Below are 118,553 nucleotides of genomic sequence, written 5' to 3'. Positions count from 1 at the left end.
AGCTGCGGCGGGGTCGCAGCGAGGTTGCGAGTTCTCCCACTCAGCTGATCCCCTCAAGACCCCACTCTTCCATGGTTTTTTTTTTCAGGGGGGCGCCTAGCCCTGGCACTTCCCCTACAGGTCCAAATAGCCCGAAACGGTTGTCGACGAGACAACTCGTTTCACGCTGCCATTCTGTTCTGTAGGCAGACCAGAAGTCCAAGGATATTCTTTTTAAGCAAATGCTAGCACCCTTAGTTATCCTATTCCTGCATTGCAGGTGGTTAGACTAGCCCAGGCTTCCTCAACCTCGGCCCTCCGAATGTTTTGAGACTACAATTCCCATCATCTCTGACCATTGGTCCTGCTAGCTAGGGATCATGGGAGTTGTAGGCCAAAAACATCTGGAGGGCTGAGGTTGAGGAAGCCTGAACTAGACGACGCTTTGGGTCTCTTACAATTCTGCAGTTCTGTTTCATAGTGGGCACAATGAAAGCTTCTGCTTTTGGGAAGCAGAGGCGATATCCATTTAATTTGGAGGTGTTGTACAAGTATGATGTTTTCCTGACTAAGGCTTGCACACCACCTCTGTGTTACTATTATTATTATTATTGCCTGACGTATGCGCTGCAATAACTCTTTGGAGATCTTGAGAGAACAGCTCCCTCCTAAACCGGTTGTTGAAATCTGAACATGCTTCAGCAGGCAGTTGCTGGTGGAAACGGGCACACTTGGAAGGTTTGTGCCCCTGGAAAGAAACCACTCGGTTTTGTTCCCATGAGAAGCAAGCAGAAGTAGGGATAGGGTGTTAGAGCTCACCATGTGTCTGTGACCAACAGCTCACCACAAAAGTGCCAATTCGCTTACCCAGCAGCAGTGACTGTGTAATGGGTTATTTTTTGCTCATTGGGTGTTTTTTGGGTGTCAGGGGCAGGAAGGAAAATGTCAGGAGAGATGAAAAAAGTACTTTTTTCACGCAGCACATAGATAAACAATAGGACTCACTGCAAGCCTATGCTGATACAGTGCTTAGAAAGTTGATGTGAGTTTTATTCTCTAGTTTATTAACTTTCTAGAAGTTTTAAATTATTGGTTAATTCTTCTTAATGGCAAATTTATTATTATTTTATTTCTTGTAAACTAGTTTGAGGGCGTCCTTTTACAATCAATTTTACAAAATAAATAAATGACAGCAGCCAAGGCAGAAGGAACCAAAGTGATTTTAGACATGGTTGTATGGGGGTGGGGAATCAGTTCAGGGTGACACTAGCAGGGCAAGGAAGCTAAGCTAAGTTTTGTATATAGCTTTGTAACAGCAAAGATAATCCAGCCTCTGCGGATCATTTGCTATCTTTGCAAATACTACTGCTAGTGTGATTTCTCGACAAGAGCAACAAAAGCAGCCCTAGCCAAGAGGTTCTGCTTTTGCCCTCATGCTTATTCCCATTTCTGTCCTGGAACAAGAGAGCAAGCAGGGTGGAGAAATGGCAACAGAAGCAGGCTACCTGAAAGAAAGACCAGCGATGAGGACGAGGAAGATCCAGGAAGATCACAGGCTTAGGAGGGTGCCTGTTATCAGTGCTGCCTGCATTGCACAATGGGAAGTGGGATTGGCAGTTTGCAGAGGCGGGTGGCAGGAAGCCAGCCAGAGGATTGCAAAACCAGGAACAGTAATGGCAGAAGTGAAAAACATGTAGATTCCACTGTTTCACACAGTCACTCTATGGAAACACAACAAAAGAGGAATAGGCGGCTGACCTCTGACCTTTCCTTAAACAGAAAGGGTTTAAAAAACGACCACACACTAATATTGAAAATTAAGAAACGATTCTTCACCTCCCTAAATTTAGCTCCGAAAGAAAGAGGCATTAGCATACAGAAACCACACAAAACCAATTCCAAAACAAAATAATCTTTAATTGGTCCACAAGAGACAAGTGGCAGCTGGAAATGCACATAAACTCCCCGACAACCTCTGCAAATGAAACCTCCCCATGACCTACCTTCCTCAACCTGCTGCCCTTCTGATATTGCTGAACTACATTTCCCATCATCCCTGAGTATTGGCCATGCTGGCTGGGTTGAACAACATCCAGAAGGCACCAGGTTGGGGAGATTTGCCTTGGGCTGTGTTGTGCTGCTTCACACCAAAGAAGGAATCAGAATTGGCTTCCCCTTACCAACCCCAAAAGATGTCCATGCAGCTCAAATGGAAGCCCTTCTCGCTTCAAACGAGAGCTTCCGAACTGGCTCTTCTTAGCGGTCCTCTGACAATTGACCTCAACAGTTTCGGAGATTTCCTTTTTTAAAAAAGCTCAACAATTTTGGGGTGTCCTGGTTTTCTGACCCTAACTTCCAGAATAAGAAAAAGGTGCATTACTTAACAGTCAATAGTGCAATTTGTCCTTTGTTTCAGGGCCGTTAGCCTGTAAACACAACAGTGGCTTACCCTTTTTGTGGGGGGAAAAGACAAATGGGTTGCCAGCTTCCCTTCCCACATTTGACAGCTGTATCACGGAGAGAGAGAACCAGAGGATATAGCTGTTCAAATCATCACCACCATCATTATATTGCACAGCAAGGGAAACAGCTGCAGCCTCCACCATCTCGGAAGGGCTCCACCAGGGGAAAGCTTTGTTCCCTTTAAAAAAAGTAATACAGAGGAGCCTCAATTGGAAAAGAAGCTTGCAACTGTAAGAGGCATTTCAGCATTTTTTTTTTAAAAAAAACAGTACTTTGTAAATGTAACCCGATGAAAACAAGACAATGCTTTAAAAAAAAAATATGAAAGGCAGAACGTATCTTTGGGAAGATGTCTGGTCAAGAGATTGTTGATGAAGCAATGCAGTGCAAAGACGCCGTTATCTTTTTGAGAGGGTAAGAAAGTGAATGTCTGAGGAAACTGAGGACCCAAAATACTACCCCTCCCCAAAGCTTATCACAGGGTGTTTGGCGGGGGAAATGAAAAGACAATTCAGCCTCTCCAGCGTCACCCAGCGAAAGAAAAACCACAGAACCCTCTTTGGGAAATGGGCACCGTAAACCAGGGACCGGGAACTTGCAGCCCTCGAAATGCTGACAGACTCCAACTCCCAGCAGCCCTTGGTCAGGGATGATGACAGCAGCTGGAGTCCAAGTATGTCTAATGGTCCACACATTCCCTGTCCCATTGTAAACACCCCTGTGCTTCTGGAATATTGAGAACTGCACATATCACGGTAGAGTCTTCCAAGTGACAGTAATTTCAAGTGGTAAGAAGGAAAACTTCTGGGGAGTGATCCTGATAAGCAGCCAAACTATTGAAACGCACATTCCGCCTCCCTCCACAAGAGAATACAGGTGGGGGACAATGCAAATGGCCCCACCAGGTAGCACCATCCATCTACTGAGGGTACCCAAACACAGTAAGCAGACCAGAGCATCTTCACCAGGAGATAAATTAAGCCACTGAGACGTCCCCCTGAAGGAAACAGAAGAAACATTCCCCAGAAACAGCTGCATGAAACGCCTCTGGAATTAAGCTACCAGAAGCCAGTTTGGCCAAGACGCTGAGGGCAACTGTCCACTGACAACAATCAGTTGATGGGTTCGTACTCTGAATAGGGCTTCTTCCGAGAGACGAGGACGGTGAGGCTGCCCCCCACCAGGAGCAGCACTGGAGTCCCCAGCCCCACTGCGAGGATTGCGATCACGAGGGGGGAGAACCCGTCCTTGGGGGGCTCACCAAAGCCAATCAGCGCAGACCTGGAAGGGGTGACAGGTGGGGGGAGAGAAGAGAAATTGTTAGCCAATACCTCAACTTAATATGGGACGTGGGTGGCGCTCTGGGTTAAACCACAGAGCCCAGAGCTTGCTGATCGGAAGGTCGGCGGTTCGAATCCCTGTGATGGGGTGAGCTCCCGTTGCTCGGCCCCTGCTCCTGCCAACCTAGCAGTTCGAAAGCACATCAAAGTGCAAGTAGATAAATAGGTACCACTGCGGCAGGAAGGTAAACGGCGTTTCCGTGCGCTGCTCTGGTTCGCCAGACGCGGCTTAGTCATGCTGGCCACATGACCCGGAAGCTGTACGCCGGCTCCCTTGGCCAGTAAAGCGAGATGAGCGCCGCAACCCCAGAGTGGTCTGCGACTGGACCTAATGGTCAGGGGTCCCTTTACCTTTACCTCAACTTATGGACTTGCTTCTCCCTCCTCTCCATCTACTGTCCGTGTAGTGTAAGGGTTAAGAGGGACCTCCTTTTCCCTACCTGTTTTTTACGGAGGGAAAAGAAACCTAGCCCCTCAAGACTGCTGCTCACCAGCTCAGGTAGCTCTTTTCTTGGTAGGCCTCGCTGTCCTCGCTGCCAAAGGAGATGTTGATGGCGGCCACGCCATTGTGGACCTCCAGCTCCTCCCCAAAGTAGGCGTGGGCTATGCTAGGCCGAGGAACGGTGCGATTCTCCGTCTCCAGCTGGTAATACTCGCAGTGGACGGTGTCTTCCCGCTTGGGCTGCAAGGCGCTGTACGCTGCCGTCTTCCACTGGAGGAAGCTGAACCCAGCGCTGTCGTTGCGGCGGACAGAAACCAGCTGGGCCATCTGCTCCAAGGAAAGGAAAAGAGGGCATTCGTGAAATTAGGGCCACATTTCACACCATACATTTAAAGCAGGGGTCAGCAACCTTTTTCAGCTGTGGGCCAGTCCACTGTCCCTCAGACCATGTGGTGGGCTGGACTATATTTTGAAAATAAATAAAAAAATGAACAAATTCCTATGCCCCACAAATAACCCAGAGATGCATTTTAAATAGAATCATAGAGTTGGAAGAGACCACAAGGGCCATCGAGTCCAACCCCCTGCCAAGCAGGAAACACCATCAGAGCACTCCTGACATATGGTTGTCAAGCCTCTGCTTAAAGACCTCCAAAGTAGGAGACTCCACCACACTCCTTGGCAGCAAATTCCACTGTCGAACAGCTCTTACTGTCAGGAAGTTCTTCCTAATGTTTAGGTGGAATCTTCTTTCTTGTAGTTTGGATCCATTGCTCCGTGTCCGCTTCTCTGGAGCAGCAGAAAACAACCTTTCTCCCTCCTCTATGTGACATCCTTTTATATATTTGAACATGGCTATCATATCACCCCTTAACCTCCTCTTCTCCAGGCTAAACATGCCCAGCTCCCTTAGCCGTTCCTCATAAGGCATCGTTTCCAGGCCTTTGACCATTTTGGTTGCCCTCCTCTGGACACGTTCCAGTTTGTCAGTGTCCTTCTCGAATTGTGGTGCCCAGAACTGGACACAGTACTCCAGGTGAGGTCTGACCAGAGCAGAATACAGTGGCACTATTACTTCCCTTGATCTAGATGCTATACTCCTATTGATGCAGCCCAGAATTGCATTGGCTTTTTTAGCTGCCGCGTCACACTGTTGGCTCATGTCAAGTAATAGTGCCACTGTATTCTGCTCTGGTCAGGCCTCACCTGGAGTACTGTGTCCAGTTCTGGGCACCACAATAAAAGGACACATTCTACTCATGTAAAAACACGCTGATTCCCGGACTGTCCGTGGGCCGGATTTAGAAGGCAATTGGGCTGCATCCGGCCCCTAGGCCTTAGGTTGCCTAACCCTGATTTAAAGTGTAATGATACCACTGGGGCTTATTAATACTACTAATAATAAGTCAACTTGAAGCAACTGCTCTGTTTGTGTCTGTTTGTCTGTCTCTCTCTAACCTACCTCACAGAACTGTTGTAACAACAGAATGAAGCAGGAGGAGCCTGTACGCCACCCTGAGATCCTTGTAGGAAATGGTGGTCTATTTATGTACCATATTTTTCTGTGTATAAGACGAGGTTTTTTTATTATAAAAAATGCTAAAAATTGGGGGTCATCTTATACACGGATAGTGCTGAGGTGGGACGGGCATTTGGCGGCTGCCACTAGCAGGAAATTGTCAGCGGATTTTGGCCTGGTGATTGGTGGCTGCGGCAAGGTCTGCTGGCGATTTGCTGCTGTGGCATTTGGGCGGGTGATTGGCAGCTGCTGGTGGCAAGCGGGCAGATGATTGGTGGCTTCATCGATGCGTGGGATTGGCAGTGGCAGTCAGGCGGGTGAGCCATTGTTGGCAATCTCCCCTCCCCCAAAAAGCTCAACAACTGTGGGCAATCTCCCCCCATTTCCTCAATTTGGAGTCCCAAAAAACAGAGGTCGTCTTCTACACGGGGGCATGTTATACATGGAAAAATATGGTAAACAAATAATTTCCAGGCAAGAGAAATCATAGAGTTAGAAGGGGAACCAAAAGCCCTCTAGTCCCAACGCCCTGCGCTGCAGGAATCACAGCTAAGGAATCCCTGGCTGAAGACCACCCAGCCTCAGTTTGGGATTTTAGGGCTAATACCTACCTCCCTGGTACCCTCTTAAGCCAGAAGCCCCTTTTCCTAACCTCCATACTTGGAGCTAAGCGTGGCTAGTTAGCAGGGAAATGACACTCTGCACACGTTTCAGAGGCACCTTTCCACACATTTCAAGTTTCATACCCTAGCAGCAGGATTACCGTATTTTTTGCACCATAACACTCACTTTTTTCCTCCTAGAAAGTAAGGGGAAATGTCTGTGCGTGTTATGGAGGAAATGCCTACGGGTGGCGGGGGGATCTGCTGCAGTCGTGAGCAGAGGATCCATGGTTCCCCTTCCTTCCCTCCTCCGTGGCTCGCTTTGAAACAGCAAAGCAGGAGAAGAGCCGCTGAGTGGGGAGGAGAGAGGGACAGAGAGCCTGCTTCTTTAAAGGAGCAAAGCGGGAGAGGAGAGGAGCCGCTTACACGAGTGTAAGCGGCTCCTGTCCGGTTGGTTCCTTTAAAGCAAGCAGGCTCTCTGTCCCTCTCTCCTCCCCACTCAGCTCGCTACATAGCAGCAAAGGTTTTCAGCTCCTAAGCCGGGGATGAGCAGGGAGGAGGAAGAAAAGCAGAGCCTGCTTGCTTTAAAGAAAGGAGCAAAGCGGGAGGGGAGAGGAGCCTTCTCCAATTATACCCCTCTTCTTCATTATTAGCAGCATCCTTCTCCACACACCCCACGTGTGCTCCTTGTCCCTTGAGTGCTTTTCCTTCCCTCCCCACTTAAAACGTGGTTACAAAGCACGGATCCACATGGATCCTCAGGATTTTTGCACTGGGTCACCCCAAATTCACCATCAGATCACATAGCATGTCCATGGCTACATCTTGCACCAAAAAAATCACACACCCACTGTTGCCTGGGGCTGCAGTGGTGCAAAAACCTGGTTACAAAGCATGGATCCACATGGATCCTCAGGATTTTTGCATTGGGCTACTCCAAACTCACTGTCAGATCACATGTCTGTGGCCACAGCATGAACCACAAAAATCATACATCCACTGTTTCCTTTAGAATATTTTTTTTCTTGTTTTCCTCCTCTAAAAACTACGTGCATGTTATGGTCTGGTGCGTGTTATAGAGCGAAAAATACGGTACCTCGAATATGGTCGGTGTATACTCGTCGTCGATTGAGCGGGTGGATTCCAACTGCTTCTGCCCGCCTCTCTCCTCCACAGTGACGATCTCCAGCGCAAAGCGAGAGCGGTTGCCCCTAGGCGCGACCCCATGCATGACAAAGTCCACCTTGGAGGTGTTGGCCGTGTGCAGGAGACGCGGGAGCGGGCCATCGCGGCTGGTCTCTTCATAGGCCGTCACCTGGGGAGCAGCGATGGGGACCACCAACGGTGGAAAGTTGGCTGGTTAGGCAAGAGAGTCTCGCAGTGCGTGCCCTGCAGTTGCGAGAGACGAGCTGTGGCATAGCTGGATAAAAGCAGCCCAGGGGGGGGGGGGAAAGCCACAGCTGTCCAGGTTTATGACTGGACTGCCAACTCTCATGAGCCCCAAACAGTATGGCCAATGGAGACGGTGGGGGCTGGATCAAGCTACATATGGAGGGCCAAAAGTTCCTCAACCCTCCTTCCATTCCTTATACAGTGGTACCTCTGGTTAAGAACTTAATTCATTCCGGAGGTCTGTTCTTAACCTGAAACTGTTCTTATCCTGAGGTACCACTTTAGCGGATGGGGCCTCCTGCTGCTGCCGCGGTGCGATTTCTGTTCTCATTCTGAAGCAAAGTTCTTAACCCGAGGTACTATTTCTGGGTTAGCGGAGTCTGTAACCTGAAGCGTCTGTAACCTGAAGCATCTGTAACCCGAGGCAGTGGCGTAGCGTGGGGGGTGCAGGGGGGGGGCGGCCGCACCGGGCGCAACATCTGGGGGGGGGGTGCGCTCGCACTCGCAGCTCTCTGCCCCTACCTGGCTCACTCTCTCTCTCTCACTGCAGTGCTGGCTGTGCGAATCCGATCCGAGCCACTGGGTCGCCGCCCACTGTGGAGGGGGTGGGTGCCAGGCGTGCGGTGCGGAAAGAGAGCGAGGGACTATCTGGGGGAGGGACAGTGCAGCGGCCGGCCAGCGCAGCGCTGAAGAGAACCACACCAGACCAGACCAGGCAGCAGCAAGAAGAAGCTGGCAGCGGCGCAAATTACTTGCCCTGCCCCGGGTGCTGTCAACCCACGCTACGCCGCTGACCCGAGGTGCCACTGTATTTCTCTAAGAAGAGTCTGCTGGATCAGGCCAGTGGCCCATGTAGTCCAGCATCCTGTTCCCACCGTGGCCAACCAGATGCCCATTATGGGAAACCCACAAGCAGCACCTGTGCACAAAAGCCCTCTCCACTCCTGTGGTTTCCAGCAACTGGTATTCATGAGCTGCCTCCAACTTTGGAGGCGGAGCATAGTAATCACAGCTAGTAACCATCGATAGCTTTCTCCTCCATGGTTCTGTCAAATCCTCTTTCAAAGCCATCCAAATTGGTGGCCATCCCTGCCTCCTGTGGCAGCGAGTTCCACAGTTTAACTATGCGCAGCCACAGATGTTCCCCATGCCCTCCCGAAAAAGTGTTCTAATCTAGCATGTTTATTTGACTTGCATCTAGCAAACCAAGTTTGAAAAAGAAAAAAAAATGAAGCTGCCTTATATTTATTTGCAAATGACACCCATCCATCGTCGAAGGAAAAAAACACCAACCACCTTGCATCACTGATTAGATATACGGCATGATCTACAACAGCCCGTCACGACAACACGCAGCAACTGGCTGTCTGACCTGTCGGCGGGGAAGCCACGCCCTTTTTTACCTGGAAGGAGATGCTTCCGTTCCGGAAGGTTCCTCCAGAGTCGGGGCCAACCCCCTGAAACGTCGCTGTCAAAGTAGTCTCATTCAGCCGGCCATCAAGGCTGTCCCAGGTGAAGTTTGCCAAATCATAGGTGGGGTAGAAGCTGCTTGCATTAGCTTTGGAGAGATCCGAGGTCTTTGTGCCGTTGTACTCAAACACCTAGAAACATCCGTGTTAATGTAGGACGAGCCCAGCTGGATTTGGCCAAAGGAGGCCCCATTTAGTCCAGCACCGTGTTCTCACAGTGGCTAGCAAGATGATGCCCAACGTCCTGGAGCAGCTATATTCACACCCCTTTTCTCCCCACTGCTGCCATTCTCGTTCCACCCCACTTGGATGACCCCACACACCACCTCCTGCCTTCATTTCAGACTCTGCAGCCCCCCAAGCTTACCTTGGAAAAGATGACAGCCATGGAATACAAAACGCTTCCAGCTGGCTCGACCTGGATGGCTCCGGAGGGCGAGGGGGAGAGCAGCCGGGTCCAGTTGACGTGGACACCACTGCTCTGGCTTCCTGTGTAGACCAGCAACACAGTGGGTGCCCCGATGGTACTCCAGACATAATGGATGGTGTTGTTGAGACCCACCGCCCGGACGTGCAGGAGGTTCACGGCAGAGCTGTTCCAGCCCGGGTTATACTCCAGGGAGACCTGGAAATGGGCGTCCCCACCAGGGTGTTAAATCTGCTTCACAAACGCCGGGCAATGTCGTCACTACGTATCTTTAGGCACCAGGCATAAACACTTCTTATTTGCCAGTCCTTGGGCTTTTCATTAGGTAAAGGGTAAAGGGACCCCTGACCGTTAGGTCCAGTCGCAGACGACTCTGGGGTTGCAGCGCTCATCTTGCTTTATTGGCCGAGGGAGCTGGCATACAGCTTCCAGGTCATGTGGCCAGCATGACTGAGCAACTTCTGGCAAACCAGAGCAGCATTCGGCGTTTACCTTCCCACCGGAGTGGTACCTATTTATCTACTTGCACTTTGACGTGCTTTTGAACTGCTAGGTTGGCAGGAGCTGGGACCGAGCGACGGGAGCTCACCCCGTCGCGGGGATTCAAACCGCCGACCTTCTGATCGGAAAGTCCTAGGCTCTGTGGTCCCTTATGGGCTTTTCATTACCTGTGGCCTAAGAGTGTTTCACTTATTTATTTATTGCATCCCACCTTCTTTCTTCCAAGGAGTAGGAAATGGCATACATTGTCCTCTCCTCCTCCCCATTTTTATCCTCACAACCACCCTGTGAGGTAGGTTAGGTTGAGAGAAGCAGTGACTGTTCCAAGGTCACCTAATGAGCTTCATAGCTGAGTGCGGATTCGAATCCTGGTCTTGCCCAGGGTTTTAGTCCAACACTCAACATCTGGGCAATCTTCTGGGAGATTCACGCCAGTGCTGGGTGGGGATAGAGGGCATGCAAAAATCCCTCCCAAGGTGTAGAGAACTGTCAGAGAAGAGAGTGTTTTGAGCTTCATTTAGTTTATTTTCAAAGGAAACTACAATCCAAAGCCAACTTAGGATCTAGAAGTTTTGAATTGCAAATCCCTCCTGCCTTTGTCAAAACAACTGGAAGGCAGCCGGCCGGCAATGGCCATTTCAAAACACTGAAATATGACCAGATCAGCATATCTTATTTCCACTGTAAAAAAAAGAACGAACTGAAAGTATTACATAACTGAAAAGCAAGGAATACTTGCCTTACATATCAGCTCACTAAAAACTTCTTCTAGGGTTGACAACTTTTAGAAGTTAAAGAAAAGAAGAACTTCTAACCATATTGAGAAAGGCAGTCCAGGACTGTATTTATTACTCTTCTTTCTGATGTTAGCCCAGCAAATAAGGACAAATCTCTATTTTAAAAAATATTAATGTACTGTGAAACCAAAAGTGATTGTGGAACTAAGAGAAGATCACCATTTTCCTTCCTTGTATTTTTACTGCAGTGCATTTTGGGCCTTTGTTTTAAAAACGTCAATAAAAAAGTATTTTTTTTAACACAAACATACCTGTAATTTGCCTCAGCCCAAGCAGCTTAGAGTGGGAAAGCAGGCAGTGAGGTTGGAATGTGGGTTTTATTGCACCCCAAACATTGACAGGAAATGAACGGATTTGATTCCCTAACTTTGCAACTTGGTGGTAGTGTCTCACCAGGAGAAAAATCCCTACAGACTCCTGATCTGGCTTCTAAGCAGGGAATACCAATGCACACCTACATATTTTTCACAGGCCAAAGGCAGGATTTGAGAGTCTGAAACTCCTGCTTGGGACCCCTGTTGATCTCCTCACCCTCAGTATAAAAAGCAGGGCACCAGAGAAGTCTAACACACTGGTGCCCCATCCAGAGATCAGAGGAACAAGCTGAGATTCCCAGGAGTCAGATTTGGCCCTGGCGCAAGATTTTCGGGAGACAAAAATCAGACAATGCAGGAAAAACACTGTCTTCGAAAAGCTCAGAGTCTTGGTTCTAGTTGTGAATCCCAGCTTACAAGACTGGATCTGCCATTTTAAAAACATTCACATGCATCCTTTTCTTGTATTTTAACCCCACACTTCCTCCCAGGAAGCTCAAGGTGGCGTATGTATGGCTCTGCTTCCATCTCAACCTCACAACCACCTTACGAGGTGGGCCAGGCTAAGAGGTGGAGAGCTGGCATTGTTTAGTGGACTGAGTGTCAGGCTAGGGGTTCAAATCCCCACTGAGCCATGAAGCTCACTGGGTGACCTCGGTGGCCCAGGCACTTAAATTCTGCCTTGCCCTACTTTACACGGATGCTGTGAGGATAACACAGAGGGGAAACCATGCCTTCCTGAGCAACTGAGAGGAAGGAGGATGAAAATATAAAACAGAAATGGTGACTACCCCCAAGAGGAATCTTGCAGGGCTTTACGACGGAGCAAGGATTTGGAACTCATGAAAACACAGTGGTTAAAAACAACAACTGGCTCCCATTTGGCAGAACAAGATTCAAAGTTGGGTCTTCGAAATAGTTGCCGTCCACATGGAAATCCCCTAATCCTAAAATCCACCCACAACACAGCACAGTTTTCCTCTCTCTTCCTGTTTTTCTCATTTTCACTGGTCGTTCTCTCTCCCGCCCCACACTTTCCTTTCCTTCAACAGGTGTAACAGAGAAAATAAAACATAATAAGTGTAAATTAGCATGTAAAAATAAAGCTTCAGGTGTTGCTGAACTAAATTGCCAGGTGGATGGGCGATGGAGCCCAACAATACCTGGAGGACCACAGGGGCACCCCATTCCTGGGATACACAACACTGATCAGCGTCAGCTGCAGCTCAGTGGGTAGACTCGCAGTGGTTCTCAACCTGTGGGTCTCCAGATGTTGTTGGACTACAACTCCCATAATCCCTGAGCTCTGGTCTTGCTAGCTAGGGGTGATGGGAGTTGTAGTTCAACAACATCCGGGGACCCACAGGTTGAAAAAGGCTGGAGAGCATTTGCTTTGCATGCAGAAGATCCCAGGTACGATTCCCAATAGCATCTCCAGGTAGGGTTGGAATAGAATCCGTGCCTGAAACCCCAGAATGCCACTGCCAACCGGTGCAGGCAATACTGAGCTAGATGGACCAATGGTCGCACTTGGTATAAGGCAACTTTCCATGATACTATAAGGAGCCACAGCTCAGTGGGAGAGCACCTGGGTTGTATGTTAAAAGCTCCTAAATTCAATCCCCAACATCATCTCCAGGTAGGGATGGAATAGACTTCCTGCCACAAATCCTGGAGAACCACGGCTGCCAGTCAGTGTAGACAATACTGAGCTAGATAGAGCATAGTCTGAGTCAGTATAAGGCAGGTAGGGCTGGGAATGTCCCCTGGTCAGAACCCAGGAGAGCTGCTGCTGCCAGTCAGTGCTGGCAACACTAAGCTAGATAAACCAATGCTCTGACTCTGCATAAGGCAGTTCCCGAGGCTCCTAGCCTTTGCCAACCTGCCCCTACACCAGATGTTTTGGACTACAGCTCCCATCAGCCCCAGCCACCATGAGCCAGCCCAGGCTGGCAGCGGCTGACCTCACCCAGCCCTCAAACATCCCTTAGAAATAAATCTCCTCCAAGGAGGGCATCCATCCACCGGCCCCTGGGCCGTCCTACCTTCCTCTTATACCCGGCGGGATCCCCTGCCCGGCTCCCCACCAGCCACAGGAGGGGCAGCCAGACCCAGCCGCCACCGCCTGCCTGCATGTCGCTCCTCCAACTGCCTGGGCTGCAAGACCACGTGACGCCTGCAGCTGATCATTCCGGTTCATTCTTAAAAAGGGAGGAGGCTCTTAAAGGGGCCGCTGCGTGGAGGAGTCGGCTTGCTGGGTTTCTTTTCTTGGGAGAATGGAACGGAACCCGGATTCTTGCAGCAGAAGGAAAAGCACGGAGGTTTGTGGACCAGAATAACAGTGCCATGGTGCATGTTCAAAGGGCCATCCGTCCCACATCCTGGCCTCACAATGGCTAACCAAATGCCTCCCCCAAAAGCCTGTTTTTTCGCTGTCTTTTCTGTATTCTGTTGGAAGCAACACTTTATATGTAAAATAAAGTCCTTCACATAGTTCACAAGCTATGGAGGTTGCTCCCACTGGAGGCAGTGGCCACCAACTTGGATGGCTTTGCCAGGTTCTCAGCTAGAGCTGTTCCTGGGCAGGGATAGCCTGATCACTGTATTCCATGCATTAGTCACTTCAAGGCTGGACTACTTGTAATGTGCTTGATGTGGGGCTGCCCTTGGGTCTAGTTCAGAAGCTGCAGCTGGTGCCAGACTGCTGGTGGGGGCATCTGGCCAAGAACATGGGGTATCTTTGTCTGGCTGCCTATCTTCTACCAAGCCAGATTAGTTTACAAAGTCCTGAATTTAGGTCTAGGTTACCTTATATATACCCCAGCTCCATCAGAGATCATCATCAGGAGCATCACTGGCCATTCCCTAAACTGGTGAGGCTCATTTGCAAAGAAACAGCCTTTAATTTTATCAGCCTAGTATTGTGGGATACTCATCAATGAAGATGCAGCAGGCACCTTCTGTTTCAACTTTTAAATGCCTTTGAAGTTTTCTATTCCTCCAGGCCTATACAGGTAATTAAGAGTACATGATGTGTTTTAAACTTGTTTATATGGTTTTTACATGGTATGCCTCTGAAGAGTCTGGAAACTTCAGCAAGTGCAGAATTCAGTGGCCAGATTGCTCTCCAGGGGCAAGAGTCTTTGAGCATATTATACTGATCCTGGGCTGACTGTAGTGGCTACCAACTGGTTTCTGGGATGTTTGTCCATTGTTTTCCAACATCTGAAGTTCACGCCAAACTGGATGTAGGTATATATATGCAATTAGGACCACTAAGGAACACTTGAGGGTCAAAACGCATTTGGTAACAGTTTTATGTCCAGTAGTTTTTGTATGTTGCATGAAGAACAGGGTCTCTATGATTGTGGGGCCAGCACTGTGGAGTGCCCTCTCATGTGGCCACCTCACTATATGCCTTCTGGTGGTTGGTGAAGACCTGGCTTGTTTAAGTTGTGCTAAACTGGGGAAAACTAAACTGGCACTCTGTTCTGCTTACCAGTTCTGTAATGGTTTCATCATACCTTTGATATGACATCAAGTATTAATATTGCTTGATGTTAACTGTTTGGAGTTCCCTTAGGGGAAGAAAAAATGGACATTTTCAAAAATATTTGACTGTATCAATCAAGTGCTTAAGATACATGCACAAGACAGAAGAGTATGGCTGTAGCCCTTGCCCAAGGCAAGCCTGGCTATGCTGGTGCGCAAAGTGTGAAACTGCTCCAAAGCAGCTGGATTTGAGACCACACCACAGAAAGAAGTCTCATTACAGCTATGGACAGGAAGAAGTGACAAAGAAAATTGATCTATGAATGTGGTGACATTTTTATTAATAAAGCCACAAAGAAGCTACAGTATACGTTTAAATAAAGCGTCAGTGTCTCCTTAACAGAATGGGGGTAACCAATGCATCATTGGCCTTCCTTTTTCCTCTCCGCTTCAAGCTTGAAACAAATTGGTATTTGGACACTGACTGCCCTTGAACCCAGGTGGGGGAGGGGAGAGAGAAGAAAAGCAGCACTCAAAATCAATCCAGGTGGTTTCCATGTCCAGCTATCCCAGCGCATGGCTTTCCCTATAGCTTTCCAAACTCCACAAAGTTACTCTTGGGGTCCATCTGGGGCTCCTGGCTGCTGCTGGCTTTGATCGTCTCCTTTCTTCTTATGGCCCGAAACAATGTCATCAATACGCAGGAGAAGGACGGCAGTCTAAGGTGGAGAAAACCTTTTGTCAGTAAGAACAATAATCTTGGGAGAGGCAGAATTCCCACCCTATATTCCTGTGATTTGTAAGGTAAGACAAGTTGCCAACTGGTCTTTATACTATGGCTGTATACACACCATACATTTAAAGCACTGCCCCCAAAGAATCCTATGAACTGTAGCTTGACAAGGGGCACTGGGAATTGTAGCTCTGAGGGGATTTGTGTGTGCCTGTACTTTAAATATGTTTGCGGCATCCGAGACATAGAACTTTAAACCTAGTACAATGTTGGCTTCAGGAATTGCATCGAAGCTCAGATTCTATCCAAATGCCCAATTTAATCTTGCATGATCCTAGACTTTCTCCTTGGTGTGCCCAACACCAACATATAACTGGATGATCACCATTCATTTTTTTCACCCACTTCACAAGCATCAATTAGAACATTGTTTTTACCATATTGACCTGAATATAAGCCACACACCCCCAATTCTGCCCATGCGGAATATAAGTGCGGCTTATATTTGTGACCTTATGCGGTGTACCGCCCGCTGCTCCCAAACCTTCCCCAGCAGTCGGGGGGGGGGGGAGGCCGCCGGCAAAGTGACAGGGCTCTCATCCCCCAGAGAGCAGCCAGGAGCAGGAGCTCCCAAGTCTTCCCTGAGCTGCCTAAGGAAGGCGGAAAGGTCACCAGCAAAGCAGCTCAGCTCCCCCCCCCCCGCCCAGGAAGCAAGCAGCCCAGTTATATATATTTTTTTCTCCTCCCCCTTCAATTTTAAAGGTGCGTCTTATTTGCGGGTGTGTCTTATATTTGTGCCAAAAGGTATATTTTATAGATTACAGCATGTCCTAAGACAGGTGGGGACATGAGATTAAATAGATGGGCAACTAAACTAAAAATATAATGCATCCAAGGAAGTCAGACTAACAAATTAGGCCCTTTTCACCCTCATTATCAAACTTAACCCAAAATATATAAAAGGGTTTTCCAAAAATGTTCAACATGGCTGAATAACCCGTTGGCCTCCAGATATTGTGGGCTTCCAGCTCCCAACAGCCAGCATGGCCAACACTCAGGCATTATGTGAGATGTATGTAGTCTTAAGGGCTACAGCTTCCCTGTGCCTGATCAACAGGCTTAGAGAAGCAAAGTTGTGGGGCAGCCAGTAAGAATTCTTTCAGTGCTCTTGTATGAACATGGCACATAGCAGCAGACTACAGAGGGAAGAAAGCATTCTCCCAGAAGAGAACTTTGGAATAAAAAATTCACTTGCAATGAACAAGGCAGACTTTACACCCACTTCTTTCCACAGACCTCTCTTGGCAGGGTAGTGAAAACTTTTGGCTTCCATGGAATCAGGCTTGTGGTTTCTCTTACCTCTACAGCTGTCTTGTAGGTCTGCAGCTTGACAGACAAAGGCTCCCATATACCCAGCTCCTTCATGTCTGCCAAGGCTCCAGTCTCCCCATTTACTCCCCAGGTCTGACTGCCTTCCTGGGTGTGCTTGGCCTGTAAGCAACAATAGAAAGTCCTGATGCAATGCAATATCAGAATTGCCCGATTTCTACTTACTGATTCAACTGAGCAATCCAGTTGCACCCCCCCATACCACACTTCTGAAAAGCAAGTAGTTCCAAAGGTCATGAAGCAGCCTTGTGACCATTCCTAAAGGACTCCCATCTACTCAGCTTACGCTCACTCCCAGCTGATTTAACATTTGAGGTTCAGAGCTCACAATCTTTTGTGGAATGATTCCTAGGGCCTCTGAGCAGACAGTATCATTTCTACTCTGCACAGAGCACCTAGCACAATTCTTGCTTTTGACAATCTTCAGCTATTAGCTGCAAGGACAAAAGGGGAGGAATCAGAGCAGAACAGCAGCAACAGCAAACACATCCCTTACCCGTAGTGAAGTGAGTGTGCGGATGGTACTAGCGCCACAGTTTTGAATCAGGGTCCTGGGAATGACTTCTAGGGCCTGGGCAACTGCACGGTAGGGCCACTGCTCCACCCCAGTTATGACCTTCGACCTCTCTGTCAAGGAATGAGCAACGGCCATCTCAGAAGCACCACCTCCTGGCACCAGCTGAGCATCAATCAGGACATTCCGACAGACCTGCATGGCATCCTGGAGGTTGCGCTCCACCTCCTGCAAGAAAGGGGAAGAGGAGAGAGTGCAAAGGTTCACATTTCATGCTTAGCAAACCGGTGAACATTTCAAAGGGGAGATGGCTGTGGATACAATAACTAAATGAATGAAATACGGAAAGCCTCTCATGAGGGGAGGCTGCTTGGTGCAGGTGTCACTGTTTTCACCTTGCCTTCTTTCAGACAAAATCCACTGAGCGCAGGCAATTCCAAGGCATTTCTCTATAAGGAGCAACAAAATGTGCCAACCATTCCTGATGCAGAAATACACGCAGAACACCAACAGGGACTAACTTACCCAAGGACAGGCTATTCACACTCATTACTCTAAAAGGTAAACCTTTTTATTCTTAACTGAATTTATCTCCTGCCCTTCCTCCTGAAAGATCTCGGGGCAGCAAACACACCAACATTTCAAAAACAAAAAAGTTTTAGAACTACACTCAAAGCAAGTGCCAACTTTAATTCTGAAAACAAACAGACAGTGCACATAGAGCTATCAGCAGTTTGAAAGACATTAAGTTTCAGAGAGCTTCTTGGAAGTGATCTAGACTAGCCATCCTCAATCTGCTGCTCTCAAGATGCTTTTAGTTACAACTCCAATCATCCCTGACTGACTGGCTGGGAATAACAGGAGCTATCCAAAATATCTGAAGGGCACCATGTTGAGGAAGGCTGGACTAGATGTTCCAGAAGGTTCTTTTAAACTCTCAACATTCAAAACAGGTTGACATAGACTTGGATCATCTTTAAGTGATTCAATTCCAAAGCCACATCTCTCCTATCTCCCCAGGGGGGAAAAAAGCCCTGAACAAAAGTTGTTGCCTATCTGTCTCGTATTAATGACTGGGTGCTTACCGCCAGAATCTCTTTGCTAGCGCCCCGGAGCATAATGGTGCAGGCCTTGGGCTCCTTGCACTCAGTGATGAATGTAAAGTACTCGTCCCCAATTTTCTTTACTTCAAAAAGTCCTGCCCCAGTCCCAACATCCTCCTCACGCAGCTCATCTGGGCGGCTGACAATACGAGCCCCGCAGGCCCTGCAGAAATAGAGCAAAAGACACAACACCAATGCTGTAGCTCCACACCTGCGTCCAAGACTCTTCCTTGGAGGACAGGCATTACCAACAGTTTCATTTTCTTGCTAGTGGAGAATTTTGAAGAGGGGAAAACTGGGTCTCAGAACTGCTGGGAAATTGTGTCCTTATCTGCTCTTCAGAGGATTGGCAACCCTTCCTTCAGGACACCAATCAAGCTGGCATCTAATCAACTGCATGCCTAGCTTCTCTGCCTGGTTTCAGATAGGTTTGCAGTTTTGAAGGCCAGGCAGTGAAGTTTCCTCCCCCAATCATCCGTGTTTCCTACTAGTGATTATTAGGAAGCTTCTAATCCCTTACTCCCCCCCACAGCTGGCTTAAGGCATAAAAGGAAGTTTCCAGAACTTAAGCATTCTCCCATGCTTTCAAATTTCCCCCAAAAGATATATACAATCCTGACTAAACAGACAGAACACCAGAGCTTTCATCCTCAGCCAGCATGTAGTAACAAGGGAGAGTACAAAAATATCTGGCTCCTCACCACTATGCTCTGCCCTGGCTAAGATAGCTGCTACCCTAAAGATTAAAAACTAACTGATGGAATGCAGAAGAAAGCACCCTTGGCATGCCATCAAAAACAAAAATCAGTGTTGCAATCACCTTGCAATCCGGTTATTGTCAGTTTTCCTCACCCGACGTATGGCTGTGATATTGGCTCTCATTAGGAAATGTTGTGCCAGGTCTGAAAACAAAACATATTAAGTACAATGCAAAGGCAGGAAGATGAGAAGATTTTAATAACCAGATGTTTACCCACAGAAATACACTTTGGTGTTTACCTGAGATTCCCTTCTCTGTGATGATGAGATCTGGTTTGACTTTGATCAAGTGCTCGCACATCTGATGAATAAACTCCTCCTCCATCTGCAGAATGCGAGCAAAGTCCTCCTCACGAGTTATTTCAATGTCAGTCTGCATAAAAGAAGACAAGTGAGATTTATACTCCACTGGGCATATTTGGTTCTTTCATAAACTTTTGCTTATTTCATTATTTGCTGCCTTTTAGGTCAAAGCATCCTCCACTAACTGGAAAGTATATCTCCTGACTGATTTGACAATATATAATGCTTATAATTCTCTTTAAACAATAAGAGGTACATAAAATGGTGGTCAATTTTTCCCAACCTGATACCCTCCTGATGTTTTGGACTACAACTTCCATCAGCTTCAGCCAGCACACCGGGAGTTAGCTTTACCTTCTAAGGTACAAGAAAACATAAATCCAACAATGGAGACTGCTGAGGGCACGAGCCTGTATCATTTGATCACATTTGTTTTATCTCAAGTATTGTTTAGATAGCTAGCTCTTTCTTTCCTTTCGTATATCTTGAATTGTATCTTTTGTATTCTGAACTGATAACAATAAGAATACAATGTTTAAAAAGATGTGAGAAATGCTTGGGTTCAACCCATTCCAGCCCTCAGCACTGAAGAGCAGATGAGACTTGCAGCCCAACATACCTGACTCTCGCCTTTCTTGTACTCCAATGAGCAATCCAGCAAGATGATGCGGGGGTTTTTGATGGTGCGACGCATCCGGGGGTGAGTGATGTCTTTATTGATCATGACCCCACGCAGGACACATGAATCCTCAATAAAGCCACCGGGAATCTGGATGAGGCAAAGAGGACACCCACAAGTCAGGAACAAGAGAAAAGTGGGAGAAAGGCAATCTCTTTTGTATTTGTTGCTACGAAGGCTTGTAGGTAGTAATGCATGTGGATGTGTTTTATTATAACATTCCCTTTGTTTTGATTGTATATATGCGGTTTAGTCATGCTGCCACATGACCTGGAAAACTGTCTGTGGACAAACGCCGGCTCCCTTGGCCTGAAAGTGAGATGAGCGCCACAACCCCATAGTCGCCTTTGACTGGACTTAACTGTCCAGGAGTCCTTTACCTTTTTACCTTTTATGTTCTGGTATGTTATAAACTACGCTTTAAACAATATTCTGACTCTGAGAGCAAGGCTCTTCCATACTTGAAAGCAAATATGAACTCAGAAGGATCAATCTATATTCATTCTCTGTATTTTTGTTTTGTTTATTTCACAAATGTAAGATGGTGTCAGTGATTCCTAAGGGGCTTCAAATCATTTTCTTCCAGGCCTTCAAAAAGCAGTACATTTTTTCCCCTTTGTACCTTTTCTACTTTGGCATATTTCTTGATGTCGATTTCCTTCCTGCCATTCTCTTCAAACTCCACTGTCCTGACTGCATCGAGAGCAATGGTGCAGGCCAGATCTGACCAGCGACTGATAGCCTTTGTGCTGATAGCACTGTTGATTATTTTAAGCATAGCTTCTCTGTTGCCAATGTCGACTGGAGTGCTGCAAAAACCAAGCATAAAGCACGTCATCCATAAGACAAACAGAATAGAACTTTACGCAGTTCACTGTTGGCTGAGCGTGCTAGTAGACTTTGGGGACAACCGAAGACCAAATCGAAGCAGATTGGATGGTCATGAAGTTCTCTGCAACTGCCCCAGCTACATGTTTCAACTTTATTTTGATATGTAATGCTTTGCTCTTATGAAAGATGCTTAAACCAAGTCAAGTATTTAATCTACTCCAAAACTGTCCATTCTGACAACAGAACTTCCAAGATCTCAGGCAGATAACCCTCGGACCTTCCACATGCAAATAATTTAGTATATCATGTAAATAAGTGTCCCTCCTCAGAAAGGAATAGAGAGGGATCAAATGTGAATTTGCACCTAGAGGCACAAACACTTGAACAAAGTGATGATCACAACTACTCTTGCATCACTTCTACCTAGCTCTGGGCTTTTCATTTGCCTTTCTGTCACATCCCTCAGGTGTCCAGACATGGGTCATCAGATCACCTGCCCATCCACCATATTCCCTTCTACTTTTCAGCTTCCCTGCTCACCTGATCTTTTTCAGAGCAGTGATCATGTCATCCAGAGCTTTTCGGTATGCACTAATGATCACTGTTGGGTGCATCTGCTGCTCAAGGAAGTGCTCTGCAACTGACAACATCTCACCGGCTAAACAGCAAACAGAGAGCAGTTAATGAGGATTTCTGCAACCAACTGCAATACTTCTGAATTGCACACAGTAATGAACTACAGTTAGCACAAGTTATGGCCAGTGACACAAATTAGCCAGAGCATCTCAAGACCTTTATCCCCAGGTCTCCCCCAATGATCGCTCTGTCAGCTGGTAAAAAACAGAGGCAAAAACCAGAAGTGTCATCAATTCCAGGCATGGAGGAGAAATAGTTCCTTTTGACAGCATGTGACTCACAGTGGGCTAAGACAGAAGTACTGAGCTAGACTGTTGCTAATAATGCTAGACTCTCTGATTCTTTCATGTTACAAGCTCTATCTAGGTTTGCTCTCTTGGGAATGGATCGTATTGGGGAGAGCCAACAGCTTTTCATTTTAAATTAGCTTCATTAATATGTAAGAACCTATGAACATGTTGGGTTTTTTTTACCAAGAGCTGGTAAATCCAAATGGTACCCCTCACCATTTAACACAGGGTCAAAGCCAGAGATTTTCCTGCATGTCCCATTGAAATGAAAAGGATCTGTGAAACAGAATTACAATGCTCTTGTGTCCAGATCCCATTCATTCAAACAACAGGTTGCGTCCAGTGCTCAATATTTCTTTTGTCTCCAACACAATGATACCCACAACACCTCAACAGAGGTGAATCATTTGAATGCACCAACATGCTTCTCTGATTTACGGTTTCTTTTGTGCAGGCAGGCATACAAGAGCATACACAGAGTGATCTTACCAAGTATAATCACAGATGTGGTCCCATCGCCCACCTCTTCATCCTGAGTGCGGCTGATTTCAATCATGGACTTGGCAGCTGGGTGCTGGACCTGAATCTGTAAAGGGAAGGAAGGAAGGACTCATGAACAAACCTTGCATTCTAGAGCATTCCTGCTCCCTTACTGAAACCTCCTGAAACACCAGGGGGTCTTGAATTAGACCTACATAGAGATGGAATGGGATTACAGGGCAGGGTTTAATGCTTCACTATATTGGCCGTGCATCCTGTTCCCAGAAGGGAACAGGATCATACAGCCAAGGCAGCAGGATTAATCCCTATTCATCATCTGGTGAGCAGAGTTTAAAGCACTTTCCAAAAGCACTGTTTGAAGCAGATTGTGCACTTCTCCTGCAAGTGGACAAGAGAAACATGCAAGTTGCTTCAAACAGTGCTTTTGAAAAACAATGTAAGGCAGCCCCCATACTCCTGTTTCAGGTGGAATAAGAGCATGAAGGCTGCCCTAAAGGGCTTCTCAGAAGCCATTTTGGCTGTTAAAGTTAATTTTGGGGCATTCCCATTAAGAGGCACTTCCCACCGTTCAATTTCACAATTCTTCAAATCATATGTGGCAAGACAGACTATATACTTATTTCTTAGGCTGTGCCTGCCTTTTGGCTAAGCCCTAAGAAACTACAGCTCCTGTGAGCACCAAGGAGACTTACTTCTCTAAGAATGGCGTTGCCATCATTGGTCATAACTATGCCACCCATTGGGTCCAACAGCATCTGCATTGGAGATTTAGAAACACTTATGTCAGATTACATGGAATGCAATATCAACAAAAGAGAATGTGTATTCAGATTCTCTCTTTACCACAATTAATGGAGCAATGATGGGAAAAAGTATTCTCACCTTCATCATGGCCCTTGGTCCTAAGCATGTTCTGATAATATCAGCAATGGTCTGAAATGGAAGGAATCGATAAGGCAACATAATTTTAAAAGAAAAGCTTAGGTAAATCCTTGATAGTTATTCGCTGAATTTCAGAAACATTATGAGACACAAAATTAGCTACTGTCTGTCAACTGTAAGCCTAAACATGTTGTGATACTATGGAATATTCATAAACATTCCAACATCTGCAGAGGAAGCTGTTGCCAACAGAACACTTAAAAACATGTCATATTCTGTGCAGGGAGAAAAAAGATCTGTTTGGCTAGGAGACAGGAGAACTGTGTGCTACTGAAAGGAAGTGAAAAGACAGACAAGTGAACTCTGGAGACCATGGGGAAAAGGAAATTAGATATTATTAGGCAAAGGCTTGAAAGTTCTGTTGCATCAAATATTAAATCAGCAGCCTTCAGTCTTTTCAGACCCAGGATCCAACTTTAACCCAAAACTTCAATGAGGAACGACTTCTATTTTTTTGTGTTTGTGTGTCTGCCTGTCATCTCTTTTTAGACTAAACAAATACAGAAGAAGGAATGCTGGCAGGAGAGCTTTGTGTTCTTGATGAAACTTTCTTTACTAGGCAATGGTTAAAAGTAAAAAAGTATTACCCTCTTTTTATCTGGTCACCACCCACTCCTGTGTGCACTTTTAACAGGCTGTCTTTCACATCCCTAATGCATTTTACAGAAAAATATACCTTAGCAGCATTAATATTTCCGGTCTGGACTTTTCTGCCAGTCTCTCGCTTTGTGTTCTGACCTAAAGCAAACAGAAAAACAATTACAAAAATCATCTAATACAACTCGTTCATAAAAATGCAGGCTCTCTTTCTTAAAATTTCTTTTGTAGACCTCCCATTTTCACCCTAACTACTTCTTTGGTTCACATTCATTCCTCCTTGTTTTCCTATTCCCTCCCCTCCATGGGATTTTAGAATGGGCCCAGTGCAATAATAATCTGTGACTTCTGCTACCTATAGCACATTCCTATGCATGCTTAATCAGACATTAATCCCACCATATTCAATGAGAAGTATTCTCAGGTAAGAATGCATAACAGCACAGCATAGGTAAATAAAGCATGTCTTAAAGGAACAGAAATGGAATATTACACAATTTGTAGCAGGCAATGTAGGAAATCACTTCTCTAGTAGCCAAATCAAATCATAACCAACCAACCCTAAATGGCAATATAATTGCTTGTGATGTTCCTGCACTAGCAAGGCTTCTGGAATACCCATTTTTGTCTTAAGGGCTACATGGTACATTATTTCCCCCCAACAATGGTCTAGAATGTTCAAATGCTAATGACAGAACATTTTTACTGCAACAACTCTACAATCGGCATACCACAGTAAAAACAGTTACCAATTGGAGGTAGTTACTTATTATTATTTATTTCATTTATGAGTTCTTTCCCATGAGTCCTTCTGACTAAACATGCAGTTGAAACAATTTGTAGTTAAGCGATACAGTATATAAATTGTTAAATGTGTAGAATAAACACACATTGCTAATTGCTAAGTATCTACTTTCTCTCTATACATATCAATGTTCTTATCTATCTATTTCTTTAAGAGAAGGGCCCTTTAAGAAACAGTTTGCAGTCAGACAGCTACAATCTCCATTCTCCACACCCCAACAAAGACAGGAAGGTATATTAAAACATCCAATAACTATGACGAGCAAGGAAAGGGCTATCACTGGCTTATTCAATTTTCAACTACATTCATTTGACTCTAGGGAGAGACTAAGGGAAACCTAACTCCTGTTGTCAATGACATGGGAATGTATTGTATGATATTTGAGCCTGCAACAGAAAGCTGATTTAGGGAACTCTCTCAACGCACTTTAAGTGTATCCCCATTTCAGATATTTACTCCTGCCATCTCCACAACCCTGCTATCTGCTGCACACATGTGGCGTGTTCTGCACCAGAAATCCACACCCATATTTGGAAATTCTCTCTATCCACTCCAATAGTGTGTCAAATCTCACTTTGATTCTCCTTTTATGAATGGAGGGAGGATTCAACAAGAGCAATCCAATACTGGAGCCAAGAAACTAGTAATCAGAACAAAATAGCAAAACTAGTCTACTGATAATATTTTTTTAAAGGAGGCAGGGCCACCAACATTCATTCCTAGTTTTGTGTGATGCCTTAGGCATCTTAAAATGGAGAATAATATGTGTAAAGTGTGAGGGAACGGACAGTGATAAAATGTGAAGCAAGGCAGAATTCAATGAAACAAAGGGGGGTAGGAAGAAGAGGTGTTTAATACAGCGGGAGAATTATTGGGGGGGGTATATTTAAGGAGACTAATGAAGGGACCACCCTCCACGCAAACAGCTTACTGACAAGAGAAGGCACATCCACAATATACGCCCAGCTTGAAACACAATGGGGTACAGCAGTTCAGGACCCTAAACCCTATTAAGGCTCATAGTAGCTCAACCTAGTACATGATTATTAACTGGGAAGGCAGGAGGCAGCATGTAAGAAGCAGGAAATTATGGGGAAGATTTAGTAGAAACCCCCCTCCCCCAATATACACTTTTTGAGTATGGAGGGGGGATTAAATGAAGTGGGGCATTCTGGGAGAGGCTTGGAATGATCAGGAGAAATGCCCAACACATACTTTCGGGGGGGGGGGATGGGGAAGATACAGAATTTAGGAAATTTTGGAAGAATGTGAAACAGGGCAGAATTCAGTGAAACATAGGTGGGCCGGAGCAAGAAGTGTTTTAATACAGCAGGAGAAAAATTATTTGAGGGGCAACAAAAAGGCCTCTTAATAGGCACTTTTTTGGGAGGGAGGAGGGTATAAATGAAGGAGAACGTTGTTAAGGAGAATTTGAAGGGGAACAGTAAAGGTTCCTATTACACACTTGGTTTTTTGTGGGAGGGGGACAAAACAGGAGTATCAAGGAATGTAGGGTGGTTAAGGGGGGAAGGGGGTGTCCAGAATATACTTTCCAGGGATAGAAGAGGTGGGGTATATATAAATTATGGGGCATGTTTATTATACAGTCGGGGAGGTGAGACAGGAGCAACCAGGAATGTTGGGGTTCAGTTTATGCGGGGGGGGGGGAGCTAAAGGAGGCAGAGAATTATATGGGGAATTTAGTGCGAGGGGGCAATAATAAGGAGTGGTCTCCAACATATACTTTCTGTGCATATCTGAAAAGAGATATTACGGGAGGGAATTGGGGAAGGGTGAGATAATCAAATTAAGGGGGTTTTCTGAGGGGGGGTCTTCGTGGGGATGGCAGAGGAGGGGCGGGTCCATGGAGGGGCTCCTCTCACCCACCCCCTTTCCCTCAGACTCACTGAGCACGAGGACGGGGCGCTGGCCCATCATCTTCACGGCGAAGCGTGAGGGAAGCCGGCGCGGAACCTTCTGGAGGAGGAGAAAGGAAAGGAAAGGGAGGGGGGAAATGCCGTTTCACCGCGCCCGAACAGCCTAAATTGACTGCTGTGGCTGCATAGCCAATCAGGGTCGGAGGCGCCTCAGCCTCCACCAATGAGAAAGCGGACTCTGTCACCATGGCTCCGCCCACCGCTCTTCCACCAAGATCGGTTGATAGGACAACGGACTACTCACGCTCTCCCCCCCGCCCCGCCCTTCGCGTAGCGCGTGCGGCGCTTCTCTACAAAACGGAAAAAGCAATGCGCTTGCGCGTCGTCTTCCCACCTTATTCACTCCGCCCCCGCTGGACGCGCCTGCGCAGAACGAAAGCTGCAGGACGCCAACTACGCCTGCGCACAGTTCTGAGGGAGGCGGAAGTGCGCACGCGCACGGGCTCCAGTCAGCGGTTAGATGGATGGAGCCTTCACACCGGCGGTCGCTGCAGCACTTGCCGCGCTCCGACCCCGACCAGTCGCACCCCAGAGGCGAGTTTTGGGGAAACCACAAAAAGGAGCTCCAGAGTCCTGAGTGGCCTGAGCCTAGGCATGATGGGATTTGTGGTCTCGTTTTAAGTTCTGGTCAGAGGAGCATCATGGGAGTTGAAGTTTCAATCCGGGCCCCATTCACTCCCAAGCCAACCCTCACCCAACCTCACCGCTGAGCATGATGGGAGCTGTAGTATTTTCCCTGACGAAGATGCCCTTTGAGCTGCCAAAGTGCAGCTAGTTAGATATTGAGCTTTCTCCAGGGTGAGATATCCTGGGAGACGGGATATAGGGTTGGATTTTGCTGCATCCCCTGGATCATTTTATTAAATAAAAAGAAAGAAAAGAAAATTAGGCCACTTTTCAGCTGAGAAAACATCATTACAGAGATCAATACAAATAAGATCTGCATTTAAAATATACGACACAAAAGGAAAATAAATCAGGTGGGAGAAAGAAATAAGCAAACTCAGTTTCAGATTCATAGTAACAAGTTTTACATGCAGCAGTAGTTGCAGACACTCTAAAAAGATTTAAGGCTGAGAATATTATGGTTCGGCCACCTGGTGAGTTTGTGGCAGAGACAGGATGCAAGGCCAAAATAAATAAAATTACAATTAATCCCTAATAGTGCATAAATTGGAAATTATGTAAGTGCCAGGTTAAAAGTTATTGGAATATTTTCACACACACCAACGTTATTAAAATTAAGCAATACACACACACACAACATGCACACACAATAAAGATTGCAAAAGATATTTGAAACTGTCCATTATAGAGCAAAAAGAATGAACCACATTTGTTTTATTGAACATATGGATGATACCTAATCTTACAAATCCTAGTGCAACCACAGTGGTTATAAGTGAAAACAATGAAAGTGAAAAGTCTAATAGCCACACTCTCTTCTCCTCCTTCAATGTATCAAGTATCATGGCTTGTGCACATACTGCATGATAATGTGCATTCAGTGCTAAATGCAGGCACCTTTTGGAGGTGCTCTACATGCCATATCTTTTATTTTATTAAACTGATATACTGCACTTCATCTGAATATCATGTCATCCCCATTTCGTCTCTTGTCACATGCTATTTGCCGATCGATCTGAGGCACATAATGCAGGAACAGTTGCAATCCGTTTTGTGACGAGAACTTGCTTCTCAATCTTGCTGTAGGTATGGGTACACAGAGCACTTTCTCAGATTCACCTCCAGCTGGGAGAGTGACAAGATAAGCAATTCACCCCAGAAAGCAATTGACTGAGAGAGGGAGAGAAGAGGCCGCGTGGGTCTGACAGGTGTGTGTGTGTGTGAAGGAATCCAACCTCCCCAGTTTAGAGTGTGGGCTGTGCCTCTTGCATTGCCACTTTCTCATAATTAAAAAAGATCCTCCCCTTCCTGCATTGCTGGGGGCTGGACTAGATGGCCCTTTTGGTCCCTTCCAATTCTATGATTCTTGCATTTTTGCTTGTCTGAAAATAAAATAAAAAAGGATGAACCTGGTTTAACAGTAACTTTATCTATTTGTTTATCGTATTTATATCCCACCTTTTTCTCCAAGGAGCTCAAAGTGGTGTACATGGTTCTCCCACTCCTCATTTAATACCCACAACAACCCTGTGAGGTAGGTTGGGCCGAGAGGCAGTGAGTGACTGGCTCAAGATCACCCCAGGGATGATGTTTTCCCATAGTCACCCATGCAATGTTTTGTGCAGTGCCAATGCACACCTACCACCCTGCTTTGCATTTAGCCAAGGTACTGTCTTGGACTTCTCCATCTTTTTATACCTGGGAGAGGAGGAAGAGTGGCTAATCAGCAGTTGGTAGAGCTTGCAACTCTTCACCAACACATTCCCAGTCTTGCCAAGAATGTAAAAACAGAGCACAATGAAGGACAGTCTGGCAGATGTGATCTCAGAACCACTGACAGTCATCTTTGAGAATTCCTGGAGAACAGGCGAAGTCCCGGCAGACTGGAGGAGGGCAAATGTTGTCCCTATTTTCAAAAGGGGGGGAAGAGAGGACCCAAATAATTACCGCCCAGTCAGTCTGACATCAATACCAGGGAAGATTCTGGAGCAGATCATTAAGCAAACAGTCTGTGAGCACCTAGAAAGGAATGCTGTGATCACCAATAGTCAGCATGGATTTCTGAAAAATAAGTCATGTCAGACTAACCTGATCTCGTTTTTTGACAGAATTACAAGCCTGGTAGATGAAGGGAACGCAGTGGATGTAGCCTACCTTGATTTCAGCAAGGCATTTGACAAGGTGCCCCATGATATTCTTGTAAAGAAGCTGGTAAAATGCGGTCTTGATTATGCTACCACTCAGCGGATTTGTAACTGGCTGACTGACCGAACCCAAAGGGTGTTCATCAATGGTTCCTCTTCATCCTGGAGAAGAGTGACTAGTGGGGTGCCACAGGGTTCTGTCTTGGGCCTGGTCTTATTCAACATCTTTATCAACGACTTGCATGATGGACTCAAGGGCATCCTGATCAAATTTGCAGATGACACCAAACTGGGAGGGGTGGCTAACACCCCAGAAGACAGGATCACACTTCAAAACGACCTTGACAGATTAGAGAACTGGGCCAAAACAAACAAGATGAAAAAAATGAGAGGCACAAATACAAGATGGGTGACACCTGGCTTGAGAGCAGTACATGTGAAAAGGATCTAGGAGTCTTGGTTGACCAGAAACTTGACATGAGCCAACAGTGTGACGCGGCAGCTAAAAAAGCCAATGCAATTCTGGGCTGCATCAATGGGAGTATAGCATCTAGATCAAGGGAAGTAATAGTGCCACTGTATTCTGCTCTGGTCAGACCTCACCTGGAGTACTGTGTCCAGTTCTGGGCACCACAGTTCAAGAAGGACACTGACAAACTGGAACGTGTCCAGAGGAGGGCAACCAAAATGGTCAAAGGCCTGGAAACGATGCCTTATGAGGAACGGCTAAGGGAGCTGGGCATGTTTAGCCTGGAGAAGAGGAGGTTAAGGGGTGATATGATAGCCATGTTCAAATATATAAAAGGATGTCACATAGAGGAGGGAGAAAGGTTGTTTTCTGCTGCTCCAGAGAAGCAGACACGGAGCAATGGATCCAAACTACAAGAAAGAAGATTCCACCTAAACATTAGGAAGAACTTCCTGACAGTAAGAGCTGTTCAACAGTGGAATTTGCTGCCAAGGAGTGTGGTGGAGTCTCCTACTTTGGAAGTCTTTAAGCAGAGGCTTGACAACCATATGTCAGGAGTGCTCTGATGGTGTTTCCTGCTTGGCAGGGGGTTGGACTCGATGGCCCTTGTGATCTCTTCCAACTCTATGATTCTATGACAGTCACTGATTGTTGTTATTATTGCTATTATATTTATTTCTAAAGTAATTAAACTAATAGAATTACAACAATACAAGAAACCAACCGATTAAAACACATCATAAAAACAGCACCGCCCTATCAAAAGCCATTTCCTTTAAAAAAATAGTCCGTTTCCCAAGGCCTTTCGGAATACAGTAAAAGACTTCACCTGCAGGCAAAAGGACAGCAAGGAGAGAGGGAGTCTGGCTTCTTTAGGGAAGGAGTCCCAAATCTTGGGAGCAGCCACCTCTGACTGAGGAGGAGGTGTCCCCTTTGGCCAGGATGCAGCGGGATGTGTTGCGAAAAGCTCAAAAGGCCTACCTAGGGTTTGTCTTCTGAGGTTTGAAGTGGCTGCCAGCCCAGGAAAGTGAGTGAACCCTGTTGAGTATGCTCTAATCTATCATTTTTTTCCAACCGCAGCAGTATGAAACCAGAAAGACACCGGAAGACCATCTTGGCTTTAAATAAGAAACATAAGGCTCTCCCTCCAGTCCATATGAAAGGGGAGTTGCTTTCCAGTCTTGCACCTCCTTTTCTTTAACCCTCCCCAACCTGGAAACTCTTGCTTGTGATACTAATAACTATTTTCTTCCTCTCCTCCCGTTCCAGGTAAGAGTTCCAGTCCTGTTCGGATGGAGCCAGATGTCAACCCCCAGGATGAGAAGCAGCATCGGAAAAGTAGGTTAGACCCACATCAGACTTTTCCCCTCTCCAGCTAATGTTTTAAACCAGGGATAAGGAACTTTGTTTCCAGCCCGGGGGCCGCATTCCCTCATGGATAAACTTGTGGGAGTCACATATCCCTTGTGGGCAAGGCCAGAGGCTAAAATGCAGGCAGGGCATCTACTGCGACTCTTACCTTTCGTACAACCACACAAAAGTTAGGTAAAGGTAAAGGTACCCCTGCCCGTACGGGCCAGTCTTGACAGACTCTAGGGTTGTGCGCCCATCTCACTTAAGAGGCCGGGGGCCAGCGCTGTCCAGAGACACTTCCGGGTCACGTGGCCAGCGTGACAAAGCTGCATCTGGCGAGCCAGCGCAGCACACGGAATGCCGTTTACCTTCTCGCCAGTAAGCGGTCCCTATTTATCTACTTGCACCCGGGGGTGCTTTCGAACTGCTAGGTTGGCAGGCGCTGGGACCGAGCAACGGGAGCGCACCCCGCCGCGGGGATTTGAACCGCCGACCTTTCGATCGGCAAGCCCTAGGTGCTGAGGCTTTTACCCACAGCGCCACCCGCGTCCCCACACAAAAGTTAGAGGTATGTAAAAACACCTCTCTCTTTCACCCAAGTGAGCAAGATATATTATCACAGTCAGAGGCACCAACTTGCCTACGCTGTTAAGGGGGCCAACATTGCCCAATGTGCGGCATCAAGCAATGCGCTGCAATACCTCCGTGTGCTGTCCCCCAGCTGCACCCCTCAGTCTTTGTGCTCTACACACAAGTACATGTACACACACGCACACAATGGGGTAAAGAGACTTGGCAACCCTGTATTAGCACTTGCTGTTTTGGTAACTGCAGTACCACTAGGGCTGCCATGCTTTTGGGGAAATGGGAACCCTAAGTACCACTTCCTGACCATCAGCAGGGGAGGTGATGCTACAGCCCAGGAAAGAGCAGCCCAAAGTCCTCTCCTGTGGCAAGCTGCAACGAGCTGCATGGCCCCTCTACAGTCTCAGTTTGAGACCCTTTAGTATCTTATGGATGTCACTTATACCATGTACCTCTTAAGTTGTGTTGGCAGCCATGGCACCAGTCCTAAATTCCCTGCATTCTTATGTGCCTTATGGTGAGAAAAACGTGGTGGCTACACCCGAGGCAATGGTGGCCACAACAAGCCATTTTGTTGTTGTTGTTGTTTAGTCGTTTAGTCGTGTCCGACTCTTCGTGACCCCATGGACCAGAGCACGCCAGGCACTTCTGTCCTCCACTGCCTCCCGCAGTTTGATCAAACTCATGCTAGTAGCTTCAAGAACACCATCCAACCATCTCATTCTCTGTCGTCCCCTTCTCCTTGTGCCCTCCATCTTTCCCAACATCAGGGTCTTTTCCAGGGAGTCCTCTCTTCTCATGAGGTGGCCAAAGTATTGGAGCCTCAGCTTCACGATCTGTCCTTCCAGTGAGCACTCAGGGCTGATTTCCTTCAGAATGGAGAGGTTTGATCTTCTTGCAGTCCATGGGACTCTCAAGAGTCTCCTCCAGCACCATAATTCAAAAGCATCAATTCTTCGGCGATCAGCCTTCTTTATGGTCCAGCTCTCACTTCCATACATCACTACTGGGAAAACCATGGCTTTTACTATACGGACCTTTGTTGGCAAGGTGATGTCTCTGCTTTTTAAGATGTTGTCTAGGCTTGCCATCGCCTTTCTCCCAAGGAGCAGGCGTCTTTTAATTTCGTGACTGCTGTCACCATCTGCACTGATCATGGAGCCCAAGAAAGTAAAATCTCTCACTGCCTCCATTTCTTCCCCATCTATTTGCCAGGAGGTGATGGGCCCAGTGGCCATGATCTTCGTTTTTTTGATGTTGAGCTTCAGACCATATTTTGCGCTCTCCTCTTTCACCCTCATTAAAAGGTTCTTTAATTCCTCTTCACTTTCTGCCATCAAGGTTGTGTCATCTGCATATCTGAGGTTGTTGATATTTCTTCCGGCAATCTTAATTCCGGCTTGGGATTCATCCAGCCCAGCCTTTCGCATGATGAATTCCGCATATAAGTTAAATAAGCAGGGAGACAATATACAGCCTTGCCGTACTCCTTTCCCAATTTGGAACCAATCAGTTGTTCCATATCCAGTTCTAACTGTAGCTTCTTGTCCCACATAGAGATTTCGCAGGAGACAGATGAGGTGATCAGGCACTCCCATTTCTTTAAGAACTTGCCATAGTTTGCTGTGATCAACACAGTCAAAGGCTTTTGCATAGTCAATGAAGCAGAAGTAGATGTCTTTCTGGAACTCTCTAGCTTTCTCCATAATCCAGCGCATGTTTGCAATTTGGTCTCTGGTTCCTCTGCCTCTTCTAAATCCAGCTTGCACTTCTGGGAGTTCTCGGTCCACATACTGCTTGAGCCTTCCTTGTAGAATTTTAAGCATAACCTTGCTAGCATGTGAAATGAGTGAAATTGTGCGGTAGTTGGAGCATTCTTTGGCACTGCCTTTCTTTGGGATTGGGATGTAGACTGATCTTCTCCAATCCTCTGGCCACTGCTGAGTTTTCCAAACTTGCTGGCATATTGAGTGTAGCACCTTAACAGAATCATCTTTTAAAATTTTAAACAGTTCAGCTGGAATACCATCACTTCCACTGGCCTTGTTATTTGCAGTGCTTTCTAAGGCCCATTTGACTTCACTCTCCAGGATGTCTGGCTCAAGGTCAGCAACCACACTACCTGGGGTGTACGAGACATCCATATCTTTCTGGTATAATTCCTCTGTGTATTCTTGCCACCTCTTCTTGATGTCTTCTGCTTCAGTTAGATCTTTACCACTTTTGTCCTTTATTATGGTAATCTTTGTACGAAATGTTCCTTTCATATTTCCGATTTTCTTGAACAGATCTCTGGTTCTTCCCATTCTGTTGCTTTCCTCTATTTCTTTGCATTGCTCGTTTAAGAAGGCCTTCTTGTCTCTCCTTGCTGTTCTTTGGAAATCTGCATTCAATTTCCTGTATCTTTCACTATCTCCCTCGCATTTTGCTTGCCTTCTCTCCTCCGCTATTTGTAAGGCCTCGTTGGACAGCCACTTTGCTTTCTTGCATTTCTTTTTCATTGGGATGGTTTTAGTTGCTGCCTCCTGTATAATGTTGCGAGCCTCCATCCATAGTTCTTCAGGCACTCTGTCCAGCAAATCTAAATCCTTAAACCTGTTCCTCACTTCCACTGTGTATTCATAAGGGATTTGGTTTAGATTGTATCTTACCTGTCCAGTGGTTTTTCCTACTTTCTTCAGTTTAAGCTTGAATTTTGCTATAAGGAGCTGATGATCTGAGCCACAGTCAGCTCCAGGTCTTGTTTTTGCTGACTGTATAGAGCTTCTCCATCTTTGGCTGCAGAGAATATAATCAATCTGATTTCGATGTTGCCCATCTGGGGATGTCCATCTGTAGAGTCGTCTCTTGTGTTGTTGGAAAAGCGTGTTTGTGATGACCAGCTTGTTCTCTTGACAGAACTCTATTAGCCTTTGCCCTGCTTCGTTTTGATCTCCAAGGCCAAACTTGCCAGTTGTTCCTTTTATCTCTTGATTCCCTACTTTAGCATTCCAATCCCCTATAATGAGCAGAACATCCTTCTTTGGTGTCACTTCGATAAGGTTTTGTAAGTCTTCATAGAACTGGTCAATTTCAGTTTCTTCAGCACCAGTAGTTGGTGCATAAACTTGGATTACTGTGATGTTAAAAGGTCTGCCTTGGATTCGTATCGAGATCATTCTATCATTTTTGAGACTGCATCCCAGTACAGCTTTCGCCACTCTTTTGTTGACTATGAGGGCCACTCCATTTCTCTTACGGGTTTCTTGCCCACAGTAGTAGATATGGTAGTCATCCGAACTGAATTCGCCCATTCCCGTCCATTTTAGCTCACTGATGCCCAGGATGTCAATATTTATTCTTGCCATCTCATTTTTGACCACATCCAACTTACCCAGGTTCATGGTTCTTACATTCCAGGTTCCTATGCAATATTTTTCTTTACAGCATTGGACTTTCCTTTCGCTTCCATGCATATCCACAACTGAGCGTCCTTTCGGCTTTGGCCCAGCCGCTTCATCAGCTCTGGATCTACTTGTACTTGTCCTCCGCTCTTCCCCAGTAGCATGTTGGACACCTTCCGACCTGAGGGGCTCATCTTACAGTGTCATAACTTTTATATGCCTGTTGTCTTTGTCCATGGAGTTTTCTTGGCAGGGATACTGGAGTGGCTTGCCGATTCCTACTCCAGGTGGATCACGTTTGGTCAAAACTCTCCACTATGACCTGTTCATCTTGGGTGCCCTGCTCGGCGTAGTTCATAGCTTCTCTGAGTTCTTCAAGCCCCTTCGCCACGGCAAGGCAGTGATCCATGAAGGGGATGAACAAGCCATAGAGAAAGCTAATGAGGTGGAGGTAGAATAAGTTCTGCAGATTTATTAAAAGTCCCAGAGCTGAGTTTGGAGGGTCAGATAAAAGTATTTAGCAACTTTTCTCCCTAGACGAAAGAGACGGCAAAAATATGGACTCTATATTTACAGAGGAATAAAATGAATATCTACTAAATACAAAGCCCAATAAAGATCCATAATAACTATAGTTTTATATTTTTCAGGTACACCAAGAAGATCTTCACAAGTCCCACGTAAGTGTTTTTGTTTAGATATTTTTGCCCCTGCTGGGGGGGTGGAGTGGGAATGACCCAGCCAAACTCAGTCACTTTCATCTGGGTTTCCAGTGATTTGGGTTTTTTCAGTCAACCGCTTATTGCTGCATCTTTTAACAGCAGTTTGAGATGCAATAATTAACAGTGAAGCTTCTCCTGGTACACAGATAAAAGCAATTGCTCTCTTGTTGCAATCTGCTGCTTTTATTGGTAATGGTACAGCAGCAGGAGCAGTTTAAAAGTTATTATTAATTTATTATATTTGTATACTGTCCTTCATGTAAAGATCTCAGGGCGTTTCACAGCATAAATATACAGAATAAAAGCACAAAGTACATATTAAAAGCAACAAAACCAAAGAACAACCCCCACCCTCCCTCAAGCTCATTTAAAAGGACATAGACAATCAGCCAAAAGGCCTGGCTGAAGGTTGAGGCTGAAATCGGCTGCCACCCATTCAGTTCCCCTTTCTTTCTGTGATATCAGCATCTTAACATACTTTCCGTGTTTTCCCTCACACAGGAGGGAATGTCTTTTTGAAGATAATGCCCGCTATTCAAAATAAATTACGCTTCTTGCGCAAAACAATTTTTATATCCAAATGCAAATGCACGCAAATTTAACCACTTAATCTAATTTCAGCGACTAACCCAGCTCATACAATTAATAAACTAATAAACTTTTAACGATGCGAGAGTTGATCCCAGGATTCTAGAGATCTTGGCCATGCAACCTGATCCACTTTTTCTCTCTCAACAGGAGAAGACTTTGATGGTCCTCCACCTCCTTCTTTTAAGCCTCTGTGTCCGGCCAAGCCCTCCCCCAGTTTCCTGGAACTCCCGTCAACTCAGTGGAGGCCCAGCCCAGGCCTGCCATATACCCAGACAGCTCGGATCGGGAAGGGAAAGAGACATTTCTGTAAGTTAGGGGAACCCTCTCATGCTTTATATGCATGTGGGCCATCATCTTAGAGTAGCCCCATGGCCAAAAAAGTGGACATCAATTTGTGCAAACATTGCGTACACATCTTTATATGTAGAGATGCATATAATATTTGTATGTCTGCTCAGTCTGCTTTGAGTGACTCACTGACCCCTCCCTTCCCCTGTAGGGTTCTTTATCTTGTTCCCTATCCCCCGCTTTTTAAGTTTTTATTAAAATGGAATCAAAAGTACAAACAAACAAAAACATAAGCAAGTTTACAAAATATGGGGCACTCTGATGAGTACACAGGTTGTCTTTTCCAAATACAGTCATACCTTGGAAACCAAACACCTTGGCTCTCTCTCTTTGTAGAAAATGTGGATGATTCAGCCAACCTCTGCCTGTTCCCTTCCTTCCTCCTCTCTCTCCCCAGCCCCTGAACATCAGCCCCAGGAGTGTTTTGGCCTGCTGGAGTGCATGCACAACAACATCCAGACACAGACACAGATCGCACAGGCACAGCTCTCCCTCCTCGAAGACATGCGAGAGTCCATGAACATCCTCCTTGCCAGGCAGGAGAAGCAAAACCAGGAGCGCCTGGGGCAGTCAGATCAACGCACCACGAAGAGCTCAGCCTCCTCTCCCAACCCCACCAGCTAGCAGCCTTGGCAGGAGTTGCCCTCCTGTCCAACTCAAAGCTCTCAGTCTCCCTAGAGCCACGGTAGCAAACCTCATGTCCTCCAGATATTTTGGGTGACAATTCCCATCACGTTGGCTGGGGTGGATGGGCATTGTGGTCAAACACATCTGGAGGGCTGCCAGGTAGGTAAAAGCTACCCTAGAGCAACTGTGTACCTATTCCTACCACACACTGCGACAATATACGATTTCCGTAGATTAGCAATGCTTGTAAAATTTGATTTCTTTTTCTGCGCTGGCTGGCAGTATTATGTGGTGTGGGAAGAGACAGTGATTCAAAATAAACATGGTTGTTATAAACATGGTTCTGCAGTGTGATCTTTTCGGGAAAGGTTCATGATGAGTAAGACAAGCCAGGCCAGCTTGCTCGCCCAATGCAATGCAGTTAAAAAAAACAAAAACATTTTGCTCTAAATAAAAAGTGGCAGCTAGGAATGAGGGTGTTCTTTGGGTTAAAGCAGGGTTGGGGAACTGGCTATCTCCCCCACCTCCTGCAGGCCAAATTTGACAGGAGGGTGGGGCAAGCCACGTGTCGATCACCTGGTGTCACAGTGACATCAGGCAACCCCTTTTTTGCCCATTTGCAAAGTGCTGTGGGTGAAGATTTCCACAGGGCTTTGCCTGTGCTGCCAATCAGATGCACGGAGTGAAATCTTGAATTGGCTGGCATACATCACGCTGGGTGGGTGTGGAAAAATGAGTTCAGTGAGCAATGAAATGCAAAATAGGCAGAGGAACCTGTGATTTATCTGAACACAAAATAGTTACAGTGACTAATTGGATAGTTAACTGTCCAAATGAACAGTTCTCCAAACAAAAAGAGATAAAAGGTAGTGTCCTCCAAGGATTGGTATTGAGTCCTGTGCTTTTTAACTTGTTCATAAACAATTTAGAGTTAGGACTTAGCAGTGAAGTGGCAAAGTTTGCTGGCGATACCAGATTTTTCAGGGTTGTTAAAAAGATTGCAAAGAGCTCCAAAAGGACTTCTCTAAACTGAGTGAATGGGCAGTAAAATGGCAAATTCAATTCAATGTAAACAAGTGTGTAGTGATGCATGTGGGGGCAAAAAAAGTTAATTTCTCTTGGGGGCTGAGCTGGTGATGGCAGAAAAGGAGTAACATCTTGGAGCCTTAATGGATAGCTCAATAAAAATGTAAACCCAGCGTGTGGAAGACATGAAAAAGGAAAATTCCATGCTAGGGATCATTAGAGGAATTGAAAACAAAACTGCCACTATCAAAATGTTGTTATACATATCTAAGACCACATTTGGAATACTGTTTTGGTCACCTCCTCTCAAAATGGATATTGTAGACTTGGAAAAGGTTCAGAATAGGGTCAGGAGAAGGATGGAGGAAAGATTGCAGCTTTTGAGAGTGGCTAGTTTAGAGAAAAGGCAAGAAAGAGGTGGCATGATAGAAGCTTATAAAACTATGAAAGGACTTGATGGCCCACTGGTCTGATCTAGCAGGGCTCTCCTAATGATCTTTCATGTTTCTTCTAACACCAAAATAACCAGAAAGCAGGCGGTAAATCCAGGATCAGGTGCCGGTCGCTGGCAGCCACAAGAGAGGAGGTTTGCTGTTGTGCTAGAGACCTTCCTGTGGGCATCTCTGGTTCATCTGGGAGAACAGGATACTGAGCCAAAAGGGCCACTGGCATCCTCCAGCTTGTCTCCACATAGGTTCTTAAGCAGGACTGAGGACTACATTTCCCAGCGAGCTCAGCGGCAACTCGAGGAAGGTACGTAATGCGCGCGCGCGCGAAAGAGAGAGGCGGGGTTCCGGCCGCGGGGAGTGCTGACTCTCTCTTCCGTTCTGCTGGCAGCTTCAGGAGCCGAGGTGGGCGAGCGCAGGAGGGGAGGGCAGGTGGTCTTGGCAGGCAAAACCGGATTTGGGGGTCTGATCGGAGGACAGCTTTGGATGAGAAAAGGAGGAGAGGGGTTTTTAGTCGGGGAAATGCAGGTTGGTTGGAGGAGGAGGGGGGGTCTATTCTGCCAGGGAAAAAGGAGGGCGATTGGAACTGGGTGCTGGGTGCAAGGAGGCTTGGCAGAGAAAGTTTCATTCATTCATTCATTCACAGCCGTTGTGTCCCATTTTCTTTCCTCCAAGAAGCTCGAGGTGGTGCACGTGGGTCCCCGTCCCCCCGTTTTATCCCCACAACAACCCTTTGAGGTTGGTTAGGCTGAGAGGACAGTGAGGTCCCGTCCCCCCCCCCCGCCAAGCAGTTTCATGGCCAAGTGGAGGTTTTGAACCCTGGTCTCCTAAATCCTAGTCCATATTTAATCCCCACCACAACCGTGTTGTGTTATGTCGGTTAGGCTGAGAGGCAGGGACTAAGCTCAGGGTCATCCCCTTGGTGTGCTTCCTGGCCGGGTGGGGATTCGAACCCTGGTCTCTCTCGGGTCAAACACTCTGCTACACAATATTGTCTCTTTTCATGGAGTGAGATTCTGGAGAGCGGCTGGCAGTCAGAATGATCACTTGGCGAGATGAACTACTGCTGTTACTACTACGGTTTATTGCGTTTTTATCCCACCTTTTGCTCTGTGGTGTTCAAGGTGGCGCACACCGTTGTCTCTCTCCTAATTTAATCCCCACAACAACCCTAGGCTGAGAGGGATGTTGACTGGCCCAAGGTCACCCACTGAACTTCATGATGGCCAAGTGGGTATTTGAACCTTGGTCTGTCCCAGATCCTACTAGACTGATGCTCTAACCACTACATCACACCGGCTCTTGGTGGAATCTTATTATGGGGCAGTTTCTGAGCAATTGGGGAAGGGTCCTGACAGAAGAAAAAGAGGGCGGGATCACAGTAGAGAAAAAATTGCCATTCAGTTGAGGGGATCAGAACTATAGGATAAACCTTTAGTGGTGTTGGGTCACAGGAAGCAGCATTGTATGGACTAAGTTAATAAATAAAATTCACTTTGCCCAGCATTCCCTTCTCTAGCTCAGCAGTTCCCAAACTTTTTCCTCCACGGGCCAGATGAAAATTGCTGAGGGTCTTGGCAAACTACGTAAATCGGTTTTCTGCCAGTTGTAGCAATTGTAATCCACTGTGCTAAGATTTTGTATGGTCCTTAATTGTATTTTTACTGATTTATTTTAAGTCACCTGTTTCACTTTGGAGGCCATATTTCATTCATGTTTGAGCATGGATGCTCAAAGATCATTTATCATGGATTAGGGTTATACACTCTTTAGCCATCCCAAAACCATATTCGTTTAGAGGCAAAGTAGTGGTTCTAATCTCTGTTTAGTAAGATGGCAGTGTTTTAATTGGTGAATCAGTTAGGCTAACCGATTAAAACAAAATTTCAATTTGATTAATTTGGCAGCAGGTTTTTAAAAATAAACACACATTTCATTGCTGTGCTGATACTGTTTCCCTTCCTCACGCTTTAAACAGATTGACCATTCTGTACTTCACTTTTTCTCTACCAAATGATACTCTTCTTCAGGTGCAACTACAAATCCATCCTCTTCTCCATTCCAGATGAAGCTGTTGATTCTTGCCGTGCTGGTTGCCACCTGCTCAGTCTACTGTGAGGAAGGGGCCAGGCTCTTGGCCTCCAAGTCCCTGTTGAACAGATATGCCGTCGAGGGCCGGGATCTCACTTTGCAGTACAACATCTACAATGTTGGCTCTAGGTAAATCCCTCTTAGGAAAGGCTGATGGTATCTTAATGCTCTTTCCATGGAGATGCCTTTGAAAAGCTGCAGCTGGTGCAGAATGCTGTGACCAGCCTGCAGACTGGAGCGGGTTGCAGGAAGCATGTTATCTCTTGTTACTGACTACTGGTCTGTTTCCGGGCAAAATTCAAAGTGTTGGTTATAACGTATAAAGCCCTCTAGGGCTTCGGCCCAGGCCACCTGAAAGAGTCTATCTCCCTATATGAACCTTGGGAGTGCACCTTCAACATCAGATGCATGGCTGGTGGTGACCCAAGAGAGAGGCTTCTGTGTGGCTGCTCTCAGATTGTGTAATTCCATCTCAAGAAAGGTTAGACTGGTTTCCTTTTTGTTATCCTTTGGCCGGCAGGCTACAACCTTCCTGTTCAGTCAGACCTTTGGAAACTAAGGCACAGACAATACTGACCACTGGGCTGCTATCAGGGCAAACTGTACTTTTAATTGCTGGTTCTAAGTGTGTTTTGTTGTATTTTTAATTATTGTTTTTAGTTTGTCTTTATTACATTGTATTTTGTAACGTTTTTTTAAATGTTGGAAGCTGTCTTGAATTCCAATTTGGGAGAAAAATTGAGTACAAATGCATTAAATCATCATCATCAATATTTCTCTACCATCATATAACTTTTTTTAAAAAGTTACTTTCAATTTTTAAAAAAATACTGGTAATCATTAAGGTTACTTGGCTAATCAAAACTTAAGCTGCTGTCAGCTGCATATTGATGGCACACTACCCCTTATCTCCAGGTGCCTCCTGCCATTGGTCCATGATGTAGGTGTTAAAGAATAGCATTTGGGAATAAGATGGATTGCTATGGCACCTACACACCAGACTTCAGGGACCTACCCTCTGGGAAGGACAGGACACCATGGTCAATGGCAGCTAAGAAATCCCGGAGAATCCATAAGATTTCACTCACCCTTTCTATCTCACAATACAAATCATCTGCCAGGGTGATCAAGGTGGTTTTAGTTCCAAAATCAAGTTGGAAGCCAGATTGGAAGGGATCTAGGTAAGGGTCCCACCACCCCACACACCCTGCCTTCAAATGGTGTCTTGTTCCTAATACTGTTATCCCAATCCTTTTATCTGCTGGGGTAAAGCGCTGCCTTAGAGGTGGAGTTGTCGGACGACTCATTTCCTCCCGAAGACTTCGGCATTGTTTCTGGGATGCTCAATGTCAAGTGGGACAGGATCGCACCGTATCCTTTTTTTTGCACAGAGTGTGGCAGGTGTGTGTGTGTGTGTGTGTGTGTGTGTGTGTGTGTGTGTAGGGGTGACAGTGGCTCTTTTTAGATTCTTTAGAGTCGTAAGAACAGTAGAGCAGCCTGCTGGATCAGACCAATGACCCATTAATCAAACTCAATAGTTTTAATTGGATTTGGAATAAATGTCCAGTTAAATGTTACTGTGTTGAGTTTTGTTGTGTTATTACCTTTCTTACTGGTTTGTGCAAACCGCTATTCTGAATGCAGGTAACTCACAACTTAAATCACCTTTAACTTGTGTGCATTCAGCTTTATGCATTTGACAAAAATAAAAAGGGAGCAGGCATCGGGGGGGGGGGACTTTGTCATTCCCACCCACCATTGCACTCAGGTGTTTGGGCTAGATGGAACTTTGACTTTCTTGTGTTATCACTGGAACGCAACCGCTGCATAATTTGAGTCGCCTATAATGCTTTTTCTAGGATAGAGTAGGGACGTTGGGAAGAAGTTTATGGAACTATTGGGGCAGGGCCCCCAAAAACGTTGGGTTTAGATCTTAAGCCACAACAAGCCCTCGGGATTGTCCCTTATTTATCTTGAAGCACTGAGCAAGTATTCAGTGTTACACGCATGAGCAGTAAGACCCAATCCACCCCCTGGTCTCTTCTCCCGAAAACCCCCTCTCTTTCCTTTCTGCTCCCGCGACACAGTCTGCTTCCTTAGCCACTGTCACTCAGCGCCAGCAACGTGTCCCACACGGTGGTCCTGAGACCCCTGAAAGCCGGCTACTTCAACTTCACCTCTGCCACCATCACTTACCTAGCACAGGAGGGGGCCCAGGTGGTGGTAAGTAGCAAGCGCCTTGGGTGGAGCCTGGGATCTGCGGGGGCCCACAGGCTTTGGCTCAGCTCACAAACAAAGGCATTCTTTGTAGTTACCACTGACCCCTCCCTTTCTTGAGTCCTATGACTTGTGCAGGGAAATTTGGCGAGGGGTGTGTGTGATGGGAATTGTAGTCCAAAAGCAGCTAGAGACCCAAGTCTGGGAAACCCTGGGTTAGAGTTTTGTGGTGGTTGTTTAACAAGGAGACCTCGCATGACCGCAAGCACCATGGCCCTTCAGGGGAAAAGGCAGGGTATAAATAAATATATAATAATAACACACAAAAATTCCCTCAATTTTCTTTCTTTTCAGGTGGGCTTCACCAGCGCTCCAGGGCAAGGGGGGATCCTCGCCCAGCGAGAATTTGACCGGAGGTTTTCGCCACACTTTGTAAGTAAATAAAGCAGTGCTGTCAGCCTGCTCCACTACAACACGGGGGGCATTAAAAACATAAGAGCCTGATGGATCAGGCCAGTGGCTCATTTAGTCCACATCCTGATCTCACAGTGGCCAACCAGGTGCCCAAGTGGGAAACTTGTAAGCAGGACCGGAGCACAAGGGCACTTCCCCCACCTGTGGTTTCCAGCAGCTTCCATTCAGAAGCATTGCTGCTCTGACTGTGGTGGCAGAGCATAGCCATTGTGGCTAGCAGCCATTAAGAACAGGTAGGTAGCCGTGTTGGTCTGCCGTAGTCGAAACAATATTTAAAAAATCCTTCCAGTAGCACCTTAGAGACCAACTAAGTTTGTTATTGGTATGAGCTTTCATGCATGCACACTTCTTCAGAAGTATATACTTCTGGGTTTCACGGCATGCACAGAAGCGCTCAATATCAATCACATTGCGCGCATGTGCAGAAAGGTTCCTCCAGTTACAAAGTTTTCAGGATGCGGCTCGGCCTCCGGAACGGAGGTACCACTGTTCGTAACCGGAGGTACCACTGTATTATTTATGTTTGTTATATTATCACTATGCTTGTTATATTATCACTATGCTTGTGTTTTGGAACACTATAATATAATCATCACAGTCACGGCTTTTGACTAGCACAGTGGTTCCCATACTTTTTCAGGCCACCATCCCCTTGGTTCCATAAACTAATCCCCAGTGTCCACCACTCTACTCTATAAAAAGCATTATTCAGAAGAGTGGTGTGCACAATCCACTAAGGAAGATGTGTGACTAACAGCTAGTTGTTGCACATCTGTTCAAAATCTAGTTTAAACTATTTAGTTTAATGACCTTAACAGAGTTGATGAACTTGATCATGTGATGCCAGCTTTTCAAAGTCTATAGCCATTTACACCTCCAGCTGCTCTCCTTACCTCTGTAATCCCACTGCTTCCCAGGGGCTGCTGCCTCCCCCCACCCTTTGGAAACCACTGGACTAGCACAATGAACTTGTTGAATTGAAACGACTAATTATTTCCCTTTCACCTCCTTTTCTTTTATAAAGCTGGATTGGGCAGCCTTTGGGGTCATGACGCTCCCCTCCATCGGCATCCCTCTGCTCCTCTGGTACTCGAGCAAAAGGAAGTACGACACCCCCAAGAGCAAGAAGAACTGAGCTGCGCCAGGTGGATTGTGTTCCCCTCTGCGGTTCTAGGGGTACTTGGGAGCGGCAGCAGAGCAGCCAGTGTTTCCAAACAAACTGGGGTGTTGCTCTTCAAGAAACAGCTGCCGTAAAAAGAAAAACCAACCCATCAGTGAATTAAAACAGGCCCCATATTTTCTGCCAGCCCTCCTAGCCATTCTGCTGAGGGATCCGTCCAGCCTCAGTGGCGGAGGTTCCACCCCTCTTCCTTCTCCGCGTCAAATCTGCTCTTCTTGGCCACAGGAGGGCACTGGAAGGAAGGGGAAATATCAGAGCCCTAAGCGTGAAGAATTAGATAATCTGTCAGAGAAATCTGTTGTGCCTCAGAATGGTGTGCGCGTGTGTTTTTTTATCATGGAAAATAAAACACAAACTTTGAATCTGCTGTGATTTCTTTTCCCTTAGCACAAAAGCAGGCCTTCTCCTACATCTGGTGCCAGTGCCAGTGAGAAGGGAGGAGTTGTCGTTCAAAACATCTGTAGGGCACCAGATGGGTGGAAAGGCATTGGCACCATCATGTTTTGAAATGGGGGCACTGAACAGAAACAAATGGCACTGTTTGACCTGCGTCAGGTTCTGTAAAATATGTGCAGGCCCAGTCCAAAAGGATATTACTGCATTTTTCCATGTATAAGACGACTCCAATTTTTTTGAATCCAAAACTCAGAAATGAAGAAGGCCCTGGATGCACTTTTACTCAGTGCTCTGTTGGTGCCCTTAACCTTGCACAGTTTGCAGCGTCTGGTACCCGTGTGTGCACGCACGAGAAAGAGTGGCACATGCAGTTGGGGGGGGCAGGGAGGAGAAGAAGGAGGCAACACTTGTCTGGTGGCGGAAGCAGCTGCTGGAAGATCAAGGAAATACCGTATTTTTCTGGTATTTAGCAAAAACATTGTCTTATACACAGAAAAATAAGGTATTTAAATTATAAGGTAATAACATTGCTAACAAATTTAAAAGGAATGAAAAACAATACTTATTTTTAAGTGCCTTAGAGCAGTGAGTCTCCAATCTTTTCAGAGCAGGATCCTACCATTTTCCTAAATAGGCATTTTAGGACCCACTTCTCAATTTTTAAAAATAATTTTTATTAAAGATTTTATTGGGTTACAAAAGTACATGCATTGTCTCTAATTTCAGGTTGTAGAGTCTTTTCTGCAAATATGTTGCGCTCAATATTTGCCTGGTCTGAGTGCTGTTGTAGTGACACAGGTCAGATCCAAGTGGAAGGTTTAAAGCACACGCAATACACATTTAAAACACAGAATATTGGGAATAATAGCTTGTTCAGGCTGCTTGGGAACAATCTGAGTGCGAAACTACAGTTGCCAGGATTTTGGGGGAGGTAAACGGTAAATGGACCCCTGACCATTGGGTCCAGTCTTGACCAACTCTGGGGTTGTGGCGCTCATCACGCTTTATTGGCCGAGGGAGCCGGCGTACAGCTTCTGGGTCGTGTGGCCAGCATGACTAAGCCGCTTCTGGCAAACCAGAGCAGCACACGGAAACGCCGTTTACCTTCCCGCCGGAGCGGTACCTATTTATCTACTTGCACTTTGCAGTGCTTTCAAACTGCTAGTTTGGCAGGAGCTGGGACCGAGCAACAGGAACTCACTCTGTTGCTGGGATTCGAACCGCCGACCTGATTGGCAAGTCCTAGGCTCTGTGGTTTAACCCACAGCGCCACCATGTGCATTGGATGTGTTTTATATGTCTGGTGTGCATGCACAGCACAGGATCTTTCAGAAACAGCTGCCTTTCCCAAACCTGGTGCCCTCTAGTGGACTACGTCCCACCAGAGTCCAAATATCTGGAGGGCACCTGGTTGAGGAAGGATCCTTTATATTTGCGCTGCTTTGAATCTGAATCAGTCACCTCCGGTCAGGCTTCAACTCAGAGGTGACCCACCAGCGAAAGATCAATGCGGTCCTCTGCACTGCCTACTCAAAAGGAAGCCCCACGCTGCTTAGTGGGATTCACTCCCAGGTAAAGGCGCGCTCTGGCGTGCTCTGGTCCATGGGGTCACGAAGAGTCGGACACGACTAAACAACAAAAGGCGCGAACATTCCCAGGGCGCGCCTGCGTCTTTCCTCTAGCGGAAGCAGCTCTCCCCAGGAGTGGGCGTGGCTCCGCGCCTTACATGTCCTTTCAGGCTTCCGCCTCCCGCGTCGTTGATTGGCCGGCTCCGCGGCGTGGGCGTGGCCTCGGCCTTTATATCAGCCTATGGCCGCGCTCACTTCCAGCTCATTCTCAGCAATGGCGCAGTTGTGTTCACCTGTCGCGATGCGCATCTCCTCTTGCCTTGGGCTGCTGCTGCTTTTCCTCCCGGCGCTGTTTGCGGGAAGCATCGGGATGCCCGGAGGCCTGACGCCTCGCTCCGTCTCGGATCCCGACGTGCAGAAGGCCGCTGCCTTCGCCGTGTCCGCCTACAACCAGGCCAGCAACAACATGTTCTATTGCCGGCAGCTGAGCATCGTCAAGGCGGAGAGCCAGGTAAGGACGCGGGGGGCTTGCAAGAAATTCTTGGGCCCCTTTTCCACTCTCCATGCCTAAAACTATTTTTTTAAAAAAACCACTTAACCTCTCTCTTCACACCAGCCTTCCCCAGCCTGGTGCCCGCCTGCTGTCTTGGCCTGTCATTAGCCTCCAGCCCACAGCCCAAAGCATCCGAAAGGGCGCAGGCTGACATAGAGAAGTAGCCTAGTCGTTGAAGGAAGGAGGGCCTCGGGGGGTGGAGAGGGGAATGGAAGGGCTGTAACTCAGCCGTAGAGCATCCGTCTTGCGTGTAGAAGGTCCAAGATCATAGCTGTCAACCTTCCTTTTTTTGCGGGAAATTCCCTTATTCCAGCGCCGTTTCCCGCTGCTATCCCGGATTGTTAGATATCCCGTAGACTGTCCCCGGGGCAGGTGAGGCTGCTGATCCCTTATTTTCGAGGCTCCTGATCCCTTATTTTCAAACCCGAAAGTTGACAGCTATGTCCCAAATTGAAAAGCAGAGTGCAAGTTGTCATTTATCTGCCTTGAATGCAGAAGATCCCAGGTTCAGTCCCTGGCATCCCTAGGTAGGGCTGGGAGAGACAACACCCCCCCCCCCGCCGCCTGAAATGCTGGAGAGTCATTGCTGCCAGTCAGTGTAGACAATAATGGGCAAGATGGATGAACGGTCTGTCGGTTTAAAGGCAACTTCTTAAGTTCCTGGAAGCCGGGGGCGGAGGGAAGAGAATTGAGATGGGTTGACACAGTAGGAGAGAGAGAGAGAGATGGTTTTTTGTGGGGGGGGAGGAGTCCTAACAAAAGGACAGGATTGGAAATCGTGGCTCCTTAAGAGCTGTCACGGACTGCTAAGTGCCCCCAGGCCAAGTGGCAAGCTGAATAAATGCATGATGTTCTGGCACCTGCTGTAGACTAATGATGTGTACATACAAACACTCATTTTAAATTCAGTTTTCTTAAATGCTTCAGTGTGAACCTAAGTCAAGCAAAAGGTTAAACACTCAGCCCCCCCCCCCCCCGCTAGAAAGGCTAAAATATCTAGGTAGGTAGACTGGGCTTTCTTTCTCCCACCATCCCTGGGGGGAAATGGCACTGGGATGTAGAAGTCTAGGGTCCTGAGAGAAAAAGGAACAAGGTAGTCCTCATTGAGGGTGAGGACTGTGGAGGTGCAGTGTGTGTTTGCAGAGCAGGAAGTGAGAGGTACTGAGAAAGATTCAGAGGTAACATTACTTATTTATGGCAACTCCTGTCCTGCCTTTCAGGATACCCCCCCGCCCAGGTGGCTTGCAAATATATTCCCAGAAAATACAAACTCATATTAGCATATTAAAAAGCCATCGGGTTCTGAGTTGGTGATAGAAAAGGAAGTGATAGCCACCCATTTTGATGGCTTTGAAAGAGGATTGGACCCATTCACAGAGGCAGAAGGCTGTCAATGGCTATTTGTCATGATGGCTATTTTCTACCTCTGCAGTCAAAGGCAGTACAGTGGTACCTCTGGTTACGTACTTAATTCGTTCTGGAGGTCCGTTCTTAGCCTGAAACTGTTCTTAACCTGAAGCATCACTTTAGCTAATGGGGCCTCCCGCTGCCGCCGCGCCGCTGCCACTCGATTTCTGTTCTCATCCTGAAGCAAAGTTCTTAACCCGAGGTACTATTTCTGGGTTAGTGAAGTCTGTAACCTGAAGTGTATGTAACCTGAGGTACCACTGTATATATATATTGCATTATTCTGCTAAATGTCAAATGCCTGATTTGTTTTCCAGGTGGTGGAGGGCGTGAAATACTACTTGACTGTCAAATTGGCGAATACCCTGTGTGAGAAGAAGGGAGGGTCAAACCTGAGTGCTGAGGACCTCCAGCACTGCAGCCTGCCCTTGGAAGGAGAACAACAGGTGAGACTGGGAACCAGATGTGTTGACCGGGGACCTCACAGCTTCTTGGTGTTTATTCAGTGACAAGAAAGGCTGGGTCCTCCCTGTATAACACAGTTTAAAACTGCCATAGATGGAGCAGCTTTGATGATGCGACTTTCCAGCCCTTCATGCAAACAGCCTTAGGAATTTGTGAATATCCTCAGTTTTGTTGAGTAATCCCAAGATACAGCAATGATTCCTTGAACAGCCTGGTGCTCATCTGGTGAACTGGACCACAGCTTCCATCAGCCACAGCAAGCTGTGGGATGCTAGAGCTGACGAGAGCATAATAATTGTTATTGTTATAATGATTAATTACCCACCTTTCACCCTTAGTTCCCGGGGTGGGTTACAACAGTTAAACTGGGTAAGCCTGCCTGAACAAAGCTGTTTTTAGCAGGCACCAAAAGGGATACGGTGATGGCCTCTGCTGATGCCATTGGGCAGGGATTTCCAAAGTGTTACGCTAGCACACTAAAAGATTAATTTATTAGGAATGCAAAATGAGTATTCTGTGCAATCTCACAGGTAAACTAGTCCTAAGCTGTTCAGGGCTTTATATACAGTGGTGCCTCGCAAGACAAAAATAATCCGTTCCGCGAGTCTCTTCATCTAGCGGTTTTTTCGTCTTGCGAAGCAACCCTATTAGCGGATTAGCGCTATTAGCGGTTTAGTGGCTATTAAAGGCTTAGTGGCTAAAAGGCTATTAGCGGCTTAGAAAAAGGGGGGGGGAGCGAAAAAAAGCGCAAGACTCGCAAGACGTTTTTGTCTTGCGAAGCAAGCCCATAGGGAAATTCGTCTTGCGAAGCGCATCGAAAAACGGAAAACCCTTTCGTCTAGCGGGTTTTTTGTCTTGCGAGGCACCACTGTACTCCTAGTAACACCTTGAACCTGGTCCGGTAGCAAATCGGCAAGCAGTGTGGGTCTCTGAGCATAGGTGTTAATAAGCTGACAGGGTCAACTCCTGTTAGAAATTGTGCTGCAGCATTCTGCACTAACTGCAGCTTCTGGTTCAAGCGTAAGGGAAGCCCCACATTGCAGCCAGTCTGTGCCTAGCATTCCCCACTGCCAGCAAGCGCATGGGAATCTGCCTTAAACAGAATCAGACCCTTGGTCCAGGTGCCCACGGCTGTCGATGCTGAGTGGCAACAGCTCTCCAGGTTTTTCAGATGGAAGGGGGTATTTCCTAGTCCTGCCTGGGAATGCTGAAGAATCTAACCAGGGAACTTTCTGCATGCAGTGCAGATGTCCTGGCACTGAGCTGCAGCCTTCCTTGCGCAGAATGTAACCTTAGGCCTATTTCACCTGCCTGGTTGGTGTCGGATTAGAGCATTATATAAGTAGTGTTTATCATGTTCTAAGAATGTTGTGAGGAACTCCTTCCTGTGTTTAATGACTAATCATTGTAAATAAGCAAGAGGCAGCTTCTCTTGTTGAAACTGGCAGCCAGCCAGCCATTTAATCTTCTTGTCGTTTCCACAGTTATTATATTTGTTCACACCCTGCCTTTTCCCCTGATGGAACTCAAGTCAGCTTACAGATAAAAACAAGAACCGCTAAGAATATAGAAAAAGCAATCATTAAAAAAAATAAACATTGGTGGAATGAAAACTATAACCTTATATAAAATCTATTAAAGCCAGACAATTACAACAAGAAGAGCATGGCACCAGCCCTTTCATTAAAAGCGGTCCGTTTCTCAAAGCCTGTTGGAACCAGAAAGTTTTCGCTTGCCAGCGGAACTAAAGCAAGGAGGGAGCCAGAACTTCTCTAGGGAAGGAGCTCCAAACTTTGGGAGCCGTCACTGAGAAAGCCCTCTCTCACATCCCCACCAAGTGGGTCTGAAAGGGTAGTGGGACCAAGAGAAAGGCCTCCCCAAAAGACCTCAAAACCTGAGCAGGTTTGTATGAGAGAGTGCGGTTTTTCAGAAAAGCTTGGACTTGAGCTGTTGAAAGCCACAAACCCTTGAAATGTGTAGTCTCTTGGCCAGTGGGTATTTCCTACCACCACCTCCTTGTTGACCTGCCATTCTTGTACAGAAGTAAATCAGAGCAGCCTTTGTGGATGAAGACCAATTGTGGCTCTCCAGGTGTTGATGGACTTCCCACCTCAGTAGTCTCTTGCTGGTGTCAGGTGGAGTCCAGAACATCTGGAGGACCACAGATGGAAACCCGAGCAAAAATGGGATTTCCATGGGGCTTCCTCATTCACTATTTTGTTAGGGTTTGGCGTGGGTTTTATTTATTTAAAGAAAGCAATAGTAGTTTTGCTCATCAGTAACCAGCTGACCACCTCTGGACACTTACAGATGGGACATGAATGTGCTGGTCGTTCTTTTGTTCACACTCTGGGTAGACTGCTTCTATATAAGAAGGGTTTATTTCGCTGTTAGCTGAATAGCCGTTAGTTGACATGTCTCCCCCACACAATTCCTTTAGGAAAGCTATCCAGGCCAGTGGCTATTGCCACATCTTGTATAACTTGTGATGCTTGACACCATTAATTTCAATGGGCTCATAGGACATTCATCTCAATGGGCTCATATGACATTAGGCATATGAGCCCATTGAGATTAATGTTGTCAAGTTAGTCATGTCTGTCTACTTCAATGGGTTTACTCAGAGTATGATTAATACAGGATACAACCTGAAGATTATTTCAACTGTCCAAACACTATGTCTGGATAAAGTGTTATACCTTTATATTTCACGTCCCAAGGGTGATCTGAAACTTGTGGCAGCTAATGGTGGCTAGTAATAGCAAACAATTGGAAATCTGACATTTCACTTGGCATATTGCGATGGCACAAGGAAGTGTCAGGATGTAGCTTTGTTAACAAACCTTTCCTGTTGCCAATGAGACATTGAAGGATGTGTGTGAAATATGTTTATTTTTTTAAAAAAATGGAGCTTGCTTGTTACTAGAATTTTAAATTCCAATACAAATTCACTCTTACAGTCTGACATTTTGCATTTAAATCATAAAAGTGGCCAATTATGCCTAATGGGCAACAAAACCATGCTTTTTAAAAATTTAAAGAAGTAAATCAGAGTTTGCTGTTTTGGTTATGATAAATAATTTTATAGTTTATAGATGAAATTGTTTTTGTGTTGTAATTTAGTGATAAAAAGCATTGTATTTTACCTTTCACTTTATAAAAAAAGTTCAGTGACTAACATAATAGAATATTATGTTTCGTAATGTAATCTATTTTGTTATTTATATTTTTATTGTAATGAGCATAATGGCTGGCAAATGTAGCTCAGATAAGAGGGAGATGAGGATTTTACAAGGCCAGCGGCTCAAATGCCTGTAAAGAAAAAATGGGTCTTGGTACATGTTCTTGGGTGACCCCTGCCCCCAAATATGGTCTGTGTAAATAGTTCACCAGCTGGGCTGACTGAAGACGTTCCGGGGGCTGTATTAGCAAATTGCAACCCTACATCACTTTCTGCTAATAAAGCCCAGGGCCAAGTCAAGTCACCAGCAAGTTCTCCTTCACAACAACCCTGCTGTGTTGTCCTTGAATAAGCTTCTGTTCATTTGTAAAGGAGAGCTGTCTCTAGTTCTGTGTCCCCTAATGGTTCCCAAAGCCTCTTCCCCCCATATCATCAGAATTCCACTTCCGCCCCCAAATGGCAGTGCTTAATTTTTCCATGGAAAATTTGACATTTCGTAGGCTCAAGAGGGACAATTAATGGATGCAATTAATTACAGGTGCAAGATTAGGGAACCAGCTTTGCTTATTCGATACAAGGAAAAGAAACATTGCTAAATTAGATCATGCTCCAGGGCGTCAGAAACCGTTCCGATGCAAATCGGCACAATTAGGAATCATTTTCAGTTTGGAGTTTCCCAGTGAAGCCTCATTGCTGTGCCTGAGAATCACCTCTGTACGCAGCTGGAATGTTCTTGGTTGGTCTGAAAATCTGCAATGGGGCAATGAGATGGACTCTCCAAGCCTGCTGCACTACGGGAGACAACAAGGACAGTTTGGTGTCTTTTCCCCCCACAACTGTGCCTCGGATGAGTGGCAGCTTGAATGTGTGCAGGCCAGGCAAAGGGGCAGGTGCTCTCTTGCTGCAAATATGTTCTGAGGTTGACTCTAGATAACCCCAGATGGAAGCAGGGTCCCCAGGTATAGTTGTATTGGTGCAAAATGCGTCATTTTGTTTCAGCCTGTTGGTGCTGTGTTTAATCTGAGCCGAGGCTCCCTCTGCCTTAACCCCGAGTATTTATTGACGAAGCAACAGAGATGAGTGTGTATGAAGTTCATTCGACTCACCACTGAGCAGGGCCAGCTGACTACGGCATCATTGGGGTTTGAGGCATCCAGGGATGAGACTCCCAAAGAATCCCAAGCCGTCATCCTTTTGTGTGCTGGCTGCCCGTCTTGCACTGACCTCTTTCCTGTCTCCTCCTCACGTTCTCAAAACTGGAAAAAACGTGGGAGTGGAACGTGGCATGTCTCAAGATGCACTGAAGGCACTGACAGGTCTATCCTGAAACAGGTTCTGCTTGTCTTGGAAATGTTGCCTGTGCAGTTCCTGAGATTTCAGAAGAAATCCCTGTGACCTTTCCAGGGAAGGTTCTTCCTGAGAGCAGGGAGGAAGCAGCCCTGAGTATTGCATTCCTGTTTAGTGAGGACACGTCATTGCACAAAAACCCTCCAGTGCTTCTGCCTTCTTGACCAACTTTTTTTAAACTGTTCTCTTTATTCATGAGGCTCTTGCTAGAACAAGGTTGTCTAGAATCCACATTCCCATGACGAGCCATTTCCACACCGGGGCTGGTTCCCAATTCTATGCCACTCTCCTGCTCCTGGCCCAAAGCAAGTTCGCAATAATGCCTTCCTTGCTCTTTGAGGCCTATGCTGTTGAATGTTGTTGCTTCCATATTTCAGATAGACTGCTCCTGTTCCAGGCCTCTCTTCTATTCCCCCACCAGAAATGTTCGGCAACTGTGACTGGGCTGCGTCTGTGGGAAGAGTTTCTCCTGCAAGTTCTTAAAGTATTGGAAGCTTGTGCTGTAGTATCTCAGACTGCAGGGCTTTTAGGGTGTCTACCCTGCCCCTGTTCTGTGGAATAGCATCCACAGATATAACAGGGCACCCACGATCTGCACTTTCTGGAAACAACTGGAGATATTTTTTTTCTGCCAGGCTTTCCCAGCTGGATAAAGGATCTTTGCCACATGTGTTCATTTGTTAGGGTTTTAATTTTGCATTAGATGTGTTAGCTGTTTTGCGTTTTTAACTCTTTTATAATGCAAATTGCCTTGAAAGTGGTTTAGAAGGTGATTAATGAATCAATTATAATACCCCCCCCCCATTTAGCTCTAATTGTCTGGATATTTTTTTCTCTCTCTCCTTTTCCCTCTTTCCAGAAACAAATCTGTGAGTTCCAGGTCTGGTCCCGTCCATGGCTCAGTGACACGCGACTGACACACATGAGCTGCAGAGCAGCCAGTTCCTGAACGTCACGCCTGGGGGTGACTCGGATGGACCTCGGCTTCCCTGCTGCCTGGATGAATTCAGGCCAAAGCATCATTCCTGGGGGGCCAGTGCAAGCTTGAAACTATCTACCCCACGCCTATCTCAAGAATGGAAAATCACTATTTTAATTCTGAAATCACATTTCCCACATTTCTAAAATTGCACTGGGGCTTTTCTACCATGCCTCCAAATATACTCCCTCTCTCTTTGTTTTGATGGTCTTGGAAACCTCTTTTTTCTCTGTAACTTGTTGATTCATCCCAATAAAGGTATCACTTGGTCAGTGTTTGGGTGTTATTGCTTTTTTTCCTTTTAACGAGCTCATTCTCACTTTCCTGCACAGAATTCCACCACCTAAAGGACTCCATCCATTGTATTGAAATAATTCCACCTTGCTTCTGTTGTCTACCTCAGTGGGAATGAAATTAAATTCTTGGAAGTGGGTCACCCAGACAGTGTTTTGAGTTTGCAGCACATGCCAAGGTTGAACATTGCCGGTGTCTGAGCTCTCCCCCTCCCTAGTCCTGTTTGTTTGTTTGTTTTAGTTCATTTGCTTCCCACTTTTTGATCCAAGGAACTGACGGTACCAAACATAGTTCTTCCCCATCCCACAACAACCCTGTGAAGTAGGTTAGGCTCAGAGGCAATGACTGGCCTATGGGCACCTAGTAAGCATCATGGTTGAGTGGGGATTTGAACCCTGGTCTTTCCCAGGTCCTCATCGGATGCCGGAACCCAGCCTTTCTCAAACTTGGGTCCCCAGAGGTTGATGGAATTAAATCTCCCATCATCCCTGACCACTGGCCATGTTTGGCATTGTAGTCTTAGCAACAATCAGGAGTCCCGAAGTTGAGAAATGCTGCCTAACCACTGCTGAACATGAGTCAACAGTGCTATGTTGCAGCAAAACAAAACAAACAACAGTAATGGAATTCAAGGCTGCATCAACAGAAGCAGAGTGTCTAGTTCAAGGGAAGTCCTAGTACAGTGGTACCTTGGTTCTCAAACGCCTTGGTACTCAAAACAACTTGGAACCCAAACACTGCAAACCCGGAAGTAAGTATTCTGGTTTGTGAACTTTTTTCGGAAGCCGAACATGCTCTGCTTTGAGTGTTACATTTCCGATCTGAGTGCCTCACTTCCGTTTTGAGTGTTATGCTGAGGTCTGTCTGTTTTTGCTCTTTTGCCTTTTTGTTTTTGTGACTGTGTGGAACCCAGTTCAGCTACTGATTGATTGTGTGACTGTAGTACAGGGGTCAGCAAACTTTTTCAGCAGGGGGCCGGTCCACTGTCCCTCAGACCATGTGGGGGGGCCAGACTATACTTTGAAAAAAATAATGAGCTAATTCCTATGCCCCACAAATAACCCAGAGATGCATTTGAAATAAAAGGGCACATTCTACTCCTGTAAAAACACGCTGATTTCCGGACTGGCCGCAGGCCGGATTTTGAAGGTCATTGGGCCGCATCCGGCCCCCGGGCCTTAGTTTGCCTACCCATGCTGTGGTACATTGTTTATTGCTTTCATTTTATAAATCAGTGGTCTCATTAAGTAGTAAAATTAATTTTAAATGGCTGTTTTAGGGGTTGTTTTTAAAAGCCTGGAACAGATTAATCCATTTTGCATTACTTTCTGTGGGAAAGTACGCCTTGGTTTTGGAATGGACTTCCAGAACAGATTAAGTTTGAGAACCAAGGTGCCACTGTATGCCACCTGCTGTTCAGCTCCCTTCCTTCGCCCCTACCTATCCCAATAAGCACTAGTCACCACTGTCAGAGAGGGTGGACAAGACACACACACAAAGTTTACAAAGCCGTTCAACTTCATGGCAATGCTTGTGCGAGTTAATTTTATTACCCCTATTTCGGAACGAAAAGAGACAGAGATGGAGAGCGACCAGAGCGTCTAGGATGAAGAGGGGGCACAGTGGATTCAGACACCCCCTTTTAGTGGGAGAGTTTCTAGGCTTGCATCTACGTGATTATTTTGCAGCTGTGGAGGAAGAGGAACAGACCAAGGTGGGGGCTTCTCCTCCTCCTGCCCCCACCGCAGTTGACTGGCGGCAACATCCAGGGGTTAGGCAGGGTCTTCACCACAACTCTCGAACATGCAGCGGTTTGCATTTGTGGTGAACCACAGATATCGAGCCTTCTCTTGCATCCATATATATTCTGAAGTTGCAGTTCAGATTCTGTGAACAAGTGTGGCAGGGGTGGGGGTGGAGAGGGGGGAAGATGAAAGAAACAAGTCAGAAATTATGGGGGTTTGTCCATGCCATCAAATATGACGATGAAAAACTGTGGCCACAGCAGTTCTCCTTAATAGGAAATGGAAAGTTCCCCAGTGAATTCTGTGGAGGCCTTGAGTAAGAGCAGGGTTGGATCCTGCCTTCAACTTTCTGCCTCATGAGCAGATCCGCTCTCATTAAGAAAGAACCTTTTTTCAATGGAAGAGCATGGCTGAATCAAGACATATTTGAAAAACACTGTGCAAATGCTTTTTTAAAAAAGTTTTAAAAATATATGGCGGTTGCCATTAGCTCACTAGCACCATCTAGTGCCACGTTTGTATAATGCACCTAAAACACACTTAAAACGTTATATTTGCAGCTGTATAGCTGAGCCTCACCTCTTTGTTCTGGCTTTTGAGGAGCATATGTTTAGCACCCACATTATTTCTGTGATGCTAAGTTCTTTTAAACTGGTTTTTATTTTTTAAAAAATGTATTACTTTTATTGCATATTTATGCTCTGCCTTTTCCTCTGACAGGACTCAAGGCGCTTAGAGATAATATTATATATTCAAACAGAATGTAGCCAAAGCCATTGCACATCCAACACTCTTGCTTCTCATGCAGAAAATGAAAAAAATGAGGGGGGGGAGGAGGGGAAAGGAAGAAAAAAGAAAATGGCAAATGAAGGGGGTGACACCCACAGAATGTAACAAAAATTCTATAGTACCATGAATAAAATTTTAAAATATCATTTACATTGTCATTCCAGAAATGTAAAAACAAAGCCCACCTTTCATTAAATTAGTTTTCTTCATTATTATGTATTGCTGCATCGTTCAGATAGCTTTAAACAATGCAGATAAAATTTAAAAAAGCTAAAAACATATTAAAAGGCCATTGAAAAGTTATTGAACTCTAATGGAATTCAACAGAACGAAAAGAAAAACTGAATTGGTTAAAGTAAAAATAATAAAGACAGCACAGTTCTACGGAAAGCCCTCTCTCAGTGATGCAAACGTTTCTCCTCAAAAACCTAGAAACCATGCGGCATTACCTGGAACAATAATTTGGGTCTCGTGACCATCTCTTGGGGTGCCACCAGGCAGCTGCCCTATGCCCCAACAAACATTTACACTTTCAGTGTCAATTTGTAGTGGACTGTCTGCTTCTCCTCCTGCTACATCACTCCTGTCTTACTGATTTTGCTCTGGCCTCCTTTGATTCTCCCCAGTCCACTGTTTCCAACCCTGCAGTCTGGCCTCACCTCTCTTATCTCAACAGCAGAAGTGAGTCTTGAGTTACGACACCACACTAAGCCGCCTTGCTCTCCCCCATCCTGCCTTGGCGGAACTGGCTGTAGCTGGCAAGGTTTTCCACCTTTCTCTCTCCTCTGCCTGCAGCAAGGGGTCCCCACCCCCCTGCCATTCCCTTCAGGGGCAGAGGGGGCAGTCCACCCTGGGTGACACTCGGGGGGGGGCGGTTGACAAGATGGCCCCTGCCCCCCAGGTGTAGAGCGACTGAGGGTGTGCGCAGTCAGTATGGGCGCCTCTCGCACGGCGACCGTACGGACTGCTGCTGTCTCGTGCCCTCCATATGGGCACCCATAGATTCAACGTGCTGCCACCTGCCTTATTGCAGGGCAGATTTGAGGGTAAACCATACATGGAACGAGTCTGCCCCTGCGGCTTGATGGAGATAGAAACTGTCTCTCATGTCTTGTTACGCTGCCGTTTCTACGGGGATATACGCTCGGTATTTACCACTCCTGTTATACAAAAATCTCCAAATGGGTCTGAACTTCAAAGTCTAAAACTCCTGGTAGAGGACAAGGATCTAGAGATCACGCTAAGGGTGCCCAAATTCTGTGTGACTGCCATAAAACTCAGGGGACAAGCTGTACTACCCAAATGATTAAGGTTTTAAATGATAATTTTAGGTTATATTTTAGTGATCAAGGTTTAATATATTTTTTTAAACTGCCGCTATATCTGAATTGTCTCTGTTATACCCAATTGCAATTCAATGTATTCCTGTTGCGTTTTATGATTTTCCTGATATTGTAAGTGAGCCGGAACTGGTCTGTGACCGTAATAATAAAATTCTATTCTTCAGGGGGCTTGCCCTAGATGTCCTTTGGGGTGTCCCTTCCAACCTTACAATGCTATGATGCTGTGACTAAATGGACGCTGTTAGCTCACCTCCTGTTCGTCTGGAGGTGGCAGGTTGCAACCTTTCAGCTCTGGCAATGGCTCCTTCTTTGAAGAGTACATAAAATGCTCAAGATGTTCCATCATGTGATGACGCTCCCTCAGGTCCTCCTTCCTGCAGTCGGTCTTTGCCAGTAACATCTTCATGTGCACCATTGTTCCGATGGCATCCTGGAAGCAGAGAATAAGAAGCTCACAGCTTCTGTGCTGCCAACCAGCTCCTGGCCTGGCATTGTGCATGTGTGTCCCCAGAGGCAATTTTTCAGGGATTAAGGGTTTTGCATCAAGTCAGTGCTTAATTTCAGCCCTGAAATCTGATTTCAGGGTCAAGGCTCAAGCTTTCAAATGTCTACACTGTTCAGTTAAAGCACATTTAAGCCTGGTGACCCCCCCCATCATAGTTACAAAGGGGGAGGGACAGAGGGGCAAGTGCCCACCCCAAAGAGCCCACCCCCTTTACTCCCTGCCCCATGGCTGGACTCTGTTATCACCACATATTGCTATTTTTCTTTGAGAGATATTGACGTGTGGGATGCAACTCACCCACCTAGAAATATACTTTACACCTCTGTGCCTGCCTAACTACTGCATTTGTTTCCTTGATGCCACAACTAGCTGCAGTTCCCAATAGACTTAACAAGCTACAGTTCTCAGGATTTTTTTTTTTTTGGGGGGGAGAGCCATGTGCTTTAAATGTATATCGAATGTGCATTGTATGTATGGTGCCGATCTGCCCTAAGTGTGAAAGTTGTGAGAAAGGGTGTCAAAGCATGTGCAGAGTGCCTTTTCATGGCTATTAGGGAACCACACCCAGCCCTTACAATGTTTGGCTTATAGGGCAAATTCAGAGATGTGAGGGTGAAATCTCTCCCACCCCCCTTTCTTCTTTGAAATTAAGCACTTTGCACACAACCCTCCCTTCATGCGATCTCTGCCCCCCCCACTTTTTCCCCCCAGCACCAGCTGGCAGAAGAGAGAGGAAATTTTTGCTCTTAGTTCTCATGCAACCCCAGAATTCTACAGCCATTGCAACAGGGCTTGCCCACCCACGAGGCAAGCTGAGGTGATTGCCTCAGCCAGCAGGTTCCACAGGACCAGCAGAGCCCGATGTTTCTCTTTCTCCCCCCCCCCCCACTTTCCCCCTCATGTAGATCTTCCCCCACCCCTTTTTCCCTGGTGGTAAAGGAGGCACCATTTTGTCCACCTGAGGTGCCAGCATTGTGCAGCCATAAATCCAAACCATGGAAATTGAGGGCAGTGGTTTTCAGTGGGGTGCCTTGAATGACGGTCAGGGGTGCCGTGGGCAACACTGGCCTCTGTCCCTCTTTCTTTCCTTCCCTCCCTCTGATGCCCTATTGCATCTCTGCCTCCCAAAGGCTTGCACAGCTGTTTGTTGCAGCAGCCCTGGCTATAAGCTCCCCAGGCAAATGGCACCTCTGGTGCTGGCCAGGGGGTGCTGGTTGCCAGGAGCTGAGGTGGCATCAGAGTAAGCAAACCAGCGGGTAAGGGAGCCCAGTCAGTCTGTTTGTCAGCCCTTGCTGTTGGATATGGATATGGGCAAGTGGGAGGCCGGGCAGGCAAGCTTGTTGTGTGCAATACCTGCCTGGGAGCTGAAGGAGAGCCTTTCCACCAGGCAGGCCCACTGCTGCAACTGCTGTCTCCCAAGGTGAGCAAGGTGCTGGCCTCACATTCACCTTTGGCCAGTCTCTGTCAGGCTGCTAAGGTGGGGGACATCCTCTTCCTAGGCCCCTGTGGGGAGGCGTGAGCAGGCACCTCTCTTTGGGGAGGCGGGGGGGGACTGGTGGCTCAGAGACGGGGGCAGTAGTGGCTGCCCGGAGGACTCCCAAGGAGAGGGGAAAGGAGAGGCAGCTGAGGGAACACTCCACATGGGTGTTCAAAAAGGGGTGAGGGGCTGCAGGTGACAGAACTGGGCTCCTGAGCCCCACAGGGCAGCCGCAGAAAGAATGCAGCTTTTCAAGGGAGCCCTGGACTCAAAATGTTTGAAAACCTCTGCTATAGGCTCTTAACTGATGGAAGTAATTGGTATTTGGACAAACATAAGAATGAGAGACGAAAAGAAAGGACAGTTGTCAGGGCAGGAGAAGGGAGCCAGCTAGAGGGAAGTCCTTGCCTGCAAAAGCCCCACAATACATGAGAAAGCACAAACTAAGACTGCCTTCTTCTTCTTTACCATCACAAGGGCTAGGAACCTTATTCTTCCAACTCTTCACCCACCCACCTCCATGTCATCTTGTGGACAACTTACAACGGGGGGGGGATATGCTCCAGAACCACAAGGGGAGGGGAGCAGTGCTGAGTGGCTCTTATCCCTGCCCTCAAACACTGCTATGGTGGTCTGATGGGTTTTGGGTGTCTGCCTGGGGGCAAAAGAGAGAGGGTGCTCCAAATGGGGGACATTCCACCACCCGGGAGCCCTTGGGGTGCCTGTTTCCTTTACCTTGAATGTTGGAGGTTTGGACTCCACGCTCCTGTAAATACCATCATAATATGGAAGCTTGTTAAAATAGTCCACAGCCAGGAACTCCAAAACCAGCGGTTCTCCTTCTTCAAAGCTTTCCATTGCCTCCCATTCTTCGGATGAAGTCGGCTCCATCTGCTCCTCAGACGCTTCTGGGGCAAGTGGCTCTCCTGACTGTTCCCAGGAGGGCTGCTCTTCTTCTTCTTCTTGCCCCCACGCCGGCTGCCGCAGGAGCAGGGCTCCCACGAGGAGCAGCGGCAAACACAGCCAGGATCCGGTCATTGTGGCAAGGAAAGGCTGGGAACTCAGAGGCTGCCTGGCTGGAGGCGAGAGCCCTGCAGATATAGGGATGGAAGAGGCTCCGCCCCCTGGTGTCTCTGCCCACCCCAGTGGGAAGGACCCCACCTCCTCCAAGACACGTCCACAAGGCAACCAGATCAGAGAGAAGAAAAATGAGTCGAGTCCGAGAACCCAGCACAGACTTGTGACTTCACGCTCAGGCTCTGGGAGGTCCCTTTCGCTCCTCTGATTCAGATACCTCTCATGACAAGCTATCATTTACAAATCAAAACAGGCGCTAGGAGATTTATTTCTTTGGCCCTCTTTTCTCCCCAGTGAGCCCTCCGGGATTGCTGCAGTTCAGTTCTCTGGGATGCCGTGAGGCGAGGGGCGTCCCAAGCTGGCACAAATGCCCAGAAGCTGGATTTTTCACTTCCACCTGGGAATGGAAGAATGTGTCAATACCGGTTCCCTCTCTTCTTTTCAATCTTAAATTCAGCTTCAGTTTGTCATTTTAGTTTTGTTTTTTTTAAAGTCCTCGTGAGAATTCTTCAGTGTTTTTCCATAAATAAACATATTTTTTTGTGTATGCAGTTCTGGCCAGGGAATAGGGAGAAATATAATTCAGTTTGCATTTAAAAAGGAATCACTCAAATTCACACTTTATGAGAAACAAAACACAGCCATTCTTTGAAATTTGTGTTCATCTGAATTTTGCAATGCTACTCTCCAACTAACGATGTTTCTCAAAATTAGGGGAATTTCTTGCAAAAATGGGTACATTAGTCAGAACTGCAACAAACATGTGCTGCTTCAGAGGAATTTGCGCTATGACTCTGAAGAATTGTCATGAGTTGCTGCAAAATGTGGGGAACTGAATTTAAGACTAGGAAAATGAGGTACTGAGTGAACTGACAAATGACAGGTACAATTGATAATCACCAGCATACACAGTTTTGCAAACAGCTTCTAGTATTTATTGTAATTCTTCATCATATCAATTTTTCTACATGTTTTTGACTTATGAAAGGCATTTTAAAAAAACAACATTGGAGGGAGAACTCTGTTGCAAAATTCAGAGAAGTGTAAATTGTTTGGGGTGTGTTCCAGTTCTCAAACTGTTTTCAAAAGTTTGAAATGAATAGATCTGACTTTAAATTGAGTATTTCCCCCATCCAGCTGACCCCAAAGTATTCCTTCCTAGATTTAAGGAGTGCCTAAATCAGATGGTTTTGGATGCCTCAGAAACAGGCATTCTGGGCTGTTTTGTGCTCAAAATGTTTTCCAAAAGGGTGTTTGTGCACAATGTATCAAAATCAGGCCCATCCTGGCTACATTTTGAAATGCATCTCCCCCCCCCCCCCGATCCTGCCACAGAAAGGTGGTATTCTGATTCACCAAAGAAATCTTTTACAGTTACGTTTTTAATTCTGGATGAACGCAAAGAGAAATGAAGCTGAACAAACTTTCTTCAGGCCCCCAAAGGAGGTGAAATGAGGCAAAGGGAGATTAAGAGGTTTAAAACATAGAACAAACAGACAAGCAAACCCCCAAAGCCCTTCTTGTCAGATATATTGATAAGGACATCTGATAAAGATTCTTGATGCATTGGCAGTGATCTTTTCAGGGACTCAAATCAAAGCAAAAGTTGCGAGGATTATTAGTTTATTGGGACATTAAAACAAACCCAAAGCTGTCCCATCTCTTGTGGTCACCTGAGGCTTCACCTGGACTGTTGGTTAATCATGTACCTCCAAAATATTTGAATAGCGCCCTGGACCAAGTTCTTGCCAACGAAAACCCTGCTGAATTGCCCCTTTCAGAACGGGAGCTCCCTGTTCATTGTGCGAAAAGCATACAAAAATATCATCGTTATCATTGATGCCATTTCCATTCAGCTCGGTTGCATTTTGATGGTCCTTCCTTGGTCATCTTTTAAAAATAATAACGCTTCATCTCCCCTGTGCTTTATATTCCGTTATCTCCATTGCTGACCTTGGCAGGGACAGGTGGTGCTCTGGGCCAGGAAGAGGGCCCAGTGCGGGTGACTGGTTGGACTGGGCAGGGTAGAGGGAGCTCCTGCTTCTGCACACACTGTCAATGCTGAGGCAAAGCAAGCCTATGGACAAATGAGGTCTGTGTCTTCTCTGAAAGCTTGGAGAGCTGTCGCCAGCAAGTTTAGATTAAACCAAGTAGGACCTGTGTCCTTCGAGATGCTCCCAGCAGCCCCTGCAGCCAGCATGGCCAATAGTCCAGGATAATGGGAGCTGGAATCCTGCACCATCTAGAAAGCATTTGGTTGGCTGTCTCCTGGATGTCAACAGTGCTGAGCTCAATGGCCCCATGGCCTGACTCTCCATATAATGTATCTATGAATGTTCCTTGGATTTGCAACAGCCCAGTTTTATTATTGAAAGCTTTCCCCAGTACAGTGGTACCTCGGGTTACATACGCTTCAGGTTACAGACTTTGCTAACCCAGAAATAGTACCTCGGGTTAAGAACTTTGCTTCAGGATGAGAACAGAAATCGTGCTCCGGTGGCACAGCAGCAGCAGGAGGCCTCATTAGCTAAAGTGGTGCTTCAGGTTAAGAACAGTTTCAGGTTAAGAACGGACCTCTGGAATGAATTAAGTACTTAACCTGAGGTACCACTGTAATCATAGATGTGTGGAGAGAGATATCTCTCTCAGTAGAGCATGAGCTTAATCTCAGGGTTGCGGGTTCAAGTCCCTCATTGGGAAAAAAGATTCCTGTTTTACGGGGGGCTGGACTAGATGACTCTCGTGGTCCCTTCCGACTCTACAGTTCTATGATTCTATAGTGCAGAAGGTTAGGAATGAGAATCTTTGTGTCACCTGATTTTTCCTCAGATTATACATGTTTAAAAGGGGGAGAGCCTGGAAATCCAGGGGAGGGCCTGCAAATCACAGAACGGTTCGCTTTCACCTGGAAAAGCGGTGGGAAGTATTGTTAAAGATAAAATGACCAAGCATACAGAAGAACAAGCTCCTAGTACGTTTCCGAGCACAATTCAAAGTGTTGGTGCTGACTGTTAAAGCCCTAAATGGCCTCTGTCCTGTATACCTGAAGGAGCGTCTCCAGCCCCCATGTTCAGCCCAGACACTGAGGTCCAGTGCTGAGGACCTTCTGGCGGTTCCCTCACTGTGAGAATTGAGGTTACAGTGAACCAGGCAGAGGGCCTTCTCAGTAGTGGCACCTGCCCCGTGGAACACCCTCCCATCAGATGCCAAGTCAATAAGCAACTACCTGACTTTTAAAAGACATCTGAAGGCGGCCCTGTTTAGGGAAGTTTTTAATGTTTAATGCTGTATTGTGTTTTTAATATTTGGTTGGGAGCCGCCTGGAGTGGCTGGGGAAACCCAGCCAGATGGGTGGGGTATAAATAATTTTACTACTACTACTATTATTATTATTATTATTATTATTATTATTATGTTGTTGTTGTTGTTGTTGTTGTTGTTGTTGTTGTTGTTGTTGTTGTTTGTTGTTGTTGAAGCACCAGCATGGCCCAGTCTCATGAACCTATTAGCTGCCTTTGAGCATGTCAACAAGAAAATAGATGGGGGCAGCTGGAGGCAGGATTGCTGGAAAACCTGGGAGGAGAGAGGGCTCTGGTGCTTGAGTCCTGCTTGCAGGTTTCCCACAGGCATCTGGTTGGCCACTGTGAGCAGGCTCTTCTTATACTCTTAGGTTTCTTGCCATTGCTTAAAAAAATATTAACAAAGGGAAAATCCCAAAGAAATGGCATAGGAAATTCTGCAGAAGTGGCACCTCACTCCAATCCACCTGCCCCACATTAGTGGTGCTCACAGCCACCCACAACTTGGGGGCAGATGTGCAATGTTGGGTTCCACATATCCACATGTGGTGGACCTGTGACAAGGTGGCTACATTCTGCAAGGAAGTCTTCCAAGTAATCAGAGAGAGAATTGCAGAAAACATAGTCAAAGGTTCAGAGTTGGCCTTGCTTAATCTTGACCTAGAGAACAATATAAAGCTGCATTTTAAGCATCTTACCGGCCCGTAATAGCCAGACTTTCAAAATTCTTAGAGGGTGAAACATTGACCACACAGCCTGGCGATTAGTGCCAATAGGAAAATTAAGCACTAAGCTAAATTAAGCAGGGGGGATTAAACAAAAAGAGGTGTTCTTGTTTGATTGGCGCAGTTTTACTATGCACAGTGCAAAATAGGAGAAGGTGAAACCTATGGCACCTTACAAAATTGTACAGTATGGTGCTATAGATTGCATGTGGCAGCTGGAACTGCCACACAGCCGGGAGTGCGATAAAGCGAGGGGTGTAAGCACCGATGCAATTCAACCTCACCACTTCTGTTGCTAAAGATTTCTGCGAGGAATAGCTTGTGATGGTGTTTTGGTACAAATTCCATAGAATTTGGTATGGATTCCCTGGAATTCAAAGGGTTATGAAAGAAAACACAGTATATGGAATAAAATAAGTACAGTGGTACCTCGGGTTAAGTACTTAATTCATTCCGGAGGTCCGTTCTTAACCTGAATCTGTTCTTAACCTGAAGCATCACTTTAGCTAATGGGGCCTCCTGTTGCCGCTGCACCGCTGGAGCACGATTTCTGTTCTCATCCTGAAGCAAAGTTCTTAACCTGAGGTACTATTTCTTGGTTAGTGGAGTCTGTAACCTGAAGCGTCTGTAACCTGAAGCATATGTAACCCGAGGTACCACTGTAGTAAAAATGCAATTAGAAATCAATAATGGATTCATGATTATTTGATAAGTTTTGCATAAATATGAACCTTACATTCCACTATGGAATATATTTTGTGACACTCCTCCTCCTCCTCCTCCTCCTCCTCCTCCTCCTCCTCCTCCTCCTTCTTCTTCTTCTTCTATTGTATTCTTATTCCTCTTACTCTTACAACTGTTTAATTATTATTTCTAGCTTGATGTTTTGTTTTTGCTTATTGCATTTGCAGATCTTATTAAAGAAATCCAATAATAATAATAATAAGAAGAAGAAGAAGAAGAAGAAGAAGAAGAAGAAGAAGAAGACTATTTAATGCAGGCATGCCATGGACCACTAGCATGAAGTTCATGGACCACAATTTGGGAAACCTCTGTCCAAGCACCTTAGTAAACAATAGCTTTTCATGAGAGGTAATTGAACTGCAGGAGCAAAGGGGATCTCCCAAAGGCTGAGTCTGGAGCCACGAGTCTGTGCTGGATTGTCAGATTCAGCTCACTTTTCTCCTCTGTGATGTGGACATGTCTTGGAGGAGGCGGGGGTCCTTCCAGATGGGGTGGGCGGAGCCACCAGGGGCGGAGCCTCCTCCATCCCTATATCTGCAGAGCTTTCACCTCCAGCCAGACAGCCTCTGAGTTCCCAGCCTTTCCTTGCCACAATGACCAGATCCTGGCTGTGTTTGTCGTTGCTCCTCATGGGAGCCCTGCTCCTGGGGCAGCCGGCGTGGGGGCAAGAAGAAGAAGAAGAGCAGCCCTCCTGGGGAGATGAGCCTGTCCCAGAGGAGCCTGAGGAGCAGATGGTGCCACCTTCGGCCGAAGAAGAAGAGGGGGACTGGGAAGAGGAGGAAAGCCTGGAAGATTCAGACTACTGGAGGCCACGCAGCTTTGAGGACCATGAGAGGATGATGGCTCAAGCGCATAGAAGGTTTATGGAGGAGGAGGCAGCATACAGCGCACGGCCAGTTCATGACTTCATGAAGCATATGGCGGTGGCTCACTATAACAAATATGATTGGCAAAGCAGATATGGCAATTACTACAAGCACTATGAGAGCAGCCATGTTGATGTCGAGGTGAGCAAAGCAGAGGTTGTGAAAGGTTCCCCAAGTGTGTGTGTGTGGGTGTGTGGGTGTGTGGGTGGGTGTGGACTATGGGACCATAGAATCCTAGAATTGTAGAATTGGCAGGCATCCCAAGGATACATCTAGCTGAATCCCCTTCAATGCAGGAATCACTGCTGAATGCCTTTCAGATAGTCATTCAACCTCTGTGCGAAAACCTCCAGCGAAGGAGAGCCCGCCATTTTCTGAGGGACTGTTCGTTCCACTGTTGAACAGCTCTTGCCCTCAGAAAGTCCTTCCTAATGTTTAGTCAGAATCTCCATTCTTGGCACTTGAATCCATTGGTACGGTTCCTACCCTTTGGGTGTAAGACACCTGGGGACCTTCATTACTGTTGTTTATTAGATTTAAAAACCACCCTAAGCTCTCAGGGCAGTTCATAGAATAGAATACAGGATTAAAAACAAGTCAATAGTGAAAACAAAGCAGTAAAATAATAACCTCCCCCTTTCTCTCAGACGTATTTAAAAGGCTGTTGGATATTAATCAGCCAAAGGCAAAGAGGAACGCTTTTGGCCTGGTGCCTAAAAATATATAATGAAGGTGCCTGGCGAACCTTCCTGGGGAGAGCATTCCACAAATGGGGAGCCACTACAGAGAAGGCCCTTCCTCTCTCCTGAGGCTGAGAAAAGGCACAGATAAAGTGGGGAACAAGAAAATATTGTTCTGTTGAGATTCCCCTTGTATAGGGTGGAGGCTCCTCTAGCGTTCAGGTGGTGGGGCTTGTGGGTCCAACTGAGCCCCCGCCCTCCCTCTGCACCAGGACTTCCCAACCTGATGCTCCCTCATTTTCCCAGTCTGAAGTACAGTTGTCCAGCTTAGAATCATAGAACTGTAGTGTTGGAAGGAACCACAAAGGTCATCCAGTCCAACCCCCTGCAATGTAGAAATCCTTCACCCAACATAGGACTCAAACCCACATCCCAGAGATTAAGATTCTCATGCTCTACCTGTTGAGCTATCCCAGCAATCCACGGATTCATTTCTTTTAAAAAATCCTCATGAAAATCCCTTACCACCTGGGTGCAGATTTCTCCTAATAAACAATTTTTTTTTGCATGCAATTTTGTCTCACATTTTTTGCAGGCATCTTTTCCCAAATGCAATGCATTTCTGCATGGTACTTACATTCTTAGGCATACTTTCGCCCCAGTACATGCATTTTTGTAAACATTGGTTGGTTGGAAAACTGCACTGTAGCTTGTTAGGAAAGCTTGGAACTCCGCGAGTCAGCACCCTTAAGAAACTACACAAACCCCTTTCCCTCTTTTCTACATTTCTCCAAATCCCAATTACCTGTCAAAAATAATGATGATGATGATTTCTGTAAATGGCGGGGGGGGGGTAGGTTCCTTAATCTGCGACAGTATGACGTTTGTAGTCAGAGAACACCGGGGGGCGGGGCGGGCGGTGTTTGGAATCCAAGAGCAAGAATCTCCCCACCCCCTTTAAAAAGTCACTTCCTGCTTCTGCTGGCAAAAAACCAGACATTTTGCTGAATTTTCAAAATTCCAGATACAAAGCAACCCTAGACTGGAGGGACTCAGAGAGCCAGCATGGTGTAGTGGTTAGAGCACTGGACTAGGACCTGGGGGACAAGGGTTTGAATTCCCACTCACCTGTGAAGCCCATAGGGTGACCTTGGGCCAGTCTCTCCTAGCCTAGTCTACCTCGCAGGGTTCTTGTGAGGATAGAACAGAGGGTGAGTGTGCGCAGAAGCATGTTCTCCACCTTGAGCTTTTTGAAGAAAAGGTGAGCTACAAATGCAAGAACGACAACAGCCTGACTTGGCCTGACATGCCAAGCGTTCTAAGGGTTGGGAGCAATTCCCTGGTGGCGAGCGAAAGGCACTCTGCACATGCTTCGATGCCCTTTTTTTGCATTTTACGCACTTAGCACATTCCAAGCTAAGCCCTGCCTTAATGCAAGCCTACACCTCTGGAGACGACTTGGCCAAGCAGAGCCATGCATCAGCTTCAGCTCGAAAGTCTTTCTCGTTCTCTACTTCCAGAAGGCGCAAGGGATAATAATCACCTTTGAGATGACTTTGGCGAAAACCAACTGCACAAAGGATGACGTGAGCAACCAGGAGGATTCCGTCCCGCGGTACACCGATCTGTACTTGGAGAGCCAGGGTTGTGTGCTACTACCTGAATCCGAACAGGAGGTAAGATAACAGAATCGGTGTTGTTTTTCAGTCCGGACTGCCAGATGATGTCAGATGTCTTAACCTGTCCTGGGAGCAACAGGGAGGCTGGCCCTTTAGGGGGAATGGGGCGCTGCCCTACCAACCTCAGCCTGTCCCCCCCCCGCCCACAGTCCCATTTTCTTACAAGGGGTGGGTCTGCCTATCGGCTTCCCCCACCCTCAGTCTCTGGGTTGCCCTTGTGGAGCTCAGCAGGGCGGAAAAGGATAATAGCTAAGCAGCGTTAATCTTTGGAACTCGCCCCTGCAGGAGGCAGTGATTGCCACCAACCACGATGGCTTTAAAGGAGGATTAGACAGATTCATGGGGGAGAAGGCTATTGATGGCTCCTAGCCATGGTGACTGTGCTGTCCCTCCACAGTCAGAAGCAATAATGCTGGAAGAAACCGCAGGAGGGGGAAGATACTCTTGTGCTCAGGCCATGTTTGCTGGTTCCCCACAGGTATCTGGTTGTCCCCTGTGAGAACTGGTTGCTGGACTGGATGAGCCATTGGCCTGATCCAGCAGGCTCTCCTCATGTTCGATCCAGCTCAGACTTCCTTTGCTTGTATTCCCTGGACAACCAAGCAGTTGCCGTCTATCTCTGACTGTTTCCCCAACATAAAGAGCTGGTCTTTTCAGGATGCTGAGTGCTGCAGCCTGAGTCCATGGCTGTGTCTAACCTGAGGCAAACCACTGGAACCAAAGAGCCCCTTCCTTCTTTCCTAATAAGTGTGTTGCCAGATTGTCTTCAATACATGGGATTTCTCGTCTTTTGTTTTCTTAATTTGCATGTGTCTCTTGTTCTCTCCCCCCCCATCTTACCTCCGTTTTTAGAAATACGACTGCACGTTTAAAATATTTCTAGATGAGGCGTATGGAGGGGCAACTGTGATTGACGAGGATTGCGAACGTGTTCCTGGAAGAACGGAAGGACTCTCTGAAGAGGTGGAGGTGGAGGAGGAGGAGGAGGAGGAGGAGGAGGAAGAAATGTCTGAACCCCCCCTTGAAGAGTATTGAAGATTTGGCCTCCTCTCTGAATGCTGATGCCCACTTTTGCTGGCAGCGGTGGGAGAGAAGCCCCTGCTTGATTTACCCCTTTCCTTCCTTCCGCACCTGCAATGTAATCACTTAGATACAAGCCAGAAAACTCTCCCACTAAAAGGAGGCATTGGAATCCACCGCAGTCCCCTCCGCACCCCAGAATCACTCTCTTCCCACTGTTCCAAAGTAGGATAATAAAATTGACTTGCACAAGCATTACTGTGTGTTTTCATAGAAACAAAAGAGTCAGAAGGTTCCCCCAAGGGTCATCAAGTCCAACCCCTGCGATGCAGAAATCAGAAATCATGGCTAAGCAAAAAATTAAGAAAAAAATGTATTAAATTTGAGAGAAAATGTTTTAAATTTGAGGTAAAATATATTAAATTTGAGGTAAAATATATTAAATTTGAGGTAATTTGTTACTGATTCGTTAAAAATTTGGAAAACAAATAAATATTATTTGGCCAAAATAATAATAATAAACACAGCTAAAGATCCCTGACTGTTGGCCACCCAAGCTCTGCTTAAAAAGATGCAAGAAAGGAGAGTCCGCCACCTTCTGAGGGAGTCCGCTCCACTGTCGAACAGCTCTTACTATCAGAAAGTTCTTTCCAATGTTTAGTTGTCTGTTTTTGTCATTCAAATCCATTGCTTCATATCCTCCCCTCTGGAGAAGAAGAAAACAAGCTTGCTCCATATTCTATTCGACAGCCCTTCAGATCCTTGAAGGTGGCTCTCGTATCACCAACTCCCTCAACCATTCCTCATCAGGCTTTTCTCCTGAGTGTCCCCTTAAGCCATCATGGCCGCTCTGGAGGGTGAGCTGGATAGAGAAGCACGATAATCAGAAATGGATAGCGCAACCCTCGCTGAACTTTACCTGTTCGGGTGAAAGATATGCATGCTTGAATACAACACACAGAATGTGAGGGCTGCCAGAGCCCATCTTCTTTGACAGGCTAGTTTTCTAAGTGCAAGGATATTTTTTAGATAAGGGGAAATGGAAAGGTCCAATCTCAATTCTCCACCCCCCCCATTCCCTTCATGGTATGGTCCTCTAGGAGCTGCACCACTTGACTGCTGTGTTGTGTGAGTAACACACATTCAACGATGAGTCGGGTCTTTTTTTGGCCTCCTCCTGACTTTATTTGACCTTGAACAGAAGGTGCCCCTTTTAGCAACCTCTCTTTCATCCCTGCAATAAATGTTGTGCTCAACCCAATTGTCCGGCAGCAAGAGACTCCAGTGATGCCTGTGCTTTACTCAGGGTTTGGTTTCAATGGAATGAAGGTCAAAAGAGACGGGTGTCATTTGGATATATGGTTTAGTTTACACATATATTCAGCCTGAGCATAGGATGGAGGGGCTCACAACACCCCAACAGATGTTACTTCCCCATTAGGTTCCCAGGGGAGCCCCGGTCACAGCTTTGGGTCTAGCACAAAGTGAACCAAGACTCTGTGTAGCCAGCTTCCAGTACCATCCAAAAATTCTCTCTCTCACACACACAATTTTTTTTTTGGACTATGGCAGGGGTAGGCAACCTAAGGCTTGTGGGCTGGATGCGGCCCAATCGCCTTCTCAATCTGGCCCACGGACGGTCCAGGAATCAGCATGTTTTTACATGAGTAAAATGTGTGATTTTATTTAAATTGCATCTCTGGGTTATTTGTGGGGCATAGGAATTCATTCATCCCCCCCCTAAAAAAATATAGTTCAGCCCACCACATGGTCTGAGGGACGGTGGACCAGCCCCTGCTGAAAAAGGTTGCTGACCCCTGCTCTAGCCTCACATGCACACAGGATCATAGGTTTGGAAGAGACCCACAGGAGGTCTAACTAACACCCACCCACCCTGCCTAAACCTATAACAACAGTTGTGAGTCTAGACTTCTTCCTCACCCTCAAATAGAAAAATTGACCATTTCTCTTGGGGGGTGTGTGTGTGTGTGTGTTTTGGAAGGGTGAAGCAACAGGCTCCACAGACAATCTGGATTATCTACACAATCTTTTCTCTATGTGGGGTATTTAAAACAACTCCTTCTCACAATCCACTTGGAGGCATGCAAAGGGCTCTCACCCTCTCCTCACAGGAGCATGAAGAACCCCAGGACCACTGGAGGAGGAAGAGGGGGGCGGGAGGAGTGCACCGCCCCTGGCAGTGCGATCCCGGTGGGGTTCCATCGCGGCTGCCTCCCCCCCCGCTGGGCACCCCCCCCCCCGCGGGATGCACCCCACACCCCCAGAACACGCGCCCAGCCCCCTTCCTCCCAGCTTGTCATCTCTAGGCTGCAATTCCTTTTCTCCAACATTCTCTCCATGGAAGGCAGCAAGGACACTATCAGCATACTCATCCACGGGTCAGTAGCCTTGGATCTGATGGGGTTAGATCAAGAATGGAAAAAGACCCTTCTGAATCCATCTCCTCCTGTCTCTTTCACCTCTGGAGGGTGGCAATAATCATTCTGTGCACTGTACCTTTCACAGCTGCCTTCGTGTCTTCTGAGGTTGGCAATTGCTGTCCTAGCTCCTCTGACCCAGAATCAGTGTCTAAGCTGAGGGCATGGAAGCAATTTTGCAACTCCAATGACAAAGTGTGGTTTGTGACTGTCCTACGTCTGTGCACCACATTCCTCCAGGGGTTAGACTCTTGCAACGGGCAATCTTTCTCCACCCTGGAGGCACCCCATCTATCTTAGTGCTCAGTCTCAGTCAACTCGGCTCTATCAAGAAACTCTGCAATGTTGCCCTGTTGCTTGAGGTGTGGCTAGGCGGGCCTCCACCAGCTTGCCATTGCTACAAGTGTACTGTTGCTTGTTCTCTGGCAGAATGACAAACATGGCACAGGTGTTATAAGTCACTGCACCAACTCCCTTGCCTGTCTCTGGTCCTATGCATACCAAGAGACAGAATTCTGGGTCTCCCCCTGCTAACTCCTCCCTTGTCAGGCTTGGGAGAATTCTCTCCTCCCCCGGTAGCATCAAGGATCAAGGAAGAAACAAGAAAGTTCGTATTTATGGTTTCATTCAGTCATTGTGATGCAAGACAAAGAATTCAGTCCCTAACTCCATAGTGATGTTGCTCACTCTGAACTCATTCCCTTCTTTCCCCAGCAACAGCCCGTGGCTCTGGGGGGGGGGGGGTGTTCAGGAGTCAAATGTCGTTGAGCCCTCTGGTCTTGAATTCTAATTGAGCGGCGTGTACGCGGGGATGGTGGCTCTTCCATGCTTTCCAAGGATGTCTCTGCCGGCAGTTCTCCCCCACCCTGTCCTTCTCCTAACACCTCATAACTTGGCAGCCCTGGGGTCTGCTGTAAATACACACACACACACACACACACACACACACACACACACACTTTTATTGGTTTTTTTAACATATCATTTCCAACAATCATATAACATAACTTCTTATCTTATACAATATTTTAGACTTCCGTCAACACCTCTGATGATTTTCCATTCTTTATCACTTATTCTGCATTTCTTAATTTCTCTATTACTCTTAATTATCATTAACTAATAATTCTCCCCATAGCCTTTCTTGCAATATTTCAAATAGTCCTCCTTACAAAACTTATTACAGTCCTACTAGCGTAATCCGTTCATTACAGTTACTTTTCAAATAGTTCATATAGTCTTCTAAGAATCTCTGGCCCTGTAGGTTTTGAATCCTTCCTGTTAGTTTAACTAATTCTGCATAGTCCATCAATTTCATCTGCCATTCTTCTTTCGTTGGTAAGTCTTCTTGCTTCCATTTTTGTGCCAATAATATTCTGAGTTCTGCTGTAATTCAAACCTGTCTCCCTTTTCTCTTGAAACTGCTGGAGAAGGTGGGGCGATTCCCCCCTTCCCCTCCTCCTCCGAGGGAAGCAGAGGAGAAGGAGGGGGCGATCCCCAGCCCTCGTCTTCAGTCCAGTCCCTGACACCCCTCAGCCTGGCTTCTTCTCAGCTTTATCTCCTCCCCCTCAGATCCTGTGTCCCCACAGAGCAATCAGGCTCCAAAAGCCACAAGCTCGCTCTTTCAGTCTCCTCCAGCAATTCTTGTCCCCATTTGCGCGCTCTGGCCGCAAGCGCCCAGGATCTTAACGTGACATGTTGATTCCATTTCCCGAATCAGCCTCAGGAAAGTCTGCTTTGCTTTCACCTGGAGATGCCTGAAAGTGAGGCGTTCTGCAAGCCAAGCGTGTGTCCTAGCCAAATCACATTCTAATCTTGCAATTAAGGCTCAAGGAGTGCCGTGTCACACTGCTCAGTGACATTTAGAACCGTTTCCATCAAAGCGATGGAAATGTCAGGCTTATTGTGGCAATAATCCAAAGCTGGCCTCTTTTCAGACATCACCTGACATTTTTCTTGGCCCATGGGGTGTTTGAGAACTGGGTACCATCATTCCACATGGATAATGCTCCTGGCTGGACCTTGCCAAAGAAAACCCTGGTGAGTGAGCTCTTTCAGAATTGCATCTTCCTTGTAAGATGTCCAGAAGCAAAACAAAATAATACAGCTACTGATGACATACCGTAATTGCATCCAGGTGAATGGAAATTTGATGCCCTTGTTCATTTTTTAAATAGCGCTTTATTTCCCCCGTGCTTCGTACGCTGTTTTCTCTTTTGCTGACCTTGGCAGTGAGGGCAGAGGCAGGGAACTGGGTTGGCCAGGGAGCTGGTTAGGAAGAGGGGATGAAGTGAGAGGAGAAGAGGGGGTTGCTGCCTGGAGCAGGACAGGCAGTGGGGCCAGAGGGGCAAGTTAAAGAAAAAACTGAGCTGCCATTCCTGCACTGGAGGGGGTTGGACTAGATGAGCCTTGGAGGTCCCAACTCTACAATTCTATGTGTACAGAGAGGGGAATAAGAGGTTTGGGGGAGTCCTCAGAGAAGGGATAAGGAAGCTGTGATGCCCGCCCCTTTGAGGTTGTTGGACTCCCATCTACTCAGCCGGCAGGACATGGCGGGGATGAGATTTGGAGTCTATCCTGACCTAGATGCAGGATTTGCAATTATGGTAGCATCTACAAGATTACAATGATCCAGAGTACCGGGTTACTCTGCCTCCTGTGATATAGTCGCAGGCGAATCAGAGTGCAAAATCTTCTCTGGCGTCTTGGTGGCACTTTGAACTACAGCTATCCCACTGCTCTCACCATGTGGCATTTGCAATACCCACACAGGCAGCATTAGAAGGAACAAACTTTACTTAGCAGTAGGCTGCGGCTACAAGGCTGTATACAGTGGTACCTCTGGTTACGAACTTAATTCGTTCCAAAGGTCCGTTCTTAACTTGAAACCATTCTTAACCTGAGGTACCACTTTAGCTAATGAGGCCTCCCACTGCTGCTGCGCAATTTCTGTTCTCATCCTGAGGTAAAGTTCTTAACCCGAGGTACTACTTCCGGGTTAGCGGAGTCTGTAACCTGAAGTGTTTGTAACCCGAAGCATCACTGTACAAAAGTTTAACTACTCAGATCTTCTTGGCTTGTCTCACCCACAACTGATCTACACGTCCCTAAATGGCTCAGGACCGCAATACTTCAAGGACCACCTCTTCCCATATGAACCTACCCGGACTCTGAGATCATCTTCTGAGGCCCTCCTTCATGTGCCACCTCCTTGAGATGTCCGGAGGGTGGCAACACGAGAAAGGGCCTTCTCTGCAGTGGCTCCCCACCTGCAGGGGCAGATGAAGGGGGGTGCGGTGGGAGCGGGCCGCCCCAGGTGTCACCACTGAAGGGGCTGACAAAATGCTAGGCGGCACTCGCAGCGGGGCCTGCAGCGCATCTGAGCCACACATCTCTCCTGGGAGTGACGCAGTGGCTTGGGCTCCGCGCTGCCCAAACGGTCTGTCAAACGGCGGCTGTAGGGCGACTGAGTGGGAGGAGGCAAGCAGACTCTGGAGGCCCCATAGAGTGCCCTCCCCTAGCTGGCCCTGCCCCTGGGCGCAGGGCACGCGCGCCACCCCAGGCGCCCGATCGGCTTGCTCCGCCGCTGCCCGTCTGTGGAATGCTCTCCCCAGGGATGTTCGCCTGGTGCCTTCATTATACACCTTTATGTGCCAGGCAAAAACGTTCATTTTAAACCACGACTTTGGTTGATCGGATTTACATCCTATGCCCTTTTAAAATGTGTTGTTTTTTGGGGGAGGGCTATTGGGTTGTTGTTTTTATTTGTATTATGTATTTCGTGATTTTATATCTTGATTTTATTCTGTGAACCGTCCTGAGACTCCCGGGTATAGGGCGGTATATAAATTCAATAAACCACAACAACAACAACCACTTCAAAATCACCTCAATTTCTGCTACCAGGTTTTATCACTTGCAACAGAATTGTCACTCTATAAATGACAGTGAGGGTAACCAGTTTGTGAGAGGGTGTATGATGCTGTGTGGAGGGTGTCAGTTTGAGGACGACCCAAGAGGTCTTCGCCCTAATCTTGGTAAGGGTGGGAAGAGGGGAGAGGGAGACCTTTGTGTGTCCAGATCCCACCATCACGGCCCCAAATCATTTCCTTGAATAAGGAGGAACACTGGCGAGTTTTGAGCCATCTTGTAAATGCCAAGGCTATTTGAAAGAATAAGCACAAACTCCACGGTGCTTGCTAATACTTCATTCTTGAGCCACATTGCTGGGCACTGATTTTCAAGCTAAGCCTCAACTCAGATTTGCACCTTTGGGTTCCCTGAGGAGCTGGGACCCTTTTTCCTCAGGAAAAAGAATGCTCTACCATCCAGTGTAGTTCCTAACACTTGCACTGCAGAGGGCTGGGCCAAATGAACCTTTGGGTTCCCTTCCATCTCTACAATTGTTTGATTCTATGTCAGTTTCCTTGAAGACAGAGGGGGGCAATGCCCGTGTTTTGCTGCTCATTTGGTGGTCCCTGCAGCTGTTGGCAAAAGGCACTTGGGCATCGCTGGAATCAGAGGCTTCCAAAACTTCAGGTTGAAAGATATCAGAGACAAAGGCGAAAGATTTGAAGGCTGATATTATATGTGTGGGTATGATCAGTCTGGCTTTTAAATGCACAGCCCATCCCATTTCTTCCCATTCCCTGGCCCCGACTGCAGACAAAAATGCATTTATTAAGAGAAATTCATGCAAAAATACTGAAGAATTTTCACAAGGGCTTAAAAAACATGCACAAATTGCTGCAAAAAGATTTTGCTGGATTTAAGATTAAAGACAGCTGTCTGTTAATGGACAAACTGACGACAACTGACCAAGATGAAAAAAACACTTCGTTTTGATCTACCTGGCATAGTTTTATAGCCTATGCAACCTTGACAGAGCATGGTTATAGGCCTCCGAGGAGACACGGCGATTTGTGAAATGGTACCTTAGTTTAAAAACAGAAACGACTTAAAAGTTAAATGTAATTAAATAGGCATCTGTTGTGTATTGTTGAGCATTGACTGTTCCTTCTTGTAGAAGTCAGTGAAAACCAGTGCTTTTTTTCTTTTAAAAAAATCTTTAGGGGTGCTCTCATTTTGACTCCAGAAAATCATCATTTTATAGTTCAAATCAGGAAAAATAAATACAGTAAATGGACAAAAGTACAAAGATTCACAAAATGTTTACCCCTGCGTTCCCCTTCCCCCAGAAAAAAGCACTGGTGAAAACAATGAAATATTTGAAATGAAATAAAATAACCCTCTTCTGGGTGTTCATCCTTGGGACGCCCCCTCGCCTCACGGCATCCCAGGGAAGTGGACTGTAGCATCCCGGAGGACTCACTGGGGAGAACAGAGGGCCAAAGAAATAAATCTCCAAGCGCCTGTTTTGATTAGTAGACAGTAGCTTGTTATGAGAGGTATTTGAATCAGAGGAGCGAAAAGGACCTCCCAGAGGCTGAGGTCACAAGCCTGTGCTGGGTTCTCAGACTCAACTCACTTTTCATCTCTCTGATCTGGCAGGTGTGTCTTGGAGGAGGTGGGGTCCTTCCAGTTGGGGTGGGTGGAGCCACTAGGGGGCGGAGCCTCCTCCATCCTTATATCTGTAGGCTTCTTGCCTTCAGCCGGGTAGCCTCTGAGTTCCCAGCCTTTCCTTGCGACAATGACCAGATCCTGGCTGTGTTTGCCGCTGCTCCTCTTGGGAGTCCTGCTCTTGGGTCAGCTGGCATGGGGGGCACAGGAAGAAGAGAATCAGCCGGAATCAGGGGACGAAGGACAGTGGCACTGTTGTCGAGGGCCAGCAGCACGGCCGCTTACATCGGAGGAAGAGTACGAGGAAAGGGCGAAACACGATCGGCTTAGGTTGAAAGATGAAGAGCATGCTCAGTTTCTCAGGGATTACTTCAAGACAAAGATTACAGATTACTTTAATGCGCAGAACCCCAAACATTTCTATAAGCTATACGAGGATGCAGAGTTTAAAATCAAGGTAAGAGGAGCAGGTGGCTGGGAAGCCCCAGGGAGGGGTGTGTGTGTGTGTCGCTCTTTTTTCTTGCTCCCCTTCCCGCAAAAAAAAAAAGTTTGTCCAAATTAAAATACACTTCAATGTTCTATATCTGGACAGGCTTGCCTAAACAAAAAATGCTTTCAGCATGCGCCGGAAAGAATGCAGCAAAGAGAATGCAGCTTGAGATCAAGAGGCAGGGAGTTCCATAGTGTAGGTGCTGCCACTCTAAAATATCAATTTCTTACAGATGGGGAATGAGCACTATGTGGCACCAACTGAAGCAGCCAAGTGGGCACGTATGGGGTAAGGCGATCTCGCCAGTAAACTGACCCCATTCACACCATTAACAGTTGAAAAATCAGCAACTAGTGCAAATATCTGAGCACCAGCGTCGTGGTGACAGGGCCTCACTCCTGTCAGCAATCGTGCTGCAGTATTCTGCACTAACTTCTGGATCAAGCGGAAGAGGTGCCCCACACAGAGTGCATTGCAGTAATCCGGTCTCAAAGTCACCAGTGCATGAACTACTGTCAGGCCTTCCTGGTCCAGAAATGGTTGTAGCTGGACCACAGTCACAGCTGGTAAAAGGCAATTCCGGCCACTGAGGCTACCTTCAGCTGGGAATACAGCTGGTCTGACTTGTGTATGTTCTGGGGTTCATGGGGTTCCCTTCAACTCCCAGTCCCAGAACATCTGCAGATGTTGCTAGATGCCCAGCATTGCTGACCATTAGCCATTCTGGCTACTGAATCTGCTGGTGTCCAAAAACATCTCGAGGGCCACCGAAATTCCCCGCTCCTCTTTTCTGATTCCTTGGTAGGTCTCTCTCTAGTTCTGATGCACCCGCCCTGCCCTGGTCTCCTCCTTCTGCTTGCTCAAATACCAATTAACAAAAAAGAAAAAAACAACATTAGTTTTAGAAATATTTTTACAGGTATTTGGAGTGATTAAAATATATATATATTCCTTTTGTGCAAATGAAACATATCAGATGGTAGATAGATATGGTAGATGATAGATAGATAGATGATGCAATGGTCCCAATTCTGTGGAAAGGGAACTGCAATTTCATGGGTGGGCTTAATAATGGAGAACCATGACTGGGCAGCTCCAGGAGTCGTCCCCCATCCCCCCGCCATCTGAGAACATCAAGTGAGTTTTTTGTTTTGTTTTTATAAATTGCAACCTCCAGCTTTTGGTTTTCTCTCCATAGGATTTGAGGGACTTGTGCAAAAATTTCTCCTGCCTCTACCCACTAGGCTGGTGGGCCACAGAGGAACAGGCCCAGGAACTGGGGGTGGGATGGGGAGGGGGAAGGCCTTGCTCCCAGTTTCTAAAAGGGAAGGGCCTCCTGAGGGGACTGTGCCTGAGAACCTACATCTTCTGATCTGGCCCCCATAAGCCACAGGCTGAAAGGTGAAGGCTGCTGTGAAGAGCTGGGTGAGACAATATTAAGGCAAAAGAAAAGCTTTGCGTGTGCTTTGAGGAGCCCTTCCTCACTTATGTATGTTCTCAGGCTTGGGCCCTCACCTTTGAAGCAGCTACTGGGATTCGGTTGAACTAGCCCTGGCTTAACACAACATTTCACATCGAGAACAGGAAGGCTTGAAATGTCTCCCTTTCTTGGAAGTTGGAAATGTGAAACAACACCTACAATAATAGACTGGCAATTACTCATGCTAGAGTAGAGGACTTTCACACAAGGAGAAGGGGACGACAGAGGATGAGATGGTTGGATGGATGGTGTTCTTGAAGCTACCAGCATGAGTTTGATCAAACTTCAGGAGGCAGTGGAGGACAGAAGTGCCTGGCGTGCTCTGGTCCATGGGGTCACGAAGAGTTGGACCCGACTAAATGACTAAACAACAAAGAGTACTTTCAATTAGCAAAGCTGACCGGAAAAGTCAGAGGAGCCACAAATCAAAAAATATTCAGAGAATGGAGACTATTCAAAGAATATATAAGATTATATTGTAGTAATGACATTATCCTAGCAGAACTGAATGATACTTGTCTATAATAAACAAATGGAATAAATATACTGGATGAATATACAGGAAAAGTTACAAAACAAACTGTGCGATAAAATTAAGACAATAGAAAAAAGTACAACGAGAACGACTGGAAGTTTCTTTCAGAAGACTTTATTAGAAAAGACAGGATGTTATAACCAATATTTATTTCTGATTGTTAACTCTTTTTTGCTTTTTATTTTTATTTTATTTATCTTTTTTCTATTATATTTTAAATTCTATTATATGTTTAATTTTGATGTAACTGTCTGTAATATATATGTAAGATAATATTTTAAATCAATAAAGAAGAATTTAAAAAAAGTAATAATGAAATGTCTCTCCTTCTTGGCTTCAGGACGCCCCTGGGTTCATAATGGAATTCACAGTGTATATGGTGAAGACCAATTGCACAAGGGATGACGAGGAGCTTCTTAGACCGTCGCCACGCGGCCGCATCAGGCATTATGACTACATGGGTGAGTCGTCGTCAGCAGAAGATCTGTCGGACTGCCATCCTCTGTCCGATGAAGAGGAGGAGGTGAGAGAACAACCAGTTTTGTTCCACATTTCTTTTTCTTTTCTGTCAAATAATTTTTATTAGTTTTCCAAGTTTTTAACATGTCAGTGTTAAATTACATCAAATGTAATACAATTTTTCCACTGCCTTCCCACTCTTCTTTGTAGATGTGTCCCTTCTTTCCTCTATTTACTGCTTTATATTGCATATTTCTTTCCAATTCACATTCCATTACTTATATTTAACATTAAATTCCACATTTTAAAATTTAATTTCCCTCCTTTCTCTCGGCTGCCTATTTATCCATTCCGGCTTGTATATTTTCTTATTCCCTTAAAAACAAAAAACAAATGAGGTTACCCAACCCTTTGCCTCCCCACCTTAAATCATTACTTGTTGTCTTAGTATTATTTCTTTCTCTTCATCTTGTTTGTGTGTAAAATCTGGATCTATCCTTCCCACTGTTGTTCCCCTTTTGCCATATCCATTCCCTGTCCAGGTTGCATTGTTGTATAAGTTCCCATTTCCACCACAGCGTTTCCACTCCACCATCCATGGTTTTGAAGGACAACCATCTGGCAAGCTCTAATCAGGAAGCTTTTTCCTACAAACAATGCCAATGAAACCAGCCAGCAAAGCCAGGGGAGGTGGACCATAATTCCTTGCGAACTTCAAAACACAGAGTTTGTTTCCCTGTTCTATGTTTCATTAAAGTTATGTGGAGACTTTGACTCGATTTTGGGCAGATGCACTCTGTACAGTGGTACCTCGGGTTACAGACGCTTCAGGTTACAGACTCTGCTAACCCAGAAATAGTACCTCAGGTTAAGAACTTTGCTTCAGGATGAGAACAGATATCGCGCGGCGGCAGCAGGAGGCCCCATTAGCTAAAGTGGTACCTCAGGTTAAGAACAGTTTCAGGTTAAGAACGGACCTCCGGAAGTTCTTAACCCAAGGTACCACTGTATATTCGAAGCGTATTTGATGTGCATTGAAAGAGCACAACTTGCCTTCCCCTCCCCCAAGTGTCACAGGAACTGTAGTTCATTAAGGGTGCTGGAAATGGGTGCCTCTGTGAAAAGGAAACTACAATTCCCAGAATTCTCTTGGGGAAGAGAGTGGATAGAGAAAAAAGCTTCTCTCCCTCTCTCCTAACACTAGAACTCATGGAAATCACCATGAAGCTGAATGTTGAAAGATTTGGGACAGAGAGAAGAAAACACTTGTTAAACTGGGGAACTCCCTCCCACATTAGTCTTGATGATGGCCACCATCTTGGAAGGCTCTAAAAGAGGATTAGACGAATCTGTGGAGGAACAGGCGGTCAGTGGCTACTAGTCACAGTGGTTATGCTCTGCCAAAGGGGCCCCATCTAGGCCATCAGCCTATTCCTACAGTGGCCTACTGGATGTTTCTTCTGGGAAGCTGACAAGGCAGGAAGACCTGAGCACCACAGCACTGTCCCCACTTATGATTCCCAGCAGCCGATGTTCAGAGGAGGGGAAACAGCCATTGTAGCTAATGGCTACCAAGTTGGGATGAGGCTTCTTCATCAGGTTTTGGAGTTTCCAGAGACCCTTATTTTTTCTGCCCCTGCAGCAGTGGCGTAGCGTGGGTTGTCAGCACCCGGGGCAAGGCAAGTAATTTGCGCTCCCTAACCCGTGGATTTGCACCCCCTAACCCGTGGATTTGCGCCCCCTAACCCTAACTCCCAGATGTTGCGCCCGGTGCGGCCGGCCCCCCCCTGCACCCCCCACGCTACGCCACTGCCCTGCAGGCAGTTGATTGCCAGGAAAACCCAGCAGCGTACAGTCACAGATCAGCTATGATTCAGGACCCTGGACAGGTCCAAGAGGCTAAGGGAAGGACAATAAAGATGTTAACCTCTGCGGGCAGTAGAGCAGGGGTCAGCAAACATTTTCAGCAGGGGGTCGGTCCACTGTACCTCAGACCTTATGGGGGCCGGACTATATTTGGGGGGAAATAAATGAATGAATTCCTATGCCCCACAAATAACCCAGAGATGCATTTTAAATAAAAGCACACATTCTACTCAATAATAATAATAATAATAAATTTTATTTATATCCCGCCCTCCCCAGCCGTAGCCGGGTTCAGGGCGGCTGACAACAATAAAAATAGTACAAGATTTTAAAAACATTTCATTATAAAAATTAATTAAAATCAAATTGTTGGCAACCATTAAGCTAAAATTCTGTGGAGATTGCCAAAGGAGGGAGTCAGGCTGCGCCCTGACCAAAAGCCTGGTGGAACAGCTCTGTCTTGCAGGCCCTGCGGAAAGATGTCAGGTCCCGCAGGGCCCTAGTCTCTTGTGACAGAGTGTTCCACCAGATTGGAGCCGCAGCTGAAAAAGCCCTGGCTCTAGTTGAGGCCAGCCTAACCTCTCTGAGGCCTGGGACCTTCAGGATGTTTTTATTTGAAGACCGTAAGTTCCTCTGTGGGACACACCAAGGGAGGCGGTCCCATAGGTACGAGGGTCCTTTTACTCATGTGAAAACACCAGGCAGGCCCCACAAATATGGTAACCCAGAGATGTATTTTAAATACAGAGGTTAACATTTTAAACGGCCTCGGTCCAGTATATCTGAAGGAGCATCTCCACCCCCATCGTTCTACCCGGACACTGAGGTACAGCACCGAGGGCCTTCTGGCGGTTCCCTCACTGCAAGAAGCCAAGTTACAGGGAACCAGGCAGAGGGCCTTCTCGGTAGTGGCGCCTTCCCTGTGGAACGCCCTCCCACCAGATGTCAAAGAGAACAACAACTACCAGACTTTTAGAAGACATCTGAAGGCAGCCCTGTTTAGGGAAGCTTTTAATGTTTGATGTATTACAGTATTTTATACTCCTTTGGAAGCCGCCCAGAGTGGCTGGGGAAACCCAGCCAGATGGGCGGGGTATAAATAATAAATTATTATTATTATTATTATTATTATAAATAAAAGGATACTTTCTACTCATGTAAAAACACCCTGATTCCTGGACTGTCCATGGGCCAGATTTGGAAGGCGATTGGGCCAGATCCGGCCCCTGGGCCTTAGTTTGCCTACCCATGCAGTAGAGCCTGCTGAATCAAGCCAGTGGCCCACCTAGTCCAGCATCCTGTTCTCACAGAGGCCAACCAGATTCCTCAAAGGGAAACCCCCAAGCGAGACAAGAGCAAATTCCAGCAGCTGGTATTCAGAAGCATTGCTGCCTCCCACCATAGAGGCAGGGCAGAGCCATTCTGGCTAGTAGCTATCAGTAGCCTTCTCCGCCATGAACCAGCTGAAGCCTTATATAGGCTGAAATGGTCTGGCATGTGGCAAGTTTCCACTCCCCCTGCCCCATTTTGTTGTTTTTAGTTTTTAAATATTACATGCATTTCATTCTTTATCCCACCTTTTCCTCCAAGCAGCTCAAAGTGGCATACATGGTTCTGCTGCTCCTCATTTTATCTTCACAACAACCTTGCGAGGAAGGTTAGGCTGAGATTTTTTTGAAAATCTGAGACTGGAAACTCCCCCAGAGCACCTCTTCCTGGTGGCAAAAGCTGTGCTTAATACCAAATTATAACTGACCAAATGCCACTCAAAGGTTGCCCTGAAAAAAATCAGCTGTTGCTGGAGCCCAGCTCCCTCTGCCTAATGTTAAGGCTGGCCCAGGTCAGCTTTATTGATCTGACGATTTGTTGAGAGGGTTAAGGACCCTTGAGTCATGGCTGGAGAATGCTGTCCTCCCCTCCCTCTGATTCCTGGGACTTGACCGGTCATCGCTCTGCAAATATTCACATTCACACTGCTGGGTTTGTTTCATCTGTTTGCTTTTTGCAACTCTTAAACGTATATAAGCCAGAACGCTTCTTTTAAAAACCAGAGTACATATTTCCCGAGTGCCAAATGCTGCACCCAGGATCCCTGCCTGTGTTTGCTGTGTGTAGTCATGAATCATAGAGTTGGAAGGGTTCCCCAAGGGTCATCTAGTCCAACTCCCTGCAATGCAGGAATCACAACTGAAGAATCCCTGACAAGTGGCCATCTGACCTCTGCTTTCAAAGCTCCAACGAAGGGGAGTCCTCCATCTCCCAAGGGAGCCCAAATCTACGCAACCCTTTCTGCCATGTTCTCAGGGAGAGCCCTGATAGGGCTTGTCTTTAAGAGAAGAGTGGAGGCATATTGAAATGAATAAAAACAGGCCCTCCCAGACTGACATATTTGTTCCTTTTGTTTCTGCCTTCTTCTCCTTCTGCTTTCAGATCCAGAAATGCACGTTTTCAATGTATGTTGGCGGACAAGGCGGAGGGGGACGACACCATGTCGTTGGTCATCGCTGCAGAGAAGTGAAAATTGTTGAAGAAAGTGAAGATTGAAGCCTCTGCCTCCTTTCCAGACGCTGCCGCCAGCCAATTGTGGGGTGGGGGAAGGAGAAATCCCCCCTCCGATTGGTCCACTCCTTTCCTTCCACGGCTGCAACACAATCACTTAGAAGCAAACCTGGTGTCCAAGTCCAGCGCAGTCCCCTCCTCCCCGTAGACACTCTGATAGATCTCCCCCCCCCCGCCTCTGTTTTCCACTGTTCTGAAATAGGATAATAAAATTAACTTGCACAAGCATTGCCATGTGACTTGACAGCTCTGTCTGTTTGTCCAATTTAAACACCTGTGTCTTAATGAAATCGTAGAGTTGGAAGGGATGCCCCCCTACAATCACAGCTAAAAAAATATCCCTGCGTGGCAGCTAGGAGCCCTGCCACACAATCAGCAGAATCAGTGTGGGAAATCGGACCATTGAATATTTCCCCCTCTAAAAGGAAGGAAGCTGATGAGGGCAGAGGAAAGAAAAAACCTCTTCAACTCCACCTCCCTGACATGATAGATTTCATATGTGCAAGGGGCTGGCGGCACAGGGGACTTTTCCAAGGCAGGACCACTGGGTGGGATGCTGAGATGGGACAGTCCCAACATGGCGAAATATTCTGCCAAAGGTGTCACAAATGGAGCAGCCGGTCTCTGCCACATGGGCAGCTGTGGAAGTTCTTCCGGTGCCTCTGCCCTGTTTTTGGCATTGGCCAGACCTGGACCCGGTGGATGAACTGAAAGCCATCATGACGGTGTAGCTGAAGGGAGGAAAGGGAAGCTGGGGGAGAGGCATAAGGGCAAAAGAAGAGCCTGCTGGATCAGGCCAAAGGGGGCACACTAGTGCAGCATCCTGTTCTCTCAGGGGCCAACCAGAGAGCCCCAAAGGGATGCCCACACCAATGGGTGGGGCAAGCAAGCATCCACTGTAAGGAGCATTCTGGTTTTGTCCACAGTCTGGCGTGAATGTGCCCATCGCATTCACACACAGACACCGCCCAGAACGTGGATTTGTGGATTAAGCTGAGTAACTGGCAAACTGGCCCATGCGGGATCTGTTCTGTACAGTGGTACCTTGGGTTAAGTACTTAATTTGTTCTGGAGGTCCGTAATTAACTTGAAACTGTTCTTAACCTGAAGCACCACTTTAGCTAATGGGGCCTCCTGCTGCTGTTGCGCTGCCGGAGCACGATTTCTGTTCTCATCCTGAAGCAAAGTTCTTAAACTGAAGCACTATTTCTGGGTTAGCAGAGTCTGTAACCTGAAACGTATGTAACCTGAAGCGTATGTAACCTGAGGTACCACTGTACTTACAAGGTTGGCTGAGGGCTGCCTCTTTTTTTCACGTTTTACGACCTTCTTAGAGCAGCTGATACCTCCCTCAGGGCAGGAGGCAGCCATCTTTATCTCTCACAATCTTCCTCATATCATTACAAGGACATTGGACAGGGGCAGCCATCTTGTTCCCCATGCAGTTTCCCAGGTAGGGGCAGCTTGTGATGACCTGCAGCCACTTCCTGGGAGCATCTTAAAATAGCTTCCTCCACCCCCATGTGCCAGAAGGAAGGAAATATTAACTGCTTTAAGCAGCTGTGAAAGGTGGAAGGAAGGAAGGAAGGAAGGAAGGATCACTTGGATAGAGTCATAAATACTTGCGGGGGGGGGGGTGGATTTCAAGTCTCTACTTGAACCTGAATATGCAGCAAACCATATAGTCACTATTGTGCTCCTTTGTTTGGTGAGGAAATAATACGGTCTCACTTTTCAGTAGTTTTAGCCAACAAACAAAGTCTTAGCAATGATTGGCACTATTTCGACAAAGTCTCAGGTGACACACCTGTCTGTCTACTCCAAAGGAAAAGGCAGCCTTGAAAACCAGATCTTTCTAATTCATGTTTAGTGTTGGATGAACCTGTCCATTTTGGTTTTTCTCAGTTTCTCATTTTCCTGACGAATCTTCAGTTCGTTTTGCCACATTCCTGCCTGGGATTTGAGGTGCTAAAATAAAAGTTCTCACGGAAATTCATCCACAATTAAGTACACATTTCTCCTATTTAAATATATTTGCAATTCATTTCCCTAAACATAACATGCTTTTTTGTATGTTATTTTCACTAATGTATGCCTTATCGTACCGGGACACGGGTGGCACTGTGGGTTAAACCACAGAGCCTAGAGCTTGCTGATCAGAAGGTTGGCGGTTCGAATCCCTGCGACGGGGTGAGCTCCCATTGCTCGGTCCCTGCTCCTGCCAACCTAGCAGTTCGAAAGCACATCAAAGTGCAAGTAGATAACTAGGTACTGCTCCAGCGGAAAGGTAAACGGCATTTCCATGTGCTGCTCTGGTTCACCAGAAGCGGCTTAGTCATGCTGGCCACATGACCCGGAAGCTGTACACCAGCTCCCTTGGCCAATAAAGCGAGATGAATGCCACAACCCCAGAGTCGGTCATGACTGGATCTAATGGTCAGGGGTCCCTTTACCTTTATACCTTATCATGACCACTTTCCTCTAAGCACATACCTTTTCCTACATATTTTTTGTTAGAAAGCTGCATTGCAAAATTTGGAGAAGCATGAATTTCAAAATGGTTGTCTTTTGGGGGCTTTATGTCCTGCTTCAGGTAGTGTGAATTAATCAGGTTTGCATTAAAATGTGAGCTGAACCAAATTTCTCCACTATCCCTCCTTCAGGCCTCTTGTTTCACACAACACAGAATTAATTTCATTGTGAGCTCATGAGGCTTTGTGCATAAAAGTGAGTCAACGGCTTGAAAGACTAACAAGAAAAAGAAGGTGCAGTGCTCAGGTGCCCCACTTTGGCTTGTACAGTGGTACCTTGGGTTACATACGCTTCAGGTTACATATGCTTCAGGTTACAGACGCCGCTAACCCAGAAATAGTACCTCGGGTTAAGAACTTTGCTTCAGGATGAGAACAGAAATCCTGCAGCGGTGGTGCAGCGGCAGCAAGAGGCCCCATTAGCTAAAGTGGTGTTTCAGGTTAAGAACGGACCTCTGGAATGAATTAAGTACTTAACCCAAGGTACTACTGTATTCAGCTTCTGCTTCCCCAGCAAAGACCCACTGAAATTAAACTATGGAACTCACTGCCACAGGAGGCAGTGATGGCCACCACTTGGAGCACTGGACAAATTCATGGAGGAGAGGGTTGTTGATGGCTACTAGTCATGATGGCTCAGCTCTGCCTCTTAGGCAGCAATGCTTCTGAATACCAGTTTCTAGAAGTCACCGGAGGGGAGAGGGATCTTGTGTTCAGGTCCTGCTTTCTGTTTTCCCACCAGCATCTGGTTGGCCACTGTGATGCTGCGCTAGGGCCATTGGCCTGATCCAGCAGGGCTCTTCTTATCTTCTTATGGAACCTCCAGGTCCAGAGGAGTCTATCTGAGATTCCTAGATGAACCATCTTTTTTAAGTAGACTTACGCCTGTTGTGGATATCAGACCACAAGATGATCAAAGAGTCATAGACTTGGAAGGAAGCCATCATCTGAAATGACCTCACTTTATTTTCTGATAATGCACATATCAGGAGAGTCACGTTGCCCATCAATGCCATGGGTGGTCTGAACATTGCGCAAAGTGCAAAATATTTACACAGAAGTTGGCACACAGCAAGGCCATGGGTCTTTCCCTCAAATAGACTGGAAGTTGCAAGAAGATTGCAACAGATTTGCCCTTTTAAAACCACCTTATCTGGCTGTTATCTCGCCTTATTGGCAATCTGTGGTTACGCCTGTTAGAACATATTTGCACAACTTTATTTACCTATTGTTTTTATCACACCTTTTCCTCTAAAGATCTCCAGGTGAGTTGCATGATTCTCCCCCTCCTCATTTAATCTCCACAACAACAACCTTGCAAGTAGGTTAGGCTTAGAGAAAGCGACTGGCCCAAGGTCAGCCAGTGAATTTCATAGTTGAGAGTTGATGGGGATTCAAAATGAAGTTTGACGCACTTTCCCCAAGCCCCACAGAGAGATGAAATCAGGTGGATGATGAAAGGTGAGGTCAAGGTTACAGATCTGCCATCTCAGCGAAGCTGCCACTTAATAAAGCAATCACCTTTTCAGGAGCTCACATGAAACCAAAAGGTGCCAATATTATTAGTTTATTGGGACATTTAAAAATAACAATCCAAAGCTGGCCCATCACTCGAGATCACCTGAGCTCTCACCTGGCCCCTGAGATGTTTGCTAAGCAGGTACTTCTGAAGTATTTGAAAAACGCCCTGTACAAAGTCCTTGCCAACTAAAACCCTGATAAACTGACCCTTTCAGAATGGGACCTTTCTATCAATTGTTTAAAAGTCTATAAAAACAACATTGTTATCACCAACCTCATTTCCATTCCGGTGACTTGGATGTTGATGTTCTTCCATGGGCTTTTTTAATAGCGCTTGACTTCCCCTGTGTTTTGCACTTATGGCAGTTGCTGACCTTGGCAGGAGCTGTGTGGTCAGAAGCAGGGGACTGGGTGGGCCAGGGAGCTGGCTAGGATGAGGACACAGGGTTGGGGGATGAAGCGAGGGGAGCAGAGAGGAGCTCTTGCTGGATGAGGGGCAGGGTGAGTTGGGGGGGGGGAGAAACCCTGGGATCAAAGCTTCCAAGTAGCACCAGCTTCTGGGGACTAGTTGCGATTCCTGCATTGCAGGGGGTTGGACTAGACAACGCTTTGGGGCCTTTTTCACCTTTACTATTCTATTCTATTGGTTGCAACTAGGGCCAGGGCCTTTTCAGTACTGGCCCTGACTTGGTGGAATGCTCTGTCACAAGAGACTAGGGCCTTGCGGGACCTGACATCTTTCCGCAGGGCCTGCAAGACAGAGCTGTTCCGCCTGGCCTTCGGTTTGGACTCAGTCTGACCCTTATGTTTCCCTCCCCTTATGGTTTTGATGAGGCTGCATTTTAAATTGCATTTTAACCTGTATTTTAAATTGCCCCCCCCCCTTATGTTTTTACTGTAATTCTACTGTTGTTAGCTGCCCTGAGCCTGGCTCTGGCCGGGGAGGGCAGGGTATAAATAAAATTATTCATTATTATTATTATTATTTGCTAGTATTTCCCAGTCTCTGGATGTGTGCACACAGCTGCCCTCCGGTTGGGGATGCTGGACAATTCTGGCTTTCTATTTCCCCCCAAATCCTACAGTTAATGTATAATGGCTAAGACTGAGCCATCCACCGCAAAACTCCAAGTTAGGCAGGCTGTTGTTTCCTCCCTCCTCAACAGGATAATAATTCAAGCCGACCTCACAGGTTTATTGTAAGGCAAAGGCAGCTAATCAATCTGCCCCACCCTTCTCAACCTTTGGTCAACTCTCCAGGGGCTGCATGCCAGTGTTGGGTGCAGTTAAAGGTGTGGGGGTACCCCACAAACTCTATATACACAGAGGGCACTTTGCCCTCTCCAGCTAATTGGCACAGATCCAGTGATGGGGAGCAGAGTGGCAGGGTTATCGCCTCCTCTCTGTTCATCAAATGATTGATCTGATGAGAGGAGAGGGGTGATTTGCAGCTTTGTCAGGACTCTGTTCACCCCAGTGTAGTAAATCGGAGCAGGGCCTTCTGGGTGGCTGCCCCGGTCTGTGGAAGAACATCCCTTTCCAGATACAATCAAAAGCAATTTTGCTCAGAAAGGCTTTCCCAGATTGATAAAGGTAAAGGTAAAGGACCGACTGGGCGGTTAAGTCCAGTCAAAGGCGACTATGGTGCTCATCTGGCTTTCAGGCAGAGGGAGCCGGCGTTTGTCCACAGACAGCTTTCTGGGTTATGTGGCCAGCATGACTAAACCGCTTCTGGCACAACGGGACACCATGATGGAAACCAGAGTGCACAGAAAGGCCGTTTACCTTCCTGCCACAGCCGTGACTATTTATCTACTTGCGCTGGTGTGCTTTCAAACTGCCAGGTTGGCAGGAGCTGGGACAGAGCAACGGGAGCTCACTCTGTTGCAGGGTGTGGCGATCACACACAGGGCCCCCGGACGTTTGACGGTCTACTGACCCTGTGCCGCCACTGCGATTGCTTTTTCTGCTGCCACCACCCCGTATCTCACGGGGGGACACGGAGTCCAGTCAGTTGTTAACATGAACAAATAATCAAATTTATTTTTAAATGCAGGAACAAGCTTATGGTTTCAGTTAATTTTTCTCTTGTCAGTTTCTTATTCTTAGTTCCTAACCACTTCAAACTGATTATTCCAACTATCTATCTGACTCCACCTAACGATTCCTCTCACTCTCTCACAATACAACTCTACCAACCCACACCAAACCTCCCTCTTCCTTCTTCAACTCTCAAACCTCAACTCCCAACTCCCAAACCTCAACTGACTTTCAAAACCTCCCACTCTAACTTTTATTCCCCCCTTGCATTCTCACTGGCCAATCATATCACACCCATTTTAACCCTTTCCTTATGACCCATCCTAGGAGGCAAACGCCACACAGGGATTCAAACTGCCACAAAAGTCTGCTTCATTAGGGTTTTGTTTTTGTTTCTGGGCGGTTCCCTAGATGAAAACTATGGGAGATTGCCTGCTTTTGATGGGGTTACACTCCCTCTGAAGGAGCAGGTACACAGCTTGGAGGTACTTCTGGGTCCTTTGTGTGGCCTCAGTGGCACGGAGCGCCTTCCATCAGCTTTGGCTAGTGGCGCAGCTGCACCCCTAACTGGACAAGGGATAGCTTAACTTCTGTCATCTATTCTCTAGTAACCTCTAGGTTAGATTCAGTGCTGGATTTATGTATAAGTTAAACAAGCTATAGCTTAGGGCCTCGCTCTCTTGGGGGCCCCAAAAAAATTTAAAGGAAAAAACAACTGGATGTACATTTCCAAAATATGAGATAAAGTATATATACTTCTTAAATGTGTTTCACTGTTAATATACTTCTTAATTGTATTTCAGTCCAACAATTACTTTGATAAAATACATTTGTGTGTGTGTGTAAATGGCTTGAGATACCTATTAGGACCATGAATTACGGTACTATATAGCATATATTCAACACAAAAAAGCGACAATTTGTTGTCTACAAAGGACAGCTGGACATATACAGGGCCCCATTACCTTCAGTAGCTTAGGGCCTCATCAAACCTAAATCCAGCCCTGGTTAGATTACTGCAACATGTTATACATGGGGACGCCTCTGAAGACGGTTCTGAAACTTCAGCTGGTGCAGAATTCAGCAGCCAGATCGCTCACTGGAGCAAGACAGTTTGAGCATATTACACGGATCCAGGCCCAACTGCACTGGCTGCCAATTAGTTTTTGGGTCCAATTCAAAGTGCTGTTTTTGAGCCATAAAGCCACCCCTGTCATAAGGATTGGAGAGATTATGTAAGTGAACCAATTACAACATTGTTCAAAGTGTTGCAAAGCATTTATTTATTTATTGGTACAATTTTCAAGCTGCCCCATTCCGAGTATCCCCTGAGTAGCTTACAGGCATCAAAGAAAAACAAAACAATGATAAGACAAACTCATGACCCACAAAACCACTTTAAAAACAGGGTGGACGAAGCAAGTCAGTGAGGAATAGAACATACTGCTTCTCTTATTATTTTTATTTTATCATCCCTGTTATTCAGCCACAGGCTCCAGGATAGAGGCGGCATTCTCTATCGCTTGGATTACAATGGTGAGCTGCTTGTGAACCTCACCCCACCGGCCGTCCTCCTTGGCGTTATCGTAGGCATCAGCAAGTCCTGGGAAGGTGGCCAGAGAAGATGACCGAGAGGCCATGATGACGTGGCTGGATGAGGAAAAGCAACAAGAAACTGAGGCTTTAGAGTCATCGGTCCAGCCCTGTGGAACTCTCTGCCACTAGACATTCAGCAGCCGCCTTCTGTGCCAACTTTTAAAACACCTGCTGAAAACTCTTCTATCCTGCCAGGTCTACGCAGGCAATGAGGTATGCATTTTTCCATAACAAGTTAGCTGATTTCTGATTTTTTTTTTATATGGTTTTTATTTCATGGCTTTACAGTTTATGTGGGGTGCGGGTGGCTCTGTGGTCTAAACCACAGAACCTAGGACTTGCCAATCAGAAGGTCGGCAGTTCGAATTCCCATGGCAGGGTGAGCTCCTGTTGCTTGGTCCCTGCTCCTGCCAACCTAGCAGTTCGAAAGCAAGTCAAAGTGCAAGTAGATAAATAGGTCTACTTCCTCCAGCGGGAAGGAAAATGGTGTTTCCGTGCGCTGCTCTGGTTTGCCAGAAGTGGCTTAGTCAGGCTGGCCACATGACCAGGAAGCTGTCTGCGGACAAACGCCGTCTCCCTCAGCCTATAGAGCGAGATGAGCGCGCAAACCCAGAGTCGTCCACGACTGGACCTAATGGTCAGGGGTACCTTTACCTTACAGTTTATGTAAACCACCATGGAAGCAACAATCAGGGGTAGCATGCCGGTGGTGGGTGGGATTGCAGCCAATAGGAGGCAGGACAAAAACTGGTTGGAGTCAGCCCCTTCTCTCTCTCTCTCTCCCTCCCACCCACCCTGCAGGTGGCCAAGAGGGTGAGGGCAGACTGCTCTTGCCACAGATAGTAACTGATCGCTTGCAAAGGGCTTTTGAAGTGATGCAGGGAGCTACAAGTTTCCCACCACTGCTCAAGGAAGCCATGAGCAAGTCCTCTCCTGCTCTTTGGTTCTTGCCTGACATTGATAAGTCCACTTTATCTGACACTGGAGGCCCCAGTGAGCTCATCCTTTTTAAAATAAGCTAGCAAGTTAAAACACAAAATCTCAGTGGTTATGCACCACTGCCATCTTGTGGCAGTGAATTCCACAAGTAAATCACACATTGAAAGCCAGAAAGCCGGTCCATTGGTATTGCTTACCTGTAGTAATACTTTTCCGGAAAGGCTCTGGGGTTCAGGAAGGCCCTTTCTAACAACATCAGCTGGTCATTCACCATCCGCACGTCCAGGGGGCTTTCAGGAAATTGGGGGGGGGGAGAAAGAGGAGGGAGAAAGAGGGTTGGGCTAAGAGCCGTCTTGGGGCCAATCATAGAATGTGTCAGCCCCACAGCAAAATTGCACAGAGCTGGTTTGCTATGTGAAAGCCAAGTTTGCTCAGGAACAAGCACTACCCTGGAGTGCTGTTTGGTTTGGTTTGCCAGCTACAGCTGTTCCTGGACAGGGATAGCCTGATGCACTGTAATCCATCCATTGAGGCAGGACTACTGCAATGTGCTCTGTGTGGGGCTGCCCTTGGGCCTGGTTTGGAAGTTCAACCAGACTGCTGATGAGAGCCCCTGACCTGATGGGAACACATGGCATCCTTGTTAAAACAGTTGCATTCGCTGCTCACCCACCACCAAGCCAAGATAAAGGTCCTTGTATTGACTTACAAAAGGAGTGCCTCCACCCCCATTTTTCTGCCCGGACACTGAGGTCCAGCGCCGAGGGCCTTCTGGTGGTTCCCTCACTGCGAGAAGCCATGTTACAGGGAACCAGGCAGAGGGCCTTCTCGGTAGTGGCACCCACCCTGTGGAATGTCCTCCCACCAGATGTCAAAGAGAACAACAACTACCAGACTTTTAGAAGACATCTGAAGGCAGCCCTGTTTAGGGAAGCTTTTAATGTTTAATAGACCACTGTATTTTAATACTTTGTTAGAAGCCGCCCAGCGTGGCTGGGGAGACCCAGCCAGATGGGCAGGGTAATAATAATAATAATAATAATAATAATAATAATAATAATAATAAGCCCTGAGCGACTAAGGTCGAGGGTTCCTCAGTGACCGCCTGATCCTTCTGTCCCAGCTCAGTCACAGAGATCATCTGCAGGGGCGTCACTGGTCATTCCCCAAGTTGGTGAGGCTCATTTGACAACAACAACAAGAAACCGAGCCTTTTGTGTCATTGGCTCAGTCCTGTGGAACTCTCTGCCCCTAGACATTCAGCAGGCACCTTTTGTGCCAACTTTTAAATGCCTGCTGAAAACTTTTCTAATCTGCCAGGCCTATGCAGACAATTAAGAAGATATCCATCCCCAATGGTTAATTGATGTCTCTTTAAAAACTTTTAATATGGTGTTTACTATATAGTTTTGTGTATTTTTGTTGTAAACCACTTTGATATTCTTTATGAAATAATGGTCTATAAATATTTTCATAAACAAGCAAATAAAATAAATTAACAATACCAGCCTACCTTACAGAGTTGTTGAAAACATTAGTTTTTTGTTTTTGTTTTTACAAAAATGTATGAAACATCAGATTAATATCCCCTAAGAATGAGTAATCGGATCACAGCAACTAAATCAAATGCACACTGAAACACACATAAAAAAATCTCAAGAGGTGAATCACATTTCCTGGAGCGCAAATTTCACAAATGCGGAGACACTACCAATAAGCCCCTGCCCCATAACATCTCTCACTGACTGGCCAGAGGGCATAATCACTGGGTTATTCAGATTAGTGGCTATGATACAACTTGTACACTCTAGATTACTATATAAATCTGCCATATTCAAATACTTCTATATGAATGTATAGTACAAAGTTCCCCAGAAGAGGAGACTCTCACCTGGGGTTTGCTTCCTCTCTCAGGTTTGCTATGCGCTGGTTAAGACCAGCAGCGGCGGCCTGGAAACGGTCTATTGCGGCCCAGAGTGGATCTGAAGGGCAAAAGAGCAAAACAGATCAGTGCCTTTAAGGGTTTAGCTAAGGGTCAGGTTTAGCCTCTACCCTGAGTAGACAAGCCCATAGTTCCATTTGCAGCCTATTATTCCTAAGCAGTGGTGTTCAGTTTAGCGGCTAAACTTCAGCCCTATAAACTGTGGAAAATTGCAGTCAAATATAACTAGCAAGCTTGGGGCTCATTAATGCATGAAGGGGTTAAGAACACAGAACTGTAAGCCCTCACCTGGAAGGAAGGGAGTTAAGTTTCCTCCTTTGTTTGCTCTCCTTTCACCTTTCACCAAGCAGACAGGATGTGCCTGAGCTTGCCCTTTACAAGCTCAGACCGTGTGCTTAGAGGTATTTCACATCCCAATATTTCTACCTGTGTTCTTCATGCTGCTGCATGGGACAACACATGAATCTGACCCTTTGGAGCTTTGTAAGTAAAGCATTTAAACTTACTAATGGTGTGGTCTGTCATTGCGAGAGGGGCAGAGTAGGGAAGCACTGTAAGTGGACTAAGCAAGATATCTAAAAGGACTAACAGCCTATATTCCTTATGCTTCACACTGCTGCTTACTTTTATGGCCTTAAAACTCTGCTGCTGGGGATCTTTCTCATGCTGAAGAGTGTGCTTAGCCCCACACTTTGGATCTAGGAGAGGCATAGGCAAACTTGGCCCTCCAGATGTTTTGAGACTACAATTCCCATCATCCCTGACCACTGGGATGATGGGAGCTGTAGTCCCAAAACATCTGGAGGGCCGAGTTTGCCTATGCCTGATCTAGAGATCCAGCCGATTCTTTTATTAATTACCCCCGCTTTGGGTAAACCCCAGTCCTTATCCAAGTTAATGACCCCTAATTGCCACACACCCCTTAATGAAGGGGAGGAAGGGCTGGCGGGCCCCTTATTCTCTTTTGCACCTGGCGATTCTACCTGCAGGCCACCTGCCCACTAACCCAGCCTGTAATCCTGCACATTCCCACCCGTCTCACCAAGCGAGATGTTGTGATGGGTCAGGTCTGCCTGGAATGCCTCTCTGGCAACACTGTACATCTGTTGCAGCGTCTCACCGTAGTCGCTCACGTTGAGCGGCAGGATCAAGGCATCTGACAGGCGCATCAGGACGTTGCCAGCTGTCCGTGCCACAGTCTGGTGGCTGGTAAACCCTGGGAAGGGGCAAGAGAATTTCCCCAGATGCAGCAGCAGCAGAGCAAACCGGCCTGTGCCCAGCCTTAGCGGACTCAGCGAGTACAGTCCCAGGGATTTCTCTCTCTCATAAAACCATAGAGTTGGAAGGGACCCCAAGGGTCATCTAGTCCAACCCCCTTGCAATGCACAAATCTCAGCTAAAGCATCCATGACAGACGGCCACCCAACTTCTGCTTAGAAACCTCTCCAAGGAAGGAGAGTCCACCACCTCCCAAGGGAGACCGTTCCACTGTCAAACAACTTTTAAAAAATCATTTTTATTGATTTTCCAATAAAGACAGCCAATCAACATGTCCACATCATAATCTAATTAAAAACTAAAAACTAAAATAAAAAAGACCAAATTGTAATCCAAATTTTAATTATTAATTTTTCCGGGCTCCCCATAGTCGTCCCGAAGCACGTCTCTGAAGCATATCTCCAAATCTTCAGTCCTGCCCCCTCACTGTCAAACAACATTTACGCTGTTTTGCAAAAGCAGGACAGGCTGCTGCTCTCCACAGAAACAGATAGTATATTCTGGTCAGCTATTGACCCTTTAAGGTGTGAACATTATGCTCCTAAGCATGCTGGAATTGAATACAGTGGTGCCTTGGTAATCGAATGGAACAAATCAGCTCCTGAACACTGCAAACCCAGAAGTGAGTGTTCCGGTTTGCAAACGTTTTTCAGAAGACAAACGTCCAACACGGCTTCCACAGCTTCTGATTGAGTGCCGGAAGCTCCTCAGCCAATCGGAAGCCGTGCCTTTGTTTCTGAACAGTTTCGGGAGTTGAACAGACTGCCGGAATGGATTAAGTTTGACTACCAAGGTACCACTGTACTTTAAATTCAGCTAAGGCAACAGATAAACATGAGGTAGCTCTCATGGCCGCCAACCATTACCCCAACAGTCCAAGAGAGAAGCAAAGGCAACCTGAGAAGTTCTAGGCTGCATAGACAACATACCTTTAAAGCACAGGATTTTCCTCAAGGAATCCTGGGAACTGTGGTTTGCCCCCACCCCCGAGCTACAATTCCCAGCACCCTTAACAAACCCTGATTTACTCTCTCGCTGACTCTCTATCTTCCACCCTCACCCCTCACCTGGGTCAATGAATTTCTCTGCATAGTGAAAAGTGTCAAAGGCTGTGTGATAAGCTGGATAGATGCGGGCCGAAGTCTTGGACTAGACAAATGAAAGAAGGGAAGGTCATATCATGTGGTTAGCAGGAGCCTTGCCCCCCAGCATTGCTTAGGAATTCTAAGAAATCAGCTCAGTTTTCAAATCTGTGGTTAAAGTCAGGGCAGTTTTCAAAGGCTTAGTCAGCCTTCTTGATCCAAGATGGCGTCCATTGGTTTCAAACCAAAGAGGAAACCCCGCTCGTTAATCTCAGGAACCATCATACAAAATTTGGATACAATCAGAGCAATATTGAAAGGTTCAGTCTGCCATCTTGATTCAAAATGGCATCCAAACATAGATGAAAAGCTGCTCCTTGATCTCGGAAACAATCACACAAAATTTGGTTGTGATATCTTAAGAGGTGTTTAAACTCACAGCGAACAGACAAGCCATAATAGGTTTGGGGTTTGATGTTTTGATTAGATGAATGGGTCCATTGCTGCAGCCTCACTGGGCAAATCTGATTGATGAGAAGTATTTATTGGACAGTGTTTATAGATTGTACCAGCTGGCTGCTGTTATTTAGGAACTGATTTTTAAAAAAAGGTTTCGGGTGTTTTAAAATGTAAATTTATTGCAATTTATTTATTTTTGCATTGTTACTGCTTGTTGATTAAGTTGATTAATTGCAGTTGCTGCTCTACAAGAAGATATTCTTGAACAGCAGGAGAAAAATACTTTGAATCAATAAATTTTAAAAACTGATCAGGGAGAGGGGAAATCTGTGCCCCTAGGGCTGTTGCTGGATCTCCCAGCTCCCTTTGCCCCTTGAGCATTCCAACTAGCGCAGGGCTACAATTTACCCGGTCGTAGGTGTAAGCAATATCCATGGATGTGATGCCCAGGTAATGAATGAAAGAGGCGTAATCGCTTCCAGCACCCAGAGACCCTAAGCTGAATGGGGGAGGAAGACAGTAATTCGGGGAAGCATCTCTTGAAGCAGAGACTCGAACACAGAACCCTCAGAAACAAACCCACAAAAACCTCCCCACTGCAGGTTGGTCAGTTATAAACAGCAATGCATTTTTTTTTTAAGATGCCACCTTTATAAATAAATACCAGAGAATATATCATATACACACCCTAACCGCGAGTTGTCCCCAGTAAAGTCCTACTCAAAATCAATGGGCTTGACGAATTTAAGTCTATTATATCAGTAAGCTGAGTAGAACTTAGCTGGGTACAACCCATGTAAATTTTTTTTGTAAAAATGATACACTAAAATAGACCACCTTTGTAAATAAATATTAGTATATACAGTGGTGCCCCACAAGACGAATGCCCCGCAAGACGAAAAACTTGCTAGACGAAAGGGTTTTCCGGTTTTGCATTGCTTCGCTAGACGAATTTCCCTATGGGCTTGCTTCGCAAGACGAAAACGTCTTGCGCTTTTTTAAAAAAGCCGCTTGAAGAGGCGCAGTTGCGACGGACCGTGCTTCGCAAGACGAAAAGACTCACGGAATGAATTCTTCTCTTGCGAGGCACCACTGTATACATTAAAGCGTTGACCAAGGAGAAAAAGTACAGCTCCCAGCAAGCATGGACAATGGGAAGGGATGATGGGAGTTGTAGTTCAGCCACTTTTGGAGAACCAGCGGTTCCCATCCACACACCTGGTCTAGGAACTGGTTAGAGGAACTCTGTGAATGTGAGGGGGTCCATGGGCTGTTAAGAAAGGAAAACATTCACAGCATCGTTTTACCTGGGGATGACGCCATAGACTGAACTGTTTCGGCTGAAGTGTTGCTTCCAGTTCTCATAGACCGACAGGGAAGAATCTGCAGCTGGGGTTTTCACCTACAAGGGAAACGAAACACCCCCCCCCCCAAATCAGAAATGGAGCAGATTTCATGACAACCCATCTTAGGGAGGAGGATGGCCTTTAGGGGTCTCACTTCTGCAAGGATGCTCTGAAGCCCAAGACCCCTTTCAGGCTGCAAAGCTGGATTGACTTCATTATTTTGATTTGCAAGCTGCTGCAGGTGTGACTGACTGCTGCCGTCCCTTTCCCCCTAATAAAATGAGTGTGGTGCTCATGATCGTTCCTCCAGTTTTGCAAATGTAAGGTCAATGACCCCCGATAGCCTTTGTTTCCCTGAAAAATAAACTGAGAATGTGTCTCCTACACAGAGACTGTTATTTGGGAGTTGACTTTCCATTCTCTTCAAGTTACCTGCTGGGCAGCTGCAAAGATGACACTCTGCGCAGGTGGCGTTCCTTGAGCCCTCAAGGTGGCGTTGGCTGTCAAAGGAGAAAGAGAAGCATTAGGGGGAGCTCTCCTGACCCCAGGGCACAAGTAGGGTTCCCCCTTTGTTGCCTGGTAAGGCTCCTGTGCCTTGTGTGACAGGGGTGGTAAGCCTCCTGTGCCTTGTGTGACAGGGGTAAGTTCAGCTTCTGCCATTTGCCATTAGACCATTGGTTCCCAAAGTGGGTAGGATGTGCTGGGGGGGGGGAATACCTGGGAGGGTGCCAAGAGGCAAGGGTGGGCAGGAAATGATGGAGGTGTAAACAACTATCAGACAATGAAAATCTGATACCACAGGCCTTTCAGTTGGGTATAGTTGGACCAGAGCTTTTGTGGCCTTAAAACTCTATGACGGTGGAAGTTGAGCCATTTTGCTCCTTGGATTCATACTGCAGTCATGCACTGTGAAAACAGAGTTTATGTTTGACTCTTTCCCTTCACAAGCGCCAGTAAAAAAAATGATCCAAATGTTCTTATTATCAAGTTGGGAAACAAGCATAATCCACGGCCCCTTATCTGAGCCTCTTGCAAACAGTTTAGCATATACATTTTTGCACTGATTTCCTCCCCAGTGCCCTCTCTCTTTCCCTCTTAAGTCTTTTTATAGACTCCTTGACATCAATGCACTAGAATGAACACTAATGTTATCTGCCAGAACCATTGTATCTGGAATGAGAGAACAAAATGAGGAAAAATGAGGAAACCTCCAGTGAAGGGGAGGCCTCTACCTTCCAAGGGAGTCCATGTCTCTGTTGAACAGCTCTAACCCTCAGAAAGCACTTCCTAATGTTTAGCTGGAAACTCCTTTCTTGTTGTTTGAATCCATCAGTCTGGGCCCTCCCTTCCGGAGCAGCAGAAAACAAGCTTGTTCCATCTTCCATCGGACAGCCCTTCAGGTATTTGAAGATGGCTCTGATATCACCTCTCACTCTTCTCTTCTCTTCTCTTCTCTTCTCTTCTCTTCTCTTCTCTTCTCTTCTCTTCTCTCTTCTCCAGGCTAAACATACCCAACTCCCTCAAAAAATAAATGAGGTGGGATTTTCACATCCAGGGTCCCCCATCCAGGCCCTGACCAGACCCAAACCTGCTTCTCTTCAGCCAGGGGGCTGCATCAAGGGCCCTCCTCTCAGACCACACTCTCCCAGGCACTATAACTACAACAAATTTATAAGTCAGTCGGTGCAGCTTGAAAGTGTGGAAAGGTGAGGTGAGCTTACCAAAGACTGCAATGTCCACATTGATGTAGGCCACGCTGCGCTGCTGCAGCTTGCTATAAAATTCCTGTGCGGCGGAGAGATGTGATAAGCAAAGAAACTTCTGCACAAGTGTGAGGTCTCCAGCCCACCCCCTGACAATCCCCATGGTGCATGTTGAAGACCCCTGCACCACAAAGTCGTCACAAGCACTTAAGAGTTACACTAGAGAGAGGCTCTCTGCTCCTATCAGGGATTTGTTTTCAGGACCAGATCCTTTCGCCCCCAAATCCACTCCTGGTTTCAACCCCAAGCTTCCTTTCAGCAGCCTAATTTGCCAGAGGGAAGGGGCAGTTGCAGGAAATGTGTGGGTGTTTGTTTTTTGCTATATTGGCATTAAACTATTGGGAGCCGAACCTTTGGCAATCAGCTATAAGTCACCCGGCAGATTCCAGTCTGCCTTTCCCCCATTCCTATAGTAAGAATAAAAGGTGGTTGCTTTGCATCAGCCTGATTCCTGACTCTGAGGTCAGACGTTTTGGGAACTGAAGTACATAAGCCCCCGACACAAATATAAACAACAAAACACCCAACCAAGCTATGATACCTTTCCAACCACTACTCAGCCCCCTCTGCGCTACATATTTAAAGCAGAATCATGCCACTTTAAGCAGATGCCGCTTCCCCCAAGGACTCCTGGGAAGTGTAGTTTGTTAAGGTTGCTGAAAGGAGACCTGTATTCCCCTTGCAAAGCTACAATTTCCCGAGTTACTTAGGGAGAGGGGTTGATTGTTAAACTACTCTGGCAACTCTGGCTCTTTAAGGGAGCAATGGTCTCCTAACAAATCTCAGCGCGATAAACAAGCTACATATCCCATGATTCTTTGGGGGAAGCCATGACTGCTTAAATTGGTAGGATTGTGTTTTGAATGTGGCTGGGGTACAAATAATAAAATTACTATTTTTATTATTAAATGCACAATGCAGAACCACCTGTTCTTCAGTCTGTCTCTCACCTACTCCATCCATCCATCCATCCATCCAACCTCCTTTCCTCTTACCTCTGTATACTCTGTAGAACCAATGAGACCAAACTCCTCAGCACCCCAGCTGCCAAAAATAATGGACCTTCGTGGGCGCCACTTCCCTGAGAATAAATGACACATTATTCCTAGACACTTGAATGAGAATGTGCAAACTGGAGACAGGTGGAGCTCCTCTAGAGTAAGGGTGAGGCACCTCAGACCCACAGGCTGAATGCAGCCCTACGGGTCTCTCTTTTTAGCTGTCAGTTGACTCTCTCCAAGACACACACCCCTGGCCAGTCCTGCTCCTTGCTCTCCTTGGCTGCTTTTGCATAGCCTGCTTTTCCTTCTGAGAGCCTGTGTGGTGTCGTGGCTAGAGTGTCAGGCTAGGACCCGGGTTCAAATTCCCACTTGGCCATGAAGCTCACTGAGTGACATTGGGCCATTTCCTGCCTCCCGTGGGCGATAGCAACCAAACCTAACAGATGCACATTCTTGCTAGTTAGCATGAGAAGAGGTGAATACCACAGAGCTTTACTGCTGATAGGCAGATACCCAAGACCATAGAAATAGAATTGACAGAGAGGGCTCTGTGTGATGTCACTTCCCCTCCTCTCCTTGAGAGGAAGGAGTACATTGGTATTTCCTGTTTCTCTTTCTCTCTTCCTTTTACCAGCATTGGATGAAGACATCTCTCCATTTGTTCAAGGTTTAGGCCCTGTAAATATAAGTATTTTGCCTGCATAGTTTTTACTGCTGCCTTTACTGTGAACTAATGCAAGATTATATGTAAATTATATTTTTAAACTTACTTCCCAAGTTGTTGCCTGAATCTTAAGTGGGGTAAGAAAGGAAGAGCCAGCTTACTTCGTAGCTGGATTTGCTCAAAGCAAGGTTTTACAGCCTAACTCCTATGCTTTAAATTTTGCTGCCAAGGATGGGATTTTGAAACTCTGTTCAACCCACACACGTGGGTGCCTGGAGACATAGGAGAGGATATATTAACTGCTCTCTACCTATTAAAACCCATCCCACACCTCCCAGCCTAACCTACCTCACAGGGTTGTTGTGAGGATTAAATGAGGAGCAGGGAATCATGTGGGCCACATGGAGCCCCTTGGAGAAAAAGGTAGGATATACATGGAATAAATAAAATGACTAGCTGGGATACTGCCTAGTTTGCAAACATAGGAATCTCCACCTACTTCTGCCCACTCACTGGCCGCTGTGGATTGCATCTTCATCTCCCCGGACCTACCAGACCTTCCCCTAGAGTTGCCATGTTTCACACCCCACCAAAGAAAATAAAATCCCAGCCCCCGACCTAAGCTCACCTTCTTTCACCATCTTCCCCAGCACTCGGCTGATCTCCAGCATGACAGCTGTTCCACTGCTGGGGTCGATAGCGCCATGCACCCAGCTGTCTCGGTGGTTACCATAGAGGACGTATCGATCTAGCGGAGGAAGGAGTAGGAACTCATAAAAGGGCACATGTTGGATAGGAGCCTGAAAAGGGATGGATCTGTGGCTCCCAAAGTGGGCAGGAGCGCCCCCTAGAGGACAGGGGGACTAACTAGGTGGGAACTAAGAATATTAGATCAGAGTATATATTTTATCAGTGCCACACACTTGGGCCTGTGAGTACACCCAGAAGAAAAGCACGGCGTTGAACCATGTTCTGTATGGAGAAAGGCTTTTGTTTATCTTTCCTGGAGTCTTCCAGCTTCATTGGATGCCTGCAAGTTGTAGAGCTGTGAGAGGGAGACCAAATTTTCTCTTCCCACTTTCTCCATGGTTTGTGTAGTTTTTATAAACTTCTATCACGTTGCCTCTTCCTCTTCACTGGAAAGTCCCAAATGCGGCAATGTTTCCTCATAGGTGAGTCACTTCTGCTTTTGGTTGCCCTAGGAGTGCACCCTCACCACCAGAAGGATGCCCCTGCCTCCCTCTGTGCCCCCATACCCCCCCCAGGCATCTGTTTGCCCAGGGCAACTCACCAGGCTCCACACTTCCTCTTATCAGTCCCATCACATTAGAAGATGTGTTGATCCTTCTGTAGTTATGGACGTTGACCTGGACCTCACTAGGAAACAAAAGAGAGCCAGGTTCAATCGCCCAATTACACAATGAAATCATTTATATGGGTGATTTGGCTCTGGGCTTCTCACATCACTGGAAGTTCCTGCTTCACAGCAGCAGGATAGAGAGGAGAAGCCCCCTGGGTTGTCTCCAACCAAGTGTGACACCGAGTAGACCCATTGAAATTAATGGACCTAACTTAGGTTTGTTTGTTTGTTTGTTTAGACTTATATAACAACCCTTCCTCATAAGATCTTAAGTATGAGCTGTTTGACAGTGGAACAATCTCCCCCAGGAGGTTGTGGACTCTCCTTCCTTGGAGAGTTTTTCAGCAGAGGTTGGATGGTCATCTGTCATGGATGCTTTAGCTGAGATTCCTGCATTGCAGCAGGTGGTGCTGTGGTCTAAACCACTGGGCCTCTTGGGCTTGCTGATCAGAAGGTCGAGGGTTCAAATCCCTGCAACGGGGTGAGCTCCCGTTGCTCTGTCCCAGCTCTTATCAACTTAGCAGTTTGAAAGCATGCCAGTACAAGTAGATAAATAGGTACCACTCTGGCAGGAAGGTAAACGGCGTTTCTATGCTTTCTGGTTTCCTTCACGGTGTCCCATTGCACCAGAAGTGGTTTAGTCATACTGGCCACATTACCTGCAAAGCTGTCTGTGGACAAATGCCAGCTCCCTCGGCCTCAAAGCCAGATAAGCACCACAACCCCATAGTCATCTTTGACTGGACTTAACCGCCCAGGGCTCCTTTACCTTTTACCTTTTTACCTGCAGCAGGTTGTAATATATGACCCCTGGTGTTCCTTCCAAATCTACAATTCTAAATTTCTGTGATCTCAGGGCAGTGACAAGATAAAAATGCAAGGTAAAAGCACAAATAACTAGTTAAAAGAAAAACAAAACAAATAACTCCTTCATCCCACAAACACATTTAAAAGGCTGAATAATGTTAATCGGCCTGGTTGAAAAGGAACATTTCTGCCAGCCGCATAAAGATATAGAATGACGAACCTCCCTTGCATTGTCTACGACCCTCCATGGATACGTCATGGAGGCACAGGGGATAACTTGGTTCAGTTTGCATATTAATAGGAACCTATCCTCATTCACGGGACGTGGGTGGCGCTGTGCGTTAAACCACAGAGCCTAGGACTTGCCGATCAGAAGGTCGGCGATTCGAATCCCCGTGACGGGGTGAGCTCCCATTGCTCGGTCCCTGCTCCTGCCAACCTAGCAGTTTGAAAGCACGTCAAAGTGCAAGTAGATAAATAGGTACCGCTCTGGCGGGAAGGTAAACAGTGTTTCCATGTGCTGCTCTGGTTCACCAGAAGCGGCTTAGTCATGCTGGCCAGTAAAGCGAGATGAGCACTGCAACCCCAGAGTCGGTCACGACTGGACCTCATGGTCAGGGGTCCCTTTACCCTTTACCTTTATCCTCATTCACAGTCTCAGAACAATGCAGGAACCAAAGCACAGCTTTCGTTCGAAGTCTGCCCTTCTCTGAATGTTGCGCTGAAGTTCTCCGACTAACCAAAAATGTGGGGGGCGGGGCGGGCGGGCGGGATGTGTACACTAGGATAACGTGTGAAAATTACTGATGTCAAGTGAAACTGCATTCAAAATTGCGTATAGTAGGAGAAGCTGAACTGAATACTGGGGGTGGGGAGAAACTGAGACTGGCCAATTTGTACATCCCTCACCTGGCATTGGAGAACAGCCCATCTTGTCTGAATCCTGGTCCAAGATGGTAGACACAGCCCAGGGCTCCCTGCCAAGCTGCCTCTGCCACAGGGTTGCCAGCCAGGTTACTGCAAGTGCAAGAGGGGAGGGTGAAGACTGAATGCTGCCATCCCAGAAGACCTAGCCCTCAGCTCACATCTGTTCTACAGTGGTACCTCGCAAGACGAATGCCTCGCAAGACGAAAGAGTTTTTCGTTTTTTGAGTTGCTTCGCAAGACGAATTTCCCTATGGGCTTGCTTCGCAAGACGAAAAACGAAAACGTCTTGCAAGTTTGTTTCCTTTTTCTTAAAACCGTTAATACCAAGGGTGCATTGCTTGAAGAGGTGCGGTTGCGACTTGACTTCGAGGAGCAACTCATAGCACGCGGTGTGGTAGCCTTTTTTGAGGTTTTTGAAGACTTTGGTGATTTTTGAAGCTTTTCCAAAACTTCTTTTGCAACCATTTGGTAAGTTAAACTTTTAAATCTTTTTGGGGGGGTTGGATTTTGGGTTGGGGTGTTTGTAATTCAAGGACTTGGTGTTGGGGAGGGGTTTGCAAGAATCTGGAAGCTTGTGTGTTTTCTGGGAGGTTTGGTGCTTTTGAATTTTTTGGATGTGAAGCACTGATTTTTTGGGGGGGGTTGCGAAGGTAGGAGCTGTGCTGCCATGGGGCCCAAGAAGACTGCTGCTGCAGAGGCCGGCGAGAGGAAGAAGGAGAAGGTTACGCTGGAAATGAAGAAGGAGATCATCCGGAAGCACAACGGTGGAATGCGTGTGACAGACCTCGCCAGGGAGTACGGGAGGAATCCATCGACCATCGGGACCATCCTGAAGATGAGGGAGAAGATCCTTGTGGCTGATGTAGCCAAGGGAGTCACCAAGATCGTGAAGAACCGTCCAGCTGTTCTGGAGGAGGTGAAGAAGTTGCTGCTCATCTGGTTAGAAGAGAAGCAGCGTGCAGGGGACACAGTGACTGAGGCAGTCATTTGTGAGAAGGCCAAGGCCTTGCACGCAGACCTCGTCCGGCAACAGCCAGGAACCTCAGGCGAGCCAGAAGTCTTCAAGGCAAGCAGAGGCTGGTTTGACCGGTTCAAGACGAGATCTGGAATCCACAGCGTGGTCAGGCATGGAGAGGCTGCCAGTTCTGATGTTCCTGTGGCTAAAGACTTTGCAGCGGAGTTCCTGGAGGTTGTGACGACGGAGGGCTACATTCCACAGCGGGTCTTCTGGCTGGACGGGATCAGCCAGAGAAATTTGAATTGCGCTTGGCGCAGCCTGTGGCCGGACTGTGTGGCACCAAGTGACTCTGATGCACCAGAGTCAACAGTGGTGCAGGACATTGTTTCCTTGGGGAGGACCATGGGCCTGGAGGTCACAGAGGAGGACGTCAGCGAGCTGGTGGAGGAGCATGACCACGAGCTGACCACCCAGGAGCTGGTCGAACTGCAGGCGGAGGCTGCGCAGGAGGAGGCCTCGCTGGAAGAGGAGGAAGCAACTGAGGAATGGCTGTCCTCCAAAGAACTGAGGGACATTTGCCAGAAGTGGAAAGATGTGCAGGCTTTTACACAGCGGAACCACCCTGACAAGGACCTGACATGTGACCTTGCGAACACTTTTGATACGAGGGTCATGTCGTCTTTCAGGGAGGTGCTGAAAAGGCGGATGAAGCAGCAGACCATGGACAGGTTCTTCAGCAAGAAGCAAAGAGTGGAAGAGGAACCTTCTTTGAGTTGTCCCCCAGAGTCTTAGAAAATGTATGTACAGTACACTTTGGTGATTTTTAAATGCTTATCTGTCAAGTTTAGAAACTTAAATTATTGTTCCTTCAATTTTTGAAATGCTCTTTACAGTATGTGTGACTTTAAAGAGCGAGCACTTAATAAACTCTTTTTGTAAAAATTTGGCTTGGTTTGGCCTTTTTTTGACCATATGAACGCATTAATTGATTTTCAATGCATTCCTATGGGAAACCGTGCTTCGCAAGACGAAAAATTCGCAAGACGAAAAAACTCGCAGAACGAATTAATTTCATCTTGCGAGGTACCACTGTATTTTGTTGGTTGGGTATACATTACCCCTTATTCTGGTTCTAGTGTGCTTCCACTGCTGGTGTTGACTGACTGACTGACTGCATTGCTTTAGAAACCTCAAGGTGGTTTACAAAAAAAAGCTAAAACAATAAAATTATCAATGAGAAAAATTAACAATAATTCAAGGCTTTCGAAAAGTTAAAACGGCAATAGACTGAAAACAGATTAAAACTCGCATCAGCTTTCTAAACATCTGGGCAGACTTGTGTAAACAAAAATTTTCTTAGCAGGCACCAGAAAGAATACAGTGAAAGCACCTGCCTGATATCAATAGGCAGGGAGTTCCACAGTGTAGGGGCTACCACACTGAAATAATAATTTCTTACAAATGCAGAATGAGTATTATGTGGCATGTTGAACAGTGCCAGTTCCACAGATCAAAGCAGTCAAATGGGTGTATACGGGGCACAAATTATGTTAGTCACAATTTCTTGAGAAATGCCCCTGTCGGATGCATTCCCCCTGGACACCAGTTTCTGTCTGATTTGAAAACATAAGCTGCATTCACTTTGCAGTTGAGGTGTATACATTCAAGACAGCCATTGCACATGTGCAGATGGCAGCTTACTTGAATATGAGGGGAGGGGTTTGGGGATGATATACTGGAACATAACCTTCCCCCCCCCTAAAGATCAGCCAACAAGATTCGAGATTCATAGTCCCCCCTCCCTCCCAAACTGTCCCTCAAATTGAATTCTGAAGTGTGAATTTTAAAATCTCAAAACCTAGATTTCTAAGCATCTTCTGATCTGTGTGGGATTTCATTTTACGCTCCTCCCTCCAAGTCTGAGCTTCCACACACACACACACACACACACCCTTGCACACCCCGGGTCATCCTTTCCCATCGTTGCCCTCCTTTATGACCCTAATCGCCTACTCCACAGTTACCACCCACCAGATAAGTGTCTTGGCATCCTCAAAGCCAATGGGCTGGGTGGGGATGGGAGGGATCCCTGTGATCTGGTCCTCTGGAATCCTGTAGGTGAAACCTGCAAGCAGAGAGGAGGAGAAGGTAAGAAAGATGGGATTGTTTTCAATGATGTTAGGACCCTCCCACAATCCACACTGGGGCTGTTGACATCAGGCAGGAGCCTTCTCTGTACAGGATGGTTGATTGCATCTTAGGGCTTGTCCATTATTTCCACTTGCACAAGTTAGATTAAGGAAGGAGGAGAGCTTAAAAGCTCTTTTTGCAACGGTCTACTTGGGGTTACCCAGTGCACGTAAAGAACTTTTAAGCTTGCTTGTGGGGTAAAGCCTGCTCCGTGTGTTGGCTCTGGGATGTTCTCACAATATCTTGTGGGGCTAAGTTCCTGCAAACTTTCGCATGAGCATCTCTAACTTCACAGAGCCTGTGGATGAGCAGGGCCTTGCCCCACCAAGCAAGGTGGGGAGCTTAAAAGCTGTTTCCCTGCTGGGTCTGGTTGGATTACCTGGCATGAAAAGAACTCTGACACTCTCTCTTCCTTGCTTGCCGGATAATGTCTGCTTGGTGTGGGGGGTGCAAATATCCAGAGTGTGGGGGTCAGGTGGGATTGCTATGAGGAATTATGAAATATGGAGCAAGCCATTGTGTCCGCAATGAAAGCATTACGTTGATTGGGCTTGATTAATTGACAATAATTTCTGATCAAATCCCCCAAGTCTCGGCACCTCTGCCATTTGCTTTCTCTATGCCTGACAGGCACGTATAAGCATTCTAAATACACAGGCCAGTTGCTTCACCAGGCATCCTGGGTCATAAAGATAGAAGGTAGATTTGACATAGTTTGTTAATCTTTAGGTAGATCTTAAGGGCCAGGAAGAGAGTTCACAAGGAGATGGTAAATACTCTTCCCTTGCCATCCTTCCTTCCTTTCCTGCCTGTTTATGACCTCCGGGGTTTTGCTGAATGCATTCCTCCTTTAGTCCTATTTACTCTCAGATATGTATGCATGCTCAAAGTAATCTTTTGTAGTTAAAAGGATTTCTTCTGATCTGACTTTGTCCCACGTGGTTTTTTTTGAAATGCTCAGAGGAAATCTGATTGGTTCTTAGGAACACTGTGTAAAAAGTTCTTTTGTGAATAAAACGACCTGGGCCAAGGGGTGGACAGGATTATTATTGGCACCTCCTCCCAGAGTCTTGCTGGTCAAGCCTCGTGTGTATTTTATTAATCAGGGTCCAATCCCTTGCTTTTGGAACGCAACAGCTTGGCATGTGGGCTCTTGGTTCTCTCTCCACCCCCCCTCACCCCAAACACGGATTCTTGCATATACATTAAAATCGTGTTTGCTGCTCCACCCCAACCTTCTCACCTTTGGCTGGGTAATAAGGAGTCAGCAGGTCTCCAAAGTGGCTGTTGTAGGAACCTCTCTCCACGCCCGAGGGGGGCAGGTACCACGAATAGGGGTACGTCTCTGTTGCTGAAGCCTTGCCGTCATTGATGTCCCCAGGATCAGTGTACACCACCACCCCAACCACGCCAAATTTGGCGCCGTTGATGGCCTGTCAAGGCAAGATCCAGACAGATGTGTTTGTGCATCAGGGACCCGAGAGGCCCAGCAGAAGACCCAACCCATGGATTCAAACGGTCAGAAAGAAAATTCCAGCTAAGCATTTGGAATAACTTTCTGGTGGTAAAAGCTGTTCAAGAAACTCTCCATCACTGGAAGCTTTGAAAGAGAGGTTGGCTGGCCATATGTCAGGGATTATTTAGCTGAGATTCCAGCATTCCAGGAGTTGGACTGTGATTGTAATTTGCTTTCAACTGTTTTAGATACTGAATTTCAAATTGCTGCAACATGTCCGGAGACCTGATGGTGAAGGGCAGGGCTGTTGTTGTTTTAAAAAAAGAATAAATAACAACATCCTCCAGCATTTTCCCTCCCCATCCCCCGCTTTGCAGAACATCTTGCCTGTGGAAGGGAGAGCTCAAAAACTTCCTCATTATTCTGCAGCATCTTGGTTGGCCTAAGAAAGGTATAGCCCTACTTCGGATTTTAGGGTTGTTCTTTCAAAATGTCCCACAAAAGCTGAAGGTTGGGAACAGGAACAGCTCCCAGTTTACCTTGTCTGCGCGGCCAGCACCCCCGTAGCGAGTTATGGCTATAGTGCCATTGAGATCAATGCCCTGTTGGACCAGGTATTCGTAGTCGCTCATTTTTCCTTGATTGGCATAGACCAGTTTCCCCTGGAATGTTTTTTTATAAAAGAGAGGGTTGTTGTTGTTTTTAAGTGCTTATTGAGTTTTCAAAAACAATGCCACACAAACAAGAAAAACGATAAAGAATCACAGAACCAAGACAGAAAGCTGAATATACTTTTGCAGGCATCATAACAAGATAGATTACACAAAGGGACATTTTGGAAGTAAGAGTCACAGAGAGGGACTTGTCTGTAGTGGCCCCTAAACTGATGAACTCCCTCCCCACAGAGGTATGCCTGAAAGGTTCTGGAAAATGTTGAATATGTGCCTCTTTCTTTGACACTTGAGGTGCATATTTCTAGGACCCACCTTGCTTCTGTGATTGTAAGTTGTTTTTAATTGTTTTTAATACTGTTTTTTAAATTGATGTCACCTGCCCTGGGATCTTAGAGTGAAGGGCAGGTAAATCATCACCATCATCAATAAGGTGACCTCACCACATAGAGGCCTGTGCTGCAAGCTTTTTTTTTTTTAATGAAGCACATAAATGGAGACCATACAACACCACAATGGTCTCATTTTGTAATTCTTCTTCAAATCCCTGCTTGCTTGGACAAGGCAATGCCCCACACCCTCTCAAACCACCCATCCCTAGATGGACCTGAATCAGACTTCCATGTCTGCTACTCCAGATTGTCTGGGCAGCGTCACACACATTTCACACACTGAAAAAGGTGGATATCTTAGCTGCCAACTCACACTTTCCCTCTCTGGAAAGGAGAAGATATGAGGTATGAGGGGTTTACACCTTGAAATCATCCTTTGACGCTGCTACACAAAGAGATAGAACTGTCACCACAAACATTTAAAGGGTAGCTGAAGATTTGGGATCTCCCTTTGGCACCATAAAGCACATTCCAAGCACGTCCTTTCCCTCAAAGACTTCTGGGCGCTGTAGTTTCCCCCTCGCATAGTCATAATTCCCAACAACCCTGAACAGACTACAAGGCTCAGAATTCTTTGAGGTGGAAAATGTACTTTGAATGTGCTCCGAAGGTATCTAGTCTGTGTGAAGCCTCTTTCTGTTGGAGACACAACGCACCTAGGAGGGCAAGGCCCCCTGAGGATCATGTGGTGTCTTTGATTGGCCCATCAAGAGGGCAAACTCCAAGCAGAAGATAAGATAAAGATATAAGAGATAAGGGAGGATAAAAGGCCACGCCCTTGCATTGCACCTTGGGGTTCCCTGGAGGTGCGTAAGCTGCATATGGCTTCACAACGTCTCTGTCGGCCTGATCCGCAGTCAGATTCTTCTCTGTCTCCTGGGAGATAAAGGCTTGGCTGCCATTTTCCATCACTGGTATGAAGAAGAAGAGGGTCTAATCAGAGCATCCATAGCAGGTGTCCCCACCCTCTCCCTTCAGTGGTTTCCACTCTCAACCTTCACTCATTCCCACACCTTTTCCTGGTGTCCAGGTTATGGCCCACAAATTTGTCTTCATTCCCCAATTCCAAACATATGCTCTGAAAACTCATTGGTTGGCTTTTTGGTTTTTACCCTGTGTCAGGGACCATTCTGAGGAGGACTGCACTGAGGAGAGATAGTGGGAGCCGCCCCCTCCCCCTGACCCTGAATCTTCCCAGGAGCAGGAAGACAGTATAGATTTGGAACAGTGGTTTGCAGAGGGGCATAGTTCAGAAGGCAGAAGCTGGGAAATACTGGATGGGGAACAGCTAGGTGAAGAAACACTGGAAGAGAGAGGGTTAACAGATTCACAGTCTGTGGACAGCATCCACCTCCCCCCACCCCCATCCCCAAAGACATGGGGAGCTCAGAGAGTGTTAGAACAGAAAGTGCAAGCTCAGATTACAAGACATAGGAGGGACACAGATTAATAGGGACGGAGGAGAGGGGTAGCCTTAATTAGGAGCACCGCCATTCTAGGGAGATGCTTTCTGTTGTCTCTCGCCGTGTTTGTTAAAGAAACTAACTGGTAAGAATTTTCTTTCGTTTGATCTGCTTATTTACTGCCACGGGGGAGGAAGCCGATTTCCCAAAGCCTGACACCCTGCTTAGTCCAAGAGAGCATTCCCATTAGGCCACACACTATACAGGAAATATACATCATCTTAGCTGGTTGTTTTCTTCCCAACTGCCTCCTGCCACCCCAGCCTGCCACCATCTCTCATCCAACCACAACCCTTGAAAACATTTACCCAACCCATTTTTTTAACTGTACGGATTAGAACCCTCCTTGTACCATAACTGGAGTTGCTGTTCACTTTGACAGTGAGCCGTTTGGTTCCTCTTTGACCAGTTCTTACTAGTTTGGTGGTCAGGTTGCATTCTTGCGTACGTGGCGCGGGCCTCGCTGATAATGGGCCTAACATAAATTCCACATGACACCCCGTTACCTAGCACTCACCCACAGCCACAGAGTTGGGTTTCTCTGGGTCAGGGAAGGAGAGGAACACCTCGTACTGGCCCTCCGTGGCGCTGTCCAGGCCAGTTTGGGGGTCTCGCCAGGCTTTCAGAATCAGCTGCACCAGTTCTTCGTCCCCCTTCGTGGTAGCCATGTGGGGCTTGGAAGACAGATCCCTAATGCAAGAGGGAGCAATGGAGGACAGACTTGGTGGTGGGGTAGGTCTTTGAAGTTTGGGCAAATTTTGGAATCTGGAATAATTTGTCCTTCCCAAAACCACAGCTTCCTTCCCCCCCAGCTTTTGAAACAAGAAATTTCTCCTTATTTTATTCCTGATCGTGCATCATTGGCCATATGTCAGGGATTCTTCAGCTGTGATTCCTGCATTTAAGGGGATGGACTAGATGACTCTGGAGGTCCCTTCCAGCTCCTCAATTTTTTGATTCTACGTTCCCTCATGTCACACAATACAGTTACCAGCTACATCTACACAAGGTGCATTTGAAGCACCTTGAAAGCATTTCATTTCCCCCAAAGAATCCTGGGAACCGTAGTTTGCCAAGGGGTCTAAGACTCCTCCAGCGAGCCAATCAGGGCAGGAAATGTACACATTAGCAGTTTGAAACACAGTAAGATTATTTCCCCCACTACATTTCAGGTGGCCCTTGCTGCACACACCCTAGATAGGGCTGCCATATTTCAAAAAGTAAAAACCAGGACACCCCGAAAGTTGTTGAGTGTTTTTTTAGGAAGACCTCCAAATTTTTGAGCTTTTTTAAAGGAAACCCCCAAAATTGTTGAGCTTCATCTAAACCACCTGTGATTTTTCAATAGACTTGCCTAAGATCCAGGACAAAGCGCCACATTTCAGAAATTACCCCTGGGCGTCATTTTTGCCTTTGAAAATCCAGACATATGTGGGGATGCCTTCACCTGGTGTGCATTACCTGACAGGTTCCCCTATGTTTGCAACCCCTCTGAACTCCTATTCAGTAGCTGATTATAACCATGTGCTAGGTGAGCATGTACACACCTCAGCTTAATTTGTTTTAGCTCCCATTCCATACCCCACAACTGTCCTGTTTTAAGTAGGACATCTTTCTGTTTGGATCCCAGAATGCCCCATTTAAGACTGGCACCCTGGCACACTTCACCCCTCGGAAGGTGAAGTGGACTCTAGTCCACAAAAACCATAATACATCTATCTATCTATCTATCTATCTATCTATCTATCTAATCTATCTTTAGAGAGAATGCATTGGTACAGGCATTCCATTAGACTCTTTGACCTGGGAAGGAATCCCATTTCTCCCAGAACAAAGAGAGAACTTTAGGACATTGCCTCTTCCTCCGCCAGCCTTACTTGAGGTTCTGTCCAATGCGTGCGGCTTCCACCTGGTTCATGAAGTCTTCGAGCAAAGCTGGGTCCAGGTCTCTAGAGAGGCTGTGAAGCCACTCCGGGGTTTGGGGTTCTTTGTAGATCGCATAGTGCCCTAACAAGATCCCAGCGGTAAGCAGCAGGGCTCCAGAGAGCGCAGCCCCAAGAATGTACTGCCAGCGCACTCCACACCCAGCCATGCCTCCCTAGCACCAGTCGAGGAATGAAACTGGCGGCTGTGTGGCCTCAAGGACAGAGCCAAGCCCCTGCTGAGAATTCCATTCCTCCTGAGCTGCCTCCTGACACTTTGGCCAGTGCTCTGCTAGGTCTTTATCCCTGTTTGATGATGGGGCAATAGGGTATTTTCTCCAAGCCAAAGTGCCCTTTGAACAGCTGGGTTATAAAGAATTGTTCCCTGGCAAACCCACACTAAACTTCCTAAATCCCAGGAACTCTGAGACCAACACTTCCTGTGTTTCCCAGTTATTTACTCAGACTGCAAAGGCAGCCTGCGCTCCCCGATTCTCATCCGCACCTCGAGAGACCTTGCAGGTCTCTAAAAATCCTGATCCTAACTTCCAGAAGCATGAACTCCAAGCCTCTAAGCACATGAGGATTCTAAAACCCTGAGGCTGGCAATCACGCACATGCCAAATTAATAAACTTGATTTTTTTAAAAAAGAGATAGAGAAAAAAGCAGGTGGGTAAAAACAGGATTCAAAGTTAAGCAGAGCTCTGTGGCTCTAAAACTGGGCTAATCCTAGCCTAGACACTATAGCCCAGGGGTCAGCAAACTTTTTCAGCAGGGGGCCGGTCCCCTGTCCCTCAGACCTTGGGGGGGGGGCAGACTATATTCTGAAGGGGAAAAAATGAATGAATTCCTATGCCCCACAAATAACCCAGAGATGCATTTTAAATAAAAGCACACATTCTACTCATGTAAAAACATGCTGATTCCTGGACGGTCCATGGGCCGGATTTAGAAGGCGATTGGGCCGCATCCAGCCCCTGGGCCTTAGTTTGCCTACCCATGCTATAGTCATTCCAGTTTGCCCACAAGTAAGCAGCAAAGATAATCAGCTCTAGTGTAGGGCAGCTCAGGTTTTAAAAGGTTTTTAAATGACTCTCTCCCCTCTCCTGAGAAGAGTAACCCTTGCATCTTTCTGACCAATAAGATCCAGAGTCAGTTGCTCAGGTCCTCCAGGTAAGCATCTTAAGTAGCCTGCCTTTCTTTCTTTCTTTCTTTTTTGCATTTGAAGAGATGGGGAGAAAGAAACATAAAAGTCTGACTTAGAGGAATGCTGGATGCAGATTCCTCCTTTCTGCACAAGGTGGCATGTGAGTTCAGCTCCCCTTACCTGTTAGGGTGGCCATTCCAGCATCACTTAAAAGGGGGGGAGGAAGGACAAAGATGTACAAAATATTTGCAGAGGCATAGATGCAAATTTAGAAACATTAACCAACCCTTGTGGTTGGCATCCATCTGTCTTGGGAGACAATGGAGGAGGGTGTCTTTGTGGGTGGAGTCAAACCATTGGAAGGTTGCAGAGCCTACTGTGGCTGTAGAGACTGATAAAGGGTGGAGATGTTTTGTTGCAGCTGGGGCTGACGAAGGCGTCCGCTTGTGCTGCTGCAGATGCATTGTGGCATTCCTTCTCTCTGCGCTCCTCCAGTGGTCATTCCTCCTCTGGTCACTGCTATGGATGCAAGACTCGAATGTCCATCTCCAGGCACTGCGGTCGTCTGAAAG

The 118,553-nt window shown here is 46.6% G+C and overlaps 9 protein-coding genes and 1 long non-coding RNA gene across 16 annotated transcripts; 6 read left to right on the top strand and 4 right to left on the bottom strand.

Moving 5' to 3' along the window:
- Window positions 1-1,875: 1,875 nt before the first annotated feature.
- GLMP (glycosylated lysosomal membrane protein) lies at window positions 1,876-13,423 on the bottom strand. The gene is made up of 7 exons (XM_082204312.1): window positions 13,291-13,423; window positions 9,574-9,831; window positions 9,141-9,338; window positions 7,442-7,660; window positions 4,274-4,551; window positions 3,574-3,723; window positions 1,876-2,620 (listed from the first exon to the last, which is right to left on the bottom strand). Exons 1-7 carry the CDS (start codon window positions 13,378-13,380, stop codon window positions 2,545-2,547), a joined length of 1,269 nt encoding a protein of 422 aa, XP_082060438.1. The 5' UTR covers window positions 13,381-13,423; the 3' UTR covers window positions 1,876-2,544.
- A 1,626-nt stretch (window positions 13,424-15,049) lies between these two features.
- CCT3 (chaperonin containing TCP1 subunit 3) lies at window positions 15,050-26,881 on the bottom strand. The gene is made up of 14 exons (XM_082202865.1): window positions 26,727-26,881; window positions 24,094-24,155; window positions 23,358-23,408; window positions 23,168-23,230; window positions 22,464-22,560; window positions 21,589-21,706; window positions 20,840-21,026; window positions 20,158-20,307; window positions 19,476-19,608; window positions 19,297-19,378; window positions 18,459-18,639; window positions 17,356-17,601; window positions 16,830-16,961; window positions 15,050-15,456 (listed from the first exon to the last, which is right to left on the bottom strand). The coding sequence occupies exons 1-14, from the start codon at window positions 26,755-26,757 to the stop codon at window positions 15,349-15,351; spliced, it is 1,641 nt and encodes a 546-aa protein (XP_082058991.1). The 5' UTR covers window positions 26,758-26,881; the 3' UTR covers window positions 15,050-15,348.
- A 136-nt stretch (window positions 26,882-27,017) lies between these two features.
- On the top strand, window positions 27,018-37,941 carry TSACC (TSSK6 activating cochaperone). 4 transcript variants are annotated; one of them, XM_082202866.1, is made up of 6 exons: window positions 27,037-27,290; window positions 31,077-31,160; window positions 31,267-31,334; window positions 35,968-35,997; window positions 36,778-36,936; window positions 37,376-37,941. In XM_082202866.1, exons 1-6 carry the CDS (start codon window positions 27,217-27,219, stop codon window positions 37,600-37,602), a joined length of 642 nt encoding a protein of 213 aa, XP_082058992.1. In that variant the 5' UTR covers window positions 27,037-27,216; the 3' UTR covers window positions 37,603-37,941. The 4 variants fall into 4 exon arrangements, with proteins under 4 accessions (XP_082058994.1, XP_082058995.1, XP_082058992.1 ...); XM_082202868.1 differs by lacking the exon at window positions 36,778-36,936 and having other exon boundaries at window positions 27,018-27,290; XM_082202867.1 differs by lacking the exon at window positions 31,077-31,160 and having other exon boundaries at window positions 27,044-27,290; window positions 31,266-31,334.
- A 1,435-nt stretch (window positions 37,942-39,376) lies between these two features.
- SSR2 (signal sequence receptor subunit 2) lies at window positions 39,377-45,401 on the top strand. Of its 3 annotated transcripts, none has more exons than XM_082203860.1 (6): window positions 39,377-39,482; window positions 41,108-41,297; window positions 42,441-42,539; window positions 43,283-43,391; window positions 43,740-43,817; window positions 44,884-45,401. In XM_082203860.1, the coding sequence occupies exons 1-6, from the start codon at window positions 39,392-39,394 to the stop codon at window positions 44,992-44,994; spliced, it is 678 nt and encodes a 225-aa protein (XP_082059986.1). In that variant the 5' UTR covers window positions 39,377-39,391; the 3' UTR covers window positions 44,995-45,401. The 3 variants fall into 3 exon arrangements, with proteins under 3 accessions (XP_082059986.1, XP_082059988.1, XP_082059987.1); XM_082203862.1 differs by having other exon boundaries at window positions 39,427-39,482; window positions 41,143-41,297; XM_082203861.1 differs by lacking the exon at window positions 39,377-39,482 and adding an exon at window positions 39,585-39,605 and having other exon boundaries at window positions 41,143-41,297.
- Window positions 45,402-47,229: 1,828 nt separating this feature from the next.
- CST6 (cystatin E/M) lies at window positions 47,230-55,210 on the top strand. The gene is made up of 3 exons (XM_082204353.1): window positions 47,230-47,514; window positions 49,281-49,409; window positions 54,816-55,210. Exons 1-3 carry the CDS (start codon window positions 47,245-47,247, stop codon window positions 54,903-54,905), a joined length of 489 nt encoding a protein of 162 aa, XP_082060479.1. The 5' UTR covers window positions 47,230-47,244; the 3' UTR covers window positions 54,906-55,210.
- Window positions 55,211-56,747: 1,537 nt separating this feature from the next.
- LOC309520896 (uncharacterized protein) lies at window positions 56,748-62,173 on the bottom strand. The gene is made up of 3 exons (XM_082202862.1): window positions 61,824-62,173; window positions 59,357-59,536; window positions 56,748-57,116 (listed from the first exon to the last, which is right to left on the bottom strand). The coding sequence occupies exons 1-3, from the start codon at window positions 62,124-62,126 to the stop codon at window positions 57,015-57,017; spliced, it is 585 nt and encodes a 194-aa protein (XP_082058988.1). The 5' UTR covers window positions 62,127-62,173; the 3' UTR covers window positions 56,748-57,014.
- Window positions 62,174-67,480: 5,307 nt separating this feature from the next.
- LOC309520813 (uncharacterized protein) lies at window positions 67,481-71,433 on the top strand. Its single transcript, XM_082202703.1, has 3 exons — window positions 67,481-67,940; window positions 70,000-70,155; window positions 71,011-71,433. The coding sequence occupies exons 1-3, from the start codon at window positions 67,527-67,529 to the stop codon at window positions 71,191-71,193; spliced, it is 753 nt and encodes a 250-aa protein (XP_082058829.1). The 5' UTR covers window positions 67,481-67,526; the 3' UTR covers window positions 71,194-71,433.
- A 7,808-nt stretch (window positions 71,434-79,241) lies between these two features.
- LOC309521317 (uncharacterized protein) lies at window positions 79,242-86,753 on the top strand. The gene is made up of 3 exons (XM_082203684.1): window positions 79,242-79,593; window positions 81,982-82,164; window positions 86,397-86,753. Exons 1-3 carry the CDS (start codon window positions 79,267-79,269, stop codon window positions 86,508-86,510), a joined length of 624 nt encoding a protein of 207 aa, XP_082059810.1. The 5' UTR covers window positions 79,242-79,266; the 3' UTR covers window positions 86,511-86,753.
- Window positions 86,754-92,939: 6,186 nt separating this feature from the next.
- LOC309521636 lies at window positions 92,940-102,896 on the top strand. The gene is made up of 3 exons (XR_014214743.1): window positions 92,940-92,982; window positions 94,104-94,426; window positions 102,760-102,896. It is a non-coding gene; the product is annotated as an uncharacterized lncRNA (long non-coding RNA).
- NAALADL1 (N-acetylated alpha-linked acidic dipeptidase like 1) lies at window positions 93,128-117,937 on the bottom strand. Of its 2 annotated transcripts, XM_082204282.1 has the most exons (19): window positions 116,789-117,937; window positions 115,429-115,601; window positions 114,238-114,359; window positions 112,925-113,047; window positions 112,173-112,362; window positions 110,771-110,864; window positions 107,764-107,871; window positions 105,979-106,064; window positions 105,316-105,435; window positions 104,018-104,103; window positions 102,981-103,044; window positions 101,692-101,759; window positions 101,221-101,315; window positions 100,322-100,412; window positions 99,440-99,521; window positions 98,137-98,310; window positions 97,044-97,134; window positions 95,350-95,442; window positions 93,128-94,267 (listed from the first exon to the last, which is right to left on the bottom strand). In XM_082204282.1, the coding sequence occupies exons 1-19, from the start codon at window positions 117,001-117,003 to the stop codon at window positions 94,096-94,098; spliced, it is 2,247 nt and encodes a 748-aa protein (XP_082060408.1). In that variant the 5' UTR covers window positions 117,004-117,937; the 3' UTR covers window positions 93,128-94,095. The 2 variants fall into 2 exon arrangements, with proteins under 2 accessions (XP_082060408.1, XP_082060409.1); XM_082204283.1 differs by lacking the exon at window positions 98,137-98,310.
- Between the last annotated feature and the right edge of the window lie 616 nt (window positions 117,938-118,553).

Source organism: Podarcis vaucheri (genome assembly GCF_965113315.1).
Source record: "Podarcis vaucheri genome assembly, chromosome: 16".
Classification (NCBI taxonomy): domain Eukaryota; kingdom Metazoa; phylum Chordata; class Lepidosauria; order Squamata; family Lacertidae; genus Podarcis; species Podarcis vaucheri.
Note: the sequence above shows the minus strand (reverse complement) of the source record. Positions and strands in the feature narration are given on the sequence as shown.

Excerpts from the sequence above, each read along its gene's own strand:
- GLMP (XM_082204312.1), bottom strand. The coding sequence starts at position 13,380 with ATGCAGGCAGGCGGTGGCGGCTGGGTCTGGCTGCCCCTCCTGTGGCTG. Across the intron at positions 9,339-9,573 it reads TGGCTGTCATCTTTTCCAAG|GTGTTTGAGTACAACGGCAC; the intron begins GTAAGCTTGGGG and ends GGATGTTTCTAG. Across the intron at positions 2,621-3,573 it reads CGGAAGAAGCCCTATTCAGA|GGAACAAAGCTTTCCCCTGG; the intron begins GTACGAACCCAT and ends CTTTTTTTAAAG.
- CCT3 (XM_082202865.1), bottom strand. The coding sequence starts at position 26,757 with ATGATGGGCCAGCGCCCCGTCCTCGTGCTCA. Across the intron at positions 20,308-20,839 it reads AATATGCCAAAGTAGAAAAG|ATTCCCGGTGGCTTTATTGA; the intron begins GTACAAAGGGGA and ends TGCCTCATCCAG. Across the intron at positions 18,640-19,296 it reads GACAATAACCGGATTGCAAG|GGCCTGCGGGGCTCGTATTG; the intron begins GTGATTGCAACA and ends CTATTTCTGCAG.
- TSACC (XM_082202866.1), top strand. The coding sequence starts at position 27,217 with ATGGATGGAGCCTTCACACCGGCGGTCGCTGCAGCACTTGCCGCGCTC. Across the intron at positions 31,335-35,967 it reads TGAGAAGCAGCATCGGAAAA|GTACACCAAGAAGATCTTCA; the intron begins GTAGGTTAGACC and ends TATATTTTTCAG. Across the intron at positions 36,937-37,375 it reads GAAGGGAAAGAGACATTTCT|CCCCTGAACATCAGCCCCAG; the intron begins GTAAGTTAGGGG and ends CTCTCTCCCCAG.
- SSR2 (XM_082203860.1), top strand. The coding sequence starts at position 39,392 with ATGCGCGCGCGCGCGAAAGAGAGAGGCGGGGTTCCGGCCGCGGGGAGT. Across the intron at positions 39,483-41,107 it reads TGGCAGCTTCAGGAGCCGAG|GTGCAACTACAAATCCATCC; the intron begins GTGGGCGAGCGC and ends ACTCTTCTTCAG. Across the intron at positions 43,818-44,883 it reads GGAGGTTTTCGCCACACTTT|CTGGATTGGGCAGCCTTTGG; the intron begins GTAAGTAAATAA and ends TCTTTTATAAAG.
- CST6 (XM_082204353.1), top strand. The coding sequence starts at position 47,245 with ATGGCCGCGCTCACTTCCAGCTCATTCTCAGCAATGGCGCAGTTGTGT. Across the intron at positions 47,515-49,280 it reads TCGTCAAGGCGGAGAGCCAG|GTGGTGGAGGGCGTGAAATA; the intron begins GTAAGGACGCGG and ends TTTGTTTTCCAG. Across the intron at positions 49,410-54,815 it reads CCTTGGAAGGAGAACAACAG|AAACAAATCTGTGAGTTCCA; the intron begins GTGAGACTGGGA and ends CCCTCTTTCCAG.
- LOC309520896 (XM_082202862.1), bottom strand. The coding sequence starts at position 62,126 with ATGACCGGATCCTGGCTGTGTTTGCCGCTGCTCCTCGTGGGAGCCCTG. Across the intron at positions 59,537-61,823 it reads CCAAACCTCCAACATTCAAG|GATGCCATCGGAACAATGGT; the intron begins GTAAAGGAAACA and ends CTCTGCTTCCAG. Across the intron at positions 57,117-59,356 it reads CACCTCCAGACGAACAGGAG|AATCTGAACTGCAACTTCAG; the intron begins GTGAGCTAACAG and ends ACTTGTTCACAG.
- LOC309520813 (XM_082202703.1), top strand. The coding sequence starts at position 67,527 with ATGACCAGATCCTGGCTGTGTTTGTCGTTGCTCCTCATGGGAGCCCTG. Across the intron at positions 67,941-69,999 it reads GCAGCCATGTTGATGTCGAG|AAGGCGCAAGGGATAATAAT; the intron begins GTGAGCAAAGCA and ends CTCTACTTCCAG. Across the intron at positions 70,156-71,010 it reads TACCTGAATCCGAACAGGAG|AAATACGACTGCACGTTTAA; the intron begins GTAAGATAACAG and ends CTCCGTTTTTAG.
- LOC309521317 (XM_082203684.1), top strand. The coding sequence starts at position 79,267 with ATGACCAGATCCTGGCTGTGTTTGCCGCTGCTCCTCTTGGGAGTCCTG. Across the intron at positions 79,594-81,981 it reads ATGCAGAGTTTAAAATCAAG|GACGCCCCTGGGTTCATAAT; the intron begins GTAAGAGGAGCA and ends TCTTGGCTTCAG. Across the intron at positions 82,165-86,396 it reads TGTCCGATGAAGAGGAGGAG|ATCCAGAAATGCACGTTTTC; the intron begins GTGAGAGAACAA and ends TTCTGCTTTCAG.
- NAALADL1 (XM_082204282.1), bottom strand. The coding sequence starts at position 117,003 with ATGGCTGGGTGTGGAGTGCGCTGGCAGTACATTCTTGGGGCTGCGCTC. Across the intron at positions 115,602-116,788 it reads CGCATTGGACAGAACCTCAA|GGATCTGTCTTCCAAGCCCC; the intron begins GTAAGGCTGGCG and ends CTCTTGCATTAG. Across the intron at positions 107,872-110,770 it reads GATGCCAAGACACTTATCTG|TAACCTGGCTGGCAACCCTG; the intron begins GTGGGTGGTAAC and ends TTGCACTTGCAG.